At 40.4% G+C, this 144,179-nt stretch overlaps 3 protein-coding genes across 9 annotated transcripts in view; 2 read left to right on the forward strand and 1 right to left on the reverse strand.

Annotated features, from left to right (window-relative positions):
- Window positions 1–26,006: 26,006 nt before the first annotated feature.
- Window positions 26,007–84,000, forward strand: A4GALT (alpha 1,4-galactosyltransferase (P blood group)). 3 transcript variants are annotated; one of them, XM_042470780.1, is made up of 2 exons: window positions 26,007–26,449; window positions 80,004–84,000. In XM_042470780.1, exon 2 carries the CDS (start codon window positions 80,049–80,051, stop codon window positions 81,108–81,110), a length of 1,062 nt encoding a protein of 353 aa, XP_042326714.1. In that variant the 5' UTR covers window positions 26,007–26,449; window positions 80,004–80,048; the 3' UTR covers window positions 81,111–84,000. The 3 variants fall into 3 exon arrangements, with proteins under 3 accessions (XP_042326714.1, XP_042326712.1, XP_042326715.1); XM_042470778.1 differs by lacking the exon at window positions 26,007–26,449 and adding an exon at window positions 68,053–68,546; XM_042470781.1 differs by lacking the exon at window positions 26,007–26,449 and adding an exon at window positions 76,058–76,216.
- Window positions 84,001–92,814: 8,814 nt separating this feature from the next.
- Window positions 92,815–109,240, forward strand: LOC121931274 (poly(U)-specific endoribonuclease-A-like). 2 transcript variants are annotated; one of them, XM_042468829.1, is made up of 7 exons: window positions 92,815–93,039; window positions 99,365–99,464; window positions 101,677–101,788; window positions 103,249–103,370; window positions 103,829–103,941; window positions 106,751–106,904; window positions 108,580–109,240. In XM_042468829.1, exons 1-7 carry the CDS (start codon window positions 93,029–93,031, stop codon window positions 108,841–108,843), a joined length of 876 nt encoding a protein of 291 aa, XP_042324763.1. In that variant the 5' UTR covers window positions 92,815–93,028; the 3' UTR covers window positions 108,844–109,240. The 2 variants fall into 2 exon arrangements, with proteins under 2 accessions (XP_042324763.1, XP_042324762.1); XM_042468828.1 differs by lacking the exon at window positions 92,815–93,039 and adding an exon at window positions 95,530–95,602.
- Window positions 109,241–114,676: 5,436 nt separating this feature from the next.
- The window catches only part of PCLO (piccolo presynaptic cytomatrix protein), a 293,541-nt gene continuing 264,038 nt past the window's right edge, over window positions 114,677–144,179 (reverse strand). For all 4 annotated transcript variants that reach the window (XM_042469225.1, XM_042469224.1, XM_042469223.1 and 1 more), the window contains 3 exons: window positions 123,744–123,878; window positions 120,117–120,262; window positions 114,677–118,886 (listed from right to left, as the gene is read on the reverse strand). In XM_042469225.1, coding sequence (XP_042325159.1) covers window positions 118,746–118,886; window positions 120,117–120,262; window positions 123,744–123,878 — 422 coding nt within the window. In that variant the 3' untranslated portion in view covers window positions 114,677–118,745. The remainder of the gene's footprint in view (window positions 118,887–120,116; window positions 120,263–123,743; window positions 123,879–144,179) is intronic.

Genomic DNA, 144,179 nt, shown 5'->3' on the forward strand with positions numbered 1-144,179 from the left:
GTGGACTATCCAGATTAACTAGATTGATCTAATGTTTATTGACTTTATATCCCAGTGAAATCAGAGAGGCAAGTTAGTCATGACTTAACTTAAATCACTTTGATTTCAATGAGAAATGAGTGCAGCTAACTGAACACAGACCCAACATATTATTTTATAGACCATGGACAGAACTAATCTCTTTCTTCTTCCTTTATTCCAATACCTTCAGTAAAAAGTTTTGTACTGCACAAAACAAGACACAATTATCTGGAGCTCTTACATCTTCTAAAAAATTAATGAGGTCTAATGTAGTGTACAAAGGCTCCCCTCATCAAAGTGTATAAACATCTAATGGAAAAAAATGAGGTAAGACCTAAATTTTTCAAAGAGGAATGGAATGAATGACTCACTTACTGAACACTTTTTATATTCTCCAAAATCAGGAATCAGTCACTGTGCTTTTTCCTTTGTCCTAATACCTCTGGATGTAACCAGAAACTTGCATAACTGGGAAAACTTAATCCAACCAAGGGCCCTTCCAGATGTTGTTTTTTTAGTACCTCCATATTTTCCGAGTATTTTACTCAGACTCAAAGCGTGACCTATTTTTTAAAAAGAGAGAGACGTTTGATGGCTACTGGGTTTTGTCACTACAAGTTCCCCCTCCACCACATACCCGGGGACTGAAGAGAAGAGATGTGAGGAATGGATGCTGGTTGTCCCTGGTCCTCTTCTCCCAGGGTAGGAAGGAACTTTTTCCAGTCTGCCTCTTTCCCTCCCTTTCTGATCTTGCTCTCCATCTTCTTCTGATCTGCTTCCTTGCTTCCCCCTTTTGATCTTTCCATTGTTCCTTCAAACTTTTCGTCTCCAACTTTGACCTCCTCATCTCCAGTCTCTCGATCCTCCTCATTCCCAAGGCTGAAATCCCATACCACTGACCGCAAGACCAGTGGGGAATAAAAGGAGGCATATTGAGTGTTTGGCAAGCTGGAAGACCAGCTGAATAGAGAATCAACAAAATGTGGCAAGAGGAATCTGGATGCAACACAATTTGGTGCAAGACAGTTCAGGAAAAATAGCCAGTCTGGAGGAGTTAGTGCACATTTGATACCTCTTCCTAAATTTCACCTTAACAAAATCAGTGGAGATCCTATGGTCTAAACACCATGCCAAGCCAGCTCCCCAACCATCGCATAATATCCCCACTCATGAAGAGTTTTCAAGAACCAAAGCTTCTGCAATATTTTGAGACATATTGGTCTGCCGCCTCCATTAGCTGCAGTGGGAAGCCCCAGCGGCCAGACCGCGAGGCTTCCGGCCGCAGCGAAAAAGGAGTGCCGAAATGGCGCTCCTTTTTGGCCCCCGGAAGTGACGCCGCGAAGTGCAAGGCGCGCACTCACGGTGTCACTTCTGGTGCGCCACGTCTGGATGCTGTGCGTCCAAGATGTAAAAATGGCAGCGCCCATGTGGATGGGCGCTGCCATTTAGGACGCGCTCTACGCGTGTTGGGAATGGGGCCAGTTAGGAAGGGGCAACCCTTCCTAACCCTAGGACATCCCTTCCTAACCCTAGGACGTGCGGAGTGTGTCCTAAATGGCGGTCTGTAACCCGCCATTGCTTGATCTTCATAAGGGAATTGTCCCACTATAAGTTTTAGTTTTTTTTTCTTCTGCACCAACTTGTATAAAGCAAATATCTGTAGAATATAGATCCAATCCTCACTCTGATTTATGAATGTCAAGTGCAGTCTGAAAGATTTTGCATAACACTGTGCTAAGACCCCCTGATAATTGTGATTCAAACTATCCCCCAATCTGCTCTGCACCAGTCCAGACCTGACTTGACCTTAGTTGCTCAGTCTCAAGATCCAGACTGTGACAACAGGAAACCAAATTGCCATGCCTTTGACTTGATTCTATTGCAAAAATGAACAGCTTCCAAACTCTATTTCTGAGTGATTTTTTGGGGGGGGAGGAGGGGGCACCCTTGAACAAATGTGTTGTGGTTTTAATACATTTTACAACATTAAGCAGTGCTGTGTCTATGGCCTGTTACAGACTGCCAAAATAAAGCTGCTTCAGGTCTCTTTGGAGGTATGCTGTTTAAATGATGCATGCGTCCTAAGAATCCAGAAGCTGCACCAAAGCTGCACTCCAGTGCTTAGGAATGGAGTGTGGCTTTGGCACGACCTCCGGACTCTTAGGACCCATGCATCATTTAAATAGCATACCTCCAAAGAGACTCAAAGCAGCTTTATTTTGGCAGTCTGTAACAGGCCTATATCTTTCTTGAGGTCTGTGTTAGTCCAGATGAAGTGCCAAATTATTTAGTGATTAAATTTTTGAACTGACAAACAACATCTGAGTGAATCACTGTAAAGACTAGAAGGTTCTGGCTAATGTAATTAGAAGTGCACTAGTGGTAGCAAAGTTGAAAAACAGTTGTGTTTTATAAATGTATCTCAATACATGAATACATGTTCTTTCCTGCACTTCCTAAATGGCAGCCCTTCCCAGTCAAAAACAGATGTTTTCCCCCAACAGAATAGCTGAATATATTTAAACATATGAGGAATGAAAGGGATGGGCCCTCCTATCTTACATCCGCATACATATAGCACTCCAAAATATCAATTTAAGCCAAATAAAAAGGAGAGGGGACCCCCCCTTCTTATTGTAAGCACTCTTGAAAAAGCAGTCACGCAGGCCACTCCAGAATTAGTCAATGAATTTTTAAATCTATGAATGAAAGAAATGCCCTGCTTTTCTATTTTTCTAATCTGAAATAAACAAGTATGCACACATGCACAACTCTGAAGACTCTTTAATTGTCTATCCCCACAGTGGACCTTAAATAATGGGGGAAAGTGAGAATGAAGAGGGTATACTACTTCAGTGATACCACATACAAACCTTCCTTACAAGCAACATGACTGGAAGTTTCCAAAAATGCAAAGGAGACCTTCGCCACATACTGGAAACCAAAATGTCCACTCCATTTCCAATCTAGCCCTTCCTACACACAATAAGCACATCACTACGGTGTATCAACTAATCCTTTTTGGAATTTGAGCTTTGGCCAAACCCTAATTTTTGTACATCATGGCCAAGGTTTCTAAAATTTATTGGCTGGGCATCTTAGCATGTGTAAAGCATTAAGTGGAGATGAAGCCCTTATGAATCCAAAATTAATTCCCTATGTTACATAGAAGGGTCACGATCCTATATTAGAAGCCTGTGTAGTCTTGTCCAGCTACTAGATTCCTGGTGCACTCCCTCAGCCATTTTCTGCTGGGGGAAGATAAGAGTTCAGAAACCATCTAGATTTTCTACAGTCAAGAGCAAACACCAGCTTTCTTCCTTTTGGATTTCCAGTGAGTACTCTGGAAAACTGGGAGGGAGATGCTTTTTCCCCCCGGCTGCAGTCAAATAGCTTGCAGACATCTTGGACTATTCCAAGCCACTAAATGGCTACTGAATAGTTCTTTCCACAACTATCATGAAAGGACATAGATGTACATAAAGTGTGCATAGGTCACCAACAGGATTCCAACCATGGAATCACATGTCAAGATGGAACAAAGGCAATTAGTTATCCCTTTGTAAATTAGATGTAGCTTTTTACTACCCATAACAAGAAACAAATTAATATTAAACAAACATCTGGAAGCATAAAAAATGAAATCATTTATTGATGAATAAGTTAGACACTGTTTATGGGAAGACAAAACTAAAAAGGTAGAAGCATCTCTGTCAGAAAATTGGCAGAGACAGTAAGATACTGGACGTAAATCTTGGCTTTGTCAATGGAGTTGTCAGAAAGGTTTGGGCTCTTGTACCATCACTTACGCTGCCAAAAAGGAAGGATTCATGGAAGGAGATTGTGTGCACCTCAGGAAAAATATGTTTGCCAGGAGTCATTTGGAGTGGTGTCTTGGTTCTTAAGACTAACGAAAACATGTGTTTTCTGATGATCTTAGGCATTCCCTGTGAAAGGGTCATTTGACCCCCACAGGGATCACAACCCACAAGTTGCGAACCGCTGGTCTAGAGAGAGAGAGAGAGAGACAAAAGCTTGGAATGACATATTGAACCAAACAGCAGAAATACACTGGTGGGGTGAAAGCTGTGACTTGAATATAATAAGTGAAATGTACAGCTGGTTATGAAGGAAAGGTGTGTGTGAGAGAGACAAAATTCTAAAGAGTGTATACACCTGCACACAATCTCCAGAATCTGAGTAACAAAGCCCATTGAAAGTATATGGATGTGTAAAGAGGACAGAAGGAGATGAGGTCAGAAGAAGGAGGAACCAAAGTAAAACTGTTAGTGGCAGAACACTACAGACAGATATGATGCAACGTTTTAACAGAGACAAGCCTCTAAAAAGGGGTGGGCTAAGTGTGATTGATAGTGACCCCAAAGTGTAGTCCTTGACCCCCCCTCCCCAGTCCTCAGATTCCTCTGATTTTTTACAGGTGACATCCCCCCCCCAGAACACGCCAAATCCACCCTGGTTGTAAATGCAATAATTTACTCTTTCCACTCCCAGAGTCCCCCACTTCCCCCAAACCTCTGAAAAAAGCATAGAAGACTATAAATTGGCGAAAGTTGTGGCCAGAAGTGATGTAATATCACTTTTGACATGCTTAAACACAACACAGCAGCCCACTGTGGGGAGTTTAAGGGGAACTGCCCCTGCCCCATCCACAGTGACCAACTCCTTCTCTCTTCATATCTTCTAATCCTGACATTACTACCATGATGAAATTAGCATCCCTTCCAAAGTTACCTTAAGTAAAACAAAATAATGGTGGAAGGTCAGCCACAGATTTTCTAAGTGTGGTTTATGTTTTGGTCTTTGGAAACGAAAATAGTGTAGATCTATTTGGAGAGTCACCAGTTTCCCTGGGCAATATGTCCAATGAAGATACAAGCAATAGGCATTTGCTACTATCCTGATGTTTGCTGTTACAATAAGATGGCAAATTCACAACATTTTTGACAATTTAGGTCCAAAACACACTGCAGAAACAATCCAGTTTGAGACTGCTTTAACTGCCTGACTCAGTGCTAGGGAATTCTGAGGACTGTAGTTTTGTGAGACATTTAGCCTTCTCTTTCAGAATGCTCCGGTGCCACAATAAACTACAATTCCCAGGATTCCCTAGCACTCAGCCAGGGCAGTTAAAGCAGTCTCAAACTGGATTATTTCTTTTAAACTGAATTACTTATTTCTTTACTGCTTTTAAACATTTTTAGTTGTATATTTGGAACTGTTTTTAGTGTGCTAACTATTAACTCCATTTTAAAGTCAATCTTTTGTATGTTTTAACTATATTGCACAGTTTTAATTTAAGATTTGGGGGAAAGGCAGGGTATAAATAAAGTTAATAAACACTACTATTACTACTGGGAAGTAAAATTACCATCAGATAGACTGAACTGTATGCTTGATTTCGTATGCTCAACCCTTCCATTTAAACCATACACACATGTACATTTATGCAAGTGTACCAGTATGTGTGAACTTCTCCAACAGTATCAGGAGCAATAGCTCACTCCATCAGCTCTATGCAGATTTACTCAGATCACCTTTCTTGCAGTCTGGGGAAAAGATTAACATCTATAAAGACATTCACACAGACCTTTGTGTTACTGCTCTTGCTGTTGTGGTCAAAAAACAAGAGCACTAAGCTAAGGTAATCATATAATGAGTCTTAGGTTTTTTTGGTGATCTCTGGGCCAAAAAATAGCCACTAGTTTGCTGGTCCTTTTAGCGTGTGAGCGAACACAGCGTGTGTGTTTGCTGGTTGTGGGCATCTTGCTTTATCCCGATTTGTGTTCCTCTCAAGTGGACCCTTGTGCCTGTTGTGGTGGTGGAGGGGGTTATGATCCTATGTAGCAAATAGGCAGGGCAGCTGAACCAAATGAACTGCCAGGTACTGAATAGAATAAGGACTTACAGGAGAAACAGATGTTCTGTCTGTCCAGAATTAGTGGATCAGTCCAGTAAGATAGATTTTAGAGTACAGCACAAGTTAAAACATGCAGTGCTAGAAAATGATGGCTACGTATGAAAGAAAGAAAAAGGGAGCTGTCCCCAAGGCAGAACCACCCTGGTTCTGTGATGGCAAGGAATGGGAAAACTGGGCATAGTTGGATGTGTACCCTGGATTTTGGAAACATCATATTGCTCAGAGAAAAGTTGGCTAGGTTCCCAGGACTTGAAATTCTAAAGGAGAAAAGTGTTGAAGAAAGAAGGGAGATTATGAGAAGTTATGAACGTGAAAACTGCTGCCATAAGAAAGAAAACCAGTGGAGGCAGTTTTGTTACACTGGCTTCTCTCTAGTGAGAAGAGACTGAAAGATGAAATGTCTTGGAGATGGGTGATTTGAATAGAGCAGACTACACATGTCAGGAAGGCCAAAGCCCAGAGTGAAATGGGATTTGTCACACTTCCAAGGCCTGCTGCCACAGACAGAAATGGTTCCTTTGGATGTTTTCAGAGCAGGAAGAAGGCCAAGGAGAGTATAGAGAGAGCGAACAACTTGATCCTTGTTTTCCCTCAGTCTCTTGTCCTCCAAGGAAAATTTTGTTCAACCTGGGAAGGGTACAACAAATGAGGGAAGGGGCTTAGAAAGTGTATGCTTCATATTTTAATACCTGCAGCTTGGAAGAAGAAATAGGGAGAGGTATATAAGTTTCGATTTGCAAAAACACATAAACAAAAAAACACTACTTCTATACTAACCTATAAAGACAGGGATTAACAAGTGACTTCCAACTTGCCAGTGTGTTTTTGTTTGTTTGCAATGTTTGTAGTATTTGTAGTGTTATAACTCTCTATGTGTGTTTTATATTGACCAAAATGTGTGTTTTAATAACAATATTTTATTTTTTAATATCAGCTGACCACATCCACACTTCTTCAAGTAATATGCAAATCAGTCTTAAAATTATCCTCCAATTTTTGCATACTTTATGCATAATTTTTGCACTTTTCCAACATCTCAAAAAATAAAAAGCAATAAAAATGTGTACATTGGGGGGAAATTGCAAATGGAAACACATACCATATATACTCAATTATAAGTTGACCTCATGTATAAGTTGAGGGCAGGTTTTGCAGCTGAAATAATGGATTTTGATATGACCTTTGGATAAGTCAAAACTTGGGGACATATAGTAAAGGATCTAAAGGATGAAGAAAAAATAATAATAATAATTAAGAACGTACAAAATTCCAGCAGACATAACTCTGTGCTCACTTTTAACGCTGGATGTATGAAAGTAGAGGGGACCAGTGCTTCCAGGACATATTACAGTTGGCCCTTCTTATACACTGATTTTTTATACACGAATTCAACATTTTCATGGTTTGAAAATGTTCCAAAAAAGTATAAATTTCAAATATCAAACCTTGATTTTCCATTTTTTATAAGGGACACCATTTTGCTATGTCATTATATTGAATGGGACTTGAGCATTCACAGATTTTGTTATACACGGGGGTCTTGGAACCAAATCCCAGTGTATAACAAGGGTCCACTGTATACTCTTGCTTTTCAACAGGGGATAGTTCCTTCTTTTATTTAAGAGTTAAGAAACAGTACTTACAGTGTCTCATGGATAAGTTGACTCAGGTTTTTTTGGGTCCATTTTTTGACCTAAATTTTTAGACTTATACATGAGTATATACAGTACATTAGGAGAACTCTGAGCAATACTGCATACCGCAGGAGAAATGCAGATGGGATAAATACACACATGGATTTGATTTGTGTGTGCGCCTGTGTTCCAAGTCTTAATAAACAAATTTGCAAGCTGAAGCAGAAATGAGAATAACTGAGTTTGTGTTTGAAAAAGTTTGAAAGTTGGAGGAAATAGACTTGTCCATCCCTCAAAATTATATATAAGAGAGACTGGAACCCACATTATGTAAGGAGATGGTTAGAGAACACTAGTTAGTTTGAACATCCTACTCCACTTCCCTGCTTTCTCCTACTTCTTCCACTGCCATTTCATTCACTCTCCTTTTAGCTGCTCTCTGGGACTATCACATGAACTCTTTCCTGTGATCTTTGATAGTAATGCAGCCACTATGAATAAGGTGCCTTTTGCAGAATGAAATGAAACTGTGAAATGGTGTTTATGCATTTAACTCTGTCAGGTGAACACCTGTCTCTGCCAGAACTCTATTTGCTAGCTGCACTGCTTGATTAAAATCCACTTCGGACCTCTTTCCATCCTTGCCATTCACTTCTTATCTTCTCAGAAGCTGTTGAAACCAGAGCTAGAGAAAACTGCAGTAAAAGAGAACATAACAGCTGTCTTATCAGCTGCTGGAATTAAAAACCATTTAATGCCAAAAAATGAGGGAGAGGTGAGTTTTTAGAAACTTAAGCAGCAAGATAGTAAGTCATTTGGGCAGGGAAAGAATTTGAAGTCGGGGAACAGCAGGATGGTGAAGAAATGCCAAATATTCAATTGCCTTTGAACTAGTTCAGAAACATCAGATGATACAGCATGCCCAAATGTTTGTGGGAACAATGTGGTTGAACCCAGAGCTTGGAAAAGTTACCTGTTTGGATTAAAACCCACAGCATCCTTCCGATCCAGAACAGCCAGTCCAAAATCACAACTTTTAGAGCTCTGGTGGCATCATATGCTGTAGCCTTTCCGTACTTTCCACCACCAAGACACAATTCTATCTTGGTAAATACAGCAATTAAATGGGCAAATACATAAGAGAAGGCCTTTTCTGAAGGAGCTGGGACACTTCTGAAGATTCACCTGTTTCTGATTTTGTGTGTGTGTGTGTGTGTGTGTGTGTGTGTTTGGCCTTCCGTTGAGTATGTTTTGTGGTCTGTTCTTGGTTTTTAGTTGCATTTGTGTCTCTGATTTTAGTACTATCTGGCCCGGTACATATAGGAGGGAAGCGGCATGCTGGCACCGATTCTAGGGTTTGGGAGCACGCAGCAACCGCATGATTCCAAACCCTAGTCCATATGGACGCCTCCATCATGGTGGCCACCAGTCCATACAGGGGCTGGCATGATGGCACTGCGACTGTAAAGCGACCAGACATTGCTGGCAGGAGGTGGCATCATGGCAGCACCCCCTTTCTTTTTGTGGTGCTGCAAAAACAAAGCCTCTCTAGGCAGCTTCTTTTTGGTGGCGCATCAGTGCTGCAGCATGCGGTTGCTGCAGCACTGACTCAGGGCAAAGATTGGTGACATGGAGCTGCCCATCTGTTCAGCCCCTCTGTTTTTAATACTCTTATTTGTAGATATTTTTGTAGCTTATTTTTTGCTGTCTCCCACCTTCCATTCCCCCACCCCCCCACCCTCCACCCTGTCTTGGACATGTATTTGAGGTATTACAGGGGAAAGCAGCACGGTAGGGGAAGGTTGTAGCCAAGGTAGAAAGCGGTAGCTGGGGAAAAGGTTTAGCATTGCCCTCCAGCTACTCTGTCTCTACTGAAAGCCATACCTGCTTTGCCACTTTTCCAGCTGTTTGGCAGAAACTCAATTTAGACCTGAATTTCCCACAGAACATCCAGTTTAGACTTTCTGACTGGTGAGAAAAGATGCATTTATTTTAGAGTACACACTGTGTATATTCACTACAACATGTTCTCCCAGAGCAGATTACTTCCCTCTTATAAAGCATGGTAAAAGCAAGATGTACTGTACAGAAAAATAATAAAATACCCAGAGCAATGATCTATAGTTACTAGAATATGTTTCCCCAGAGCAGATTACCTCCCTCTTACGAAGCATTTCAAATGCCAAAAGCAATAAGAAGCTCCAGGGACTTCCTTTTATGGGATCAGTCCTGATTCCCTTGTGTGAAGAGTTATGAAGGGACTTTTAGGGTTTCACGATGTTCTTGGCAGAAACAATTTCTTTACAAATAAACAGAACTGTTCAAAACTTAAAGTGCGCTTAGATGCAGCCTAGGCTTGTTAGGTTTTCTTGGAGGAACCAGAAACCAGTTTAAAGTAACACCCATTTCCTCAGGCTTACGTGGAGAAAAATTCAAGACTATGCTAGCTGTAAATAAAATAAAATCTTTAGATGAATGAGTTACTATTGTCTGTTAGATCAGTGCTACTTAAAGTGATGGTCCATAAACTGGTACCATTGGCTGTTGGCACATGGAGAGTTTCCAGGAAAGAAAGAAGCTGTTGTAGACAATGAGAATAAATATGGTACTGGCCCCTGGCCCATTAAAAATGCAAATTTCTGGTTCCCTACATCTGATTGCCTAATAAACACTACACTAGGCCCTTTAAACTCCCCTTTCGTGCATGCATTATGCAAAGGGTGACCACATGATCACCACTGAAAAGCCGGAAATGCTTTTGAACATTTCTCTGGCAGGAAAGCAGCTTTGAAGGATTATAATAGAGGTGGGAACCTTTGGAGTGGCATGGGGGATTTGAGTAGTGAGGATGGTAATGGGTTTTGCTGCCACCAGTTCCACAGAAGTGGAAAGGGCTGAATAATAGGGTGTGAGTTTGTCAGCTTTCTGCAGACAATATGTTACCTACCCCAGCTTACAAGGCTCTGCAAAAGAAGTCAGATGTCTATAGTCATCTATCGGCATCCAGGGCAAGGCCAGCAGCAGCCCTGATACCACAGACCAGACTAGAAGTATGGGACCACTTCATGTCTTGACAATGTGTTAGCATGTAGTGTTAACTCTGATGCTACTTTATTGCTAGTCAGCTTCCAAAAGGTTGCCTCTTTTATCCATATTCACTGCATTATAGGCTAAAAAAAAATCTGCCTTCACAAACGGGATGGAAAGAATATTTTTTAAAAAATATACGGCATGACTTACATATGGTCTTTTGCAGCCCAGAGTTTTAAACAATTTAAAACAATTTATAACATTATGATAATGATATTTAATATTAAAATTTGTGCACCACATCATGATACATATTGGCACATGGTTGCATATGTATGTAATTTGGAAATTATGGTGTAATGGCAATCTTGACTGTTTTGATTTGAGCAAGTAACGTATATAAACTCTCTAGTAACAATGCTCTGAAAATCTTACTATTTGATAGGTGGGGTAAATAACAATGATGTTGAACTGATTGTTCATTTATAAATGGCTGAAAAAAGCTCTAGGGACATATTTCTGTTTAAAGATATCTTTATGAGTAGTTTTTTTGTCTTTTTAGAAAAATAGGCAACAACAATGAAACTGACCTATTTTACATACACATATCTATCACAGAGAAAAATCAGATTTTCAGATACAATTTGGTAAAGGAATTTATATTGTTTACAGCCTCAGAGCTTGATAAATATGGAGAAAATTTAAATCCTTATTCTTCATTTTACTGTAATCTGAGCTGCAAATTTTATTATGTGAACCCTGCCCTTCAGTAGGCTTTGAAAACTGTAAGAATTTAGGATACAAACTATGGTCCCTAGAACAGCAGAAAATTCCTCATTGAAATCAGAGGCAGACCATCATTTGGTCCCTCATTGAAAAGATCTAGTGGCTATCCCCATTGGAGAGGACAGAAAAGAGGAGGATAAAGATAATGTTGTTTGTGGACTGAGGAAAGCCCTTAATTCTAAGTCTTTGCAGCCCTTGTCTGTGGAGTTTATCAGACAGGGGAAAATAGGAGAAGAAAAAGGCATACTCCTGGCAAAGTTGTGCGACTGTGCTGAAGATTTGCACTTATCCGGGACTTAACCCATGAAGATCTATGAATGCTCCAGCAACAAACCATTCCTGGGACTTCCCCATGTTGCTGGAGCATTCCTGGATCTTCATGGGTTAAGACCTGGATAAGCACAATATGTCTGAAAATCTGCATGATCGTTCAATTTGTCTTTTACTCCTGACTTCGCCCCCCCCCATCTGATAATCTCCTATGATTGTTTTATAATATAAACATTTATAATACTTTGCATTATGTTTCTCCCTTGGGACCTCAGAGAGCTCTGATTTACTCCTACGATTGTCCTATAAGTCTTCAATCCTATGTACGCTTGCCACATGACAATAATGGAACTTTACTTCCAATGAATCATGCATAGGATTGACCTGCAATAGTTTCTAAATAAAAGTTTTCTCCTTTGCAATATAATAGAAGTTATGTAATGCATAAAGAGCCTAATCTATAATTTATCTGAAGCTTTAAAAACTGCAATATTGATAAAATGTGCTATTTTACAAAGATAAACCATTAATTACTCATAATAGAATAGCACGATTGTTTGTACAATACACACCAAAAAATACAGGCAGCACAGTTATTTCCAGGAACAGCTCTCCCATGGGGATTTTTGCCCTGTAAGAATTGTACTGTAAACATACTCAGAAATTTTCCTCTCCCATACTTCTACAAATTTTAAAAGGGATTTCAACCTTCAACAGACTAGCAAAATATCCTGGCATGAGGGCAGAATGGGGGCGTGGCAACTACCCACTGCTTGCCCCCATGCCAGCATCATGGTGGTGTAACGTCACCCGACCAACTGTATGGCTGATGGCGTCACACCACATCTTTGGTGCAACATGTAAAAATGCTGTGCCAAAGAGCCATGGGAAAGCCACGGTGGCATCGGAAAGGGCACCGTTTCTGCGGCACAAAAAACAGCTGCTTTTTGCGGCTTCTTTTTGCATCACAGACCTGCCGAGTTGGTGGCGTAGTGTGCGGTTGCCACATCTCCAACCCAGTGCTTCCAGGGGCAGCACAGAGCTGCTTGTTAGGGGCAGTCTGTCTAGCCCCTTCCTCTCAGAAGATATACAATGTGTATTAATTCCAATGCAATACTGTATATGACACCAAATGCCCTTGCACAGAGGTATTAAAAAGGTGGAATAAAAACTGTTTGTGATCTAAAGGGTGTATTTAGACCTTGTGTTTATCCAAAATCAATTAAGTCTTTGTATAAATGTTTTTATACAGGGTCAATTCAGGGAATGGGAATATACAAAGCTTATATGCAATGCTGGATATCTTCCAAAAAAAAAGAAAAAGAAAAAAGACTCAGTGCGGTACAGTTAAAAGGCATTCTTACAATTGTTTTCCCTAGTCTAGATATACCATTCAGCACTATCTCCTATAGCAAATGGAACTTTATACTTCTAGAGTATTCTTTATGTTAGTCATAGTCTCCTTAGCGAAACCATGCTATTTAGTAAGGACGACTGAAAATATTTTTGCTGTGTGAAGGAAAGGACACGATGACCTAGTATCAGAACAGCATCTGCCTTGTACGCCTGAGTAGAAAATGGTAAGGAGACAAGCTCACACACATACATCACATATACACACATGACTAGCAAGTCAAGGAATTAAGCATTTGTGAAATGGCTAGAGATATGTCTCAGTTTTTCAGAGATCCTTTGCTTGAGCTAGTGCTGTTACACATATTTCTATTTCTTGTTTTGTACCTGTCAAACACTATACTAGTCTAGATTTTGGCAGATAGGCATGATTTCATTATCCAGGGGGCTGCATTGGCCTAGGCAACCTTCTTCCTGAATTTCAGTTCCAGCCCTGAACAGACACATGAATCCAGTTGTTTTACCGAGTCATAGTTGATTTCATTGTCTTATTCTGGTTAGGACTAACACTTGGTTTTCCAGAGGTTGTTGACACAAGTCCATCCAAAACTTTTTTTTTCTTGCCAGAGATATTTAGCTGTTCTCACTTGTCACTAAACTAAGCATTTTTCTTGACTGCAACTTTCTTGTTTAAAACTGGCTTTCCTTTTGCTGTGTTCTAATGCAGATATTCCTCAGCTAATACTCTGACAAATATTTGTTTTACACCTGCCCAGCCTCCCTTTTTGTTCTCTGTGCAGCTGGAAGGTTTTTTGATTTTTGTTTAAAGCAGCATCAGTATTTTAAGGATGGTGAAGGAGGGGTGGAGAAACATAGACTAGAAAGCTGGGCCAGAGCTAACAGAATGAACTTCAACAGGGAGAAATGTAAGGTACTGCACTTAGGGTGAAAAAATTGCCCTCAATACTTCTCTAAGTTTACTGAAATCCGCTCTCCTAAAGTCTAGGATGCGTGTCTGACTATGCCTGGCTTCTCCTTTCCACTGTATTACAAACTCCAGGAGAACATGGTCACTTCCACCCAGGTATGGGCGCAGCTGGCGAATCAGCCGAAGCTGATAACAGGTGCTCTTGACCGTCGCATTCACCTGAGCAGTCAGGTGAAGCGATGAGTCAAGAAGCACCCCCAGACTTCAGCTCCAGGTCCTCCCCAATTTTATACATGGAATGGATGAGAAAATCGCAAGGCATGTACTTCCCTTGTGCCTGATACAGTTGCCTGGCTACTTAATGCCTAATCACACCACCAGCCTGCCTCATTTCCTAAATTCTAAGGGGCCTCAGATATGGTTACCCTGTACTTATAGGCTCCTCTCTCCTCTCCATTGCCTCCTCTGTCTTTTTTTCTTAGTCTTTCATATAGAAATAGACAAAATAGCTGCACAATCCTTTCTAATCCCTAGTGTGAGAAGCTCTCTTTCTTGAAAGACTTCCAGAAAGGAATAGGATTATATACTATTGGACTTTTTGATTAGTAAGACAATGCAGCCCGTCCTCCTGTTATGGACACCACCACCCCGCATATGGGGAAAAGAGCATGTGTTCAAGCCCCATAGAGAATAATGGGGTGTGTGCTCATGGTGGAGCATGGCGCACGTGGCGCAAGTATACATTCCATTACTTCAGCTGGGGCTTGCCTTCCACGTAAGCTCAAAGCTGCGGAAGGCAAGCCCGCCTATGAGGAGGGCTGAGTGTATGCTTCTGGATGAGAGACAGCATGGTGTAATGGTTTGAGTGTTGGACTAGGGCCTAAGGCAGGGGTAGGCAACCTGCGGCCCACGTGCCGGATGCGGCCCGGCAAGGCCTTGGGACCGGCCCCAGCCTGGTCCTGCCGCCGATTGCCGCTGGAGCCTTTGGCCTATCAGGAGGAGGCGGGCAAGAGGGGCAAACGGCGGGCAAGGGGGGCAATTGTCTATAGAAGCCTCTGAAACATGCATTTATATTAACATTTTTTTAAAATCAGCATTTTTTAAAAAAAAGTGCCCTCCATTTGAAAATGTTGTCCTACATTTGTCCCGGTTTATTTATTTATTTAAAAATAATTATTTATTTTTTGGCTTCGGCCCTCCAGTTGTCTGAGGGACAGCAACCCGGCCCCTGGCACAAAAAGGTTGCCTACCCCTGGCTTAAGGAGACCAGGGTTCAGATCCCTGCTTGACCACGGAAACCCACTGAGTGACCTTGGGCAAATCATGCTCTTTCAGTAGAACTTGCCATTGCCTAGAGAAAGGCAATGGCAAGCCCTTCTGTGAACAAACCTTACCAGGAAACCCTAATTATAAGGCTACCATAAGTGAGAAATGACTTGAAGGCAGAGAACAGCAATAGTGCTTATGGACTGGGCAGGCCTAGTCTGAGTACATGAAGCTTGGATTCCTGGCCTTCCCTTAAGATAAAACAGACCCTTCTTGTCAGAAATCCCCTTCATTCATTTGGGGTTCTGTCATGAGGGGTTGTAAGGTTAGGGGTTGTTTAAAGAAATTAGGTTAAGTTATTTAAGTAGTAATTTGTTCCGTGCACATTAATTATATGCACTATTGATTATATTATGTTATTATGTTAGTAGGTGCATTATACTTTAATATGTTGTCATGATGTGTTGGAGGGCTGAGACATAAGTTGGGTTGTAGGACGATGGGGTTTATAGTCCTGTCTGAATATTACTTAGTCTAGTTATAAATTGAGATTAATGTTTCCCATATATATATATATATATATATATATATATATATATATATATATATATATATATTCTTAGTTTATGTTAGCAATATATGTATCTATAGGGTGAAGGTATGTCTCCTTATCACCCTAATGGAAAGGCATTATGGGAGATGCCCCTTTGCTGCCATGATTTGAAAGTGGAGAGATGTTTTAGGGACTGCATTCCAGTGGTGGGTTGGGCCAAGAGCAAAAGGGTGGGAGCAAAAACACCAACACATTTTAGCTTAAAGCTCTTCTTGTCATAACTAAGGCCTTGTGTGCACTGTCCAGGACACTTTGGAGCTGAATCAACTGCCTCCTCCCATTTTCCTGGTCATCTGTTTCTTTGCTGGGGTGGCTGTCTGCACAGGCATCCTGCTGAGCTGCCCAATGGATCCACTACTTCTATGGGTTGCCCACTTTTGAGGTCTGAATGAGGTGCCCGGTGATGATCACATGGCTGGATTCTTCGCTCTGACCTCAAAGCCAGTGACTGTCAACAGTGGCAGACACACTAAGTGAGTCAGTCGGTTGCCCGTGCAGACAGCCACCCCAGCGTGAAACCAGAGGGCTTCCTCCTGGAAGATCTAGAGCAGGGGTAGGCAACCTTTTTGAGCCGGGGGCCGGGTTGCTGTCCCTCAGACAACTGGGGGGCCGAAGCCAATAAATAAATAATTAAATATTTTTTAAAAAATTAAATATATAAATAAACTAGGACAAATGTAGGACAAAATTTTCAAATGGAAGACACTTTTTTAAAAAAAATGGAGGACACGCAAAAAAATTTGCTGGTTTTTAAAAAAATGTTAATATAAATGCATGTTTCTGAGGCTTCTATAGACAATTGCCCCCCAAAGGCCCCAGTGGCAATCGGCGGCAGGACCAGGCTGGGGCCGGTCCCAAGGCCTTGCCGGGCCACATCCGGCCCACGGGCCGCAGGTTGCCTACCCCTGATCTAGAGTAAGAGTAAGCTTATTTTAATTCATTTTGAGGTTGTTATACCCTAGGTCTGTAGCAGGATGTCATCCAGACTGCTTGCACCAGAACTGACAATTGGTCCATGAATCATCCAAACATGACACTAGAACAGGGGTAAGGCAGGCCTTTTGCGCCATATACACAAGGTCCAAGCCTTAGGAGAGCCATTTCAACCTTTTAGAAGGGGGAGGGGAGTCTCTACAAAGGTTGGGAAGCCACCAAACAAAATGGTTTAATGTAGAATGGCTCATGACCATCTGAGCAATGGTGGCTTCCACATCAGTGGCACAGTGAAACAGCTCCAAGCTTTTGTCTGACTAGCAAAGGAGGAATTCAAGGTAGTGAACCTATCTGAGGAACATAGTTCACCATCTTGAATAGCTCCTTTAAAGTTCAGTGATTTTCAACCCCGGTGGCATGAAAGCCATCACTGCACCTGATTTAGAGGATCCCATCCAGCACTGGATGTGGCTTGAAGGTGTGAGATTCCCTTCCTGTGGTGTACTTCTTGATTGTAGGAATTCAAGACCAGAAAATACATATTCCTGCTCCAGTCTGCTTGCCTACTCCACATCCTAGTTCTTACAGTAGATTTTTGTTGTTGAGTGCCTCCATGTCATTTGTGACTTATGGCAACCCTAAGGTGAAGCTTTCATAGGGTTTTCCTGGTAAGTATTTTCAGAGCAGGTTTGCCATTGCCATCCTCTGAGGCTGAGAGAGTGGTGTTTTTTTTTGCCCAAGGTCACCCAGTGGTTTTTTATGCTTGAGTGGAGATTTGGACTCTGGTCTCCAGAGTTTTAGTCCAATCCTCAAACCATTGAACCACATTGACCCTCTGACAGTAAAGTTAGTAGCAGATAATCTACCGATGCAAAGCCCCAGTGAGAGTCCTGCACCAGTCATTGCCTACGGTCCACAGAGTCCTTTGCAAGGTAATTTCTAATGCAGCCAGAAGTTTCTTCACAGGCCACAAATGCTTGTGTCCCTAAGTTATCCTCATTCTTTTTTAAACATTTATTTAAACATATTACCAATGGGAACACTTTTGATTTTATAATCTTAGAGGATTAATGCAACACAAATTTATCTTCCCCCATCCCAAAGTGTCTGGCGCCATGTAAACACTTTCAGATCTTAGTTCATGAATAGATGCCAACAAAGCCATTATGTGGTTTTTTACAGAGGTCAGGCAAACACATTTTTTTCGGGAAATTTTTATTTGAATTAAACTTTGGGAAAGTAGGAAAGAAAGTATCAACAGCACATTTTAATCCCTGTTTTAAAAAGAAATTGGTCTTATTTCTTCAATCCTGCATATTATTTGAATTTATGAAGTAATGGATGGAGTCCTGTATCAGTTACTCGGTTAAGTATACTTAACTAAGTACCCTGTCCTGGCCAACTCTCCAAACCTGATGGAAACATCATTCACTCATGCTCCAATAAATCTAGGCAACTGTTTCATATTTATGTTTGCTACTTAGTCATGGTTTGGCACTGTTGTCATGATTGTAACTCTTGCCCAAACGTATGTCACCAGGCATCAGCTGCATGTGGTGAAGGAGATCCATTCTGCCTATGACTGATATGTGGGGGATTGACATTTCCATCAGGTTTTGGGGACGGGATCAGATCAGGAGAGATAACTTAGGGATGAACCAGACCGCCCCGAAAGGCCAGCTCTGTGCTGCCCCTTTGAGCACCAGATTGAGGCTGTGGCAACTGCACACTACGGCCTCAACCTGGCATTTTTCCATCTCAAAAAGGAGCAGTAAAATGCTGCTCCTTTTTGGGGTGGAAAAAAGACACCTTTTCCACCACAGTGGCAGCTTTTCCACATTTCTGCGGTGCAGTTCATGTAAATGCCATGCCACAGAAACACCGTGATGCCACCCAGTGGAGTGGAGTGAGGCCAGCTTGGGGGTGGCATTAGGGCATGCACTGTGTGTATGCCACGTCCCTACACCATCCCAAAAATGGCGTTTCTTGCGGGTCTGTTTTTCCCCTTTGTTAAGTATACTTAGCACTTTCACACTTAACAACACTTTCACATTTTTCTTGCCCAGTTTTTTGATCCTGTCTGTCTGATTGAATTCCCATCTTTTCTCTTCTATAAAATGGGTTATAACATAGATTAAAGTAGAACAGAAAATAAATCATAATATTATATTTAAACATGTTGTTACTAAAAGTACTTTGTCTTACTGAATAACTCTGTGTACTTTTGAGTTAAGTATACTTAGTAGCTGATACAGGATTCCAGCCATTGAAAGTAAAATATTGGATTTTTGTTGGAACCTTGTCAAATGGGACTTACCCATTTTTTGCAGTCTGACAGGTGACAGATGATAAACAATGCTTAGTAAAACCATAAAGCATGGCCAACCTTTTGGTTTTGCTCCTGCTCAAAGCTCCAAACCTAGAAACCTATCAGTTCTCCTGCAAGTTCCATAAATCGTGACAGCTTAATCCAAAGAATTTGGAGGTGAAATTAAGAGGTTTTTTTCCCAAGTGGCACCTGCTTTATTTTCCAGGAAAGCGAAAAGAACGTTGTGAAGTGTCATGAGAATTTTCAAGGGAGCTTTCTAAATACATCTCTTAGTAAATTTTTGTAATCTCAGGTATAATGTTAAAAACATAAGGGTAAATCCAGGTGGATTTTACCATAATATTCCCCTTTCTTACAGTGGCCAGATATGCTTCCAGGATGCCCTCAAGCAAGACATGAAGGTAATAGCAAAGCACCACTGTGCTTTCCAGGAACTACTGTTCAGTGGGAAGCCTTTACTGAAACAGAGCATGGAAATTTTACTTTTTGGAAAATTCCTTCCCAGAATCCTCCAGGCATCATGGCCACTACGGAAAGTAACCATTCCAATGTGTGTTTTGAACATGGGTGTGCCTCTCTTAGCTATTAAGGCTAATAATAGCCCGGATTGGTTTGCCAGAGGGTGGTATACAAATTATTATTATTATTATTATTATTATTATTATTATTATTATTATTATTATTATTATATTATGCAGAACTCTTCTCCATGCACATATCAAATCCCATTTTGAAGCCATCTAAGACTATGATATTCTGCGTATCTTGTGACTGTAGTGTTTTACTGCTAGAAAATACATTTCTCTCTTGATACTGTACTCAGTTTGACTATTTTGTTTCTTTCCTTCACTGTGGTTCAGTAGTGACTGGTGGAACCACTGCTGCAAAGCCAAATCCATTCTGGATTTGCTGCTGTTCCTCCCACAGCTGTGCTGAGCCGAACCTGAGCTTTTTTGGTTCTGGATCCTAGAGGTCAGCCTGGATCAAGTGAGAAGAATTATGGTAAAACTGACAGTGGATTTGCCCCCTTTGCATCCATGCCACTTTTGGATAAACATTTTATTCAGCTCATTTTCCTTCTTATATCCCCCCCTCTCGCCAAAGTTTCCATGTTCAATTTAGATCTCCTTTATTTGTATCTCATAGTGTTTTGTTCATTTGTTTAGGCTGTAAGCCAGTGGGGCAGGAACATGCTGTTGTTGTTAAGTGTGTATTATAGTATTCTGTGAATAATACAGTGAAAATGGGTTACTGACTTTTTTTTCAGGCATGGATTCTCTGTCTTGATAGTGTACTTAGAAAGGTTGTATTTAAGACTTCATTTCAAATCAAGGGGAGCTTTACATGACTAAGTGGCGTAAACCCTAATTTTGTTTCAGACAGGGTCAGTACGATGAATAATAGCTTTATGAAAATCTTGTTCTTGTTCATTATACACAGGAATGCAGTGTTCTGAGTCCTTTGCATCCATGGGCTTCATTTGCTCTGTGATGATGCTGCAATTTAAGAAAAATGATTTGAAACATTATCATGGTGCATTGCAATTAGCAGTCTAAATATGGACAGCCATGAAGAAGATTTGTGGAAGCGGAGCCATTTTTCACTGGGGGAGTGCAGACAAACATGAAGGAGGCAGGATGGTTCAGGGGCAGATCACCATAATGGATTTTTTTTTGGGGGGGGAGACATATGACATCAACAGTCAGTTTGTATATTTTAATTTGAAAATTAATGAAACTAACAAGGAGGTTTTATACATGTGAAGCTCTGGTGTTCTTTTTGACAAAGGCTCCAGAGCCGCTTACAAAACGTTCAATATATTTACAGTTACTTATACTTAAAGTTACTCAATCACTCAAGTGGGAAAATGTGCCACTGTTCTTGCAGAAGCAACTATGGGCTACAGAGAGTAGCAGAGTTAGAAATGGACAGTTAGGGGCTTCTCTTGTATCTTCTGCTTTGTAGCTTCATTGACAACAGATTGGTATTCTGTCTGCATGTCGGATTGATTGATTGATTTTCCACCTTTTCACCAGTATAAATTGGATTATAACATAGTGTAAAGCAAAACAGGGCTAAAATAAATCATAATGTTAAAACATGAGCTATATCTAAAAATACTGTTGCTAAAAGTACTAGGTGTTACTGCATAACCTTATGTGCTTTAGGGATGAGAACGCTAGACGTCTGTTGGGTCCTGTCTATAAATGACAGACTGAAAAGTGGAATGGGTTCCTGGACCTTTAATGATTATGTAGTAAAGGGAATTTCAGCAGAGTCTGCTTGTCATGCATCTAAGTACAAGCAACAGCTGCCTTCTCCTGTTTTCACCCTCTAACCCACCCTAAGTGGCAGTGTCCCATATTCTCAGTTCTGTTTCTCATTGTTTTTGCCATTTCTGCGGTCTTTTCCCAATGTGAATCCATGATCATTAGCACTCTTTTCTGATGCTGCTATTTTTAATTCCCAAAACTAGCTGGTTGCATATGCAGGAGTCCATGGCTGTATATCTTGCTTAGCAACCTAGGTTTAACTAGTGAAACCTGAACAATCTCTCTTTCTCTCTGCAATCTCATCTTGAATGTTTAGTTTTCAAAAGTCTATGTGACTTCTTGGGGATGCAACATTCTTCACACTTTTTTCTTGCCAATTTTTTGCTGATTTTTTTACATGGACATTGCTGTCCATTGTATCAGTGCATTGCTTCTTTTCCTGTTGCATAAAGGAAGAGAGCTACCTTTTCTGCATCCTCCATTTACAGTATGTCTCCCCATCTATGTCAGATAAAGGGCTATGCCTTGTTTAAAGTCTGTCCAGCTTTGTGCACCATTACAGGAAATTACCAACTCAGCTGGGAGTCTTAAATGCCTCTTTCTTCTTTTGAAAGTAAGGTCAAGTTCTTGTGTAACCACCCACCCACTCATAGTACCACGTTCTGTTTGACAGAGATTTCTGATAAAATATCTGATTAATTTGTAGTTAATTAAAGTTAATTTTTAACAAGGTTAAAGTACCAGAATATATTTTCCAAGACATAACAAATCCTTAAAGTGGTATTATTATAGAAACAGTTGTGTACTCTAAATAATAGTGACTAATCACAATAAAATATATGTTGCGCTAGTCGTCCTACCAGAAGCATTAATGGAGTGCTATTTGCCGTGATTTCACAGCAAACTTGTAGTGCAGCTGTAGACTTGAATTTCCTTCAGAAATGTTACTTTCAAAAGCCAGGATTTCCAGGTTGATTTTCAATGATAAACACTGGACACCTGTATGTATATGTCTCAAAAATGAGAAAGGGCTTTCACACAGAGCTGTTGATGGATCACACACCCAGCTACCTGTTGATGGATCACACACCCAGCTACATGTAGAAAGATTTCACAAGGTGTAATTAATGAGCCGTGTGCATTTTAGCTGGGTTCTCATCTATTAAGTCCTAATTGCCTTAAAAATATAGGTTGTCCTGGGACTGCTGTTTATCACAACTGAAAAAAAATGGCCTGGTGCTATGCTATGCCATGGAAGGAAAGCACTTTATAAGTCTCATATTAAAGGAGCAGCTATAAACATCATTTGGTACAGTGTGGTTGTACATCTCTCAGAACTATACACCCTGGAATTAATGGTACAAGCACATGCTCTGCTGTACAGAAGTAGCCTGGGCCCCTGGTGACTGCTAAGCTTCAGCCATCAGGATGACTGGTAGGAGAACCATTAAGACAATGATAGTGATAATTGTCACAGTGGGATGGAAATAAAAAATGCCTTCAAATCCATTTGCTGGTCCTAACTAGATTACAGCCATTACATCAACCACTGAATGTTAATCTGGCACTTAAATAAATCCCATTGATACAAATACAGTCATACAGTTGGCCCTCCATATGCAAGGATGCTTTATTCTCAGATCCAATCATCCACAGCTTGATTGCAGTGCACCTGTGTCATACGTGAGCGCTGGAAGCCACGCCAGAAGGAGCAGCACCATGCGCTAGAAAAGGCAATGGCATGTGCACCGCCACAGACACAAGCCCCATTCACTTGAATGGGGCTTGAGCATCTCTTTTTTTCCCTTTACGTGGGTGTGTGTGTGTCCAGAACGGATCCCCTGCATAAGGGAAGGGATGACTGTATTTATGGATTTTATTAATATATTCTCCCTAGGAATATCTATGTCCTCCAGTGCAACTCTATGATCAACTTTAACCAAAAGTTGCACTGAAGGACCTAGAGATTCCTAAACCAACCATATCCAGAGAATACTCGCCAATGGCTACTCTTCAACCTGGAGAGAAACAACTAGTAGGCCGTCTCAGGTGTTGTTTGAAATCTTTATGAATGAAATATAGTCAAATAGAAGGCATGCTTATCAAATTTGCAGATGACTCTAAAGTAGGAGTGGTAGCTAATACCAAAGAGGACAGGATCAGAATTCAATATTGGTGGTTGTAGATGCAGGGCTTGCATTGGTGCAGCTGGTTTTGAGAGGGACGAGGTGTAGAGCTGGCAGAGATGAGCCTCAAAGCCAGTGGAATGGGAAACAAATGTGAGTCTGTTTGGGAGAGTGGGGACAGAGCTCTGGGAGTGAAATGCCAGGAAGGGGAGGAGGGACTGGGCTAACCTGCATTGATATTATTAACATTGGTTTTTTTCCTTCAGTTTAAGTAATGATCATCTGTGCATATCTGCTTCAATAAATCCTTTCTGGTTGAACCACGAAGTCTGAGTATTGAGTTGATAGTGACAGGACTTTACAAAATGTATGGTGCTACATCTGGGCAGGAAAACAGTAATGAACAAATATAAGATGGGTGACATTAGGGCTTCCCTTTTCATTGAAGAGGGAAACCTGTCAATGAGCTGTCACTAATGCAAGTGCCCAGGTGTGAAATGTCACTGCTGGGGCAGTCATGTTATTGTCAGTCACTTGGTGTCAGTGTCCCCTTCTCTCTCCTTGCCCGCTCCGTCTCACTATTCCCAAGGAGCCTGATTACCTCCTCCTCATTTCTTTTCTTTTTAAAAAACTTTTTTTACTGAGCGTTGTAGCAGAGTTCCAGAATTGTATGAGTGAAATGACATACATGCATACATTGTGTGTGTGTGTGTGTGTGTGTATCAATACTGAAAAAAGACATGAGGCAGGGAGGTAGGGTTAAATGGGACTCATGAAGAGAGTGCAATGGCAGCAGTAGCCCACATTGCTTGATTCCAAAGACATGCAGTATTAGAGTTCTGAACATGGTATGTTTCCAATTTTTTGCCTGACACAATTGCTGCAAGAAGTCATGTGGTAAAGTCCTGAAAATCTGGCACTGAAATGAGAGAAGATACAAACAGAGTAGCAATGGCTGAAGTCAGGGAGCACCTCAGAAGGGGAAAAAGAAATCTGCATTCTCCTACAATCCAGCCTTGGATTACAGTTCCGATCTATTAATTCCAATAAACTCAGTGCCAACCTCTTGCACACACTGCAGTACAATCTGATGAAAGGGAGAACCTCCTGTACAGAACATGTCATGAGAAGGCAGGAGGTGAGCCTCAGTTTCACAGTCTGTCTTTAAGCATTATTTGACGTTTTTAATTTGTTGCCTGCTTTACTTTATTGTACCCTTTCCTGTATTGTTATGTATTATTTATATGTATTATGCTATTATTTCTTAGATTGTACACCATGGGCAGGCTTACTTTATCTATCTTATTGTTTGTATGTACAGCGCTGTGTAAATCTACAGCGCTATATAAATAAAGCCTAATAATAATAATGATAATAAGCCTCTCATATTATTACTGTAAGGGCTATCCTAACATGTTTCAAGCTAGGAAAACTCTTTCTAGTTATACAGAACTTGGAAAAGTTAGTTTTTGGACTATATCTCCCAGAACCTCCCAGCCATAATACCCAGTAACCATAAAAGCAATTTTTAAAAACGCTATAATAACCCCAAGATGCATACTCTTGGTGTCTCCTTAATATTCATATCAAGTTTCATCTGTCTAGAATTCACATTTTTAGAGGTATTGTGGAGACACCTGTCCAGCCAGAGACAGAAGACATGCATGACATCCACACATACGCATAAAAGAATTGTTGTAGGATAGTGGGCAAAGTTGTGATCTGGTTCAAATTTCATGTCAGTCATTAACTCATTAAGTCTTACCTTCTGCACTAACTTGTGATATGGTGATAACACTGGTCTGCCTTATAGGGATATTGCAAAGATTACTAAGCCAATTTATGTGAAAAGTGTTGAAATGTGCTACATGATGCAAAAGCATATTATTAAAATTCTTTTCTTGAGAGGGACAGGAATACACAATTATTACTGAGCAGAAAATTATCTCCCCCCTGTCTCTGACTTCAAGTCACCTGTCCACTTAAGGTGACCCCATTAATTTTATAGGACTTTCTGATCTGTGTGAGATGCTTCCAAATTCTAGGACAGAAAAGATCCATAAAGAAAGTGTTCATCTCTGTAAAGAGCTACAATCAACCTGTTTACTTGGCACATGGATTCCCAGGAGCATGCCTTTTCATGGCAACATTAATTCTATTGTTAGTATATTGCCATTGGTAAAGATGTCTCTGATTGGAACTGATGTTTTGTTTCTGGAAAGACACGTACTACAGTGCCCACTTGCTGCTGATGCCTGGCGCTGCTCCTCATCTGTACTGAACTGCTCAGAGGAAGGAAAGCGTGGCGATTTTGTTTGGATTGCTGACAGTTCAGTATCATATTACATTTTCCTAGTAAATGTAATATGCAGTATGCTTTGTAGGGATGGAAACAGGGGTGGTGAGGGGAGGCCTTAAAACATTTAGTTGTGGGGACATGCTCTTGACAAAACACATTCATTAGAATTGAACAGTGAATTTATTACCAGGAATAGGAGAGCTTATGCCATCATCAGTTTGTTTGCAGGAGTCTTTAAGGTGTCTGGAGGCACCTTGTTTTCGTTGCAACAGACTCGCCAGCTACTCACTCTGGGACTTGTTGCTTTTGCAGGCAAAAGAGGTGCTGGAGGAAAGATTTCACTACAGGGTTAAAATTAAAACAAAACGGAGTGATTAGCTGCCAGCTTGTATTAGTTATTCTTTCTGGCAAGCTGGGTTTGAGGTGGAAAGGGAAGCGAGAGAGAGAGAGGTGGAGCTAACAGCACATCAGGGTTTGGAGATGATGCCATCACTACTAACTGAAAGTGGACCTTTTCATCTGTCTGGAGAAATGATTAGAATGACCTGAATGCCCCAGAGCTTCTGAAGACAAGCTGCATCTGTCTGTTCCCAAAGCAAGCTGGCACGAGTTAGAAGTGCCATTCCTGAAAACACGCTTCTCTTTGGAAGGTAAGCATTTCTTTTCTGTCTAGAAGGAACTTGGCACATGGATTGCTCTGGTGAGGATATGCTCAGGGGGGCTGATGATACTCAGATAAAGTGAGAAGGGGAGCAAAGAAGTGACAAGGGTTATTTTAGTTTTCAGGCAGCATCCCTGTGAACTGCGTGTGTGTGAGAGAGAGGGGGAGAGAAAAAAAATGGCTTTTAGTGATTTGTGTTGTCACTTGCACTGTGACACGGACACATATATTTGGGAGAGATCTTTGGAAGGGTCAAAACTTGCAAGAGGCATGCGTGAACCAACAGCAAAACTGCTTTTCTTTCCATATTCAGATGGGGAACAAGCACAAGGAGTATGGCTTTAAGTGTGTAACTAATACAACTCATGAGTGCCTTGCTTAGATGGCAACATCTAAGGGAATAGCTACACTGAATCCCCCCATGCAGAGGCAATGAACCAGGGAGTGCCAGGTGGCAAACAAGGAAAAGTCCTGACTTCAAGCTATGCTTTTGGAGTGACTAGAGGTGTTTTGTTGTACACTATTTAACAACAAAAAAGCCAAACTTGGTAGAGCAGACTGTCTCTTTTCATAGGAGTGGGCACTGTGCAGTCCTCCCAATATTATGAGACTACAAACCCCATCATCCCCAGGCAAAATTCCCAATTGTGAGGAATGCTGGAAATTGTAGTCCAATAACCTCTAGAAGGCCACTCTGTGACCAAACTTTTCAGGAATTTTGAACAGGGATTTGTTACACCCCATGCATCTGATGATGTGGGCTGATGTCCATGAATGCTTATACCAAATAAAATATGCCTCTGTTAAGGTTTCACAGGACTCTTCGTTGGTTAGAAATTTGTTGTCCATAATAGCTTCAGAGAGAGGATTTACTGCTATGCCTCCATTTCCATAGTAAGGTCTGACTTTGAGTTTTTCATGTACTCTAATGTTCTACTTGAGTCTCTGGTTACATGTCAAGCCTGCACTGTTTCTCCATTAATCATCAACGCTAGTAAAATGTTTTTGGCTGATTTTGATGGAAACGTATAGAATAAACATAGCAGATAAAGGCACAGCTGGTGATTTCAAAGAGCAAGATAAAAACCACAGATTAAAAACCACATTAGTGAAGCTTGAATGTATGGGGCAGGATAAGACTGTGAATACATTATTTCTACCTTTGTATTCTGCAACAAAAGAACCAGATTAGTGCTTAAAAGAAAAAAAAGAAAAAGCCATCTGTCAACCCGAAAGGTGTTTTTCCTTGAGGTGTACAGGCGTTTCCATTTTGTTTTCTTATTACAGGCTAATATGGTTAGTTGTAGCTTGAAAGTCTCTTTCTGAAAGTGAGCTTATACTAACTGCACTTAAAAAAAATTAGGAGCATGTAAGGTAGAAAGGTGGACAATTCTGAAACTTGGGACATTACTAGCTGTATGTGAGTGGAAAGAGAGGAAGGCTGCATGCTAGATGGACGAACTCCATAAAGAAGGTCACAGGTATGAATTTACAGGACCTAAGCAGAGCAGTGGAGGGCAGGGAGTCTTGGAGATGTCTCATCCATAGCGTCACCATGAGTCTGGATCAACTCAAAGGTGGTTAACAACAACAAATGGGAGTGAGAAAATGGTCTTCCTAACAGCAAAAAGACACACCGAGTGCCTTTAATCCCAGTTAATATCTGGGACCAAAGGGCAGTAGTGCTTGAATCCTTCAGTGTCCGGGAAAGCAGCCAAAGGGCTGATAAGACAGCTAGTTTTCAAACAAACAACCCCCTCCCAGCACAGCAAAGTCAGTGTAAGCTACACAGTCCTGGAGAGTTACAGTAGCTTTACCAAAAGGGTTTACCAGAAGAATTGTCAGACGGTCCGAGGTTCAGGGTAACAGATAGGCAGGTAGATAAAGCAGTCCAAGGTCAAGTTTCCGGGTAGTCAAGACAAGAAGCCAAGGAGCCAGAGACAGAGTCTTTCCTCTAAAAGAGTCAGATATCCACTGGCAAAGAACCACACATGCTCCAGGTGCTTAAGAAGGCAAGGAGCTGGCCTTCAGCTGTGCATGATTACGAAGACGCTTCTGATACAGCCTCCGAGATCTTCGAAGGCCCTCTCTTTCTACTCGACGCTCATTGAAGGTAGGCACGCTGCCCAGATCCTCCTCCATGTCCACAGCCTTGGCACCAGGCAAACTTGACTGCTGAACCTCTGGAGGGGCCATAGACTCTGCTCCAGCAGAACTAGGGCCAGCCTCTGGCTCCTCCATTACAGGTTCAAGCCCCTGGGGCTCTGGCTCCTCCGTTATAGGTTCAGATCCCAGAGGCTCTAGCTCATCCTCTGAGTCCTCCAAGCCATCTTCCAGGCTGGGCATGACATTCAGAGAAGTGGAAGTAGGAGTCATTAATGGAAGCATCATCTTATGCTTCATCAAATGGCATGATGGGAAAACCCTTACAATCCTATTCCTTTTATATGCCACAGATTTAGTTCTATACACACAGATCCTTGTTGTTGTTAATTCCTCTCGAGTTAACTTTGACTCATGACAACCTTGTGGATGAGCCATCTCCAAGACACCCTGCTCTCAACCTCTCTGCTCAGGTCTTGCAGGCTCAGGCCTGTGTCCTTTCTGAGTCTAACCATCTGGCATGTGATCTTCCTCTCTTTATACTGCCTACCACTTTTCCTAGAACCATTGTCTTTTCTAATGATTCATTTTTCCTTATGATGTGGCCAAAGTATGACAGCCTCAATTTAGTTATCTTGGGCCCCATACAGACTGCCAAAATAAAGCTTCTTCGGGTCACTTTGGAGGTATGCTGTTTAAATGTTGCATGCATCCTAAGAGTCCAGAAGCCACGCCAAAGCCATGCTCTAGTCCTAAGCACAGCTTTGGCACAGCTTCCAGACTCTTAGGGCGCATGCATCATTTAAATAGCATACCTCCAAAGTGATCCAAAGCAGCTTTATTTTAGCAGTCTGTATGGGGCCTTGGCTTCCAGAGAGAGTTCAGGCTCGATCTGTTCAAGCACCCATTTGTTTGTTATCTTGGTCTTCCATGATATCCTCAGCACTCTTCTTCCCAATCCTAGTCTTCTGGTTTCTTGACTGCAGTCTTCTTTCTGATCAATATTTGAACCAAAGTATCGGAAATCTTTGACTATTTCAATTTTCTCATTGTCTAAGATGGATTTATGCAGATCGCCCATGGTTGTTGTTGTTGTTGTTGTTGTTGTTGTTAATGTTCAGTATTGCTCCAACCTTGGAACTTTCACTCAGATAGTTACAATGTGTAAATGAAGCCATTCACTCCTCTTGTTCATACAGAAATGCAAGCAGTGTAATGATAACCAGGGGTGTAGTTACCTTGATTGGGAGGAGAAATGGGGGCATTGTTCCCACATAACAATTCTATCTCCCTGGTTAAATTTTCCTTCAGTATCAAAGTTTCATATTCCAGAGTGAGCCACACCTATAGCTCTTAATTTTGCTGTGTTTGCAAATTGGTCACTTTGTTTGCCTCTTTTACTTGGATTTGTTGTTAGCTGCTCTTGAGTTGGTTCCAACTCATGGCGACCCTGTGGATGAGACATCTCCAAGAATTCCTATCTTCCACTGCCTTGCCCAGATCCTGCAAGCCCTTGCCCATACCCATTGATTGAGTCTATCCATCTGGTTTGTGATCTTCCTCTCTTTCTTCTACTTTTCCTAGCGTTATTGTTTTTTCTAGTGATCCACGCCTTCACATTATGTGGCCAAAGTACGATAGTCTCAACTTAATCATCTTAACTTCCAAGGAGAACTCTGGTCTGATCTGTTCAAGAACCCATTTGTTTGTTTTCTTGGCTCTTCATGGTATCCTAAGTACTCTTCTCCAACACCACATTTCAAATGAGTTGATTTTCTTTCTGTCTGCTTCCTTCACTGTCCAGCTCTCACATGGTAATTGGGAACACAATGGTCTCGAGGATTCTGCCTCTAGTGCTCAGTTGAATGTCTTTGCTCTTCAGTATCTTTTCCAGTTCTTTTATAGCTACCCTTCCCATTCCCAGTCTTCTTCTTATTTCTTGACTGCTGTCTCCATTCTGGTCAATGTTTGATCCTAGATATGGGAATTCTTTAACTATTTCAATTTCCTCATTGTCTAGATTGAATTTGTGTATTTCTTCTGTGGTCAATATTTTTATTTTCTTTATGTTCAGCATTAGACCTGCATTTGCACATTTATCTTTGACCTTCCTTATTAACTGTTTCAATTCCTGAATGTCTTTGGCTAATAATATGGTGTCATTCGCATATCTTAGGTTATTAATGCTGCTTCCTCCTATCTTCATTCCTCATTTTTCTGATTCTGATTCTACTTTTCTAATGATGTTTTCAGCATATAAGGCCTGGGACAGACTGCCTGAAAAGGGAAGCCTGCCGGCAGCCTACTTTCCTCTGGAAGGAAGCCGCAGCCGCCAAACCGCACAGCTTCCCTCCAGAGGAAAAAGAATCTGGGAAAAGTGGGTTCTTTTCCAATCACATGGTGGACGTAACAAGTGCACCAATGGTTCATTTGTTACATAAGCGACGCGTGGCGACATGCTGATGCCACATGTAGCTTACATAACAATGGCAGCACCTGTATACACAGGGTGCCGCCATTGTTACGCCGTCCATACGTTCTAGGATCAAGTCATCCCCAAAGATGTTCAATATGTATTGTGAGGTATTGCTAGGTATTGTGGGAAGATAAGAGAAGTTTAATGGAGTCACAGTGACCTTTTGACTGAGCAACACCACGGACGAATCACCTTCCTTTCCCCCCTTTTCTTCTTCCTTCTTTTCCAACTTGGCTCCCTGGAAAGGAAATATCAATGGATTTTTAAGCTAATAATAATAATAATAATAATAATAATAATAATAATAATATGATTTATTTATATGCCGCCCAATCACTAGGAATCCAGGCGGCTTACAACAGAGGAATAATACAAAATAAGCAATAACAATAAACATGAAATAAAAGAGATATAACATAGCAGCATATTAAGATCACAATCAACAATAGCAGTAGATTACAAAAATAAAATATAGCAAATCAGTAGCAGCATATTAAATAACAAAATACATAGCAGTTAATAAAGCAAAACAAGTAAAAGGAAAAAACAGCAATAAACATTCCTTGCAATAAGTTTAAAGCACCTAGTTTCCAAGGCAATGTCTTTGCGCCATACATCCCAACTGTCCTGGTTTGACACAGGCAACCCTGATCAATCATCTTTCATCCCATTTTTTCTGATGCTTTTAAAATGTCCCAGTTTCTCTCTCCTCCTCTAATTTCCCTCTTTGTCCTTAGTTTAGCTTCAGTTGCTGCAAACTGAATTTCCACTCAGTTAACTCAGCAGTGGGCAGGGAGGAGAGTGCAGAATTTTCCTGTAGACTCAGGCAAAAGCAAACTGCTACAGCCTTTCTTAGCTTGGGTGTCTTCCTCATTAATAACTTTTTGACATTGTTGCCACTCCCTGATGTTGCTTGACAACGCCTGTCCTGGTTTTCATCCATGAAATAGCAAGATCATATAGAATCTTGGGATTTGCAGTTCGTTCTTTTGTGCCTTCAAGCCATTTCTGACTTATGACAACACTAGGTGAACCTATCATGGGGTTTTCAGTGGCTGAGAATATGTGTCTGAAACCTTCTGCCCAAGGTCACCTAGTGGGGATTCAGACCCTGGTCTCCACAGTCCACTATGCTCAAACCACTATACCACACTGGCTCTTTGCAGTTTTGGAAGGGGCATTTAGAGCTCGCAGCCAGAAAGCTGATGACAGTCATTCCCACGTGGGGTATAACTTGCTTTCCTATCTGGTTCTGCCCCGCTTTGTGAAGTGATTCCAAAAGATCCCTCATTCTCACTATGAACAGAGACTTTTGTGAAATCACTTTTTGTTTTTGTTTTCCACACATGTTGGAGCCAGGGAAGGCAGAGCAGCCCTTCATCTGGTCACCCCCACCCCCCGGAACACCTTCAGAAGGCTTCAGCCCTAACTGGCCCCCCCCCCCCCTTCCTTCCTTCCTTCCTTCCTAAACTGGCAAAGTGTCTTCTTCAGGGGAGAGTTTATCTTCTCCCCCATCCCTCTCCTGCCCTCTGCTCCACCTCTGCTGGCCCTGGACTCAGGGGTCAACCTGGGTGAGAAGGTGCAGCGGGGCTGCCAAGGTGAGCAGCTTCTCTGCCCGGGGCTTGGAAAATGGGGGGGGCACTTGCAGGTGACCAGTGAGACTCTGGGTGCCCTCATGGAAGACACAGACATGACCCCACCGGTTGTTTGTTGGGCAGCAAGGAGGAAAAGTGCTCTTCCAAATCCACGTGTGCCATCCCAAGCTTCTCAGAGGAAAAAAGTGGGATGAGGGTAAAATGAGGCTAAGCGGGTGAGGAAAGCGCAGCTACCCCCAGAGTCTGGGGGAGGAGGAGGACAGAGGCTAGGTTGGAGGACCTAATTGTAAAATCAACAGGTTGGTAAAGCATTGTGGGTGTCTCTGGGGAGGGATCGTAAACAACCATCTGCCATTCGTCCCTCCCTCAGAAAAAAATCGATTCTGATTTGGCATTCCCACTTACTGGGCATGCTTCAGAATCGATTATTTGGGGGGAAAAACCCGACTTTCAAACTAGTGTCAGGGTAACCTGGGTTGTTTGCATTTGCCCCGCTTTTTTCCACTTGGAATTGCTCAAATGAGGATCAGGAGTGGTTTCAAATGGGGATGAGGGTCATATACCTCAAATCACACTTTGGAGCAAGTTGCAGTGGGAATGAGCCCAAGGGATTTATATACCAGTCTGAACAGTATAAATAATATAAACAGATTTTATGGAAAATACTTCCTCACTAACAATAGATAATTCCTATAAAAACTCTACTCCTCTCACCCATACACTTTATTCTTGATTGAAATTCTTTGTTGAAGTCCCCCCCCCCCCGAAGAATTGGTTGAGGTCTACTGGCCTTGGCTAAAGTCCCCCCTTCAAGTCCTCATTAGAGTAGAGTAAGTGACTTATTTAGCATCTATAGCCTCAAGGTATCTGATGGTCTTAAAGTGGAATTTCTGGAAGAATCAGCTTCTCATTGCCACTCTCAGGATGCGTTCACCTGGCAAATGAGAAAGAGATCAATCTCTACCAAGAAATAGCTGAGCTACCAGAGTATAATCTGTGTGGCTAGGAGATTGTGTGACTGGTAGTCCAAGAAGTGTCTTCCCACAATTCTGGTGGAAATCACCAGTTTAAACCTCTGCTTCCCACAAATTCCTTTCACAGTGTTCAATTATTCAGTGTCTCTGTGCACAGGAATGGCACAGCTGGGAGGAGAGAGGCCAGGAGAGCTGCACCTTTAAAATGCAGGCTCCACGCCCAACCCCACTGGCACAGCTAGAGGAGAGAGGCCAGGAGAGCTGCATCTTTAAAATACAGGCTCCACCCACAGTATCATCACTCCGCTGGCAGAGAAACACCTGAGCCCACCTGGCTCAACCAGCCCAGATCACGTCATCAGCCATAGTGGATATTAGGCTGCATGGTTTTTTTTAAAACTGATTAATAGTGTATTAACTATGGAGAGAGATGGCAACAGGTTGAGGGAGATAACTGTTATTGTATCTATTTTAAGCATATAATCTGTACTTGTTTGTTATTTTGTTGTCAGGAGAGAGTTGGGGATTGTTATATTGCCTATTATGTTAAGTTATGTTTGATTATTATGTCATGAGATGTTGTTTTAACATATTTAATTTGATAGTGATAGTTATTCTGCTGCCACGGAAGTGCTGGGGATTGCCATTTAAATCATTATGCTATGTTATGCCTCCATTATTATGCTATGTATTGTGCTATGTATTTTGGATCTTGTACTCTGTATTCTTTTTTATTTTTTGTATAATTACTTTATTGTTGTAATATTGCTGTGATGTTTTTGATGGTTGGTGTATTTTGTATTTTTGATGCCTTTGTTTTGTAATCTGCCTTGATTCCGCAAGGAAAAGGCGGAATATAAATAAATCTATTATTATTATTATTATTATTATTATTATTATTATTATTATTATTATTATTATTATTATTATGTGTGACAAAGAGAACAGGATGTGTGTCTCTCTGTGTGAAAGAGATTGAGAGAAAGGAGAGAAGTACCCGCACCAGTTCTGCCCATCGCTTGTATTGGCTTGCATCCCCCCAAAGGTTCCTGCTCAAATAATGGAGTCCTTAGATGAAAAAGGTTGTGTCATCATCCCTGTTTTCACCCTGAGACAAAGTGAGATTGGTGGGGAGACAAACTGAGGTTGGTGGGGTAGCAATGCAAAATGTTGAGGTATGGGGGAATGTTTGGTCTGAATCCTCTTTGTTAGATCCTTTGACTGGACTGCTGATGCAGCTGTTGATGGATTTTTGGGTCGGCTCATAGGCAAATCCCTTTGATTCAGTGGGTCTACTGTAGTTGGGAGTAGCAGTTTGATTCTGTGATAGATTCTTAAGGAACCAGTAAATGTGTCTGACACTGCTTTAACTGCCATGGCTCAGCGCTATGGAATCTTGGTATCTGGAGTTTCTTGTGGCACTAGAGCTCTCTGCAAGAGAAGACTAAATATCTCACAAACCTACAAATCTGAAAATGCCATGGCCATTAAAGCAGTGCCAGACTGCATTATTTCTCCAGTGCAGCGACAGCCAGGATTTTCTTTGTAAGACCGCATCAGTGGAACTCACTCTCAGTTGCATTCTTACTGAGAGTGGCTGATACTGCATCATTATGACAGACGGCCTTTGCTTTTTTAAAAAGTTCTTTTAAAACAATGCCTTTTATCTGTTTTATTGTGCATCACTCTGGGAGCAGAAACACATTTAACAAATCTTTTCATAAATAAAATAATAGTGTTTAAATGCTCCATGATTTGACAATAACAACTACACTGTTCCAAGAAACTCTAGCTCAGCTGTCTCTTTTATAACATCATACAGTACATTTGTGCACACACATGCACATGCACACACTCTCTCTCTTTCTCTCTCTCTCTCTCTCTCTCTCTCACACACATACACACAGGTGCTTGAACAATGTGTCTGTGAACTTGGGAGTTATCACTGTTAGATATATAACTTTATTAAGAAGCAAAATTTCTTGTGAGAAAAGCCCATATACGCACCAAAATACATTTCTAGCTCCCACACCACTGAAGACAGTAGGTGGCCCACTTTAGAATATACTGACAGTTATTTTCTCCTGATATGGTTAGGTACAATCTGAGGTGCATATTTACTTACCTAAAATACTAATATGCAACTATTTTGTCTGATATCACACTTCAGTTAACAATAACCACAGTTTAAAATATGGAATAAATATAATAAAAGAAAGGTATTGTTACCAGTGTGAGGAATACATAACACACAGAAGAATAACACTGCAGATAACTGCTAGGCAGCATACAGTAAAAACAAATTATTCCAATTTGAAAGCTTTTCCCAAAGAAAAGATTTTTGCTTGCCTTTGGAAGGAATAGAGAGTATAGAGCTTCTTCAGGAAGTAAAAGCAAATATGCAGTAATGTAAAAGAAAAAAGCTCTGTTCATTAATAATCACACATCTCATTTCAGAAGTATGAGGAACCTGGATCAGAACCTCCCCTTCTACTCTACTGGTAAATAGATTGGAAGATTCCCAAGATAAATCATACTGTCCAGCATTTCACAGATGAAAACTGGGACAAGTGTGGCAAAGAAACAGTAGAATGTGATCAAGATGGCAGAAGTCATTAATGAGGCAGAACAGCCAAGCTAGGAGAGACTGCAACAGTTTGCTTTTGCCTCTGTCTGTGGGGAAGGGTAAGATCCTGCCCCCTCTCCAACAAAATTGTTTTTTCTTACTTATAACATTTCACAGATGAAAATTGAGACATGTCTAATGAAGCAACATCAGAGAGCGATCAAGATGGCAGAAGGTATTAGTGAGGAAGAGCACACAACTGGCAGAGGCTGCAGCAGTTTGCTTTTGCCAGGGCCTGTTGGGAAGGGGGAGATTCCACTCCCTCCTCTTCTTCCCCCACTTCTACTCCCTCCTGAGCTAAAAGAGTGCAGACTGTTTTGCACTTTGAAGTAACCTGAGGACAAAGAGGGAGGAAAGTGGCAGGAGGAAAGAGAAACTGATATATTTTTAAAGCTGCTGAAAAAATGGGAAAATTGGGACAAATATATAATTATAATTTTAGAAAGCAGCATTTTAAAACTGATAAACTGGGCCTCATTTTTGCAGTGCTATCTTATCTAAAGCATTAAACCTGTGGTCAGACTGTCGGGCTAGGACCAGAGAGGAGTTTTTGTGTGTCTTCAAATCATTTACAGCCTGTGATAATCCTAAAGCAAACCTATTGCAGATTTTATTGGCAAGATTTATTGAGAGAAAGTTTGCCGTTGCTATTCCTCTAAGGCTGAAAAAGCATTACTTGGCCAAGGTCACCCAGTGGCTTTTGCATGGGCAAGAAAGGATTTGAACCCAGGTCTCCCAGAATCAAACCACTACACCACACTGGCTCTCAAGACCAGCATCAAATCCCCACTCATCTGTGGACATTATCAGACAAGGGAAATTAGAAGTATAATCCAATGGCAATCTGAACGCAATGATGGGGTTTAACATTATTGCGTGATAGACTACCACATGCAAATTCGGGCAATGGGAAGTCAGTCTGAGCACAATCATGGCATTTCATGTTATTGCGTGAGAGGTGATCACACGCAAATTCGGGCAATGTCATGCTATTTTTGGGCAATGGGAAGCCAGTTTGAACGCAGTTCTCATTCACGTAAGTTCACTGAACTAGCAAATTCATGTAAATGCATTCTGGCCCCACTTTCTTTTCATTCGAAATCAAGAAAAATTCCTCACGTTTGATAAAGTCCTGTGAGTTACCATGCACCAGTCACTGGTTCCAGCTGTTGTCACAATAGTATAGCAGTGAGGGGAAATGAACTGGTAACATTGCCATACTGAACTTTGAGAAAGGATGATGTATAAATGGAACAAACAAATTGGACTAGTAGATGTGGTAAGAGATAAAATATTTCAACCTAAATCCAATAGCTGATCCCAGCTAGAATACCAGTGAATCAATGACAGCTTGGTAAGCCAACAACTGTGTAAGTGTCATTGATTCAGTGACACTTTTCCAGTTGGGCCCAACTGGAAAATAGGTGTTAGAGTGGCACAGAATGGGAAGAGATTTTAAAATGTATGGCCTTTGATATGTCACTTTTCTCTAATATGTGTGCAGAAAAATACTGAAGTGGTGTAGAGTTTTAGTAGAATTTTGAAAAGCACAAAGCAAGAAAAGTCCATCAGCTAGATTTCTTATGTCCTTATTACTCCTGAAGACAAGCAGAAGTTCCTACATATAATTCCGTCCCTGCCATATCAACGATTTCCTGTATAGGTGTATGAACATTTAGTGTCTCAGCCTGAAGGCTACACTAGAAGCATAAAGACATTTTTCCTGACAACTCGTTTTCTGTACACAAAGACAACACGGTTTGGCAGGAAGCAATGGGAACGTCCAGTCCTCACTTTTATTCTGTAGCTCTGAAATCTTGAGATGACTGCCTCATGTACTTTTAAAGATCTTTTTAATAGATCTTAGTATACTTATGTGTCAATGTTTACTCTAAATTAGAGTGGGAATTGTGTGGTTTTCCAGATGTTTTTGAAGTACAGTTCCCAACAATTTTAGCCAGCATGGCCAATGGTAAAGGATGCTGGGAGCTGCAGTCCAACACTAGGAAAGCCACATATTTCCTATCCAAGCTCTAAATCTCTTGCAATAGTTTTGTTGTTGTTGTTGTTGTTGCCATGCAACTCTGTGTGCCAGAGTATGATGGGTGTGAATCTCTGGATGCATCTACACTGTAGAAATAAGGCAGTTTGGCACCACTTAAATTACCATGGCTGCATCCTACAGAATCCTGGGATTTGTAGGTTTCTGATGTATTAGCACTCTTTGGCAGAAAAGCATAAAGACATTGTAAAACTATAAAGCCCAGTACTCCATAGGATGGCGCTACACTACTTAAAGTTGTGTCAAACTGCATTATTTCTACAGTGTAGATGCACCCTATGAGTCTTGAACCAAGTGAAGCTAACCTGTAATAAGCTACGACTATGGAGTATGACCTTTGTATATTTGTTTCCACATTTATTCTTTGCATATATGTCCTTTGCATATTTGTTCATTGCTATTTGTTTTCATTGCACCAAGACATGAAAATGTGGATTTTAAATGGTAATGAAAAATAGAATAAAATGTAGACGTCAAATTACTTGCATCCAAGAAAGATAAGAGTGTTGATCTGTTTGAAACATCCATTGTGGGTGAGTAAGGCAATACTTTTGTTGGAATCACAAAGCCATGTGTAAACTTTTGAGTTTACTAGAACTCTTCTTCAGCCTTTTTAAACAAGCTCAGGGTGTGGGAGGGATAATAATGTATTTATATTACGCCTTTTCCCAAAGGAATCAAGGTGGATTACAAAAAGAGGGATAACAATAAAATATAAGTGCAAAAATTGACCATTATAAACCAACCCATACCCCAACCCTCCCCCTTAACATAAAAACATTAAGAGAAAACACTAAAATAGAATTAAACAATGAAGTTAAAAATTTCAAAATATGGATGTGCTAAAATTTCAGGTGGATATGAGGCGAGACAAGTATCTTCTTCTAGGGGAGACAAGCATCTTCTTCTAGAGGAGAGAGAAATATATTGGTGGACATGATGGAAATCTTCCTTTGGAGTCTGGAATGGAATGAAGGGGATGTTTTGCAGATTTAATTTAATTAGACAGTGTCTGGTGTAAAAAAGATCTCAGGATGTAGTAAGGCTGGCACAATGAATCAATTATCACTCTCCCTTTAAAAACCATAAAAGCCAGAGGTTATTTTAATCTGTCTGACAGTAATTGAAACTCAGATATTCACTGTAAGATAAAGAAGAGAAAAGCATGGATTCCTGATATTATCAAAGTTAATGGGGCTGAATGGGTAGGCTCATCTAGTGGTTGGATGGTATTTCTTTTCCACTTCCCCATTTTACACAACAGCTGTTATATGTGGTAGAAGGATATGGTAGATTCTGTCTGTTATCTTACCATTTATAACAGTGGTTCTCAACCTTTCTAATGCCGTGGTCCTTTAATACTGTTCCTCATGTTGTGGTGACCCCCAACCTTAAAATTGTGGTCTCTCAGTTCCTGAGACCATTGGAAATATGCATTTTCCGATGGTCTTAGGCGATCTCTGTGAAAGGATCATTCGATCTTCAAAGGTGTTGTGACCCCCAGATTGGGAACCACTGATTTATAATATTGACTGTATTTAAAGGTTACATGTGGGTTTTAATGCTGCCCCTCTTCCCCTTCAATAGTTAATATTGGCATACATTTGGTAAATATCAGCCAAGCTTGGTTTATTAAGTAAATATTTCTCCCCTAGGAAGAATTCTACTATTAATAGCTCTCCTAAGAATGCAACAATGTCATATTTTCCATATGCTTTACTTAGAAGCCCAGCAGCACTTTCCCAGTACAAGGAAACTTTTCAGTTTTGTCCCAACAAAAGCAAACATTCTACTCTTTGTACTTAGTAAGAAAGAAAGTGGTGGTGCTGATCATCTGATGTGCCTTCTGTTGTTATGACCAAACTACTGAACTAAAATCTGTAGATTTGACTCTGCATAGATTAACAATATAAATACTTGAAAAGTTGGCCCAGATGCACAGTTGGCACAGTCTGAGTACATAGGAGCTATGTGCTGTCAAAGGAAGCGCAAGTTGTAGCTCAAGTTATAGGAGATTCCCAATGGGAGTCTCCTTGGACTATCCATTTGTCAGTGTGCCAGTTTCAAAGGCAAGCAGAATTCTTAATTGCATTTGGCATATTGACACCTAACCCATAATAAAACTGCTGCTTTTGTACTTTTTGCATGACCTTACCTGCGTATTTTCTTGCTCATTCACTCCCCTTTGCCACAGCAACACTCCACCACTTTCACCTTAAAGGAAGTCTTAAAAACAGATTAATATTAGTTTGCAAACACATTACGGATGAATGCTACAGATAAAGTGCATATAAACCAGGATGCAGACATTAATGGGAGCATAAGAGCCTCATTTGAAATCATATTAGAGAATTAGTAACCATTGCTTCTGTTGGGCCTTCTTGAGGAAGCCAAAGAAACAGCGTCAGAACCATTGTTCTGAAACAATGGAAAAATAGTGAATTCCCCTTCCCCCTGATCTTATTTTTTGCTCACTTTATGTAGCTAAGTAAACTTGTCTTGAAAAGAAGAGCTATTGGAGGCTTGGATCCATTCATACTCCTGTCTTTCATGACTAAGAGCCAGTAGGAGAAACAGGAAAGCATTCAAAGTGGCATGTACATTTTGATGAAAAGTTAAATAGATGAAATTAAATAAAATTAGATGGTTTTCTAGTTTTGATAAAATATATATTATATGTCTCTGAAGGTAACCAGAACAAGCTTTTCTCTGCAGTTACTATTGTTTGTCCTTACTTTGCTCTTCATCTTGCCTTGTGAATCAGATGCCAGTCACTCTCAGAGGCCAAGGTTTTATTTGAATGGATCTGAAACTTTTCCCTGCTGGTGAAAAAATGATGAAAAAATAGAGAAGAAAATGAAAATATCACTGAAAGTATCTGTGCGTGACGAAATGTGACTATTGGTGTTGTTCTGTTATTTGGATTGTACTAGGAATGTACATTGTTTGTAATTCTATATTGTTCTGAGATGATTTTAATCTTTTTAAAATTTAATCTGTTTATAAAATTTTATTGCAGTGTTTTAAAAAATGTTTTTATCTTTGAGCTGCCTTGGGTTCCTTCTGGGAGCAAGGTGGCATACAAATGAAACAAACAAACAAATTACATGATTCGCCTCTCCCTTTTAATTCCCACAGCAAACTTTTAATGCAGATTGGTTGAGAGGTAGTGGTGGCCCTTAGTCAAATAGAGGCACCTACATGTCAATGTGTTATGCAAAGTGGTGTGGATTTTTGCACTTTCAAATCAATGTTCAATACATTCAAACAGCTTATGTCTGGATCTCATTCTACTTGCATTTACCAGGATAATTTTCTGGCCCATAGTTAATTCTATGACCGAACAGAGGTTTGAACTTGGGTCAGCCTGTTCCAAGCTGAACATTTTAACCCTTACTCTAGACTGATCCTCTCAGATCTGATTGTAGCTGTAAAAGGCCTGTTACAAACTGCCAAAATAAAGCTGCTTCGGGTCTCTGGAGGTATGCTGTTTAAATGATGCATGCATCTTTAGAATCCGGAAGCTGCACCAAAGCTGCCCTCCAGTGCTTAGGAATGGAGTGTGGCTTTGGCGCGATCTCTGGACTCTTAGGACCCATGCATCATTTAAATAGCACACCTCCAAAGAGACCCGAAGCAGCTTTATGTTGGCAGTTTGTAACAGGACAATGTCATCAAGTTTGGAACATAGGGCTCAACCAGACTGACTCAAAGTAACACGAGTTTCCAGTTCTTTTTGGTTTGATTGCACCTTTAGCAACATTCATAGTGCTTTAGCAACATTCATAGGCTTGCATCCAGCCTTTTCTTTTAAATTTAGCAGGTTTCCCTCCTTCCCTTGTGTCTTTCCCCTTTCATCTCCCACTGATCATGTTGCATCCAGTCTCATGCAGGATTTCCTATAAACCTTCCTCTGGGAAGAACCTATTGCAGCCAAAGAAAACAAGATTGGTGGTGCCTTCCCAAAGGACCTTTTCAACTAACGCTTCAAAGATTTGGAATGACCTGCCAGAGGAGATCTGTCACATCACATCTCTTGATGCCTTCAAAAAGGTGATAAAAACAGATCTCTTCCAGCGGGCCTTTCTAGACTGACCTACTAATAGAACAGAACTAACCAGCTGTCAAAATTATCCCCCTCCCTAAACTACTACTCCAGCTCAATTGTTTTTATAAATTGTTAATGTGGATTTAGTGTAATTTGCATAATTAAAATCATTTGCATACTATGCAGGAGGCGAGTTTCCACAAGAGTGCTTAAGGATGTTTACTATAGGTGTTATAGAGACTTCAGAAAGCTGTTTTCATCTTCTCCTCATTTCCCAGTTCCCTTTCCTGCCACTTCAACATTCTGGAAGACCACAGATCTTAATCATGTTTGTTCACTTTTATTTTTCAAGAAACATATCAGTTTAAGACTTTACATACTGCTGCATATGTAGGGTAGTCTCCCAAATATACAGAAATTACTGTATATACTCGACTATAAGTTGACCTCATGCATAGGTCAAGCATAGATTTTGGGGCCAAAATCATGGCTTTTGATATGACTTGTGGATAAGTCGAGGGTAAAACTTAGGGACATGTAACAAAGTATCTAAAAAAATGAAGCAAATGATGCCAAACAACTTACCAAATTCATCACTGTTTGTGCTCACACTAAAGACTGGATGGATGAGAAAATAATAGAGCGGAATCAGTGTGTCCAGGACAGATTATGCTTTTGTCTTCCATCAGAGGCTGGTTCCTTTTTTTTTCTGGTAAGAGTTAGAGTATGGCACTTACATTGACCTGTGGATACATCAACGCAGATTTTTAGGGTCAATTTTTGACTAAAATTTATAGACTTATACATAAGGATATACAGTACTCCCTTTTTTTGGAGGAGTTTGGTCCTGTTTCTAAACCGATAGGCACCAACTGCCTAAGTTCACTATAAGAGGGCATGGGACAAGAAAAACATTTAGCCCATAAGGTTATAACAATACAAAAAATTGTTGGGTTGCAACCCTTGGTACACCTATCTGAGAATTAATCTAATTGAATCAATAGATTGTAGATCTATTTCTTAGATTTAATTTTATAATTTCTTAGATTGTAAGCCTGAGGGCAGGGAACCGTCTAACTAAAAGATTGTATGTACAGCGCTGTGTAAATTTACAGTGCTTTATAAATAAAGGTTAATAATAATAATAATAATAATAATAATAATAGGTAAACCTGGAAATATTTACTCTAGTATCCTTGGTATGTACTTCTATCCTTTAATTCAGCAATCATTTTAGCTTTGTATGGTTTAACTTTTTCCCATTTGCAGCAGAGATACAGAAAACATGTGTCATGACAATTCTGTTCCCAAAATATGTATTGGAATGATTGGGACTCTTTTTTGGGTGAACCATCAAGTAGTTACTTTGTGCTGGGCTGTGTTTTGTGTGCGGAGGCTATTTTTCCATTTTGAAGGGAATGGACGAAGAACAGTGGAAATACTGAGCTGAGTCCAGGTTATTTTTCTAAATATGGAGTGGGGATCGGAAAATCAACATTTTTGGCATGGGTTGCTTACCAAGGCTTGCCCAGATGAGCTATTGCTGAAGATCAGGATTTTATATTTACATGGGCCAGAAGCCAAAGAACAGCACAACTAATTCCTCACTCTTATGATCTTGAGCATTGTTCCCACCATGCAAAATAGAAAGCTGCTTCTGAATCTCAGAGAGTACCGGTTCATGATTAAGCATTGATGTGTGTACATTTCTGCTGTTCATAGAGAATAAGTTGAGGCAGGTTGAAACTCTTTGGTATGTCTAAAGCAGTGGTTCCCAACCTGTGGGTCGGGACCCCTTTGAGGGTCGAATGACCCTTTCATGGGGGTCGCCTAAGGCCATTGGAAAACACCTATTTAATTACAGGTATGAAGTAGCAATGAAAATAATTTCATGGGTTTGGGTAACCACAACATGAGGAACTGTATTAAAGGGTCGTGGCATTAGAAAGGTTGGGAACCACTGGTCTAAAGCTAACAAAGGAAAGCTAACAAAGGAAAGTTCTTATTGATGGCAATGACTACTTGGATTACATAGAACAGATGGCTTAAAATGAAGAAAATAACATAAAGAAAAAACATCATGAGCAGGTTGGTACAGGTCTATGGAAAACACATTGCAAAAAGGGCTGCCACCCACCCTCCTATTGGGCCCAAACAGAAAGGTCAACATAAAGCTGCTTCGAGTCACTTTGGAGGTATGCTGTTTAAATGACACATGCACCTTAAGAGGCCAGAAGCTGGAATATGGCTTTGGCGTGGCTTCCGGCCTCTTAGGACGCATGCATCATTTAAATAGCATACCTCCAAAGTGACCCCAAAGCAGCTTTATTTTGGCCTGTCTGTTTGGGCCCATTGTTAAAGTTAGCTTATATTCACTCATTGCTAGCTAGCATGTTACTTTTTATATGTTTGGACATTGCATATATTTATGGTAACATCCTGTTTGCTGGGTCTTTACACATTCTCGTACTTTAGCCTGTAGTCATTTTCTTCAACTTCTCTCTCCACTAGATCACATATTCAATTATAGAGAAGTTCTTTTAAGGAAAGCTACTTGTATGTGTTTTTCAAAGAATATTAAATTTACTTGTATCCTTGCTAGTGTGTATGTGTCTGTATCTGTGTGTAGCTGGGAAAACTGATGGTTGTTCAGCTTCTTTCCTGCCAATTGATTAGTCTGCTTGAGACATCGAGTACTATCTTTCACATTTCCCAACACCTTTGGCACCTATGCCAAGAAGTATGGCACCTACATTTCAACAAACGTATGGTTTTTTTGCTTTCAGTGACTGAACCATATAAATACATCTGCACCATTCCCTAGCTTTTACAGCTGCACCATAGGTGGGTATCAGAATTATCACGGCAATAATCAAACCATTGTCATGTCTATAGCACAAGGTAATTTTTTATCAGTTTCATTATTTGCTTTGTTTGAAACCAGAGAATACACAGAAAGATGCAGCATATGGGTTGCGTCCAGTGAAGCCAGGGTTCAGCTGAGGGGACTTTGACATCCTTGTACTCACTTGGGCTGGATGTCAGGTACCAAGTACATAAGCTCATATATCAGTAATACATACCGGATTTTTTCTGTATATTCCTCTGGCTGTCTTGGCTGCTTTTTTCTTCTAGTTGTAGAACTACTGCGAGATGATGTGTGGAATAACTCATTAAGCACCTTATAGAATGCATTTTTGGGGGTTTTACAGTAAACAGGAGCTCTACTGACCGCCCCTTTCCTGGCTGGATCAGGGCCATGGCAACCTAATGCTGTGGCCCCAATGTGGTCTTTGGAGGTCACAAAAAGGAACTGCAAAAAGTCACGGCAGTGCAGCTGTATAGTGCACCTTCATCGCTGCGTCATCTGGATGCAGTGCCAGAGGTGCACCATGATGCTGTACACCATCTGGAGCGGCACGCGGCATCATGGCGCCTTGAGGGCACAGTCACGCCATGCATCATCAGGACGCTGTGCCCCAACTCTGTCCGCAGGCCGGTCTTTTGGGCTCGTCTGTATAGGGCCCCAATTATGTTACTTGAGCTCATTTGTTTGTAAAACACTGAAATAATCAGTATCTGGTTTTGAAGAATATGAATGGCTCTTTGGTGAATCACCTAGAACATACTGGAATGTGAAAAGTAATGGTTCTTGTAAGAGATAGTATAAATTTCTGAGATATTTCAACATTTAAATATATAATGGACTTTAAAAAAAATCCTAATATTTAAACCTAAGGGAGCAGAGAACTTGGATAGCAGTTAGCCTTACTAAATGTGCCAGTGATTCACACAAAATGAGAGTGGTTGCCATTTTGTTTCATTAAAAAATGCCATGAATATTTTAGAGGAAAGAAGAGACACGAATAAAAGATACTCGATACTCAAAATTATAATTGCAGAGAAGAAATTAATTTTAGCTTCCATGTAAGGAACAAATGCAGATTGTCGTAACCTCTTTCATGAATTTTTTAAAAGATGTGATTACAAGGGTGAGACACTTTTGATATGAAATTCTTCACTCATATTTGGAAGACCTGGGAATGAGAGACATTACAAGACTATACTCCACTGAAAAACCATTCACCTTCCAGTCTCCAACAAAAAAAAGAGGTTTGCTTCACACTGGACTAGTTTCACATCACAGGTGTATTTCTCCTCAAGTTATTTTTCTTCATTCATGTGCTCAGTCCATAAAGTGTGAAACTGGAGCTTTGAGAAAAAGAGGAAAACAAAATAGTGTCAAACACTACATCATCACAATTCATGACCATAATAATTTACTCCACTCCTGAAACTTCTGAAAAAACAACAGTATCGCCACTCCCTTCACTAACATTTAACAAAATAAACACAAGGTAGTAAAAAGTATGATAGAACTGGCTAAAATGACAACTTAATATCTGTCGTCTTATTTTAATAGCTGTAGCAAGAAACTTGGTGACATTTTTGGTAAACACCTAGTTGTGTCTGTGTGTATGTGCCTTCAAGTCAACTGTCAATTTATGGTGACACACTGAATTTCACAGAGTTTTATTAGGCAAGGCATTCTTAGAGGTGGATTGCCATTGCCTTCTTCTGAAATATAGTCTACAGAACCTGGTATTCCTTGGTGAACCCTCATCCAAATACTAACCAGAGCCAACGATACTTAATTTCCAAGCTCACATGGGGCTTGTTGCCTCCAGGGTAATTGGGCCTCACAGTCATTTGGTTAGTATCTATTATTAATGCTTCAGCTCTAGTATTGGGATAATGTCCTCCACTGTAATGAGGGCATCAGGCTGGTTTAGAGGGTACAGGACAGCCTGTGTGCCAAACCCAGCTATGCCCTCAGTGGCTGGTAGACTGATGTTGCTGCCCTCTCCTCATAAGCCGCTACTTGACACTTCTGACTTATTCTGCCTAAATGTAGAGTTGGTCTGAATGAATGTTTGGAAGGACAAGACTTTTCTCTTTACCCATTAAAGATGGTTATTAAAACACACTGTGAAAGGAACAAGTAAAACATCTCAATATTGAACTAAGGCATGCATTTCCATTAACACATTCATTATCGAGTAAACTCTATTGAATTCAACATTACTTACTTCTGAACAGACATGTTTAAGACTATTGTGTTAAGAGAGGTGTTTGGTGCAGGTACAGTAGCATAAATCATATGTAGGTAACAGTTAATGTTTCTGAATTAACACACAGTTTACCAGTATGTGAAAGAACAGCAATTCCACTTCTAGTACAGAAATGGAACAACAAACTGAATGATGTGATGTTGAAGGCTTTCATGGCCAGCATCCATAGTTTTTTGTGGGTTTTTTCGGCTATGTAGCCATGTTCTTCTAGAACACTGATGGCAAACGTTTTAAAGACCGAGTGCCCAAACTGCAACTCAAAACCCACTTATTTATCACAAAGTGCCATATCCCTCTGGCTTTCTAGTAATAAACTTTGGTGAATGCTGTGCTGGGGCGACGGCGTGTGTGCCCACAGAAAGGGCTCTGAGTGCCACCTCTGGCACTCGTACCATAGGTTCGCCACCACTGTAGAACATGGCCACATAGCCTGAAAAACCCACAAAAAACTGAATGATATTTTTTCCTCCCAACAATGGAGTCGTCACTGGCAAATTATTAAATTTTCTACCCTTGAAAATTGAACCCAAGACTGATTAAATGGGAAGTTATTTCTAAACAAGTTTGAGTTTCTGTGGAATGTTTTATCAGGACTGGCGTGCTTCTCATTCTTGTTTAAGGTGTGAGAGCTTCTAGTTTAAGGTGTGGAAGTTCCTCTGAAAGGAGGAGGATAATTCTGCAGTTCTTTTAAAGCATTATTATCAGGATATATATAAAGAAGGGTCAAGAGGCATGGATCATAAGAGCAGCAGAGCCTGCAAATATATCATGTCATTTGGTTAGTAGCTATTGTTAATGCAACTCATGCGAACTTTCTGCCATTTTAAAAGTATTAGTTTAATAATTTTATAGTGACATTTGTATTTTCTTTGATTTATGAATCATTTTACTGACTTATGCTTAGTTTGTCTATACAGTATTCTATATTTTTGTAGTTGTTATTTTATGTTCTATTGTGGTTTTATATCTTGTTATGTGGTGCTGACACACAATTATAAACAACGAGAACAAACTGATAGGATATTAGTTTTTTGTAGGTTTTCCAAGCTATGTGGCCGTGTTCTAGAAGAGTTTATTCCTGATGTTTCGCCGGCATTTGTGGCATCAGAGATTGCTGGCATGGAATGCAGAGAATATATTTGATCCATTTAATTTGCTGCCTTTTTTGAGGTATCAGAGATTTCAAGGTCTTTTTTACAGGAGAAGATGCAGCAATTAGTCAGGCAATAATTTAAAATAATCTCCCTCCAAAAAAGTATGGATGGCAAATATCAGCCAGAATCCCAGCTGAACTAATTATTGAATGGGGCATCAACTTGTAGATAAATCTAATTTATTCAGTGGGCCTACTCTAGTTGAGTCTACCAATAGGGTTTGGGGTCTAAATCATTTTAAAGTCTAGCCCATCATTTCACAATCGAATCCAATAAATATTTACTCAGAGGTAAGCTCTGTTGTTTTCAGGGATGCTCAAGTACGCGTGCATATGGCTGCAGCCTTGGAAGAGGTACTTCTTTTGTACAGAAGAGGAAATGCCTCTTGTAACACAGATGATTTGTCAAAATGGAGAGGGAATTGAGAACAGTCCTGTGCTTCATAGTTTCACAGGACCCATTTCATTCATTTGCAGCAAAACAAATTGTGAGCCAAATGCTCAAAGAAAAGGAAGTTTACAAGTAACTATACAAAGAGCAGATACTATCAAAATGCCTATTACTAGTCACTAGCTTATCTGGTTTTACAGTGCCATTATCACACCAGGGATAATTCAATTAACACACATTGATGGTCATATAATATATTTTAGTCAATTTATCAGCTTCTTTGTGCCAACAGCTACTTTCTGTTACTTCCACTATTACAGATGTTCTTGCTTGGTGTCTGTAGTGTGTGAAGATCCAAGGGAACTCTGTTAACTCTTGTGACCATTCAGAAACACACTGGAGTTTTGTGGAAATGAGAGTAGAAGAACAAATTTATCATGATGCAACCTGGGGTGATATGTTGCAGTGACTCCAGGTCAGGAGCTCAGGACTTTACTGTACAGGAAAAGAAAAGTGAAGTGGATCAGGAGAATAGTGGCTTTCTCTATGCAGCTCTGCATGCTATCATAGTACTTCTGTTCTCTTCTTGAAGGGAGATGGTTATGAAAGCGTGCCTTTGGCTGAATGTATTTTTCCAGTGTGACAAAAGCCATGTTTTGACAATAGTCTCTCCTTGGAAAGAGACTGGAAGTGCTATAACATCATGCAGAGTGGTATGAAGAAAGCAACTAATCTCCCAATCCATTTCACCATTCTTTTCTTGCATGGTAAAGTCCTCAGAGGTTTTGCTGCTTGAAACAAATCACAAGTTGGTTTCTCCTAACTTTCCAGATAATCTAGACTGAGAGTTGACATTTGCTTCAGCTCTGGTAATGGCATAATGTCCTCCACTGTAATGAGGGCATCAGGCTGGTTTGGAGGGTACAGGACAGCCTGTGTGCCAAACCCAGCTATGCCCTCAGTGGCTGGTAGACTGATGTTGCTGCCCTCTCCTCAGAAGCCGCTACTTGACACTTTCTGTAGAATCTATGCCTGTTACAGACTGCCAAAATAAAGCTGCTTGGGGTCTCTTTGGAGGTATGCTATTTAAATGATGCATGGGTCCTAAGAGTCCGGAGGTCGCGCCAAAGCCACACTCCATTCCTAAGCACTGGAGTGCAGCTTTGGTGCAGCTTCCGGATTCTTAGGGTGCATGCATCATTTAAACAGCATGCCTCCAAAGAGACCCGAAGCAGCTTTATTTTGGCAGTCTGTAACAGGCCAGAGTCTTTTTAAAAAATCTCCATCACTGAATGTGAGGATAAATTGAAGAACTCTGAAGAACTTAATCCAGATTGGGACTACAGGTAATTTACAGAAGGCCACTTTTGTAAAACAAGGGGAGTTGAAAGCAGTTGGTGCATAAGAACTGTTCAGAGCTTTGTATTAAACACTTCTTAAAAATAAAAAAGTACTTGCATCAGGGCAACAAAAGACCTTACAGGATCTACTTCAAAAGCTGGAGGAAGGAAAGAGATAATGATAATTCATCCTAATAAAGTAGTTTATTATATTACTGGGAGAGGAAAGATGTGTTGTGTTATAATTACAAAGTACAATTTACAATGCTATAAATATTAAATCTATGTAAGGAGGAAGCTAAAGGATTGCAAATTATATTTGCCTGCTTGTAATATGGTAAGCATATGGAGAAATGTAATATTCCTCCCACCCCAGTTCTGTGAGAGGTTCATAATCTAATAAACTGAGGTTGTGAAAGTCAAAGGAAGTTTAACATTTCTCGTTGAAGAAATGTAATGCAAGTATATCTTCAAAGGCTACAAAGAGGCTGCAGAAGCGTAACATAAATAATTATATTTTTACAATGTAGAGATTGATTTTGGAATGTGAAGAAGAAAAAGAGGTTTTGGAAAGCTGAAGAGGAAAGAAGATAGCCCTGTAATGTAATTTTTTTCTCTGAGGTTAAAGTAGATCTGTAATAAAAATGAGGTAGCTGTAATCTTCTAAATGTTTGAATGTAGCTCCCACTACCCTTCACTACTGGTTATGTTGCCTCGGGCTGATGGGAGTTGTAGACCAACAAGTAGCTTGAAAGCCATAATTCCCTACTTATTTTAATAGGCAGGAAGTTTATTAAAATTTCTAATAATATGAACTCCAGATGATGGCGAAACAGAGAACATATGGAAATGAATCATAATAATTATCTCTCATAAATAAAAGAAGCATTTTCAGAATAATATAAACGTCTATATTTAGAATAGCACAAATATAAAAAGGTACGGTGGAGGCAGCATGGCATAGTGACTTGAGCATAGTCTTGAGCAGAGACTATGCTCACAGTCTTGAGCATAGACTTGAGCAGAGTCTGGAGTCCAGTGTTCGAATCCCTGCTTGGTCCTGAAAAAAACACTTCAGCAAGTCATGCTCTCATTATAGCTTTGCCTAAGGGTCAACATACATCAGAAATGACTTGAAGACACACAGCAACAACATGGAAATGGAATTTGGAAAGCGTGGGAGAGAGGTAAGAAAACATTTAAAATGTTTAAAAAGAAATGTAAATGCTCAAAAGAGAAAACTGAAGACTTTTATGTTGTTCAAGAAGAACTGGGCTAAATTTGTTGACAGGGAGCATTCCAAGATCTACTCAAAAAGCTGGAGGGAGGAAAGAGAACTGGAGAAAATGGCTTTCCTCTGCATTCTGCTACTAAAAGTCTCTGCTGGATCAATGAACTTTTTTGCTAGTGAAGGAGTATTGATATAGCCTAAAAAGACTTTGTAAGGGAATATGACAATTTTGATGACAAAAGGAGAAAGTTTAAAATAAAAATCAGAGGACTGAGGTTGGAGACATGGAGAGTGATAATTTTGTGTGGTCTAATTAGCTCAGCATAAACTGATAAACTGTATGAACTACAGAGTTAGGACATTTTACAGTGAGAGACCCATGTTAGTTTGTTTCAGCATAAAGTGACAAGTCACAAGTCATCATCATTTTTTAAATAAACTAGAATCTAATTTCTCAATTTAGAGTTGCATTTTATGCATTTAGCCAAAAGCTCATTTTTTAAAAGTTCAATTTCTTCAACCGCAGTATTGTACATAGTTCAACTTGTGGTTCAAAAATTCATCTTCAGATGTGATGTTACTTTTGTAGGGGGTGCAAACATTAATCAAATATTTCCTAGGAGTGTGGGGTATAGAAAAGGTTTAGAACCACTGGCTTAAGATGAAGTAGATTGTCTAGTCTTAAAGGTGCCGCAAGATTCCCTTTTTAGTTTAGAGCTGTTAGAACTTATTAAAAGAGGAATTTGGTGATATCAAAAAATATATTATCAAGATTACAAATGGATTATATTGATACTGTGCCCTAACTCAGATGATTCAGAGACTGAAATCTTGCCTCATCTATCTCCAGTTACATCACAGAAAAGAATGTAAGAAGTTGTTACATCACTTCTGCCCATTTCTAATTTCATTGACATTGTGTTTTAGAGTTAATTGTCTACCATTAAAACACACACCTTGCTTTTCTTTTATCACTGTCTAACTGAAATGGAAGCACAGATGTCTGCTTCAAAAACTCAAAGAACATGGGGGTTGAAGATACACTTAAATGGATAAGAAATCAATGTTATGCTTTAAAACTCAATTACTAGTGGACTTAAAAAATTAACTCTACTGGGAAAGTCAGTAAAAGGAGATTATGGGGAATTAGTTTGGCAGAAAACTCTCATCAGTCTTTCTGCCTATCACAATAAAAATAAAGCAGGGAGAAGATACTTTGGCTAGAAGAAATCATATTGAAATAATAACTTGTTATATCAGTGTCCAATTATAGCCCAGTAGTTTTTGAGATAGCGTATGTTAGTCTGTTCCAGCATAAAAAAGAAAGAGAGGGGGAAGAAGGAATCTAGTAGTACCTTTGAGATGAAACTGAATTATATAAGCAAGAGCTTGTTGTCAAACCACTTTGTATCCACTGATAGATTGTTAAGATATAGGGAGATATTATATGGATGAAGGAGAAAAGCTATAGACATTACTAATACACACACACACACACGGCAAAATTCTCCCCAAAAATTCTCCCTTGAGAGATAGCCATCAGCAGGATTAAGAAGGCCTATAACTTGCATAGTGTAATGAGATGCTGGATTTTATAAAGATATGTATATATCAAACAAAGCAGATAAAGTAAGATAATATTAGTAGTAGATTGTTTTTAAAGGACCCAGTGTGGTACAATGGTCTGAGTGTTGGACTAGGACTCTGGAGTTAAGGGTTCAAATCCCTACCCACTCTACTGGGAAACCTTGGGCAAGTCACACTCTTTCCGCCTAAGAGGAAGGGAAGGGTAAACTCACTCTATATATTGCTTTCTATTTATATTCTGTTTATTTATGATTTTATGTACCCCTTCATGGCCACACACAATGACCACAGTTGTTTTACAAAAGATACACCGCAGGCTGCTGCTGAAGTTTGCAAAGAGATTAGCAAAAACACGTCCATTTTGGAATTAGAAAGAAACTTCATGTTGTGTGTGAAGGAGGTCCCTGGTCAGTCACTCCTCCTTCATTTCTCTCCCCATCCAGTAGTACATAACTTTAATAATTTTAGAAGGCACAGTTGTTCCTAAATTTACCACTGCCTTTTCTCTTTTGTTTCTGCATTTCCTCACGTGTCTTCTTCCTCTCTCCTTCTTTTGTTTTCTTCATGTCCATTTTGGATAACACAGTGCAAGTACCATGTATCGCAGTGCTTTTAGTTATGGACCCCATCTTCTGGGGTGCGGTGGTAAGTTCTCACAGTGAAGAAAGTCATTTTTAAAGATTATAACTGAGCTGTCCAGTTGTTGAAGGGAAGAACCAATGAGGACAGAGGGAAAGAAAACAGGATCAGGCATCATGAGTGAGGCTGGAAACGTGGCGGTGATACCCATCAGATCTTTATTGCTGATTTACAAGCAGAATCATGCTTGGGAGGGATTGAGAGCCACCAATGGCCTGCAGGTTTTTCATTGGGAATATTGTGCTACAGCACTGTGCAACAAAGGTGAAATTAAATCCAATGTTGTGCTGCCGATTGTGCAAAGTCTCATGCAAGTCCTTACTCAGGTAGAGCTGTATGAAAGGCTATAGAGCCTACCTCTAGTAGCTAATACCCAAGAAGACAGGATCAATATTCAAAATGACCGTAAAACAGAAAGCTGGGCCAAGCCTAACAACATGAAGTTCAACAGGGAGAAATGTAAGGTACCACACATAGGGCAAAAATAAATAAATGCACAAATATAGGTTGGGGGGCACCTGGCTTGACAACAATACTTGTGAAAGGGATCTAGGAGTCCTAATACACCACAAGTTGAACATGAGTCAACTCAACTCATGAGTGTGATACGGCAGGTAAAATAGCCAATGCAATTCCAGGCTGCATTATATAGTATCTAGATCAAAGGAAGTAATAGTGCCACTCTATTCTGCTTTGGTCAGACCTCACCTGGAATACTGGAATCCAGTTTTGGGCACCACAGTTCAAAAAGGATATTGACAAGCTGGTGCATGTCCAGAGGAGGGCAACTAAAATGGTGAAAAGTCTGGAAACCATGCGCTATGAGAAGAGACTTAGGGAGCTGGGTATGTTTAGCCTGGAGAAAAGAAGGTTAAGAGATGACACGATAGTCATGTTTAAATATTTGAAGGGATGTCATGTTCAGGATGGAGCAAGCTTGTTTTCTGTTGCTACAGAGAACAGGACACAGAGCAATGGAGGCAAACTACAGGAAATGAGATTCCACCAAAGCATTAAGAAGAACTTCCTAAGAGTAAGAGCTCTTTGACAGTGGAGCATGCTCCCTTGGAGTGTGGTGGAATGTTTGGAGGTTCTTAAACAGAGGCTGGATGGCCATCTGTTGGGGGTACTTTGCTTATGTGTTCCTGCATGGCAGGGGATTGGACTGGATGGCTCTTGATGTCTCTCCCAACTTTGGATTCTGTACTACTGAAAGAACTTTTATACTAGCTCTAGTGCAGATGTGTGGGAAATAGGACTACCGCTACTCTCCTTCTGTTCATAATTTTATGTTTTTTGACTACAACTCCCAGAATCCCCTAGTCAGCATGGTCAGTGGCTATGTTGGCTAGAGGATTCGGGGAGTTGTAGTCCCAAAAAGTAATATTTCCATACTCCAGATCCTACCCGTGATCAAGCCTGCAATTCCTTGAATCAAACTAATTTATACCTTGCAAAATATATTGTAAAATTTATAAATGAATCTTGAAAAAGCTATTAGTCTCTCCAACTGAGCATCTTGGATCTGTAATCTTAGTTTTTAAATGAATTTAATGTCTCGCATTTTTCTGACTCATCTTCTTGGTTATAAAATTATATGAATCCATTAGAAATTTCTCCCAGGCTGATGGCATAAATGTCATTTCTTCTGAAATGAGGCAGTCTTTCTGGTATTTTTGCTTTTCTTCTCTTGCAACAGGGCTATCATTTCACCACTTAACCTTCTCTTCTCCAGGCTAAACATACCCAGCTCCCTAAGTCACTCCTCATAGGGCATGGTTTCCAGACCATTCACCTTTTTATTCACCCTCCTTTAGACACTCTCCAGCTTGTCAACAACTTTCTTGAATTGTGGTGCCCAGAACTGGATACAGTATTCTGAGCGAGGCCTGACCAAAGCAGAATAGAGCAGCATTATTACTTCCCTTGGTCTCTAGATGCTATACTTCTATTGATGCAGCCTAGAATTGCCTTTTTAGCTGCCACATCACACTGTTGACTCATGTTCGACTTGTGGTCCACTAGGACCTCCATGATAGGTTCACCTTAGGGTTGTGATAAGTCAAAAATGACTTAGAGGCACACTACAGCAACAAAACATGGCCTATCTTTTTCTACTGCCTTTCACTTTACTGAGCATTATCATCTTTTATAATGAGTTATATTATCTTCTGACAGGAATTCAAGTGTAACCCTGTTTTCACATATTATTCCTTAACTTTCATCAATGGTTATTCCAAGTCTTTGCTATTTTCTGCCAATAGTGTGGTGTAATCTGCATGTCTGTTCCTGTTCCTTCCCCAAAGTTTCGTACCTCCTTTCCCTGAAAATAATCTCGCTTTATATGCTACATGTTCTGCATACAAATTAAATAGAGATATGATAAAATGCAGCTGTGTCTGACCCACACTTTAGAAATTGGAATCCATTCTCTTGTTCTCCAAAATAAATACTTTAAAGTGAACCTTATAAGTAAACTGGAATTTGAACCCAAGTATGATTGGTTTAAGTTGAATCCTGCCCACTATTGCTGACCACACTGATTCTCTAACACAAAGATTTAGTATTTTCCAGTCAGGCAGCTGTATAAATTTACAAGCAAAGGGACAAAACAAAACAAGAGCATGAAAAGAATCATGTTACATTAAAAGTACACAGGAAATGAAAATAACCAGGCATATCTCTATAAATATAAGAAACCAGATGGATTGCAGTGGAGAACACAAAGTACATTGGGGATTTCTATAACATAGTGCCACCCATAAAATTAACAGGCGTGTTTCTAATTTCCTCAGCAGTTTCAGCAAATAAAGGTATCTTGCAGGTGAATTTTGTCTGCATCACATAGCAAACACCAGACTTTCTGAACATCTTTGACTTTGAGGCGTGTCTGTCCAGCAAACAATCCGGAAATAAAATCTTTTGTAGGGTTCTCATATCATGACCTGTAGAGAACAAAGTGGGTGATGCAGTTAGGCGGAAAAACTGTACACATTTATCTCATGTGTGCCCAACTGAGAACAGTGCACATAAATATTATTTGGTTTGGATTCCAGAAATATCTGCCTGCAAATAGCTGCTGGTGGAAATGTACCCTTGTTAAGGATTTTTCAGTAAAGGAAGTACAGATATAACTCCATTGGTGTGATTATATTATGAAAAATGGCACATATTTTTTTCTGGTAGTGATTCTTCCTGGATTGTTGGAAACTTGGGAGTATTTGAAAAATAAATTCTTTGTCCCAGCCACTTTTTACAGAACTCTTTTAATGAGGAGAAGCCAACATCAGTGCTTTAACAATTCCTCTTCTTCATTATTATTTTTATTAAAATAATTTCTGCTCCTCAGCCAAAAAAGCTGTTGCTGTTGTTTTAAAAAAATACAATCCCTATCTGCAGGATTGCCATTTGGAAAAAACCACCACCACAACATAAAGGGGGAAAAGGGCCAGGAATGGTGCGTTTCCATCTCATTTTCTTTTGTTCCAGTCTCTGTTCAAGCCAATGTTGCCTGGCATGGCTACAGGTAAAGCCCTTCATTTTTATTACCAGAGTAATAAAGGAGAAGGTGGGAGGTGAAAGGGAACATACAAAACAGTAGACAGAGGTTGGCAGGCATTTCTCGCTTACAGTATTATGCAATGAATCCAGGTATCATCCAAACCACTTGCCAGTCAGTGAGTCAAAGCCTGGGAGAAAGGCCGGCTATAAGTGTTATTAAGGGATGGATGGATGGATGGATGGATGAACCTTTGACCCTGTGCTGCCTTATGGGGGACCCGCAATGGCTGTAAATGGGATCTATATGGGTTCCAGCCATGTTGTGTTTTGCTTTGCACAGCAGGGACAAGGGCATGCCTGTGTATCTCTTTGCATTCAAGATCCCTTAGGGTGATTGCCAAAGCAAAGTAGAAAGGTACACATACTCCATTCCTCCACCCAGTGGACCCAGCCCAGTGCCAAAACTATAAAAGATGGGCAGGATTTCAGCTCTTCTCCCACCAGTGGTCTTGCAGCTGTAACCAAGATCACAATGCCTATTGAATCCCATATGTCCTACCCTAGCCTGAAAAGTGAACCTCATTGAGGATCAGTAGAATTTTAGCATCACGTGAGGCACAAAGCCAACCCATTGACTGACCTTTTTGCAAAATGAAGTGCACCCCAGCTTGTCTGCTGGGAAAATCAAGAGGATAACTGAGATAATGTGTAACACAGAAATTGAACAAACAAATGTGTTGGACGTTTCTAGGATCCTTTCATTCTGCACAGTGGAATTATAGCACTATGCTTTTGCTTTAAACGCCATAATAGTATCTCATGGAATCCTGGGATGCGTAGTTATAGTGAGGCACTAGAACTCCTTCACTGAGAATTATAAATGTCCCTCCCTAAGCTGCAAATCCCTAGATTCCATAGATACAGCCACGGCAGTTAAAGTGGAATCATATCTTTACAACTACAGAGTATTCCAGGACTGCTAGTGGTTATAATGTTCTGTCATCAACCCAACAGATCCTATTCAGACTTAACATTATGCTGTGATCAGAGGTTTTAATTTGCATCATTTTGGTTAGTCTCAGCTAGAGCAGATTCATTCAATCAGTTATTGAATGGTGATTCAACAGAGAGATAAAAACCACTACTTGTTTATCATGCTGGAGACAATAATCAGATAAACCCCACAAAAACCTTGCTGTCCAGCTATCTGCATATACCTAGCAGATAAAACTCTGCACAAAATAATTCTATTCTGCTCTTGGTTTTTGAACCAAAATTGGGTTGTGGGCTAACCCAGGGGCATAACCACTGTCTCCTTTTTCATTTTACTGGGCATCAATCAAATGGTGAAAACATCATACACACAGATTGAGTGAGAGAATGTTAAGCAGGGGGGTGGAAGCAAGAAAATAAAGAAAACAAGCTAGTTCCTTGTGATAGATGGGAGTCTGGTATTAGTCTGTCAGTATCTTAAGGGGCTTGACAGATCGCCCCGAAAGGGCGGGCTGGAGGCACCCATTCTTGCATTCTTGCACACAGCAGATGCCATGAGTGCACCATTGGCGCACTATCACATGTTGATGATGTAAGCGCAGCACCATGATGTGCAGATACTGTGCCATGCTTGTGTCATGATGATTGCCACGATGGCGTGTCGTTACGTACTAGGATTCGGGAGTGTGCGGTCATTCCACTCTCCCAAACCATAGTTTTGGCCCCAGGGTGCCACAAAGCAACCATCTGTACTGGGCCTTAGTCTTCAAGATGGGTTCAGATTAAGCCTAGTGAGTAGGCACCACTCCACTGATATGGTGGTCATCAGCTGCCACAGGCAGTGAATCAGCCCAGTCATTGAATATACCTAATAGAAACTGGTGAGTCAACATGATGTAATTATGTGAGGTTTGGACTACAAGTCCAGGGTTTGAAACCTCAGTCAGCCATGGAAAACCACTGGATGGCAAATCACACTCTCACAGCCTTAGAGGACAGCAAAGGCAAAATCCCTTCTGAACAAATCTTGCTCAAAAGACCCCACCCCATGATAGGTTTACCTTAGAGTTGTGAGAAGTTGGAAATGATTTGAAGGCACACGACAGCAGCAGTAACAACAACAGAAACTGACTGTCTTAGTACACAGATTAGCCACATTTTTGGAAACTTTGGCAACTATTTTCACATATATGCACCATTACTGTGATATAAGTAACTGGTCCATATATATGTGTAAGTAAATCAGCTAAAATTGGAGTCTATTACTACAGACTTAAAGTATTCTAGGGAAGAGTTTAGGAGGATATCTTCACCACAGGTCTTCAGAGGAAACAGATGGCCCATTAACTTGAAGATATTTTTTTTTGAAGTTGTAGGAAGTCATGCTGCCAAATTATTCAATGGAAAATGGTTTCTGAACATAATGTTCAAGCCTGTGCAATATTAAAAGTATAACTAGAAAATTATTCTGTATGGGAAGTTTTAATATGAGCTTCAGTGGGGCATTTCTATCTCATACATGCCATGCAAAACCACCCTACCAAATTTCTCTTCATTTCTCAAAATTAATGACAAGCCAGACTATTTCAAATTGCACTTTCTTGCTTTATGTCATTACTTATATTCCTTCTTTCTCCTCATACTGGGATGCTGGCAGCACACAACATAATTAAAAAGAAGAGTATACAATTAAGCATACTTTATTATATAATACTGAAAGATGATTAAATATATTATCATGGTGAAACAAGAGATGCATTAAAGACAGTTTAAAAGCACAACAACAGCTTGTGATGTCTTCCCATGCGATTATATGACACCTGCATCTCAGAACAACATGATTGGACTCAATGTTGCTCTTCCTTGCCACAAAGATACACACAGATCATGTTTGCATGGGTAGGACCTGCACCATGAACTCTATCTCTAGGATTAGAGGTGGGAATCATGCAGACTTCTAGACTATTTACTCTAAGCATTCCTCATCACTGGATCTCCTGGGAAAGGCTGTTGGGAACTGCAGTCTATACTTGAATGGCTGCTTTAGGATATAGAGCTTCTCATGAAAAAAAAAGCTGTGGGGGATTCAGCCATCATCGTAGGTTTGTATAAAGTGGAATGACTGACAGCTGCATTAGAAAAGTCTCATTGACTCCAGCTTGAAGAAATAAAGAATAGTGCTATGTCGTGGCATTTGCCTTTATTGTTCATAGGTTTTTTTTCCAGTGCGTGACAAATATTTATAAATATTGAATGCATGTACATTTGCCAGCCTCCAAGGGATAGCTCATTGTGTCATTGTTAATAATGACATACATAATTAGATACTGAATCATTTATCATGCTGTCTTCAATACTAATTAACAGTTCAGCCATCCATGTTGGCTGGCGCAAGCTTTCTTGTACTAATTTTGAATGTGGATAGAGGAGAGAATATCACCAGATGTACTGGTCATTTTAATTTTGATAGGACTATGCATTTTGCCAGGCTAAAAAACCCTGAAGATTCTCCAAACAGGTAATCATAGTTTTGTGAGGCTAAAGAGGCAAATATGCAACCTGATATAAATTAGGCTGTTATAATAGTTTAGCTCCTGTGGATTGCTTTTCTCCTTCTGCTAGCTGGGTGAGAGCAAAGAACTACAGAGGGGATTGGAATCGAATGGAAGTCTTAATTTAGCGTGTCGGTTTTCACCATGAATTGCTTACTGAGCTATATGAAGGGACCACAGCTTAGTGAAAGAACGCATGCTAAATGGATGAATGGTCTATTGCATTGTAAGGCAATTTCATATGTTCACAATCTTTCAGAATACTGATGTAGTCTCATGGGCTAAATACAGTACATTAAAAAACAAATAAATAAACAAATAAATAAACAAATAAGAAAGATGAGATATTTGGTATGCAGAATTCAGCGCAGCCCTTGTCTTCCTACAACAGGATATATCACTATACAAATTGGTAATTCCAGGAACAACTTTGGATATTAGAGCAGGCTGATACCTCAATCATGCCCTGCAGCATGAGAACCAGTAGCCAAGAAACTGTCATGATGAACCCGGAAATTTCTAGCTCAAATCTTCAAGTGTAGTTCAAGTCATGGACTCCCTGAACCCTCTGGGGTTTGTTGAACAAACTGAAAGGAATAATGAGTCAACTTTGCCTGAGCCACTGAGCTGTAAATGTAGAAAATGCAAATGTTGATCTCTCTTTTTTTGGACTACAGGTTATGTTTTCTGGAGGATTTTGGGAACTGTAGGGCAAACCAAGGATGATATCACACGACTGAAATTGGAAGTATAATCCAGTGTCATCCTGATTGGAATCATGCATATTAACATTATTGTGCGAAAGGTTACCACACACCTTTCAGTCTGAATGCACTCTGAGTGCAACCACGCATCAATCCACACTTAAGTAAATGTGGTGAACTAGTCAAGTCATAAACCCTGTTCCTAGGCAACCTCGCAGTTAGTGCGCTGTTGTTCAGTGTGATGTACATGTCTCCTTTGGTCCTGGTTCCTCCAACCCATCTGGAAGGGGGTTTTTCCAATGAAGCCACACTGCAATTCTGCTTCAATTTTGCTTTTGCTTGTCCTTCAGCATTGCTGAGGGGGGGCTGGTGCCTGCTAATTAAGAGGCATGGACCAGGAGCTATTGCATAACCATTATATTCATGTTTTATCATGACAAGAGTGAATATATGTTCATTTTAACATGAATAGAGCATGTTCTTTCAACCATTCTTCCCACCCACCCCCCAACCTCTTTTGTAAATTGTGGGGTTCCTTGGTTCCTCTCTCTTACTCGCCTAAATATGCTATTTTCCAGTCATCTGGAGTCTCACTGAGCATGTGCAAGGGTGCCAATTCGCAATTAAGAACCCACCGATGTGATGGCTTACTTTGCACAGAATCTGGGTCACATTTGGGGAGGCCATTACAGTGAATTTAAGGTGTGATAAATAATCACGTAATTGCGTGAATTTTCGAATTGACCTCACTATCTTCCCTTTCGAAATGGAGAGTCTCCCATCCCATCTGATAAACTCCCAAGTTTCCATATTGTAGGTAAAGGAACTACTTAAGGCATAAGGAACTACTTAAAGGGGTTGTTGCAAACATTGCTTAAATGACTGATGTAATCTAGGAATGTTTCTGCATGGAGGAAGATATCAACTGTGTTGGATGTCAGGAAATAGCTCTTTGGAGTAAATACAGGGAGCTATGGCAATTGTGCTATTGAACAGTGATAGCACACAGTGAAGGCACATTTTAACAGCCATTTTTGAATTCTGTTCTCTGGCTCCTGTGGGAACACTTATAATCTCTGGCACCTTGAACCTTTTATTTAAAGACAGAACGGCTGTCCACAGACAAAGAGGATCATTTTCAGATAAAGTTTCTAGTGAGATCATGTGAAAATCAGCAAGTTCGTAGTTTAATCTAAACTGTAAACATACTATGAAATAAACATCCTATGAATACTTGGGATCTGTGCTAAAGAAATAGTGTACATTCTTGAACTGTTTTGTTGTTTATTAAGTTAATGAATTATAGCATTTGGGCTGATTAGCTATATCCTGTCCATCTTCATGCTGGTGTAAATACCCATTTTACCTAAAGTTCTCTATTAAATAATAATAATAATAATAATTTATATCCCACCTCTCCCTTCTGGGATCTAGGCGGGTAACAACAGTCCAATAAAACAGATATACAGACAATAATAAAATTTCCCCAGTTCCCTTAACCCTTTCACCTTCTGCTAAAATTACACATAAACATCAAGACACAATATAATATCCCCAGTACAGTGTATATAGGCCTGGTACAGAGTGCCCCAAAAGGGCAGTCTGCCGGCACTCTGGTTTGCTTCATGAGGAAGCTGCAGCGGAGAAACTGCGCGGCTCCCTCGCGGAGCAAAAAGAACCTGTGAAAAGTGGGTTCTTTTTACGGTGCCATAATGATGCTGCAGTGTGCCAATGGTGCACTCGCAACGTCATTATGGCACTGCGACAAGTGGACGCTTGGTGTCCATTGCATCAAAATGGTGGTGCCCATCTGTACAGGGCACCGCCTTTTTAATGCCCTCATCACCTGCTAGGGTAGAGGCATGTGTGGGTGCAGCGCCCTCGGCCAACCCCTAGCACGTGATGAGGGTGCCTTATAGTCTCGTCTGGACCAGGCCTTAGTTATAAATTTTGTAACTAAGGATCGACACAGGTTGAATTATTTCAAGAGACCATCAGGATAGATGGTAAAAGACTGAATGGATCAGTTTGGTTAATTTAGCCGGAGGTTAGTCTGGAAAGGCCCTCCAGAAGAGATCTGTCTTTATTGCCTTTTTAAACGCCTCCAAAGATGTAATATGGCGGATTTCTTCCAGCAGGTCATTCCATATTTTAGGAGAGGCACCTGAAAATATCCTCTGGGAAGTCACCATCAGCCTGGTTTTCTTTGGCTGGAGTAGGTTCCTCCCAGAGGACCTGAGTGCGTGGGAAGGATTTTATGGGAGGAGGCATTCCCTCAAGTATGCTGTAATACCAGGTGGTGACTTGCACCTATAAATGATCTGTCAGTGGCTGAAAATTAAAAACCAGAAACTATCATTCATGGTCACTCACATCATCATCATCATCGTCGTCGTCGTCGTCATCATTATTTTTACTCTTGTTCACTGAAAACTGTTCAGATGTTATGTGCAAGCAGAACATATTAATGTGGGTAAAAAATACGGGGCAGCATATGCTGGCTCCAATCCCAACACCTTCATCTGTACTTTTTTAGTGCCCAGCCTCTCTGTGCTAACCAGAAATGTCTGGAGCAGGCTTCTAATCCTATTTGCTCACTTTATTAATCCTTCTGATCACAGGAATGCCAGAGATTGAAGGGGAGGGGGGACAATCGAAGATGTTCAGCCCTATGGCCTATTTGAGTGTTACAGCTAAACAGGGTTTGTCCATTACAGAGTGTCAAGTAATAAAGCAATGAGAAATTAACCACTGCAGATGCTGAGGTGAACTAGTCCCACAAAATGCTTTATTTCTAGATCATATTCCTCTAAAGTACATAGATATGAAGAGGAAAAGCAAAATGGAGTCTCTCTGCCACAAGAAGTGTGGTAAAAGGGAGTTTCAATTTTAGGATAAAATTCAATCTTACTTTTTTGGGGGAAGGTGGAGTATAGGAGTATAAATAAAGTGATAAATTGTTAAAGTTTGTAGTAATGCATGTTGGATCCTTCACAGTGATGGCTAGTGTCAGAAAACCTAGAGTGGATTCATCTCCTTACAGGCAGTGTTAGAAAATATATTACAATACAGGGCATTTTAGAACAGGAGTTCACTGCTTTGCTTGGCTTTTTGGTTAGGTGATGATCATTTATCAGGAAATGATTCATTCTAGACTTTTTTCCATTATGGCAGGCTCTGGTATTTAATTACAGCAGATTTTGAAAAGTTACTTTTTTGGACAATGGGTAGTTTACGTCATGAATGGGTAGTTTATGTCATACATTTTGAACTCAGTGAGATTTAAAGACTTTGTCTGTTTTCAGTGAACTCTTTAAACTTAGAAGGCAAAATTATTTAATTTTACCCTGTAAACTCAAAGCTTACTCATGAATGTAAAAATTTTCAACACAGTCACTTTGCACATTCTCTAGAAATCAATCAGATGATGAGCAATCCAATGATGGCCCATTCATCCTCTTGGATGGAATTATTAAGAGTCACTTTCTGGAAGCAAAGGAGGAGGTCTTCTCTTCCAGTGGGGAAAACCAAAGTGATGCTAAAAAAATAAAAACCAGGGAGCAGCCTGAGTGCAAATCTCTTTCTAGGGAATCAGGGATATTGCAGGGATGAGGGGAAATGCTGATTTCCAGATGTCATTCTAGCACCAAAATCTTCATGGGTCAGAACTGTTGCAAATTGCACTTCCAAGTTCCATTGGAAGGCCACATGTTCCCCATTTCTGATTTACAGGAATAAATCCCATGTGGGAAACTTATTGCACCCCCCTCCCAATTATAGGCATGGGAAGGGGCTGCTTGGGGCTGCGTGAGTCTGAGAAAAATGCATTTTACCGCTCCTCAAAGTGTCCTCAAAAATGGCCCCATTCCGTCACCTGGTGCTATGCCGTTCCCATTCAGGACTTTGCTTCGGTCAGAATGGGAATGGCTTGGTGCCGGGTGACGGAATGGGACCATTTTGGGGACACTTTGAGGTATGGTAAAATGCATTTTTTCTCAGACTTGTGTGGCCCCAAGCAGTCCCTTCCTGTGCCTATAACCAGGGGGGGTGTGGATGGGTGCAATAAGGTCCTGTGAATCATGAATGGGCTCATGGGCTCACAGCTAGGCCATTGTGCAATCTGCTTCTGACCTTTTTGCTTCCCTTAGCACCTGGAAGCACAACCCACAATCCCTGGGACATTGTGGGGGACTCCATGGTGGGTTTTCACGCCAGGTAAGGGTGGGACCTGATCAGGATGTAATCACTGCACAGCCTTCCTTGTTTTGGGAACAGCCATTAGGTTCCCTGGCAGAAAGACTGGCTCCCTGTATCATGCCTGTTTCTTTGGGCCTTTGTGTGACAGTTAAGATGGAGGAAATGAAAGAGCAGAACAAGTTAAACACCTCAACTCACACTACCATATCTCAAGTCAAAACTGGGTGCATTATCCTCCCATGTCTGCTTTCATACTATGACTACTTGACTACTGGGGCAAACACAGATCTATTTTAGATAATAGTTTCAGTCAACGTTCTTCTCCCATTTAAATTTCAAGGCATTCAAAAAGTTCTCAGTTTGATTGGCAATACAGCTTTTATTCCAGTTCTGCACACACGACACGAGGTGCACATTCTTGTGGGAATCCAAAACGGTTCTCAGCACCTTATTTTGTACAGTTTCCATATCTTGAAGAAATACCGCATCATGAGACTAGGACAACCTTGTTGGATTTGTAGGATGATTTTTCTTATTAAGGATTTTAAGGGGGAAAATGTATTTGTTTTTTGCCTTTGCACCTTCAATGCTCATTCACACTTTCAGTCAACTGTTCAGCTTTCAGTTTGTTAGACTGGGTCTGACTGTTTAAGCTGCCATGTGCTAAAAATAAGACCTTCAAAAAACAAAGGGATTGCATCTGTTCTATTTTAAAATTGCAAATTAACCAAACAGAAGTGTTAGATTTCCTGTAGAAGCCGCAAATTTTCATAGTGATTCACTGTTTTCAGAAGTTTCTCACACCTGCTAACAAAATGCCACCAAGCTTTATTTGCATAGGGTTGACAAGAATCATATCTTCACATAGAGGAGTAACAGTTACAGTTTGGTGATTAAGGTAGGTTTCTTAAAAAATGCTTTCAGCACTATAGTGATATGGTTTAAACTTTGTGTCCATGTAGGAATGAATGAAATGTTAGAACCAATTTTGAACCAATTTTGCCATCTTTTTTAAAAAGTTGATTTTAATACAAAAATATGTCTGTAAATTCAACATAGTACAGGGACAATCAAGAGTCTTGTGGAACATTCAGGAAAAACTTGTTTGTGAAGATGAAGGTTTTCATGGCCGGCATCCATAGTTTTTTGTGGGTTTTTCGGGCTATGTGGCCATGCTCTAGGAGAGTTTATTCCTGACGTTTTGCAAGCATTCTCTGAAGATGCCAGCCACAGATGCTGGCAAAATGTCAGGAATAAACTCTTCTAGAACATGGCCACATAGACCCAAAAACCCACAAAAACATGTTTATTTCAGATGAGTGTGTGTGTGACTGTGACAACAGCTCATTCCTTCAGAGATGTGAATTACATCCTCAGCAGATAGACCTTTATACAAATCTATGCAAGCAGATAAGGTACGAATGTACTAGATACTCAGAACTATGACAAATGCAGTCTTAATAGTGGTTGTAAAACCAAAATCAAGATGACAAAGGAGTAATTTTTCCATGCAAGCATAGATGAACAGGTTGAGACATATATAGAAGAGAAAGGTTTTGGGTAATAGGTGCAGAAGTATAAAAAATAGTGCAAACATATTTATAAAACTTGAAGGATATTTATATGCACACAGTTTTAATGAAAATCAATGTATGAGTATGTATCAAGTGCTAAGAAGCCATTGTCTCTGCTGACAGATTGGAATTTGTAAAGGTAACCTAGTTAAGCTATTTCGCATCCCAATCTTCTCTTGAAATTCTTCAACAGCCACCTATATAAGTTCAGTGACAGAGTGTCCTGGTTGGTATAAGGTGGAAATGACTCGAAGACACAAAATATCATTGTTGTAATACCTGTAATTGGTGTTCAGAGTATTATATTTAATACTTGTCTGCCATGTATATATTAACTTTGAACATATTTCAACTAAACTCATCTCTTATTTTACCTGGAAAAAAAAGAGGGTGTGTGTGTCAGGTTTAGGGTCTTTGGGTGTTTAGAGTGACGGGGGTGTTTTCATGCAGCATGTGGGCTATTCTTTCCCTACCAATGATACAGAGGACATTCAGCTAATAATAAGCCAAGTCATAATTAGATTAGTCACATACAGCACCTTTTCATGCTGAAATCTGCTAAAATAGCAGCTCTTAGCCCCATAGTCTACACAAAACTTGCAAACTGGTATTCAGAACAAATTGCAACCAAAGAAATGCAGAACCAAAACTAAGCTGTACTACGTTGCTTTCTTGTTTTGGAGTACGTCTTCTACAGAGAAGAATGGAGAAAGTGCTACTGTGCTCACTCAGGACGAAGAGCAACTTCTAGCAAGCTGTACCATTTTGTAAAAAATGTACTGTCAAGTGGGGTTTGACTTATGGCAAATCTATACATGGGAGAGTTTCAAGAGACCCAGTCATTAGAAACCTTGTCCAGGTCTTGCAAACTATGTTTTGCGCAGACACTTCCTTTATTGAATCAATCCCTCTGTAAAGAAGTCTTTATCTTTACAGTCTGTTCCACTAGCAACTTCTACATTATGTGGTTTTCCTGGAAACAGCCCCACTTTCTCAACTAATAGCTCCACCAGTCAAAGAGACACACGTTTTGCAAGAACAGTAGAATACGCTCTTCTTAGCAAATAAATTCTTAGCCATGTAACCTGGCTTGAAACAGGCAGTTGAAAGACCACCTATGCCAAACAGAAGGTTCCAGCGTCCAAGTTAAATTTTCGGCACACAGGATTAGAAACTTTGGGTTTTATTTCTGGCTCAAAGACAGAGAGGTAAGTGATATCAGCATTTAATGTCAGTTATGGCTGAATGAATTTTTTCTTGCTGTTGTGTGCCTTCACTATCTATCAACTTGTTCTTGACTGATAGTGACCTGGCGTCATGGTGTTTTCTTGGCAAGTTTCTTCGGAGGGGGTTTGCCATTGCCATTCTCTGAGGCTGAGAGAGTGTGACTTGCCCAAGGTCACCCAGTGAGTTTACATGGCCAAACTGGATTCAAACCCTGCTCTCCAGAGTCATAGTCCAACGTTCAAACCTCTACACCATGCTGGCTCTTTGGACAAATTTTCTTTCCCATTATCTGTAGCTTTCAGTGTTTTCAGTGTTTCACTGATTAGAGAACTGCATTACAAAATTTGGGGAAATGGAAAGCCTTAATTGCTCTAATTTGCCTACTAGTTTAGGGTGGTTTGTTTTAAAAATGTGAATCCAAAAATGTTTCTCTCTCATCCTTAATACCAGATAGAATATGGCAAAAGAATGTTATACTAGATTTATACTAGTATTCCAATGAGTGCAGCTGTCAAGGAAGTTGGGTAATTTGTCTGTGCAAGAGGGGTAAACAATGCTGCGCCCTACAGCTACAGATGTTTGAACTATAACTTCCATAATCCCTGGCCACTGGCAAAACTGTCTGGAATTTATGGGGGTTAGGACTACAAGACAACATGTCGTCTGAATCTGCTGAGTTCTTGGATTGATTGCTAAGTGAAAGTTTGTGCTTCACCAAACCTGCTACCAATGGGGAAAAGTAGCAGCATCTCCTAGAGAGTAAAACAAAAATCACTGTTTGAATATTGGAACTGGTGACAGACAGCTCTTTGTCCTTGATAGACCCACAAGTACTTGGGCATGAAACACAAAGTCTCTGATGGTTTGCTGAGACCTCAGCAATAACATCACCTCTAGTTGACAATATTCATACCCCTCAGCTGTCTGTTTATTTCTACCTGCCCTAGTCAATTCACTGTCACAATGAAATATTTTTCATGAAAATCATGCTTTGTTACCATGAACTCATGGGTTAGTCATTTTCCGGTTAGATTAGTTCTTGAATTAGGTGTGTGTCTCTCTGATGTACCTGAGTACTCAGGTACATTAAGGCCAAACAGCATATATCCTAGGGAGTTTAATTGTGAAATATTGGCCCCATACAGACAGGCCAAAATAAAGCTGCTTCGGGTCACTTTGGAGTTATGCTGTTTAAATGATGCATGTGCCCTAAGAGTCTGGAAGCTGCACCAAAGCTGCGCTACAATCTTTAGGGCTGGATCGTGGCTTTGGTGCAGCTTCTAGACTCTTAGTATGCATGCACCATTTAAACAGCATACCTCCAAAGTGACTTGAAGCAGCTTTATTTTGGCCTGTCTGTATGGGGCCATTGATAGCTTGTGGTAAGGCAATTATTAGCTTTGTGCAACAGCTGAAAGATTTATTTTGGATGCCAGTGTGGTACTTTGTAAACTGGCCTGCTTTGGTTCAGAACAACTTGGAGTCAGTCTGTTTTGACTTGGGTCCTGAATTTGAATTGGCATTCAGAATCAAAACGTTCTTGTGTCTCATGGACTATCATGAGTAATCTAGAAATAATCTTTCCCTCCTCTTTACTTTAGTTGAATGTCATTTTAAAATAATTTTTATTAAATATTACATATAAAAGACAACACAATATGCCAATATACATCAAAAATCCAGCAGTCAAACAAGACAGACAAACAGAGAACAAATAAACAAAAAGCATAAATAGTTTTTTTGTAGGTTTTTGTTCTAGAAGAGTTTACATGGCTACATAACCCGAAAAACCCACAAAAAACTATGAAGGCCATGAAAGCCTTCGACTTCACATTAAAAAACATAAAGCTAACTCAAGCTTAATTATCTCTTTCTTCTTACCATACTTCCTGGTTATCTACATTTGCACTTTACTCTCACGCTATTCTGCCCCTTTACAAAATTATTTTGTTTCCACATTGGTTCTGATTCGAACTAATAGAAAATCATTCTAGTATTCTGCTTCCTTATATTTATCTCAATTTGATTATTGACTATAAAAATGAAAGAAAAAAATAGAAGGTGTGTAGCAGAGAAGGATATAGACGTAGATATAAATTTTATCTAACCTTAATCTAAAAGATTATTAATGATTAGTAATATTTCTAAATCTTATAACATAAGGTTGCTTATATATTAGGCATCCATTTTGAGAGATTGTGAGTCAATAGCCGTCCGATAAAGAGTATGTATTAGTTTTATCATTTTATACACTGTCGACTTTCTTTGTATTCTATTATATGCTTGTCAGCATAAAGGTGAAAAGGATTTCAGGGACTTGAAAGTATTATTTATTTATTTATTTAAAAATTAAATAGCTTAAAAAATCTTTACAAAAGTTACAATTTCAGAAAAAGATTGGCATAGTATGTGATTATCACCTTGCTGGGGGATTTGGAACTACTGGAACATACACCCATAAGAGGTTAGACTGCCCTACTATAAACTCATTCTGGCTTAATATTTTAAAGCAAGTTAAACAAGTTTGTAGAAGAGTGGAATCCATGTTGGAAGTACATACAAGAAACAGAAGGATTGGCAACAGTTGTGGATTTTGAATAATAAGTAATTTTTACCTATTTAGATGTAGAACTATATTGATTGTTTTAATTCCAAATGTAAATTAAGAAAAAAGAGGGAAATGAAACTGAAAGACAGAAAGTGGGAAGTCACTTTTAAATGTCACAAGGGTGATTATATCGAGGTGGGGATGGAATGTAAATTGTAGTGGGAAGGGGGAGTATGTTTTATGTGTAAATGTAACTGTGTGCTATGTTGTCTAAAATTGTGTGATTTTAATTATTTTAATAAATTTATTAAAAATGTTTCAAAACAAGTTCCAATAATTGCTAAAACAAGATATTAAATTTTGTCCTGGAGTGTTATTGTTACCCATTTATTCTGAAGAAAATAGACAGGTGAAACATAAAAATGTGATTGTTTTCCACAATGCTGCTTGAATTGAAATCACTAGTTGTTGGAAAACTGGAAATGCTTCCTTGGATGTCTGGTGGAAGAGATCTATGGCTTTTAGAGAAATTGTGAGATAGTATGAAAGGAAATAAGGGACTAATAAGCCATGGCATTTTTTGTGGTAGCATAGTTTCCATTTATTGAATTTGTGAATACATTGCAAATTGTGAGACCGCTTCAGTCCCATCTTAGAGTCTGGAAGGAAAAAGAATTTAAAAATCTTCAATGAACTGGGAGAATGTTGCAAGCAAAGTTGTCACTTCTGAGTGATTCAAGCCTCCCAGGTTTCAGATGAGTCGGTGAAGGGATTTTTTTTTTGTACGAGAGAAGCCTTTTAATTTAGGGATCATCCATAAAGGAACTTACTTACCTCCTTATGATCCTTGTTCTCCAGGTTCCGAAAATGCTAGGTATGTGTGTGTGTGTGTGTGTGTGCACATCTTCAATTCACATATTGACTTACACCAACTCTATGAATTTCATAGGGTTTTCTTAGGCAAGGAATACGCAGAGGCAGTTTTGCCAGTTCCTTCTTCTGAAATATAGCTTACAGCACCTGGTGTTCATTGTCAGTCTCTCATCCAAGTACTTAACCAGGTCTGACTGCTTAGCTTCCAAGATCAGATGTGATTTGATGCATTTAAAACAAACAAACAAACAAACAAACAAACAAAAAACTAGGGAGCATCCAATGAAATACATATGATTTTTTAAAAAAGTGTATTTATACTTTTGCTGTTTCATGTAATTCATTTACATTTCGTTTCTTATCCTCACCTTTTCTTCTACTTTATATGAGATATAGTGGGACCTCAGTATCCATGGGGGATCTGTTCTGGACCGTCCCGAACAGATATCCAAATCCACAAATGCTCAAGCCCATGTTGTCCCCAATAGCGGCACATGCACATGGCTGCACCACCATTAGGGACAATGGGACTTCAGGTAAGCCTCCGTTGTCCCTAACGGTGGCGTGGCTGTGTGCACACTCCACTACTGGGGACATTGGGGGCTGTCCCTAACGGCAGCACAGCCATGTGCACACACCATCATTGGGGAATATGTAGGCTTACCATCTGTGGATGTGTGAATCTGCGGATGGCAAGTCTGCAGATACCGAGGTCCCACTGTACTCAGATCCAGTAAACTGGTTTCTCCTTCCTTTTGATGCTAATCTGTCTTTTTCTCTTTGGTCCCTCTTTCCTTTTTAATTCTTTCTCCTCTCCAATCCTTATGGTCTTGTGCTCAGTTGGTTGCCACCTTCACTACCAGAAGTTTCAACTTTCCTGATCTTTATAGGATTTCTCAAATACTTTCTTAAATTTCTGTAGAAATTCACTTGCTTCATACACACACTTAATTTTATATCTTTCTTCTTTACGTCAAAAGTTGACTCCTCCAATTTATCCCAACTGAAGGATATTCCCCGCTTTTCAGCATCACTACCAAAAAAAGAGTAATCTCTTCTCTTTCTCAATAGTCTTAGAGGAATTCCCTTCAGTATAATTGCCTACTTTTCATCAACCATTATTTCTTTATGGTGGTGGACAGCCAAAATAAAGTCCCTCATACTTTTCTTGATACATTGCATAATTATGTCTTGTGGGAGATTTTTCTTCTTGATGGTTATTGAACCTATCACAGTCTGTTTCCTCCTCCATATCTTCTTCTTTCCATTGAAAACTTTTTGTCAATTGTTATCATTATTGTTATCATATTTTTACAGTTGGCCCTCCATATCCATGGATTCTTTCTCTATGGAGTCAAGCATCCACAGCCTGAAAATATTAACTATATATATATAAATTATGAAAAGCAAATGCTGATTTTTCCATTTTCTATAAAGGACTCCATTTTATTATGTAGTTCCGTTCCTACCTCTCGGGTAGATTCCAGATGGTGCAGCTGGGGGATGTGTGCTCCGATAAGAGGTGCTTACATCTGGTGTCCCTCAAGGAGCCATTCTGTCCCCCATGCTTTTCAACATTTACATGAAACCACTGGGAGAGATCATCCAGAGACACGGGGCGCGGTGTTATCAGTACGGTGATTACACCCAGATCTGCTTCTCTGTGTCTCCGACTGATGCAGAGACTAGGGATGGCATCTCTCCTCTGGATGCCTGCTTGGAGTCGGTAATGGGCTGGATGAGGGAAAACAAATTCAGTCTGAATCCAGAGAAAACGGAAGTACTGGTGATAGGTTCCCCGGGTCCGGGTAGTGAGATTTGCCACCCTGTCCTGAATGGGGTCACGCTCCCCTTGAAGGACTCAGTTCTCAGTTTGGGTGTGCTCCTGGACTCATCGCTCCACCTGTCATCTCAGGTGGATGCGACGGTCAAGAGCGCCTGTTATCAGCTTCGGCTGATACGCCAACTGCACCCCTATCTGGACCGGAGGGACCTTGAAACTGTAGTACATGCTCTGGTAACCTCTCGATTGGACTTCTGCAATGCGCTCTACATGGGGCAACTCTTGTACCAAACCCGGAAGCTTCAATTAGTGTGTCCGGGAAAGCAGCCAAAGGGCTGATAAAGCAGCTAGTTATCAAACAAACAACCCCCTCCCAGCACAGCAAAGTCAATGTAAGCTACACAGTCCTGGAGAGTTGCAGTAGCTTTGCAAAAAGGCTTTACCAGAAGAATTGTCAGACGGTCCGAGGTTCAGGGTAACAGATAGGCAGGTAGATAAAGCAGTCCAAGGTCAAGTTTCCGGGTAGTCAAGACAAGAAGCCAAGGAGCCAGAGACAGAGTCTTTCCTCTAAAAGAGTCAGATATCCACTGGCAAAGAACCACACATGCTCCAGGTGCTTAAGAAGGCAAGGAGCTGGCCTTCAGCTGTGCCTGATTACGAAGACGCTTCTGATAAAGTCTCAGAGATCTTCAAAGGCCCTCTCTTTCTGCTCGACGCTCATTGAAGGTAGGCACGCTGCCCAGATCCTCCTCCATGTCCACAGCCTCGGCACCAGGCAAACTTGACTGCTGAACCTCTGGAGGGGCCATAGACTCTGCTCCAGCAGAACTAGGGCCAGCCTCTGGCTCCTCCATTACAGGTTCAAGCCCCTGGGGCTCTGGCTCCTCCATTATAGGTTCAGATCCCAGAGGCTCTAGCTCATCCTCTGAGTCCTCCAAGCCATCTTCCAGGCTGGGCATGACATAGTGCTAAATATGGCAGCAAGATTGGTCGCTGGAGGTTCCAGGTCAGACCATATAACATCTATCTTGAAAGATCTTTATTGGCTGCCTGTTTGCTTCCGGGCTCAATACAAGGTGTTGGTTATTACCTATAAAGCCCTAGATTATTTCTGCAGTGAGGATGCAGCCAAAGAATTGCAGAGAAAAAGTTTAAGAGTACTCAAGGTAAATTACCAAAAATGAGTTTTGATTTAATGAAAAAATTAGAATTAGTGGATGCTTAGAGATATAAAAAATGGAGACATGGATCTTTTTCAAGAATTGATATGCTATGGGTTTTGAAATCTTTAGTTATTAATACTAGAAAGGTAGAAACGGTGCCTTAGATATTATCAGATCATAATCTAGGTGCTGGATTAAAAGAACAAAGCATGGGTTTATATGGAGATTAAACGGATTGCAAAGTGAAAAGTTTATGGGGAAATGTAAGAAAAAGATTATATATATATATATATATATATATATATATATATATATGAGAATTTAGATAAATGACATTAGAGTGGTGTGGGATGCAAGTAAAACATTTATGAGAGGATATTTTAGCCACTATAATAATGAACTAAAGAGACAAGAGAAGATGTAATTGATTTTGGATGAGTTGGAAAAAAAGGAGGATGAATTAAAGTAGTCCCCAAGACTGCAATTAATCAACAGATTAAAGATTTAGAGAGGCAATTATTGAAATGTAAATGTAGTAAAAGATGAATGTAAATGTAAGAAAACTTACCATCAATGTTCTCAGTATACGGTGTTTATGTCTACTTAGCTCTAATGTGAGTAGAGCTCTTCTAAGTAGGCCTGAACCATGTTTGCTACGTTGACCATGTTTGCTACTTTGAAAACATGCTTAGCCTTGATGATATTAATTATCTGTTATGTTGATTGTATCAGATTCTGAAAAACCTATTGACCTTGATCTTCTTGATCTGCTATTTATTACTTAGGTGAGGGGTGGTCAAAGTCTGTCCTGTCTGAATCAAAGTGGGTAGATAAGAAATAATAATGAGGGTGTTGGATGGTGTTGGGCTAGAAAACCTAGAAGTCCCAAGTGTCATTGCTAATAGAGAAGCATGCTTGGTGTTGCAATCTAACAATATCAGCAGGGCTGCAGAGGGAGGAAGCTGAAAATGAATTAGGTTTGACATAATTTGAAAGAGGAAATTAGGAAAGCAGAAATTATGAAAGAGTGGCATCTCCCTACCTCCTTCCTTCACCAGGATCAATAGAGAAGACATACTGAATTGGAGAAATGAAAGAGGATTTAAGGACTATGAACTGCTCTTGAAACAAAACTGGAAATTCCTTGCCTGCTCCTCCAAAAGAAAGGCAGGGAATCTCTGGATCTCTGGTTATTGCTGGTATTGTTGGATTCCAGTTTCCATCATCCCTGGTTATCCCAATGGAGAGGGATGATGGCAGTAAGAACTCATCAATATATGAGAGGTAAGGCCTATCAGAAGGTTCCCAGGCTACTCTAGAGTCTGGAGAAGACCAGAAACAGGAAATAATGGTAAGATGAAGTTGTTCTTAGATCAGTTCCTCTGACAATTTTCTGTGGAATAGTCATGCTTTGGTCATTCACTTTTTAGGGGAATCTGACATTTCTGATCTTGAGCTCAAACTAATTTAACAACAGCTATCAAGGGGACTCTTTCACACTATACCATTGTTGTGCTTTGATAATACTTTAACTGTCATGAATCCATCCTAATTGTCATGGATCTGCCAGGGTAGCCCTGGTGGCTCAGTGGTTAAATGCCAGTACTGCAGCCATTCACAGCCACAAGGTTGTGAGTTCGATCCCAGGCAGGGCTCCAGGGTCCACTCAGCCTTGCATTCTTCCACAGCTTGCTAAAATGAGTACCCAGTTTGTTGGGGGCAATTAACTTACACATTGTAAACTGCTTAGGGAGTGCTTAAGTGCACTGGCAGGCAGTATAGAAATGTTATTGCTATTTTGGAATTTGTAGTTTAATGATGGGGGTACCTAGAATTCTCAGACAAACTGCTCTAGTGCTTCACCAAACTAGAAACTCCAGGATTTCATAGGATGCCCTAAACTGCAGCATTGTTTCTGTGTGGAAGGTCTCAGTCACAATCAGAATTACAGAAAAGGGGAAAGAGTGTTTAATTCTTCTACCTGTTGCACAGTCCCAACAGAATTTCACTCCTCTCCTTGCTAACATTCTGGTCTGGAGGAAGGCCTGCTTGCCTATAAGATGTTTGATTTCCACAAATTTAGCAGAACAGTCCCTGTACTGGGAGGAATGTGGAATATGAAATAATAATAATAATAATAATAATAATAATAACAACAACAATGATGATGATGACTAACAACTTATCGATAGAGGTAAATCTGAGCAAGAAAAAAGTTACTGTTCTGACTACAATTCCTAGCATCCCCTAGTCAGCATAGCCAATGGGTGATTTGGGGTGTTTGGGCCCAATTGTGTTTCTAAGCTCTGTTAAATCAGTGGAAGTATCTCTTCTTTCCAGTTCCTTATTGTAGGCAGTACTGCAGGAGATGCCTAAATAAAATTCACATACATCTGCACTCCCAGGTTAGCTCTGGCTGTTGCCGAAATGTGAAATTATAGATTTCTGAGACTGGGAGCCTGTCCTTTCAGAGATGTTGCAGCAGTGACTCAAACTGAAAGCACTGATTTTGCTTACCATGATGCCTGCCCCAGCAATTCTTTGGGAACAGGAGTTGGTGATCTTGTACTCCAAAAATATGCTTTGAGCCAACACATGCACCCCATTAGAGGGGGAGTCTGTCCTATATGAAACACCCTAGAAGCAGCATGGCCAGGTCAAGATTTCATTTTTGTGAAAGATATTCCCAAGCATGATGCCACTCAAAGCAGCCACTGCCAATATATCTATCACTGAATAAGAAGCAGGCGAGTTTGCTCTAAACAGACAGTGGACCATCCTTGATAATACATCATTGCTGTCAGTATGCTTTCCACCAGCCCTTGAACATGGAAATAGGAATTAAGAGATTTATACTCCTAGGCAGGCTTAGAACAGTCAACTATATATTGTACAACTGGAAAACTATTGCTGTGAGGCGCTTTGGCATTGAATCTACCTCATTCTGCTGTTGATCTAAAAGATGCACTTAAGCATTATGACTCTGTATGCCAGTCGTTGCCCATATACCTGTAAATGAGGAACATGGGGATTGGCAACCCTAAGAAAGCTTTGGCTGCTTCAGTGTATGCACAACTGACACCTAGATTCTTTCCCTTGTAAGATAACCTGGCATTTTATCTTTTTGTGCATGGCATGACACCTTCCAGGATAATTATTTTGTTTCCTTTTCAATTAGTGTACTGGAATGGAAACATTGGTACATAAGAAGGATGTATGCAGGGAGGTAGGGAATGCATGAAATGGTTATTGAGAAAACATAATAGGATTTTCCTGCTCTGTAAGGGAAACTGGAAACTATTTTTATTGATGGTAATAACATTGCCAGACCTCACAGTTCTGCTCTTATCCTCTTGCCAATTTCCATTAGCAAGTCTGTTTGCTTGGTACTGTTAGCTGCCTCTGTCAATTGTTTTGTGTCTGAATAAGATTCCCACCTCCATCCTCACCCCCAAAACACTTTCAACATATTTAATTTCCTTATTTTAAAGGTGTGCCCTCCTTGTAGTGGGTAGTGTTTGATCATGTTGCTCTCATACCTCCAAGTGAACAACTTGACTGTTTCCTGTTGAGAGGCAAATGAACATTACACAATCACTAGGAATTCTCACTATTCCCAGGCCACCTCACCTCTGAATTTGTGTGGACCTGGGGCCAAAGCAACAAGAAAGGAAACTTAAAGTGCCCTGAATCAAAATCACTCAGGTTTGTCAAAATGTGTTTTGGTTGGGGGCTCTTTGGAGGCTTTCGGTAAACAAACTATTATAGAATCATAGAATCACAGAGATGGAAGAGGCCACAAGGGCTATCCAGTCCAACCCCCTGCCATGCAGGAACTCTCAGTCAAAGCAACCCTGACAGATGGCCATCCAGCCTCTGTTTAAAGACCTCCAGGGAAGGAGACTCCACCACACTCTGAGGAAGTGTGTTTCACTGTTGAACAGCCTTTACTGTCAGGAGTTTCCTCCTAATGTTGAGGTGGAATCTCTTTTCCTGCAGTTTGCATCCATTGTCCCTGGTCCTGTTCTCTGGAGCAGCAGAAAACAAATTTGTTCCCTCCTCAATATGACATGCCTTCAAGTTATTAAACAGGGATCATATCACCTCTTAACCTTCTCTTCTCCAGGCTAAACACCCCTAGCTCCCTAAGGCGTTCCTCATAGGGCATGGTTTCCAGACCCTTCACCATTTTGGTCACCCTGCTTTGTACATGCTCCAGTTTCTTAATGTCCTTTTATTCTTCTGTACTGCCTCAGACTAACTTGTGGTGCTAATGAAAAATGCTTAATTTGTATGTTGTGGGTGGACAAATTAACAATATAACTTCCAGGATCTTTTTTGTGGTCTCCAGTCCCCAAGGGGTCAATTTTTTTTTTTGCCTTCAACCCCTCTTCACCAAAACTAGCCATAATGTCTCTATTCCACATTTGAGAACAGAAACCATGATGTGTGTGTGTGTATGTACATTGGGCAGGGGTTGTGTGGCTCTATCAAGTCTCCAGGGGGCCAGGCCTCTCGACCCCTAAAAGCCTCGGGTGCATGCAAATCATTTTTATTGTAAACAGCAGCCAGAGGGCTGGACTGTCAAAGTTAAGAATACTTTTAATTTCGCCAGAAAAGGAGCAAAGTTATGCCTGGTAAAGTTACAATTGCAATGCAGTTTAGCCATGCTTTAATTATTACAGAATAATGTAAATGCAAGCAGCTAGTTATTTGTGACTAGTTATGTGCTAGATGTGGTAGAAACAGGATTCTGGAGGATAAGGACCTTTAAATCAGCAGGGCTCTTCCTACATTCTTTCATACTGTATATGGTAAAGGGGGTTATGTCAGTGCAAATTAACCTCACCTCAATAATTATTCTAGATCAGCGCACCAGTGTTATTAAACCACCTTGAGTCCTGTGCTGAGAGAAAGGCAGGATACAAACCAAGTGAATAGCAGGCAGACAGATAATTTGGGCAAAATTAATCTTAGTTCTGATCATGATAATTTTCTGCTGCTCCATTCTAATGCATCCTTATTTATTAACAAATTTATTAATGCTTTTCTTTTCCTTTCTTTTTTGTAGTTCATTCTGGTTTCCCTCGGAGTTTTAAACTCTTGTGAGTAGACAATGTGGAAGGTGCCTGTCTGTATGCTGAAATTAATCCAGATGGCTTCAAACCACAAACTCTGGGCTCTATTTATCATCGCCTTTAAGTTCATGTCCTTCATTTCCATCATGTTTTACTGGAGAATTAGCCAGTATGCTGAAGACAAGAGACAGCACTACAGCCTGCCTACATCTGTTAAGTGTCCACATCTTCCTACTTCTATACCTAGCTGGCCTCCTCATTCAGCGAAGGACATATACTTTGTGGAAACATCAGGAAGAACTAACCCCTCTTTCCTCTTTATGTGTTCTGTTGAATCAGCAGCCAGAATTCACCCAGAATTAAGGATTGTTGTCCTTATGAAGGGCTTGGTAAACTATAACAATACTTTGCCAAAACATTTAGGCATTTCCTTGTTTAGTTGCTTCTCTAACATTGAAATGAAACCACTGGATTTGAATGACCTTTTTTCTAATACCCCCCTGGCTAGCTGGTATTCACTGGCCCAGCAGAGATGGGAACCTTATTTCTTACCCATTCTTTCTGATGCTTGCCGAATCTGCATCATGTGGAAATATGGTGGCATCTACTTAGACACAGACTTCATAGTACTTAAGAACTTAAATAACCTCACCAATGTACTTGGTATACAGTCTAAATATGTACTGAATGGGGCCTTTCTCTCATTTGAACCAAAACACAAGTTTATACAGCTTTGCATGGAAGATTTTGTGGCTAATTACAACTCCTGGATCTGGGGACACCAGGGCCCCCAGCTCTTCACCCGCATGTTTAAAAAGTGGTGCTCTATCCGTAGCCTACAGAGTAGCACAGGTTGCAAAGGGGTCACTACTCTTCCACGAGAAGCCTTCTATCCTATCCGCTGGCAGGACTGGAAGAAGTATTATGAAGCAGTGAGTTCCTCGGAGCTTTCTAAGCTGTTTAAAAACACCTATGCAGTGCATGTGTGGAATAAGAAAAGTGAAGGGAAGCAACTTGAGATCACCTCTCAAGCATTACTAGGTCAATTGCATTCCAAATACTGCCCTTCTACATATAACTTAATGAAGACCTATCTGTAATGCGGTAGTACTTAGCTGTGAGCTGTTCATGGGCTCAGGAGCCCAAAGTCAACCCAACTGTTCAGCCATTGGCAGTTGAATGACCCATTCCTCATCTCCCCTAGAAACAGCACCTGCCATGAAGCAGTCGGGTGGCCAGCTCAAGGGTTTCAAAGAGTGGTTGAATGGCTGCCAGTTCCATGTGGATATTCTGAAATGAAGGATAGTTTTGTGAAATCCAACCAAGATTTACATTGTGTTGTGCAAACACAAAGGAATCTGTTTGTCTGGATATAAAATGAACAAACTGAAAACCTTCTGAAAGAAGAAGGGCTACTTTGAAGGCATAGTGTTTAAACCGCACCTGTAGAATTTTTCTTTCATGCCTTGAAGAATAATGGACTATGTGCTTTACAAACTTGTTAACTTATCACTTAAGACTCTAATGCTTCTATTAATGTGCCTTACAACTAGTGATATCAGTAATGTTTGTGTTTACTTGGCTTGAACACGTTCACAATGCTGTTCTGCTATATTTTTTAATGAATTTAATGAAAATTTCCTCAAAAGTTCTGGTCAGAACATAAATTACCCCCCCTCCTTTCCTCCCTCCATCCTTGGTGCCTTATGTGCTCTTTATTATGAGAAAACTTAGTAGCACCCAGGATACTGTAACCTGGAAAATTCAGTTTCCAGGCTGTCTGATGTCCATACTAAAAACTTCCCCTAAGAACTACATTGCTCAGGATCCCTGGGACTGAGATGTTGATATTGCAGTGTTCAGGATGCCAATGATAGGGGGAATAGTAGTATCTCAGACTCTCCTAATGTGAAGATTCTTCATCTCCACTGACGGTAAGTAAAAAGGAACAGAGACCATGAAGCAAAGGAGCGGGAAATGGAAAAAAATAGGTTCATTAGCACGAACAAGTCTTTTCTCACTCTTGTCAGTCTCACTAGAGATGGAAGAGGGGCCTGGAAAGGGGAAATCCAAAGGAAATTCACAATACGTGAAACTGATAAGATTATCTTTCAAGCTTTCCTGTTTCATTGGAAAACAGGGAGAAAAGACAGGGAATGGTTGAGGAACTGGATCTCAAGCCATCTAATGCCCTAGGGCCCTGGGAAGAAATGGCAGAGACAGTCATGCTTCTAAATAATGATTGGAGACAGTTGACTCCATGAATTTGGTTAAATTATGAAAAAGTCATCCAAAATGTATATAAAATATGGGCAAAGACATGTATTTCATATAGGAGATGGCTGGAGAACTTTCTGACCTCCAGATGTTGGTGAACTATTACATCCATCATTCCACACCACTGTCCAGGGGCCTATGGAAACAAGAGCCCCTATAAAGCCATAGGTTCCACAGCACTGAGACAGAAAAAGGCTATTCTCAGGTGCAACAAAAAGAGGAAGGCTGGGAAACAAAGTGGTAAAGGCATTTCCCTGTATGGCTACCAAAAAACAACAACAATAAAAAAAACCTTCTAGTCTGACTTCGTTTTAAAATCTGCATGTCTTTATTTCTCTCATGTGTGCCGATAATGGCAGATGAAGCTTGTTTATTCCACAGTGGCGTTTTGAAAATGATGAAGTCCCCTGGAAACTCTCCTGGGGATATAGTATTGTAACTGACTGTTCTCAGTAGCTTAGTCAGAAAAGCAGAAGGTTGAATGGGGAAATGGTAGCTCCTCTGTGGGTGGGTTTCACTTTCTGGTTAGACAGCACTAAAGATCTTCAAAGATTTCTGTCATGGAGTTTAGAGAAGTTTCTTTACATCTGCCAGAAACCCTCAGCTAACATGACCACTGGCTGGCTGAGGATTATGAAATCTATTCAAGGAAATAATGTGATGCCCAGCAGAAGGAAAATATAATAAGCTTTGAAACTTTCAGTTGGCTTGTTTACCATACTGGCTAAATAGGACAGGTACCTCCCAATGCCCCCTATTGACAGTTGGTTATGCTGCATTAGGACAAATATCACAACAATGGTAAGGATTAAATTACTCCCACTGCTTTGGGTAAATCATCTGTACATAGCTGCTGCGGTTTCAAGTTCAAATACGGACTAGGAGCCAGATTCAAGGTTTCCCTCCCACCCCCACCTCATCCCATGCAGCTAGCTCAGTACTTGAGATTTCTTGGCAAACATCTAGATGTATCTAGTTTTCTCAGAATTTTGTCCTGGTTTCTAATATGAGGGTGTGCATGCTAATGGTGCCATGCAGATGTGTTCATTTATCACATTGCTGCCTGGAGCTTGAAAGGTGCCTTTTGGGGACTAGAACTCCCCATCTCCTTTGCCAGTACTAAGCATTCTTGTTGGCTTCTGGGCAGTGCAATCCAAGATAGATTTCCAAACTCTGCTCTGAAACTGTAGGTTCATTTCGTCATGACAAAGAACTGACCCAAACAAGGATGATGCTCACTAAAAAAAGTGAATTTGGTTGGTCCAGTAACACAGCTTACCATGACCAATTGGAATTGCTTTTATCAAGAGCAGTGGCTTAACATTTAAGAATTACTGTGTATGCCTTTGCAAAACAGTTTTATAGTTCACATGGTTTCAAAGCAATCAACAATTTGGTTGAGAATAGGGACTTCTGGAGGGCAATGGCATTAATGAAAGCCAGCATGGAGTAGTGGTTTTTATGTTGGATTAGGACTCTCTGGTAAGGTGATCAGATACCCTAACCACAAAGGGGGACAAGGCACTGTAAAATATAGGACAGCCAAGAAAAATGTAGGGCATTAAACATAAAAGCTACAAACACATATAAATATAAATTTAAACTTCTTAGTCATGCTCAAAATAGAGGACATTTTGAAATTTCTCCTGGATAGAAGGTTGAAACGTAGGATGTGTCCTGCAACAGGAGGATGCCTGGTCACTCTGCTGTCTGGGAAACCAGGGTTTGAATCTTCCACTCAGTCATGGAAACCACTAGAGCAAGTCACTTTCTTAGTCTCAGAGGAAGTTAAGGGCAAGCCTCCTCTGAATAAATTTTGCCAAGAAGACTGATGTTAGGGTCACCATAGGTTGGGAGTTGACATGAAGGCACCATTAATAGTGGTGTTCATGTGTGCAAAAAAAAAATCCTTAAATTGTAGCAGTGCTTACAGCTGACTACTTTTATTAAACAATTAATTTGAATCATTCATTGAATTTTACATAGGGCACAGACCAGAAGTGTATCCACAGTATATAATTGAGCACTTTGATACTTTTATTCTGTGGATCCCAGGATTTGTAGTTTTGGGGAGGAGTTAGATGTTTCTGTTAGATATTTCTAGTGCTATAGTTCAGCAGAGGGAGTTAGAGAATTCCAAGTACCTCCTCAAATAAGTCCCAGGTTTCCATAGTACTGAGTCAAGGCAGTTAAATCTTATCGGACTACTGTAAATCTAAGGACTAATTCTCACTGAGTTCAGTGGGGCTTACTCAAAAGTCATCATGAATAGCATTGCAACTTGAGTTATCAAATGCCTTAGAAATATTTAACATTAAAACTCCTTACATATTAAAGGATGTTGTTGTGAAACTAGCCGTTTCACAGCCTCACTTATCTGAAAGGCCTAATGACAGAAAGCAAATATATTTATTTATTTAGTATTATGGTTGTTGTTGTTATTCCTCCTCTCATCTTTATTTCCCCCCAAACTGGCATTTAAGGTGGCTTGAAGGCTGGCTGAAACATATGCCCTTATTCATTGATTTTAAGATCAAGTTATGACAGATAAATAAGTGTGCTTTTCGTGAATATTTTCAGCAGTGCCACAGACTCCACCACTCTTTGGCAGTTGTTCTGTCATTTGAAAAAGATTCACTAAGAATGAGAGAACATAAGAAGAAGAATGGCTATGGGATGGATCTAATCCAGTGAAGGCAAAACTTTAAGGGACCAAGGCCCTATACAGACTGGCACTTTGTGCTGGCCTGTGGGTGGAGTTAGGGCACAATGTCTGTTCACTGGACCCTCTAACTCCACCCCCAGGGTTCCATTTTGGCACATGCCAGTCCACACGGCACATGCCATCTTGACACCTCTTCGGTGCTCCATCCACATGATGCAGCATCAAAGGGGCATCATAAAGCTGTGCCGCCGTGGCTATGGCATCCCTTGGAGATGCTCTGCAGAGGCCAGATTGGGGCCATGGCATGGCCAGTAAAGGGGCAGTCTGCATAGCCCTTGAGTGCCCAAACTCAAAGGTGTTCCAGCATCCGTTGTTATCCTGTGCCAGGGGCAGAACATCTGGGGTGTGTGTGCGTGAGTTCCAGGGAAGGGACTTCCACCCTCTGGGGCTGGGACTTCTGCCTTCCAGGGATGGGGTGGCACTTCTTCTGGGGTGGGACTTCCCCAGAGACAGCTGAAGGCCTGGGAAGGTGGTAGTGGGGAAAGTGCCTATTCCTCCTCTTCCCTCACCCTCTTCTCTATCCACATGCCCTCCAAAAATGGCTTTGTGTGCTAGAGGGGGCATGTATGCCATAGGTTCACCAACATGGATCTAATCCAACCAACTGTTCCCAAAGTATTCTTTGATGCTCAACAAAGGCCTAGAAGGGTGACAAAGGTGCAATGCACAGTCTTGCTTGTGTTTCCCAGCACTTGGTGCTCAGAATTCTGCTTTCTGCATTCAGCATTCAGAATCGAGTGGTGACAATAGAGGGTGCAGGGGGTCAGGGGACATCCCAGAAGAGGGGTGACACATGCTCGGGCCCTCCTCCCATTGTGTCCCTCTTGGGTCCATTGCGCCAGCGGGCCAAGCACATTCTTTTTGGCCACCACTGCCCCCCCCCATCCCACCGGGTGGCAGAATCCTGTTCAGTAGTTGAGCCATTATGATTTGAAATTGGCTATGTGACAAAACAAGGAAGAAAAGAATACATTTGAGGCTTATGTGGGGAGACTGTACTGAAATAGCAGGAGCAGAAACGGGAACAGAGAGCCCTTGCACACTACATAGTTATACTACTTTGATTCCACTTTAACTGTTGTCCTTTCCATCCTATGGAATTTTGGGATATGGAGTTTAGGGACAGTATTTAGAATTCTAGTACCTCAGAAAACTATACATCACAAGATTCCACAGGATGCAGCCATAGGAGCAAGAAGATTAAAAAACAAGAACAGGAATGCAAGATTAAAGAAATTTAGGGAAATATTTCAGCCCCTAAAATTAAGGTTTTGTGCCGAATGTTTAAAAAGAAAGAGAAATTGATTAACTTTTATGTGCTAAATCCTTGTGACTCCAAACATTTTTTCCCCATATGTTTTTGAGAACAACAGTCTGGTTGCTTGCATGTTCCTTCAGAAAAGATCACTAGGTTTGCATTTATCCGCATTTCTATTTATTCTTTATATTCCATAAACACAGCAAAGCCACCCATAAATTGTTTTTTTCAGGCAGGCCCCTCCAAGTTAAAAAGGTGGTTTGTTGCTTTTTTGTTTCGTTTTGTGATCACAATCCAGCCAATGCCAATGAATACTTGTTTAAGATCAAAAAGGCCTGGGTCTTTCTTGTCTTTTCTAAATTTTGTCCCATCTCACAGAGTTCCATCCTTCATACATGAAATAGGATTGGTGGAGGGAAGAGTTAATCTCACAAAGATATGTTTACATGCAAAACAAGACAATGTTTTTATTAAAATAAATTGTATTATTTTTTGTAAAAAAGTAATATGTTCATTCAATTTCTGGATTAACACCAATTATTGTCTTGTCCACATTAAATCTGTTTGATAAATAAGAGCTTGGACCAATGAACTCTGCATATATCAAATTTTCAAATGTTTATGAGCAGGAAAATAAATATTGTTTGTACTTTTCTGATTGCATTAAAACGTATGTTTTCTGCCTGATGTCAAGATGAAAAGTGGAAGCAACAGATGCAGGTCTACACAATGCGAGGCCGATCCCTCTCTTCACACCCACCCCAGTAAAAAGCAGCCATGGTTGGTGGCCCACCAAAGATCAAGAAACCTGTTTTTCATCCTCACAAGATTTTGTAGATAAAAAAAATGAAGCACATGTGGCCAAACAACATCAGAAAGTGATCAAGAAGGCAAAAGTTATTAGCGAGGAAGAACTACTTTTGAATGTAGAGCTCAATGTGCAACATTTGTAGTAAGCAAGGACAAAGGGGCAAAATGGAAGGAGGAGATAGATACTGGGTCATTGGAAATGCAACTGAAGAGTGGGAAGACAGAGGATTAATCAGGACAGTCCCTGCTAAACTGAGAGAGTTGGAGGGTATGGTTTTTGCTCCTAGCAAGTCACAAAATGCAGCTCATGGGATGTGTTTGGCTTGGCCATTCACATGTTCAGCAAGCCTTTGCTCATGGCTAGCATCACAAGATGACAGATAAAAGCAAAACTTTACTTTAACTCAGCCTCCAAAACCCTACCACTAAACCTGGAAGTCACAACTGAAAGTGACTTTTGGATACAATTTTAGGCCAGTTCTGTAGCCAGTGTGCAGGATGGCCTGCCTTGTTAGGGGGTGAGGAGGGAAGAATAGGCCCATACAGTTGCCCACCCTTGACCTATACATTTTATTACAAACATGTGAGGGTTCTTATCAAGGTGAATGGTTGGTAAGTGCAAGTCCCATGGGAAAGAGGAGATGACAATCCACGTGGTATGATGGTTTTGAGTATTGACCCAAGACTCTGGGATACCAGGATCCAAATCCCTGATTTGCTATGGAAACTCCCCAAGTGACCTAGGGCAAGTCACATTTTCTCAGCCTCAGAGGAAAACAGTGGGAAAGCCACTTTGAACAAATCTTGCAAAGAAACCCCCATGATAGGTTCATCTTAGATCATACAAGTTGAAGGCACACAATAAGAAGTTACTGTTTATGTTTTATCTACCATGTTACTGAAGGTCACATTACTGGGAGCAATTGAGTCTAGATGTTTACTTATTTCTGGAACAAACTGCTAAAGGTGTTCTTTCTCACAACACTATTATAGCACTATCATCTACTTTAACTACAGTAACAAGATCCTATGGAGCTCTGGCATTTGCAGTTTAAAATTATCAGCCAGTGAGCTCTACTGCTTCATCAAACATAAACCCTAGAATTCTAGGGGATGCTGCCAGGCAGTTAAAATGGATTCATATTGGAATCAATGGTAATGGGAAAGGACCTAAGGACTTTGTCTTAAGGAGGAGTATAAGAATAAATTAAATCTAAAAGGTTGGCGAGACAGTTGCTTATATTATATTGATTTTTACTCACTCTTCTATAACTCTGTTTGGGCACTCTGATCTCCTTATGTTTACAACCCCATGAGGACAGGAGGGATGAAAACACTTTCTGCCTTCTTTCTGGTCCCACTGATAAGTCTGGAATAGAGAGCTTGCCGTACTTAGGCTCTCTGCATTATTTGGAACCCTAATTTTCTTTCTTTCTTTCTTTCTTTCTTTCTTTCTTTCTTTCTTTCTTTGTGAGCTAATGGAGTAGACCAGGCTTCTTACTCCAGACATACTCTCCAGTTCATGAACAGTGATAATGATGCTGAAAGGGCGCATGGCACTAGCATGCTCTTCTCCAATGGCAGTTGATGGAAAGTAAAGAATTCTCCTAGGGCAGCGGTTCTCAACCTGTGGGTCACGACCTCTTTGGGGGGTTGAATGGACCTTTCACAAGGGTCGCCTAAGACCATCAGAAAACACATATTTCAGATGGTCTTAGGAACCGAGACATTGCTATTTTATGGTTGGGGGGTCACCACAACATAAGGAACTGTATTAAAGGGTCACAGCATTACGAAGGTTGAGAACCACTGCCCTAGGGTTTTACTCTGAATTTTAACAGAGTGATTCAAGACGTTACATTGGTGTGTGTGTGTGTGTGTGTGTGTGTGTGTGTGTGTGTGTATTTAGATTTCAGCACCTTGGATAGGGTTTTTTTTTTACTAGATCTATTATTTCAGGGCATGCTGTACAAGTTTCATAGGCAGAACTCCTCAACTCCCTGACTCACCATTTAGCAACTACAGCCTCCTCCATGGCCAGTCTATGGCTGGTAGAGAGTTGTTTGGAAGGATTAGAAAAAAATCTGGCTATGTCTGTGTAGTGAGACACAGACTGGTGATGTTATTTGCTGACATCCACTAGAGATCTTAGCAGATGATGTAATTTTTCTGTATGTGGCTATGGGCACAATCCCTTTTGCTCTTCCCCAGTCACTTGGAGGGAGATATCACAGGCAGACTACTTATATGAAGGATCAGAGTGCTACTGTTAGCAGGAGTTGATAAAACTGAGATAGATGACCCATAGGTCTGCCTTAGCATATGGCAGGTTCATGTCCTCTAACATTTCACAGATGAAAACTGGGACACATTTGGCCAAATAATATCAGAGTGTGGCCAAGATGGCAAAAGTTATTAGTGGAGAGAGCACATAAACTAGGAGGGGTTGCTGCAGTTTGCTTTTTCCTGAGCCTACTGGGAATGACTTGATTCCACCCCTTGCAGAGCTCCCCTTTGCTGTGTTAATTGAATGGAAACTACTTTTGCACTTTGAACTCAGTTTGTAGCAACTGTAGTAAGCTGAGGATGAAGTGGGAAGAGGGCGGAGGAGAGAGAAACTGGGACATTTTTTTAAAGCAGCTGAGAAAGTGGGATGACAGAGGATTAACTGGATCTGCCTTGCCAAACGGGGACAGTTAGAAAGTGTACAGCTTCTTATATTCCTAAGGTAAAGTGACTGTCTCAGGCCTTGTCTGTACTGCAGAAGTAATGCAGTTTTATACCACTTTTACTGTCACTGTGCTATGCTATGGAATTCTGGGATTTGTAGTTTGGTGAGACATTTAGCCTTCTCTGTCAGGGGGCTCTGGTGCCAGAACAAACAAGAACTCCCAGGGTTCCATAGGATCAAGCCATGGCAGTTAAACTAGTGTCAAACTGCATTAATTATGCCATGTGGCAGCAACCTCAGTTAGCAGGTACTGTACAAGGGAGCATCTCTGATTTCCATCAACACTTTCTAGAGCATTCCCTTGTCTTCTTCCTCATGAATGAAGTAAGTAGTGCTAACACAGAGACTGAGAGAGATTCTAGGCAGAAGGCTCCTTATGCTAGCAATTGTGCAGGTTTCTGTCTGTCATTCTCTCCTTAACAGTTTTTCCATAATAAAGAAAAAAAAAAGGTGAAAAAAGTAGCAGCAACCCAGAGAGGGTTTCAAACGGAGGACAGTGTTATCTGAAACCTCCATAAATTGCAGTGAAGGAGGCAGGATATCCATGACATGTTTAAAAAGCTTCATTTGAGATCATTCAGAGTCCTATGTTACATTTGTATGCTAGCACAGACATCAAATCTTGCAGAGAATGGTAGACTGATGCCCTCAGGTGGCGTTTATGTGAATCAAAGAAGAGAGACGGCCCTGTTTCTGTGAATTCACAAGTCAGAAACCCAGTTGTGATGTTTTGGATTTTTTTTGGTTTTGTCTTTTACCTGACAATTCTGAGATGTGTCATTTTAGCTTATTAGTTAGCTTATTGTTATGTATTGTTAGTAATGATTAGCTTATTATTATTAACCATAAGAAGATTAACAAAGGGGAGAGCAGCTTTGAAAGCACAGAAAAGCTTCTAAAATGCAAAGATATACAACTGAACATAAAAGTCAGAATCATACAAGCCATTGTTTTCCTTATTACCATGTATGGATGTGAAAGCTGGACAGTTAAGAAAGAAGACAGGAGGAAAATAAATTTGAGATGTGTGTGGGTGTGGTGATGGAGAAAGGAATCCTGCGTACAGCCAAAAAGACAAACAAATGGGCCCTAGATCAGGTCAAGCTGGAAATCTCCCTGGAAGCCAAGATGACAAACTGAGGCTGTCATACTACAGACAATATGAGAAGGCCTGATCATTGGAAAAAACCAATTATGCTAGGAAAGGTGGAGGGAAGCAGAAAGAGAGGAAGGTCACATGCTGATGGATGGATGGAGCCAAGCCCTCCCTCCAGTCCATCTACTTGGTCCAGGCCTGGAGGTGGAGAGGAAACTGCTGGATCTCTTACCCTTTCCCTCCACCACTCCCTTCTCCTTCTGTGTCATGTCTTTTTAGTTGTAAGCCCGCGGGCAGGGAATCGTCTAACTAAAAAGATTGTATGTACAGCGCTGTGTAAATTTACAGTGCTTCATAATAAAGGTTAATAATAATAATAATAATAATATAATAAGGGAGTTGTGGGTATGAATTTGCAGTAATAAGCAGAGCAGTGAGGACAGGGCCTTGGAGATGTCTTATCACAGGGGTTCAAGAGCGACCCGAGGGTAGTTAACAGCAACAACATAAATTGTTTAAATGTGTCTTTTTCTTCCTCAAGAAATCATTGAAACAGTTGGGTTTCAGGTTGGGACATTTGGATGATGCATGTGGATGCTCTTTTCCTGCCACTGTGGGGAGTGGTATATCCTTCCTTTCTGCACTGCACTGAAGGTCCGCTTCCTGACTTATTCTGAAGCCCCAAAGATTCCTCATATTGGGATTCTATGCTTCAAGGTGAACAGGCAGTATTAGAGAAACTTCTTCTCCCTGAGCCAGATGCACAATGTTTAAACAAGCACAGAGACAGCTGGAAGATCACCCCCTCCATCTCACCACTGACTTAATCATTTGATGTCCAGCTAGGGGGTAGCTAGACCTTTTCCAGTCCTGCCTGCTCACCTTGAAAAGTGGAAGGCCATGTGAGGTGGGTAGTAGTATATGGCCCAGCATAGTGTAGGTCCACAGCATAGTTCAGGGTTTCTAAGGGGATGTTTAGTTGGGGCCTATGTTTGTTTTCTAATTTTATTCCATTTGATTAGTGTGATTCCTTTTTTTTTTTGCTACTTTTCTTTAACATTGGCCAGAATCCCACTGTATAGTTACAAATACACTGGGCCCTCGGTTTCCGTGGGGGATCTATTCCAGATCTCCCCATAAATACCAAAATCTGTGGATGGTCTAGACTCATTTTTCCTAATGGTGGTGCAGCCATGTGGCCACATTGTCATTAGGGGTAATGGGACCAAATTGACCTTCCTTCCTTCCCTCCTTCCCTCCTTTCCTCCCCTCCTTTCCCCCTTCTTCCCTCCTTCCTCTCTCCCCCTCCCTCTTTCTCCATCCCCTTCCTTCCTTCCTTCCTTCCTTCCTTCCTTCCTTCCTTCCCTCCCTCTCCTCCACCACCAAGACTTCTGCCCCAGCTTGGCTCTGGGGTCAGAGCCTGAGGCTCCCATCAGCTGGAGGGAGCTGGAGCTGGGGCTTGAGTCTCAGAGCCCCCTGCCCCCAGGCCCAGCACCTGGGACAGAGCCTCAAGGCTGCATGTCCCAAGTGCTGGGCCTGTCTCTGGCTTCCTCTCTGGCTGATGAGGCTCCATTCCCAAAGCCAAGCTGGTGCCCCATCGGTTGATTGGAGGGAGCCAGTGCACATTGCTTGAATTCAGCTCTCAGTGAAAGAAGTTGTGCTTTGGGTATGAAAACTTAATGTTTTCAGTCCCTCTGAAAAAGTTACAATCTAAAAAGGTTACAATTGCCCTTTCCCCATTTTTTAAAAGAAACACTTTGAATGTGACAACATTCCCCCCTCCCCTCCCCTCCCCAGCTGTGGGTGTTTGTTGATCTGTTTCTGTTTCAATTCATTGGGTACATGTGATAAGCACATATTTTAGATTAAGACACAGTGGTGGTACTGTCTGCTCCGCTCTTCTCGTGCCATCTGTCTCTACTCTGCTTTTTCTTTGTTTCCTTCCCCTTCTGCTTTGCTTGTCCTATTGAAACACAGCTCTTTGAGACCTGGTTGTAGGTGTGGCAAAGGCACAACTTTGCTAAAGAAGAGTTTCAAAAGTTTAGCTGGACTTTCTGTTTGCTGGTAGTTAGTTTGCTGGAGGTGAGGGTGACAGAGAAGAAACCACACCATTTGGTCAACATGGCTCAAAGGTAACAGTAAATTGCATATTTTGGCTTTATTGATGTCAGACAAGTTAAACTTGAGAGAAATGAAGTTTAATCCCAGGAGAACACTCTGTGAAGTGCAGTTTTATTCCATGGTATTTGCTTCCTTGTTCCAGCAACTCAAATGAGGCTGTAAAAATGAGAAACTACCACTGTTTCAGAGATAGCTCTGCCTGTAATAAGTGGCAGTAAATTGTCTTAGATTTAGCAGATACAAAAGGACAAAGATGAAACAGTAGCCAGCAGAAGCATTCTCCGCCTTTGCCTTGTATGGACTAAATGGAAGGTTTATTTAATTGCTACATATTGAATTAAACTGAAATATGGATTCTCTGGTCCACAGGCAAGTGCAGTTCTATCTGCACACTGATACTGTCTATTGTGGCAGTTACTAAGGAAGTCAACGGAACTGGCCTGAGAGATTAAAACTGTTATTTACTTTAAACATTGAATCCACTTATCATTAAGGTAGTTATCTAGGAAAATATTTATGTGTTAGGAGTATTTAGGATTTGTATGCATGTCTGCAGTGCTGTAGCCAGAGGGATGTATCTGAAGCTAGAAAAGGTTGTATGTCAGTAAGAGTGGAATTGGCATGTTACAGCCAGGAGTCATTAATCTATCATCACCCCACCTGAAAGAACTACAGTGGGGATTTGCAATACAAATTTTGTGGCTGGCAAAACTCAGCTCTTATGCTGAAGTCAGTCTCACCAGCCAGCTTCTAGTGTTCCTAGTCTACCAGGAAGTTTCCCCAAGAGAAACTGTCCCTATAAATTTGCAAGAAGGGGGAAAAAAGTTTTTTCCTGAACTTGCACAACCAAGCAATACTGAAGCTTTAGAGTGTGGTTTCGATTTATGAATGTGCCTGCTCGGCTGTGCAAATATTACAACACACAATGAATTTAGTAAAATAACTAAGAGAGTGCCATTATGCAGAGAGCAGTAGAACTCCCCCCCCCCCAAGTAACTAGCTGCATGATTTGTAGGAATCAGACCTTCCTGTTCCAGTAACCCTCAGGGAAAATTCCATTTCCCATTGCATGCAAATATTCGGCCTATTCCATCATTCAGAAAATGCTTTGCCATCTGGGGCTTCAAGAACCTGCTATTCTAGATATTTAATTAGAAAATTTAGGAGTAGTTTAAAGCGTTGGGCCAGAATTCAACACATGATGAACTCTTGAGGTCTCAGAACTGGGAAGTAACATATAACAAGTTACTTTGGATCAAGGAAGAGTCAATGTATTGACCAGGACATTGGACTCAATGGCCCATGTGGCCCCTTCCAACTCTTACCATTCTCTGATTTTATGTAATGAGTGCTAATGGTGTTATGTGTTCTTGTGTTACACATTATTTGAAGATCACTTGAGGGGAAGTGAGGGCTGTTGTTTATATTTGTCAGTGATTAAAAAATAATGTATTGGTTACATGCTATGAATGAATAATGATTTTTAATCAAAGAATGAAGCTATCCTGTTAGTTTTACAATAATGGCTCCAAGCTCTCTGTTTTTTTTGAAATACTGTACAGTTTAAAGTTGAAACTGAGAAAAAGTCACTCATATGGAAAAACTGGAAGTAAAGTGCCCCATTATATTTTTCCCTGTATGAACTGATTGTTTTTTGATGCTGCAACTAGGGGCTTTCAGCACTGGATTGGGGCCACGACAACTGCACACCATGCCCTGATCCAATACTTTTCTGGCTCTAAAAACAACAGCAAAATGACACTACTTTTAGAGGCAGCAAAAAGCCACCCTTGCTGCAGCAACGGCTGCTTTTTAGTGTTTCTTTGGTGCATTGTGTATAAATACTGCACCAAAGGAGCACCATGACACCCCTCTCCATGCACTTGGTTGCACGGCATGACGCCAGCATCGGGGCATTTCTAGCCAGTCTGTTTTGCCCATATATTACCCTGTTGGATTGATCTGTTCACTGTATCATTGGCGAAGTGTCCTATCATGATGACAGAACTGAACCTGCTAGTTTCAAAGGATTGTCAAGCTTGTGGAGAATCAATCAATAGATCGAATAGGTCAGTTAACGGACATTCACCCAGGATAATCTGGTGTCCATAGGCACTCTGTCTCTGATCAATAAATGTTAAGAAGTAAAATATGGGGCCAGCAACCAGATCCTAAGCATCTTGATTATGAGTGAACTGATGACTCAAGTTTTCAAGTTTAAGAGAATTAATAAGGTGTATAAGGGCAGGGAAAGGGAGGAGGAATGCAGCTTCAGGTTCAATTTATCTTGGATTGTTACTAGAGCCCATAATAGCACAGTTCTCTGCAGAGTGCTGGAAGTATATTGGTCTCAGTACCAAATGTTTGGCAAAGGGGGATGTAAGGGAGGCGGGAGGAAGTGGCTCACAGACTGTCTCTGTAATCATTTGCAAGCAAAATGATTTCAATGGACAGAAATATCATTTATTGTTGTCTTGCTTTGTTTATGTATGTAGATGAGATTGAAACCAATGGATACTTTAGACTGGCATCCTGTTAGTGAATAATGATTCTATACAGCCAACTTACACCATGGTAATTGACTTTTTGAAGTTATTGTGGATGTCAGAATTTTGTTCCAACTGCTCAGAAAACCCAAATCCCCCCCGAAAACCCACCTTTTTGGTAGAGAGCAGGAGTAGTAGCATCTGGCTATTTTTCTTCAGCTGGACACATAGCATTAACCTCATCCTTAAGGACCTCCTAGTGGCCCCTGAGAGGTCCTTGAAGATGCCTGTCACAGTACATTCATCTAAAAGAAATTAGCTGGAAACTCTGTTGCTTCCCTTGCTTCTGCCAACATGGTGGAAATATTCATGGGTGGTAGTGGTGGCTGCCACACTTAAAAGGTGTGTTTGGAGGACCTTGAACTGCCAACCTGCTGATTTTGCAACCTCTGAGACACCATGTCCCAGTTCACAACCACATAGGTACAACACTGAAAAGGTGGGTTTGGGAGACACACAGCAGGAGATCTGTTGTAACTATCTCCACCACATAACTACAACATATCTCCTGCTGTGTGTCTCCCAAACCCACCTTTTCAGTGTTGTACCTATGTGGTGGTGAACTGGGACATGGTGTCTCAGAGGTTGCAAAATCAGCAGGTTGGCAGTTCGAGGCCCAGGCGCTGTATGATGGAGTGAAATCTCATCACTAGTCCCAGCTTCTGCCAACCTAGCAGTTCAAAAGCATGTAAAAATGCAAGTAGATAAATAGGCATCACTTTGGTGGGAAGGTAACAGCATTCCATTCAGTCATGCTGGCAACATGACCACAGAGTCATCTCTGACAATGCTGGCTCCCTTGGCTTAGTAACGGAGATGAGCCCCACCCACTACAGCTGGATAAGACTAGACAATCTTGTCAAGGGAAAACCTTTACCTTGATAGAGATACATGTTTTGATGTTAGCTCTTGGCCTTGATATCTTTTTATGATATTTAGCTGGGACCCTTGGCAAAGTGGTATGGTGTAATTGAAGCCACTAGGTCCCTGAAACCTGACACGTCATGTTTTAGGAAACATATTTATGAAAAAAAATGATAAAACAGATTGGTAATCATGGCCATATATCTCTATTTGACTTTGCTACTGACCCAGTATTGATCAGACTATAATATTATTTGCTCCAGGAAAAGAGTGGGCCAAGTGGGCCCCCTGGACCTCCCTGCACCCCAAGGCTGTCTTGTCTTTGTGGCCTTCAATCCCTCCAGATTCCTGTGACCAGCCTTTTCTGATTCAAAAAAAGAGGGTGAATTGCATGTCCTGAAACCCTCCAGAAGTGGGAGCTCATCTTTTTAATGGTTAACAAGCCCTTTTTGCAATGTTTAATATAATATCCTTTCCCCAAAAAACCTGTGCTTTTGGCCATTTTTTTAAAAAAAATTAGCATTTGGAGTAATTTTTTGTGGAGGATACCAAGCCTTGGATGTTTAGCAGTTGCCCATCTTTGCTCTGTGAGAATAGTGGAATTCCCCCTTCTCTAACTGTTTGAAATGAAGAAATGAAAATAAGCTAAGCACACAAATGCAGTCACTGATTTGTGCCATTCTAGGAAGTTCCAAGCTTTAGCTGACAAGTAATGATCTCACCCATAAAGACAGAAGATAATTCTGAGTTGCTGATCATCTGTTTTTTTGTGTGGGCTTGATATAGAAGTTTGCATCATCATGCTTAGAGTAGGCCTGCTGAAATCAGTGTGGCAAACTAATTTTGGAAACTCAAGGTCCATTGATTTCAATGAGTCTCAACTAAATTCAGACTGTTATGTAGAGCTGGTATTCTGGAGCAGAAGTATTCACTTAAAACATGTTACCATCATGAATAAAGCCTCAGAGTTACAGTACAAATGTTCTCAGCACATTTTTTACAAGCTCACCATATTATGATTAAAAGAGTCTTTCTTGAGCATGTCTTAGAGGTTTTGAGAATTTTCACAGGAGACATTTAAAAATGAATTTGAGCATCTCATGCAAGATTGGTGCCATGTGTGATTATTGTTAAGACATCGTTCTTTTCCTGGAGCAAGCTCATCTCACCCCTTCGTCAGTTTGTATCCTCAAGCTTTCTAACATGCTTGCAAAAACAATAGATAATTCTGTGTTTCTGTCATTGCGAATTTACAAGAGGCCTCATTATTTCTGTGTGGGAATTCACTATACAGCATATTGTTCTTGCTTCTTTATTGTGGGACTGCACATCTCAGCAGTCCCATTCAGTGTAGTTATTGGAAAGGAATGCTAGGAGTAGCAATTCAGCAAGGTATGGAGAGTCTCATGGTTCCCAGCCTTGCATTAGAAAAAGATGGGTGTCCAGTGCTGCAAATGTATGAAAATGACGGCCAGGCTCATTATTGTACTTTTGGATTATCCTGACCATGTGAATGTTGTTAACTAAGAAAATGACAATAAACCACATAAGTGATCATTACTAATACTTTGTGCTGGGATAAAAAAAAAAGATTTTCTAGGTCAAAAACGTTTTTTCCTGTCTATAAATGCTATTTTCTGCACAAAAATGTGAAATTTTATACACAGTAAGTGCTCACCTACAACATTTTCTGCATGGAAAATGGCATTATTGATACAGAAATTTATTTATTGATTCAAATTATGTTCTGCCTTTCTCCCAGGTTGAGATCCAAGGTGGTCCTGTCCTGGAGACCATGCTGCCAACTATGCTGTGTTTGCACAGAAAATTCTATTTCTTACAAAGACACACACACCTTTTATCCAGAGTCTGTGAATAGTGTTCCAAAACTGCTCAGTTTTCAAAGACTTTTTCACAGAAGGAAAAACATTTCTAAAATTACCCAAAGTTACCTTCAGGAACAAAATTTGTGAACAATTATATCCCTATACTACTTTCAATACTGAGCTAGATGGACCAATAGTCTGACTTGGGATATCAGTTTTCTTTATTCCTAACAAGACACCTAAATTGACAAACTAACCAGCAGTGTTGGATGTTTGGCCATAAGGACAGGTTTAATAAAATAAATATGTTTACATGATGTGATATCCTTTTCAGATGGAAAAACTGAGGCTTGCTTTATGACCGTTGAAGAAGGAAGTGCCAGCAACAGTTTATCACACAGGAAATATAAGCAGCTGTGGTCTCTCTAGAAATGTTCCATTAACACTGTCCAATTACATTGGCATTTGCCATTTAAAAAAGAAAAATCAAGGAGCGAGATTTTGTAATCTTTAAAAAATATCTTGAACAGGGCTTCAGATCTTTCAAATGTTGTTAGACTGCAACTCCCAGCATTCTTCATCATTTTCTAGACTAAGACTGGTGAGCACTGCAGTCTGATGATATCTGAAAGACCACACTGTCAACCTCTGGCAATGAAGATGTCTAATATTCCATAATCCAAGTGTCACCACTGCTGAGTACAGGAAGAGGGGAACAGGCTGAGAGAACTGTACTCCTCACTTGTTTACTCCATCTGTGGAGTATGATTGCTTTCACAGTATAGAGCACAAACCAAGATCCATTGCCTTCTTGCAGCCACGAACTGCCTTAAATATAAGCCCTATTAAGTAATGACAATAATTGTAGGGGAAGGGCAGATGTATTCCCTACCATTCAGCTTCTCTGTGTTTACAAGGATGGTAGAAAGTGGAAAGTTAGCTCAGGTTAACTTAGTTATGAAGCTACATGCATATTAAGAATCCTAATAAGGCTCGCACATTTCCATTTTTTAAATGGAATAAGTCTATATCTGATATGTGTTTGAGAGTTTAGATTATTGTGCCCCCCCCCCCTGACATCTCCTTGTGTTTATTTCTAGGGATCCTTTAAATCATGAACTTTCCAAGTTGTTCAATGCTCTTTGGGATGCAGATGTTAACCGCTTCGTGCCTGGAAAAGACTACACAGTTTCCTTACAGGTATCAATTGTATTGTTTAATGGTGAGATGGAACTACAAGTCATTATGAAAATCCATTCTAATATAGATTTTTTTAAAAAGTGGTATCCTTTAAAGCAGCCTATTCCAAATAAATGTCTTCCAGGTGTTTAAACTTTAATATAAATAATCTCTTTCTGTGGTTAATGATCAAGAGTGTTGGGAGTTAAAACCATCTGCAACACACCAGGCTGGAGAAAGTTGCTTTACAGGAAACTATATGTGAAAAAGGTACATTAGCAGTCAAACTGACCTTGTTATGCCCCAATTGGTAAGGACAACCTGTTTAACCTGAAAGCATGTAATGAAAGTTTCTCTTTCTGTGGATTGTATCAAAGCAGGGCTGTCACAGATGATTGAGACACCAAAATCGGTTTTAGCCACTATGCATGTAACATTTATTAAATCACAAAAACAGTGCAAACATTCAGTATCAAGATCTCTTTCATTCATTCACACATTCATTCAGTACTCACACACACTCTTTCCTTCTGCTGAACAGTGATCAGTTGTCCTCTGACAACTGATGACATTGGTGCCATGCGGTTGATGCCAACAAAATTAGGGTGAAAGCCAAGGGTCTTTATACTTTTCTTCTCTCTCTGACTTTTTGGTTGCTGGAGTTTTGTAATATTGCAGCCCATTACTCAACTTCTTCTTTCTGGAGAAAACATACTGTTTGAAGCGGTGCATGCTGTTCAAAGCAGTCCATTGTCCTGTCAGTTTGCAGCTCAGGAGTATTAATCCTCCCCCTGGCCCTCTTTTGTTGTTCGTCACACCTGAGCAGCATCTCGCTTCAGCTTCCAAATTCCTTGGCATTCTCCTCCTTGGCTGCCAAATCCCTCCTTCACATCAATGCTCTGCGTGGAACCATCTTGTTTGGTTCTTTAGCTTGTTTTAAGGCCCTATTCCTTAGTTCTTTGGTTCTTCAGCTCTGTGTTTAAGTCAGAACTCACGCATTCATCTCACAACCTGATAATCTGCCAGTCACTTTCCATGTCTGGTTGTTGTTGTTGTTGTGTGCTTTTAAGCTGTTTTCTATTTATGGTGACCCTAAAGGACCCTATCACAGGGTTTCATGGGTCTGGGAGGGTGTGACTCACCCAATGTCACTCAGTGGGTTTGCATGGCCAAATGAGGAATCAAACCCTGTTCTCCAAAGTCATAGTCCACTGCTGAGACCCCTACACCATGCTGGACAGCACACTAAACCACTGCTTAGCATGAAAAGAATGAGTTTGAAGACCATATATTTTTCCCCTTCCAGTAATTCAATGGCAAGGAGGAATTCAGAAACTTTTGCTTTCAGTTTAGATTAATGAGGTTTTCACATCAACTGAACCTGATAAATTTTGGTTGATTTTAACTGAAGAAAGAAAAGAATTGAAAATGCGGTGGATGACTCCAAAAATGAAATCACCACCTAGTATAGGGATTTGGCAGAAAGTGTGGCTCTCCATATCTTGTTGGCCTGCAGCTTCCATGAGTCCTAACCATCATAAAATGCTGTGTGCTGAAGTTTAACAAAGTAAAAAAAAAACCCTACTGTATCCCAGATGGAGGCACATATGATCCCCACCATGCTGTAGCAGAAGGTTTTGTTCACATTCTTCTGCTAGTCATGATTGGAAAGGTACCCATCCTTGCCCCAACTAAGACATCATTTATATTTCTGCATAGGACATTGCCAGGAATTTATTTAGAAATGTGGGGTGTTTAAAACGTATTCTGCAAGTCAACTCATTCTGGTGACTCACCGCATTACTTCCCATGGGCAACTGGAGCTGTCTGATGGTATAATGTAGCCTTTGGGCTGAAAAGCAGGGTATAAATATTCTAAATAACATAAAATGCTTAGAAAACAAGTTTAATGGATTTCCATGAATATAGTAAACAAAGCAAGGGGAAATAAGCTTGGGCCCTTCAAGTGTTTTAGATTACAATGTCCACAGTCTCTAATCAATGGTCATGCTGGCTAGAGCTTATTGGGGTAATCAACCAAAACCTCTGGAAGACACCAGCTTGCCTACCCTTGAATTAGACTAAATTAAACTAAAATACTAAATTATGTTCCAGCTACAAGCCCCTTCCCAGGTGTTTACTTTTTCAGATCTAACTTTCCTTTTCTCAGACTCCAATATGATGTTAATTCAGCCAGTTCTACATCTGTAATGGCTCTTTGGTTTTTTACTAGGGGAAAGCTGGCTTTGTTCAGCAGGGCAGTAATGTTGCCAGAGACAGTGCGTCTGAACCCCTGTTTCACAATGTAAATGAGCAACGTCTGAAGAACACAGAAACCTATTCAGGTATGGATGTCTTCTTGAGGTTAAATTGTATATCTTTCTTTGTCTAGGGGGGATATATTTATTGCTTTTTTGTATTAACAGAAATTCCAGACCTAAAGGAGAAAGGTGGGGGGAAATCTATTGTTTAAAAAACAAAATGGCTAAAAAATGTTTCTTGAGTGTTGGGAAATCCTGACAAGGAGATTCCTGGACTAAAAAGAATCTTCAGTTTGACACTAATTCTACAGAAAATTTGCAATCCCATTGACAAAGAAAATAGCATTCTCTACATAGGAAACAACATTTTCTGTGCATAACATCATAAAATCATTAGAAGTATAAATTTTTGTGCAGAATATGTTGTTTCCTGTACCAGACAATGGTGTTCCCATGCAAAAACAAAACAACAAACCCTCATGTGCAAATTTTGCACAGAATAAGAACTGTATAGCATTTTCTGTGCAAGAACAAAAAGTAACATGGAAATTTTGTGTAGAATAAGCCTTGGATTGCAAAATCTTCAGTTTTCAAAACCCTTTTTGTAGCAGGAAAAAAAAGATGCTACAATAACTGATTGCTTCCTTCAAGAATGAAATCAATGAAGAATTGCATCCTCGCTTAGCTCCATTTGTAAACTACAGTTAGTAGGATTCTTTGGGGAAAGCCATGGCAGATTTAAAGTGCCAGACATCCAAATTGAGGTTGTTATATAACTTTGCCTCAAGGGTGAAGAACGAGGTGAATTGTTGATGTATCAATGGTTAACAGGTATGCAAATGGATCTAGTAGCACCTTTGAGACTAACTGAAAGAAAGAAGCATGAGCTTTTGTAGAATTGAGCCTGCTTTCTCAGATGCATTGGTTGGAGTGGAAAGTCCAGAGACAGACTTATATGAGCCTGTTGCCTATGAGAATGTCAGCTGAAATAGCAGAATTGCAATGTATCCACAGATTCCAGTCCATCAACAGTGAGTTGAACAGAGATAATGGTTTTCTGGCACACTGCAAACATTTCAATAGTATCTTAGTCCCACCCTCATGAGGATGCCCTTCGCCATTTCACCACATCTGGTTCATATAGCCAATTCATATGATTATGTATTGTCTTTGGATTTAGGCAACATCATTCCTCCAGGAATATCCAGAGCAAAAGATGATTCTTAACAAATGTTATTAGGGTATTATACCTTGGGTTTGATGCCAAACTGGCTGTACATTGTCTGGACAGTTTGCATCAGAACCGGGGGTTGGGTCTACATCATCTGGACTGATCAGCATGAGATTGTGGAGAGGACATTTTATTTGGCCCATATTTGGAAAGGGTCTAAGAAGGTTTAGTCTTATTTGTGGAAATATATGAAGCTGTTTGAAGCTGTTTTGAAGCTGGGTTCAACACTGTATCCACATAGTAAGGATAGTAAATGAGATCTATCTTTCCTTCTATCTGCTGAGTACATTTGATGATTATCTTATTTTTATAGCCTTTATTTCACTGTTGGACAATTATGAGACATCAACTGGCATGGCTGAGATGGTGACTCCAGAGGAAAGAGCAGAAAATAACCGTTTTCTGGATGCAGTTTTAAAAACTGAAGTTATGAAAGTAAGATTGAAAAAAAAACCTATTTGAAAACATTTGGAAAATTGCAAAATATTCACGACCCCTCCCTCCCCCAAGTTTCACAAAAGGCAAGAAACCCTGATTGAGAGAATCCCAGATAAATGAGAATTTTCACAATTTGGGACTTATTTTATGTGAAAAATACATGTGTACAAGTTTCCTACATGGAAAAGCATTTACCATATGGAAAATAATATTTCTGCACAGACAATGTTGTTTTCTGGGCAGGAAAACCTGTTTTCTGTTCAGAAATGTTGATAAGTACTGATGATTTTCAAGCAGCAAGAAGACAAATGGTCAAATTCTTGGCTCTTGCCAACAAGAATTAAATTTATGAAGATTTATGAAGAGCAGTCTTTTTAGCTCCCTTTTTATATTTGTGACATATTTGATAGATTTTAAATTGTGAACTAAACTTATTTTTCTTTATGTTTTTCTAGATTGCTCATCGGTATTTAGTTGGAAAAAACTGGTCAAATCCAGATCTGAAGAATTTCAAGACTCAGCTCTATGATATTTGGTTTCACCTCTATAGCAGGGAAGGAAGAAAAGGGTACATTTTTTAAAAAAGAAATATATCCTATATGTTAGATTGTAATATGGAATGCATACATACTATTATTATCATTTATTTACTATATATACTCATGTATAAGTCTAGAAATTTTAGTCAAAAAATTGACCCCAAAAATCTGGAATAACTTATCCATGGGTCAATATAAGTACTGTTAGTACTGTACATTAACTGTTATCAAAAAAGGAACCACCCTCTTCTCTGAATAGAGTGGCAAAAGGGATACGCTTTCTATCCTTGAAAAAACTAAAAGAAGCACCATACTTCTCAATTTTTTCCACTGCGGTGCCACTTCTGGCCTTTTTGAATGTCTGGGTGGGAAAATAGGAGTGTGCTTTGGCATCATTTTCCTTACCTCCATACTTTGCATTCTTGGTTACATACCCCTACATTTTACCCTTGATTTATAGGTTATATAAAAATCCATCACTTTGCCCCCCAAACCTGCTCCTGACTTATATGTGAGATCGACTTATAGTCAAGTATATACAGTATATAGCACCATCAGTGTACGTGGCACATTAGCAATAAAAGACGGGGGGGGATCTATGTAGCCGGTACCTGCCAAAGGCATACAGTCTAAAATAGATTTGCACACACACATAAATAGGGGCCACCAAATTCCCAGATCAGGGCCATAGCATATGGTTCCTGCTGCAACGATCCAGCACTGAAAGGGGTGTTGGGATGCCACTCCTTTGAAGCTGTCTATATAGCCTTAGGTTACTGAGGCAGGATGTGAAATACATTTGATAATAACTAGGTTCATCCCTGTAGACACTACACATTTCTTAATGGGCCATAAAATAATACTGGGCACTGGGATTCCCTGCCTTACCCTGCTGTATGTTGTCTATAGAGTCTGTAGAAATTTATATTGGAGTTTATCCTGTTTTTATGAGATTGTGTAATGGTTTTTAATTAGTCTGTAACCCCGCTTCGATCCAATGGGAGAGGTGGGGAAACACAAAAATTTATTATTATTATTATTATTATTATTAGTAGTAGTAGTAGTAGTAGTACTGTAGTAGTAATATTGGTCTAATTTTCACTGCAGAAATTAATACTGCTTTTGCTGCCATGGCTCAAGGCTATGGAATTCTGGGAGTTGCAGTTTTGTGAGATATGACAAAACTGCAGCTCCTAGTGGTGCCACAATGAACTAGAGATCCTAGCATTCCATAGGATGGAGCCAGTTTAGACTATTAATTAAGGGGCTGGACAGATTGGCAGAAAGGGATGGTGAGACACCGCCCCTTTCTGCCCCAGAAGCAGGCTGCAGCAATCACACAAGCCTGTGCACAACTCAAAAAGAAGCCCCAAAAGACCCTCCCCATGCATGAGGGCATCTCTCTCCTTGGAGATCTTTAAACAGAGGTTGGATGGCCATCTGTCAGGGATGCTTTGACTGAGAGTTCCTGCATGGCAGAAGGGAGTTGGACTGAATGGCCCTTGTGGTCTCTTTCAACTCTATGATTCTATGGCAGGATACAAACCGCCGCTTTGCGGCGTTCCCCCGCCGGCGCCATTTGCTCCGCGAGGGAGCCGCAGCATCCAAACCGCGCGGCTCCTGCGCGGAGCAAAAAAGAAGCTCCATTTCGGAGCTTCTTTCTGCGGCGCACAGATGACGTAGCGAAGCGCCAAGGGCGCATTCGCTACGTCATTAGCGACGCGACACGTCTGGACGCTATGCATCCAGTACGTAAAGATGGCGCCGGCCATGTAGAAGGGCCGGCGCCATCTTGTACGTATTGTATACGTACTAGGGTTAGGGGGGTGCGGAAGCACCGCCCCTTCCTAACCCTAGTACGTATACAATACGTACTATATGGCGGTGTGTATCCCGCCTATGACTTGTTTTTGAGAAGCCCATGCTAACTTCTAATGATCACAGCATTGCTTTTGAAGTGCTTACAGACCATTGTTTTATGATCTGCTCTAGAATCTTTCCTGGTACTGATATCAGGAAGACTGGGCAGTAATTATTTGAGTCCAGGACCTCTCCTGTTGTCCAGGAATTCTCAAAGATTATTGACAGTGATTATGAAATTACCTCTGCCAGTACTTTTAATACCCTTGGATGTAATTCATCTGGCCCTGGAGACTTCAATTCATTCAGAGTAGCCAGGTATTCTTGTGCTACATCTTTACTTATTCTGTGCTGCATTTCTCCTACTGCATCTGCTCCATTTCCCCCCAGATTTTTCTTGTCATACACTCTAGCCTTGAAGAAAGGCAAAGGAAAATTTTCTGTGAACAAATCTTGCCAAGAAAACCCCATGACAGATTTGCCTTCGGGTTGCCATAAGTTGGAAATGACTTGAAGTCATACAACAACAACAATCTTGCTGTTGCAGAAAGGAAATTACTTGAAATCTTCTCTTACCTACCTTTTTTAACCTTCTCAAATGTTGCTTGGGGTTTTATCACTGGATGCATCTAGACTGACTGTAAAATCCACATTTTGTTTCTGTTGTTTCTGATTTTATATTAGGTTAAAATAAACTAACCTGGGGATATGGTATAAAAAAAATTCTGATTATACTGGGAGATGACAGAAAATATTCTGTGATAAGCAAAATATGTATGGATCTCCAAAATAAAATTAGAAAGAACAGGAATAAAATATAGGACTTTCTGATCTTTTTAATCAGCCTAGATGTGTCCATTTTGTCTTAATGTTGTACCATGAGGAATTGGCATGATCTTAACTAATTTATTAATATTTTTCTTTGATATTATTAGTGATTCCATAATATTATGTTTTCAAAAACTTTTCCCCCAATAGACCTGACTCCTGTGGCTTTGAGCATGTGTTCGTTGGAGAAACTAAACAAGGGCATGAGATCCTGGGGTTGCATAACTGGGTGCAGTTTTACCTCCAAGAAAAGCTTAACCACATTGACTACAAGGGCTATGTGGCCAGGAAAAAGAAAAGTCGGGTAAGAAAATAGCCAATACAAGTTTATATTGTAGAGTCCTTTCATTCATGCTTATGAACCTGATGGCCAGACCTGCCATTAGATAGAAGAAGGCAGCTGCTTCAGGTTGCAGACTCTGGGTGGCATGGAGAGTGCCAGTGAGGTGTAGGAGGGAAGGATAGGTGTGCACATACTGTCCGGTGCCCCCTTAGGTAGCCTGCTGTTCTCAGGTGTGACACAGGAGGATGTCTGGTCATCAGTGTTCAAGCCAGATGTACCTTCTAGCCTCACTGATATATGAGAATGGAGTGGAGATGATGTTCTCATGATGTCCTTCACCTAAGGCAGTGGAAACCCTTTTCCCAGTTCTGCTGGATCTCTGTTCATTAGGAAACAAACCACACTCAGGAGACTTGGGCCCTCTACAGACCGGCATAAAGCGCCAGCGTGGGGGCAGATGTGGTGACTACATGCTGGCCACCCCAACTCTGCCCCCACATTGCTAGGCACCCTTTCCATGGCACAAAAAGAAGCTGCTTTTTGCAGTCTATTTTTGTGTTGCGCAAAGGCCAGATTGGGGTAGTGTGTAGTTAGCATGGCCCTAATCTGGTGAGGAAAGAGGCGACTACAGGCTGCTCCAAAGGGGTAGTCAGTTGAGCCCCTTGTTGAATTATGATGGTGTGAGTCAGTTAGCCATTGCAATTCACTTCTTTTTGGTAATATTTGAGTTTGGACTTCTCTGATGACCACACAATGACTCCCCCCCCGTCCATTTTTGCTCAGCTGCAGCCCCAAAACCTTGGCATTTCTTGTTTGGTGGTGAGCAGGATGAAGGGAGCAGCAGCTATTTTCCCAGTATCTGCAGGCACATCTGGAGGACTCTCAGAGGTCCCTGCAGATGCCTGTTACAGTGTGTTTCACTATACAGTGGTACCCCGGGTTACGAATTTAATTCGTTCCGCGGCGCCGTTCGTAACCCGAAAGATTTCGCACCCCGAAAAAGCCATAGCCGCTAGCGCTGGAAAGCCACTTTTCGTGCGAAAAAGCGCCGAAAAGCACCAAAAATTTTTTCGTAAGCCGAAAAAAAAAACAACCGTAACCCGGAACAGTTTTTTCCTATCTAATTTTTTCGTATCCCGGAAATTTCGTAACGCAGTCATTTCGTATCCCGGGGTACCACTGTACAGACAAACAGCTGAACACACATCTGCAGCCCCTCACCCCCTAATTTCTACCAAGCAAGAATAGCAAGGTGCAGGGGGCTGAAGCTAAAATAAATGTGGATTGTGGGAGTTGGATGGGAGACTTCAGTTCAGGATTGTAGAATTGCTGTTCAAAAAGTACTCTCAACCCTCTGACTATTTGTGGTATTCACTTGGCTTACTCCCATTGTCTTCTGTCTCAAGTGAAATCAACTGATGGATGTTTGCAAACCCACACAATGAAGGAACAAACCAATTTCAGAAAGTTGAGGAGTGTCTTGTAATTCACACCAACTTTCCACTTCATGGGCAGCTCTCAGCCACTATTCTATCTCTTTTTCCATTTGAATACTCAGGCCAAAGTTTTTCCAAAGGTTTTGGAAAAGGTGCCTCTTCTGAGTACTTTCTTTGCCCTTCAAGGGCTTCTGGGTTTTATTCTGTTATTTCAAAAGCTCTCTTTCTCATTTTCTAATGCTTTGTGTATTTGTTTTCAGCCTGATGAAGACGATCAAGTTTTAAGCCTTCAGTTCAGCTGGAAGGGACTTGTAAAACCTATGGGGAGCACCTTTATTGGTGTTAGCCCTGAGTTTGAATTTGCACTTTACACAGTCATTTTTCTACAGTCAAATGAAAGAGTTACACGGCAGAGAGTGAGAATAGAGGAATATGAACTGGAGATAGTTGTCTACCGCCACGGACAGTACATAGGGACAGCTTATCCAGTTCTCCTCAGCAGCAATAACGAAGATTTGTATTAAAAACCTCAGATTTAAGTTCTGAAGAGAGAATTGCTTCAAAATTTCCATGTTACTCTTAACTTTTGCATGGTTTCACTGAATATTATTTAACATATCATGTGTCTTTCTATTGTTTGAAAACTTTTCTTGTGTGAGGATACTGTAGTGAAATAAAACAACCTATCTATAGTCAGTGATGTGGGCAACTAATGCATATGAATATATGCTTTTCTCCTACTTCTACCATTGTCTCTTTGGTTTTTCAGTAAAAAACTTGATAATCCACCAAGTCCTTAACTTTTGTGAAATCCACCAAGTCCTTAACTTTTGTGAAATTTCTCCAGCTTCCTTCTCTATATAGCCCCCTTATTTCCTTAACTGTTTCATAAAACACATTAAAAAAAGTTTATACTTTTAAAAAAACCCACCTTTTCAACTGCGTGTTATTGAATTACTTTATAAATTAATGTGACGGCTCATCTACACTGGCCAAAAGCCCTGGACTTCACCTTGTATCCATGCTGATCTGTTTATATATAATGCAAGGCTAGTTCCCTGGTGAATCTGGTTCTTTTGGCTGGTAAGTTCTCTGGAAAATGCAGTGTTTTGTTGGCTGTTGCTTTGTGTTGACAACTGGCTTGGGCCAGATTTGGGTGAGTGGCAAGTGTCACTATCCTCAAAAGGTCAGTGCTATCTGCCACCCACTCCCCAGCTGAACCCAGCCACTGGTGCAGAAGGGAAAAAGTCTTCATTTCCAGTGTTTTGGTTCCTCTACTGCTGCTGTCTTCCTGGGCAAGCAAACCCGCAGCAGAGCTCTGATGTTGACATGCCTGGCATCTCAATCAATGAGGAGTGGATCACTGGATGCCCTGTTCTGACCTCACTGGAAGTGACATTGCTAGCAAGTCTTCTTCCAGGGAGCTATTATGGCCAGTGAGGCAATGGCAGCAGGGCCAGTGGTGGCCCCAAGCAGATGAAGGCACAGGTGCTATGTGTGGTCAGCACAGCTGACCATCTGGACAGTAAGGCAGCTTCAGTCATCTTGCAGTCATACTGGTGTATGTGTCAAAATACCCTGGGCCTCAACTGAATTTTTTTCAGCCGGTGTATACGTGTCCCAAGACTCCACAGATTCACCCCACTACAGTACATTAAGGAAAGCAGCTTCTTCAAAAACAAATGCTGCAGGTTTCTTTCTTTCTTTCTTTCTTTCTTTCTTTCTTTCTTTCTTTATTTATTTATTTATTTATTTATTTATTTATTTATTTATTTTCTATTCTGCTTTCTCCCAAAAAAGAACCCAAGGTGGCTCACAGTATAAAACACATTAAAACTACATGTTTTAAAACCATTAAAATAAACTAATTAAAAACACTAGAAGGTTAAAATTTTAAACATACAAAAGTTAAAAACATAATTTAAACTACCCCCCCCCAAATAAAAAAATAAAACCAAGCTTGCATGATTTTAAAAAGCTTTCTTGAATAAAAATGTTTTTGCTTGCCGGTGAAAGGCCAGCAGGGAGGGGGCCAGCCTAACCTCCTGTAGAAGGGTGGGAGCAGCCTCCTAGAAGGCTCTCTTTCATATCCTCAGCAGGCAAGCCTGTGATGCTGCGGGGATCGAGAGAAAGCCTTCTCCTCAGGGAAGGAAACTATGCCATTCCAGAAGCTGGTGTAATTTATGCAACACTCCCACCTCATCCCCGTAAGAGGAAGGGGAAAGTAAATGAAGGGTGGCACTTAAAACAAATAAGAAATGGTGGCCCCTCTCATCCTAGCCATAATAATAAGGCACAACTTAAAACCAAGCAAAGGTGAAAATGCCCTTAGAAACATCAAAACATAGCTTTATTTTTTTATATTAAATTGTGATAGAAAACATGATCTAGGAAAGAGATTGTAGCTACTGTTACCTCATTTCCACAGAGATCAAGGGAGTTTTGTCTGTTGGGGAAAAAAACATGGATCAGACAAAGGAAGGACATTGCTGGACATAACTACAATAGTTGAAAAACCTGTTCAGAGTGTTGTTGCTAGATGTTGAAACAGAGCAAGTTAATGTGTTTTCTCTGCAGTGAGCAGGGGAGCTGATAATGACTCTGTTTTCATGCACAAATCATCCTTGAATCAGATTTATTTTGTCTGCAACCTCTATGGAGGAAGGTCAGTTTTAATGTCAATACCCAGAGACTTATGAGTCTGTCTAGCTTTCTTTTGTTTCTTAGGGGAATTTCTTTTGCAGAGACATTTGTCACTACTGAAATGATGCAATGTTTTTGGCTACAGAATGTTTGATCCCAAATGTCCCCAGCTTAATCCTGGTACCACATAGTCTCCTCAGAAGTCTGAGGAATGGAGGGCAATGAAACTCGATGCAAATGGCAGAGAACTGAGATGATCAAGCATTGTCTAGAGCCCATTTTAGAGCCTCCTCTGTGATGGTGATGGTGGTGAAGAAAGCTCATTTACCACCATCATTGTAAGGCAATGGATCTCTTCGGAGTGGTGAAACACCATCTTCATATAGATCCACTGGATGAACTTTTGGAAGTTCTGAAGACCGATTTTGAACCATTTTAGATGAAATAATTCAGCTGCCAATACAGCTGGTTACTGCATGAGGAAAGGAATGGATACCATCTTTTCTTTTACTGTAGAAACTAAAACACCATGATTTGTGCATGAAAACCTCATTGAATTTCTATTGAACTTAACAATGCTTCTTGGTCATTGTTGTTTCCACAATGTTTTGCCAAGAGCTGCAAGCGGCAACACTCCTGTGTAACGATCACAGTGCAATTCTATATTACAGTACACTTCTACATAGTGGATAATCTGTGCAAGGAACTGGATGGGGAGAGGGTATCCCGATTGGTTCTAGTGGATCGCTTAGTGGTTTTTCATACCAACAAGGTTTCCCTCAGCATTGCTTCTCCAGGATGAGATATAAAGCACTGTTTATAGTGGTTTCAGTCCTTTATTGGAGGAATGGTTTCAGAATATTGGAAGGGGGAAATTCTGTTAGACATTTTGGTCAATGACTTGTGAGGTCTCTGAAGGACCTCTCTTGCCTCAGGGCTATGAAGCATTTCAATGAAGCTGCTGTGAGAGGTTGTCTGGAGATTTGGGGTTTAGTGCCACCAACATGCCAACAATTTCTTGTTCTATTTCTTCTTTCTGTCTAAATCTGAAGACGGTATGCCTGGTGTCAGTAATGGACTGGTGTCAGTAAACGATTATGAATGAATTAAAGATTAATCCAAACAGGATGGCAGTGCTCCTGGTCATCCAAAAGGTGAATCAGAAAATTTGTGTTCAATCCTGAACCTAAATTCTCAGCTTCTTATAGTGGCAGAAAAGACATTTGTACACTTAGAACGACTGCACTAGTTGCAACTTTTCCTGCTGAGGTGACACATGCCTTGGCTACAATCTGTCTAGATTACCATAACATTCACATCTTAGGACAGCCTAACAACTATTATAATCAAGATATTTTAAATTTACGTTTAATTAAGGGAAACGCCGTAACCGGGCAGAAACTAGGGTTCAGGAGTGTGTAGCAACCACATGTTTCTGAACCCTAGTGGCGGTGGTGGCGTCCTCATGGCAGCCTATGGTCCATACGGCCCCCACCATGATGGCACAGTGTCTGCACGTCGCAGACAGGAAGTAGCGTCATGGCAGCACCCTTTCCTGTTTGTGGTGCTGCTGAAAAGAAGCTGCTCTAGGCAGCTTCTTTTTTAGCAGTGCGTCAGTACTGTAGCGTGCAGCTGCTGGAGCACCGACTCGGGGCAAAGATGGGCAGCATGGAGCTGCCCATCTGTCAAGCCCCTGAGTGTGGTTTAATATGTGCTTTAAACTGCAGCAATTTTTACTTTAAAATTATATTTTAAGCTCCCTTGAATTTCAGTTTTGGGAGAAAGGTGGGTTACAATTCAGCCAATCAATCAAATATAAATAAACCAGGGAACAAAACCTCTGTTTAAAATGCAGAGCAGGAGAGCATCCAAGGCTAAAAGACCAGCTTAAAAAACAGAGTGCTATAATGTGAGGATTTTCATTTTTAATGGTCCCCTTGTTTTCTGAGGATGGAAGTTTACAAAAACCAAAAGTGCTGCCAAGAATGAGCATGCAGAGCCTGATAGTGTCATGCTTACCCACTTCATTCAGACTTGTTATATCAAGCGCGGAAGCTTGAAAACAATGAAAGATAGACAACTTGAATCACATTGCTCAAATTGAAGAGTCAAGCTACAGCTTTATAGGACCAGCGCCCTTTCACACTATCCACTTATGGTATTACGATTCCACTTTATCTGCCATGAATGCATTCTGCAGCATCCCAGGGTCTGCAGTTTTGACAGGCACTAGATCCTAAATGCCCTCCTCTAAACTGCAAATCCCAGGATTCCACAAGATGGAACCATGGCAGCTAAAGTGGCATCACAGTGCTATAGCTGCATAGTGTAAAAGATCCCCAGACAGTGTTCATTCAACACTTTATTACAGCTGAGATACTAGCTGTAGCAATACTTCCTGGACACCTGCACTGTAATACAGCTGAAAGTAGTTCAGCAGTTCCTTCTTCAGGCAAGCAACCACAGTGCTGGAGAGAATGAGGTGTTTGATTTCTGAGACTCTCTGGTAACTGACACATCAATAGAATCAGGCATTGTATTGGGTGTGTACCAAAGTCCATGGGAGGCCAGTGCAATCTATTACTTTTGGAGAATCAAAACAGATTTTGCTTAGTTATCTATTAAATCCATTGTCACAATCCATCTACTTAGAGGTTGCTCTGTTCCATTCTATTCCTTTGCTCCGTTTTTGTTTTTCCCTTTCCAACAACCAGCCAGCATTTGATTGCCAATACACATAGTCAAACTTTTTTTTTTGTATTTCTGTAAATTTTGAGGGTTGTTTTTTAAAATGTTCCATAAAGCCAGTTTTACAAATGGAAATCTCAAGTATAAAACAGTTTGATACTCTACTTTGTAGACTTGTCTCGATTTATTTTTGTGGCCCAGCTATCTGAAGAAATTGCTTTATCTGGAGAAAGTGTTCAGTAATGGGAAAGTACCCAAAACTAGGTATTTTAAATATTTATTAGACTGGGTTTAACAGCCTTTATACAACACAATTTGCATAAATTCTCAAGATACATCCTGTATACAATCACAAAACCATGACATGGATTTTATACATACAGTGAAAATCAAGACTGATTTACAAGCATTTTTTCTTCTTTATACAATTTGTCATACTATTTTTCTTTTGTTTCATTTTGTACAACTTTTAGAACAAGTTTTGTAGTTTTATTCTTGGAGGAATAGAAGGCAAAATCAAAGAATAATTAATTTTTTCATTCAAATGTGGGGATAAAAAAAGAGAAAGGTTAACAAACCACCATTGATGCATGCAACATTCAGTGTGGAAATATTACATCTCTCCAAAGACTACTAATGGTGGTTGTTCCATTTTAAACTTTATTCCCAGGGTAGGTGTTCTTTTTCCACCTTCAGATCTCAGGAATGCTGCACATGTTGTCTGATAAGATGATGGCACACTTGCTAGTCAGTGACTGCTGAGCACCTGGGCACGCCACTTAACATCTATACAAGATACAGTCAACTTGTATTGACACTGACATGCTTAGAACTCCTGATGGGATTCAAATTCCAAACTCATCTTTGTTTCTCAATATAAAAATGCATATTTACAAGAAAGGAACAAATTAAGAAAACAATGTTCTTCAGATCACTTTCTCTGAGATATATATATATATATATATATATATATAGAGAGAGAGAGAGAGAGAGAGCATACGTGTGTGTGTGTGTGTGTGTATATATAAATCATATTTTATATCATATAATTTAAAACTCATTAGTGTGTTCTTTTGTCAAAACAATGAATCATAGCATATACAGAAACCATCAAAATGCAATTTATGGTTTAAAGAGAGAGTATCCAGATTTTATTTTAATCTAGTAACAACATCGGCAAACTGGCCGTGAATGCACGAACAGTCCCTGAATGTAATGGTAGTGGATTTGTACACTGAATTTCCTCTCAGGTTTTTAACCACTTGAAAAACAATGTGATTATTCAGATCATTTTATCCCCTCGCATATACATATACGTATGAACATATGCTGACAGTTTGTGAGCTGTGGAACATTAGATGCTGTACCGACGAAAATAAAGCACTTAATATAGCATCAGGTATGATTCAAATAAAAGATAAAAATATACTATTAACATCTGTATGAAATCTTCAGGAAACTAAATGCGAATTAAATAATTCTATATTGAGCATATAATATAAGAGATGTTTACATTTTACATCTTTATCCTATTAAAAAGAAGTAAGGTTAGCTGGTTACCAGCTACACTACTCACCCTCCCCACCCCTTTGCCCTAAACAATCAAATTGTTCCAACAAGCAGGCATCAAGAAAAGGAACTTGGCTGACAAGGAAAGGTCCTGATGTAAAGTGAACAGAAATGCCTCCCATGTGCTTGCAGTGAGGTACCTACTTCTTCTGAAAGGCATAAAGCAACAGTGACATAATGTCAGGGGTGGGAAGTGGGATATAATAAAGAATGTAAAGCATTTATATTGCTTCTGGATACTATCCCTTTAAAGGATTATGATAACAACAAAATAGTTCCACATTCATCACAGGAACTCATTCACCTTGTTTGGAAATAAAGTGAGAGCTGGCTGTTATTCAGCAGAACGGAGAAAGAGAAACAACCCCTTTAAAGAAATGACCAGTCATTTGTCAATACACATACATTCTGTGCTTTTGGCTCATATTTCAAGCTTTCCCCACTGTACAAGGCTTTTTGTACAATATAAGTTTTATCTTCAGCTCAGCAAACTTGCCATATATATATGTATATATATGTGTATATATTATATATATTCATTCATTCTAAATAAAGCGCATTGTGCCATCAACAATCCACAGTTTCAAAGAAATCCACAGCTGGGTAACTTTCATTCATCCCAAGTTAAGAGGTTCTTGCCATATGTAAGCACTTCTGTTTAACAGAAGAAACAAAAAAGTGTTTCAAGGAGGAACACAAAAAGGCAGAAATATCTATACATTTTCTTAAATACCCTAAGTCCCCATGTGATTTTTTTTCTTTAAAAAAATAATTGCCACAAGAAGGGTTTTGTTGCCTTCATTAATAAAAAGAAAACTGCATTTAAATGTGATTCATCATTGCATAGAATGATTCCAGTACAGCCCAGACATTTGGTCAAAGGAAACTTGGCACGCTTTGGAGGCATCTCTAGTCTTCGCACAGATGTAAACATGATTTAGCAGATGGACTAGACTTTCACCACTTTGTGATACATGATAAATATAAAAGGAATGGAGATTCTAATCCTCTTGGGGGGAACATGCCATGTCTCACAGAAGCTGCCTTTCTTAACAAGCTCACATTCCTACAATCAACATACATTCAACTTAGCATGTCCATTACAGTGATCTGATTCCAATGACTCTGAATGCTGTTGGCCAGCTTTGGAATCAATGCCTGGTGGCTGAAAGAGGTAATGAATGAGGGGAAGTTGAAACCACCATAGAAATAATAAGTTAAGGAAAATGCACAAAGCATTGCAGATTCTCATCTGCTGACAATGGGAAGCAGTCTTTTTTTTCCGTGAATGCCTTTCCCAATCCGCGCAACAGGACATTCCAACAGCAGCCTAACTTTATCATTTAAGAACAACCAGCTTGCTAGTAGTAAGTTTTCTACTTTGTGCTTGTTGCTGTTTGAAATTTCCATGGCAATCACTGTAAGAATTACAGCTTTCCTTATAATTCTTAGCTGAAATAAAATTGCCATCCGTTGCATGTCTCACCATTAAAAAAAATCACTTAACAATGGAACTTGAAACTGGATTTTTCAGAAAATACAGATTCAGACCTGGTGAAATATGTCTTTCCTTTCATTTGCCTCTGGGTATGGTGGATGTGATAGGTAGTAACAGACAATTTCCAAGTGACACAGCATTTTTAAGGGAGGGCAATGCAATTGCTTCCAAGAACTGGACTGAAATGGATACCTGTACTGGGAGACAAGTGGATGAAATCTGAGCAAGAATGCCAGTTAATCCTGTGCTCATATGTTTTGCCTCCCCATTACACATGTTATTACACATCTTACAGCTGGGGTAAAAAGAAATATATTCTGTATTAGAAAGTGAAATTGAATCAGTGAGCCCCTACCTTGGCTTTATCTTGCCTGGAAATGTGTTGCTTTGTGGAAACGTAAAGTTTTATTTAAACCATTTCTTTCAGGAACATATATTTTGGATTTGGGGCTTTCCCCTCTTTCCCCTGTTGACAAGGGGCTCACTGCTTAAAATAATTATAAGAGGTTGTTCAGGCTGGCTCCAGCTTCATGCATAGCTTTATTAGTTTATTTACTACATTTCAGAAGCTTCTTTAACTCACCTATGAAAAGAATTATGCAGGCCAACACTGCCTTAATTGAAACCAACCTTTAGGCTCTTCTTGCAGTTATCTACTATAGATACTTGCTAATAGTGGTTTTGCTTCATGGAATGGTTTGGCATACATTTTGCCCATTTTCCATTATAGAAATACAAAGCCAATTATCATAGCAAAGGGGAATTATGATGTATCCATTTTTGTCTTAGTCCACAAGGAAGCCATAAATTTAGCTTAATTTTTTAATGTCTCTAGCCCATGACAATAAATTATGCAGGGTCAGAAATCTTTTCCCTACATTTTATAAGCAACATTTTGCTTTACAGTTCAATGTTGCAGATGTTCGTCCTCCAATATTTTTCAATTTCCTTAGTGGAACACCACTTGTGAACATATATGCTACTTGATGCATATGAGACATCTGTAATACACAATCACACATACTGTGAGATACAGTGTGTCATTTCTTCAAGATGACAAAATGCTTTTATTGACCTAGAACCCCCACAGGAGCAGGGAGAGATTAGCACGGTGGATCTAACACATGGAGCACTTCATGCTAGACATTTTGAAACATCAACACCTCGAAGTTTATAAAGGCAAGACAGATAATGAGGCAACAATATCCATCTCAGTGCTTAAAAGCCCTTTGAATCAACTCCATTTTTTGTAAACGACTGACTCAAAAAGAGTAGGCTGAACTGCAATTTCATCCACACAATCCTTGCCATTCTTCTTTTCATGATATGCTGTCAAATACCTCCCCCCATGCTTTTACTCTTTCCAAAATGACCATTATTCTTGTGCTTTCTGCACGTCATGTCTCAACTAATGTGGAGAACCACAGAGATTTTCTGTCTGAACATATTCTCCAAAGCATATAATTATGGAAGAAAAAAATGAAATTGCCACCATTTAAAATAAAAAACAATTTATCCTGCCATTTGCCTGCTGGGGCACCCTCTCACAACAGCAAATAGTCAGAGATGCAGAACACACTTGAGTGAGAACTGGAAAGGCAGTCACCTTAGGTGCTTTTGCATAAAATGATCTCCTTTCTGATTGCACCAAGAATCAGATTACTCTCCCATAGACTCTGCCTCTAGCTGCAGCCCAATTGTCTCCATCAACGCCTGCCCTCAAGTGCATGGATGCTCTTCTTTTGCTTCATCACCCCAAGGATTCTAACATCACAGAGCCCTCAGGTCAGTTTTCATCTTCAGTAGACTCTGAGCCTAGAGTGGTTGTTGTTTTGTCTTTGCTGTGTTTTTTAAACACAGCAAAACATGTTGACTAGCCCTCATGAAAGTGTGCTAAGTAGCCCAGAACTTGTTTTCACCCTATACTTCGTATTCTGAAAGCCTAACTAAACACAACATCAAAGTAGAGTCTTGGAATCACGCAAGCAGACTCTTCAAATGCTCAGTGCCCAAAGATGACACCTTTGCTCAATGTGTTTGTGTTGAGCTGACCAAAAGTTTGTGCCAGTTTACTATTCTTTTCCTGAGGTCCACTTTGTCAAGCCAGATATATGCCTCACCAATCAAGGTCTTCTTCATAAACTTTCCCCCATTAGAAACGAGGAGAATCTGAAAAAGAAGAGATGTTGTGATAAATATTTGCTTTATGCTAGAAAGATCTGGATGAGTAGAGGGTAGACGGTAAGAATCATGGCATCTGAGGTGTTATTGTAGAGTGCAGGGCCTCCCCCTGATGTCCCTGTGCCAAAACATCCCAAGACCCATCAGAAATCCATCTGGATTCCAGTCCCCAATCCCTGCAGAGGCTCTGAGTCCTAGCAATTATAAACCAGGCCAAGAAGTGATTTGTCCATGACAACAGAACAATAGAAAGTTTCTCCTTTCCCAGATCACCACCTGTACAGAAATTTCTGTAGAGAAAACAATGCATAGAGTGTATCTAGCCACATGAGTGGGGCCTGATATCATTTAGGATACACCCATAGTTGTCCTGGCAGACATAAAATCCTGCGCTACTCTAAACAGGGTAGCCTCAGCATAGATGTTGACGTCCTCCAGCAGTATAAGCCACAGAGTCTCCAATTCTATGCTCAGCCACTCCAGTTAGCTCAGGAAAGGACACTGTTGAGCAGTGGGGCGGGTGGTACACCAGCAGAATCCCTATTCTGTCCCAGCTACCCACCTTCAAGTAAACACACTCAAACCCTGTAGTCTGGAGGATAGGCCATCTGGTCAAGGGGATATTATCCAGATAGACTACTGAACTCCCCCTCCTCACCCCCTAGGTCTTGCCTGCAGCTGTACAAAGAATCCTGGAAGGCAACGTTGAAGTAATCACCTCTCCACTGCCTCATCCAACCAGGTCTCTGTAATATATGTCAGGTCAGCACATTCAACTAGGATCTAATCCTGAATGTCAGCTGTTTTAGCATTCACTGACCCTTTGATGTCAGTTATGACTGATGATGCAGAGTCTCAGCCAATGCCTTCTATGAGATCTAATTTTGCCCTCAAAAGTTGGGAATGTAATCTTGATTCAAGGTGTGCTAGTTGGTGGGAGAGAAGATTAGGAGGTACAACTCTCAGCTGCCAACAAAAAACGTATTTTGCCAAATCCTAATCTCTTCCTACTACAATGAATCCATAATATCATCATAAAGTTAGGTCTTTGTAGATGTAGTCCTAAATTATTTCCAGCATTCCTAAAATAAGAGGGGTTAGGATTGAACACAGCTTCAGCTGGTCTAGTGTTGGCTCAGGTGGCTTGGCTATCTTGTTTGGTCTCAAGTAAAAGAAGTGAAAACATAATATTCAATTTGCTTTAAAATAACAGATTACCTGGAGAGAATGTCCTGTGGGGCTCAAACTGAATCTAAACGTTTCATTGAATGAAGGTTCTCGGTCATGCCTGCACACTCTTGTTTTCTTCTTGATCACTCTCTTTTGTGTTGCAAGATTGACAACATACAGCTTCACATACAGATCTATTGAAACAGAGAATTCAGCCTGTCATAAAGAATCCCATTAGGAGACTTTACTGCTAACTAATTTAGCATTAAATTGGTTTATGAATGCTTAAGAATCAAGGGGAATTCCCCTTTCTCCTGTTCTCTTTATGAGTCTGAGATCATTCCAGCAGAGTTAATGCAGTAGTTTGAATTTTTTACAACACCCATGAACATAAAATCTGCCCTGATTCCTACACAGAATTTATTGGGTGAAATTGTTTATAAATCTTATGGACTTGGCCTGGAGAACTTTAATGTTTGGGAGGTACTGTGACTTTACAATTTGAATTTTGAGATCAATGAATGCTGAGCCCTCCCCAGTGGTAGTGCCCCTGTAGTGTCTTATTTTTCAAGGAATAGGAGAAAGTAAACATGGTGTAATGGTTTCAGTGTTGTACTAGGACTCTAGGGGGTCATTCCTATTGCAGTTTGCTCTGAAGTGGGATTTGGGGCAAACGACCCTCGTTCCCATTTGAAACTGCTTCTGATCCTCATTGGCTCGATTCCAGGAGGAAAGAAGCGGGGCAAACACAAATAACCTGGGGTTTTGGACACTAGTTTGGAAGTGGGTTTTTTTTTTAGAGGCAGCAGCTCCCATTAAAGGGGAAAGCTGCCACTGTTTGCCCGGTTCTGGGGGGCGGTTTCCAGCTTTGCTGCTGTTTCCACCAGCACCGGGCAAATGGTAGCGGCACAGCAGCAGCACCAGAAGCACTGCCAGTGTTGGGCAAGTGGCAGCAGCGGGAAGGAAAGAAGGAAGGTAAGCAGGAAGGAAGGAAGGAAGGAAGAGAGGGTCCGATCGGGGCTGCAGCCTTCCAAAGTAGTTCCCAAAGTAGTGAGCCACATGCTGAAGGGCTGCCACCTTCCCTGGCTCCATCTAATGGGAATGACAAGCGTTCCCAGAAAAAAAAGCGATTCTACAAAACGTCCTTTTTCATAATGAGAATAAGGGACCTTTTGGGAATTGTTCAGAAAGTGGAGAGGAGCCAGATTGGAACACAGATTATACCCCAAGTGGGAATGATCCATTGGACCCCATTGTTCAAATCCCCACTCAGCTATGGATACCAGCTGAGTGGTCTTGGGCAAGTCATACTCTTTCAGCCTTGGAAGAGGATCATGACCAACAAATCTTGCCAAGAAAACCCTATGGTGTTAGATGTTGACATAAGCTGGAAATAAACTGAAGCTAAGACACAAACAAAACAAAACAAAAACCCAACCAGCTGGGTTATTATATAGGAACACTGCTTCCTATATATTCTATAGGTGAGTGGAGACCAGTGGCTCACAAATAAATGGGAGGTGAATCCACTCAGGTTTTAGTCTGTGCTGTAAAGGGTTTATTTCAGATGTGGAATTGATAAATCTCATTTAAAGTTTGGCGTACAATCTGGACTAGACTCACAGTATGCCAATAAAAAAAAAATCAGCCCAATAAGACTTACCTTAAAGGACTTTGCATTGTTTTTTGTTCTCAAAGCCACAGTGAGAGTACTTTGCAAAACTCCTTATCCCACAGCAAAGGATTTTAGGGTTTCTCTCAATTCTTGTGGAATGTTGATTTTGCAGGGAGCAGCATAAAATACTCGGCAGACTTTCTTCAAGCATGGCTAACTCCACTGTGATACTGCAAAAATTCCTGTGCACATAGAGAGCCTGCCATGCCAGAAGCTATAGACATACCCAGGCCTGTGGGATGATTTTGCCACAGTAGGTGCCCCTTCAATTGTGTCTGTCTAACAACATGAGGACATAAGAGCCATGCTGCATCAGACCAAAGCCTATCTAGTACAGAATTCTTTCCTCCAAGTGACCTGTCAAATGCCTATGGGAAGGTCACAACTGGTACATGAGCACAACAGCTCTCACCTCTTGCTTTTCTATAGTGATTAATATAAAGAGATGTGATGCCTCTGATAATGGAGCCAATATTTAGCACTGATAGCTTCTTCCTCAATGAATGTGTCTAATCCCAAGATAGCTTTATGTTATGTATTGCTTCAAGAAGAAACTCCTCTTAGTCTTCTGATGAATTTGTCTGGTATGTCTAAATATGTTTATGTCATAGTCACATCTTACATTTTTGGGTGTACCTAGGATTGCCAGGTATTCAAAGCATCAGTAAAGAACATTAAAAGTTCATGACATGCAGGGCTGACAATTAATTTTCTGTCTTTACCAAAATTCATATGTGGTTTCATTTTTGGCATAATCAACAGTCCTAATGCATTTTAATTATTTCATAATTATTTGTATTAATTGTGAGCTCCAGACATACTCACTTGCTTCTGCAACTTTGCCTCATCTTTTCTCAAAAGGCACATATCCCTAAATACTGGATTTTTGTCATCCCATTCAGTCTATATAAAAAGATATGTTTTGCAAGCCTGAAATGAGGACTATCATGTATAATAAAGGACCCCTACAAGCCCTATAAGTGTCAAGGACTGGAATCTGGCTGGGGCATTGTGTCTTCCTAAATGGACTTACATCTGTGGGAATTAGAATTGTGCAGTTGTGTAGCATCCACATCTGGTCCATTCATAGCAGAGTCAACAAAATGCATGATGTACAGTGGAACCAATGCACAACCGAACCAGTGTTTATCTGTTCTGACTCACATCACATTAGTCCTGATGTGCATTGCATTGTGCTCAGTGAGCATCAGGCACTCTTGCCAGTGTGCCATTATACATCTTACAATTCAGTAACCTGGTTTTTTAGCACTTTAGATAACTATATGCAAAGCTGTGTTAAATAAAGGGTCAGATAGGATTCTAGCAAAGATTTTGAGCCCTCAGATAAGGGACATCCCTTTAATAATGAACATCTGGCAACCCTAAGTGTACCCCTAAAAATAGCCAACAGCCCCTGGTCTGCTCCTGTGCTAGGCGGTTGCTTTTAGTGCTAGTCAGCTGTTTATTAGGGGTTACTGAATATATGTGGAGCAAAAGCATGCCAGACCCATGCCTTCACTGTTCTTCTGCACATGTGGACAGCAACCTCCTCAATGGAGAGCTTTCTTTACATGTGGAACCCCTGTATGCAACTGGAAAACCTGGAAAAGCAAGGTTCCTCATTATGTGGTGTTTCTGTATAGGCAGAGGAGACTCCTATTCACAAAGTTGTCCTCCATATATGCAGACTGATGGTGGACAGAAGCAGGATTAACATGACCCCACAATCTCATATCTATAGTTTAACCCCTAAGGAACACATAAACAGGGTTTCAGTTATGCATGAGCTCTCAAAATAGTTCACATTTAGTCCCCTCACATAAAGAACACTACTCTGGGGCCAAAGGAAACATTTTTCCTAATGTTGTTTTGCATTAGATATTCATTGATATTGTAGTTGGAGAGGGGAGTGTTTCCTCGTGACATAACAGTTAATCATATCATTAACATAACATGACCAAGCCAATTAAAAACCATTTAAAAGATGGTATGATTGATACCAGGTAAGTGATCTGGTGATTTAAATTTGTAGGTGATATTCCTGCATTGAAGGATCTCCACAATTAGCTGTTCTCCATCTGTCTTCATTTCCTTCTTTAAGGCAATCTTGATTTCTCCCATCACCTGGGTTTTACCTGTTAAAGAGGAAAGGGAGGAAAAACATTGAAATCAGCTACAGTGAGAGAGAAAAAAAACTGTACTATTTTGTATTATTGCATAATTGGAACATTAGGCAAACACGGTATTTTCATAGCATATTTAGTAGTTCCAATAAAAACAAACAAACTCAAATGTGCTATTAGCTACTCATCAGTGTCCACTTATATGCATTATATAGAACTCAGCACAGATGTGGCTCATAATAATATTAGGGCGAACTTTAGAGCACCATGTCCAACTGACTGAAAGGTAGTTTTCTTCACTGATAAAGGTCCCCCATCTGACCTAATGGTGAAGATTGGTGCTGCAAAGATGTGGGGATGAATAATACAGTTGCTTGAACCGTAGGACAGAATCCTTGGCTCTGTTGCATCCAGCTGGAATCCTCTCTCCTGGTGGAGAGCTGACTGCATTGGAAAACCACCACCATTGGCTTTTTGCACATCACTGTATTGTTCACTCCTCTGTGCATACATATAGCACTCATACAGAAATGACCCTCACACTGCTTGCTGTGGGTGGGAAATGTTAGGTGTGGAAAGGCAGAACTTCTGCTAATTGGAATGGCAACACATGGAAATGGCTGTCACCAATGATGGTGGGTGGTTCCCATGCCAGTGGGAGGGCAAACCTACTCTGGGTCTTAAACTTTAAAGAAATTATCAAAAGGGCTAACTCTTTGAACTCAGTTTGCAACAATGGAAGTAAATCTGGGACAAAGGGAAAGTGGGAGAAAGAGAGAGAAATTGGGATATTTTAAAAGCAGCTGAAAATGTGGGATGTCCGAGGATTAATCAGGACTGCCCTTGCCAAATCAGGATAGTTGAAAGATATGTATGTGTGTGTGTGCCTTAAAGTTGCCTATGAATTTATGATGACAACATGGATTTCATAGAATTCTCTCAGACAAGGAAGACTCAGAAATAGTTTTGCCAGTTCCTTTCTCTGAAATATAGCCCACAGCACTTGGAATTCATTGGCAGTCTCTCATCCAAGTAGTTACTAAGGTTGACCCTATTCAGTTTCCAAGATCAAACAGGATCTGATGCATTTAGGGTATTCAAGGTTACTGTCTTGGAAATTTCACCTTGAAGTAGTGTAAATCTTAAAGCAATCCTCTCTATGTCCACTTGAGGGAGCAAAGTAACATGACAATGCACACAGTATCATGATTCTTAATTGCAGCTATGGCAGCCCATCAAACTACAAAATATATCTTCAGTCTGCATCTTGGGTTCATTCCCTAGAAATACAAGCACCTGGTATTTGTTGGTAGAGCTTCCAAAATGAGACAGAATCTGGTGCTTTTGGGGTATTGAGGCCCTGAGGTATGCCATTTATATTTTTGAGATTTATCATGAACAGAAACAAATTATGTAATTAGTGGGCATACAAAATTAGAAATTTCACAGAAAATAAAAGACAAAGTGTATTTAGGGATGAAACAGACTGTCTGAAGGGGCGGCTTGAAGCCACCCTGACAAAGCCAGTTTGGGGCCGCAGCAACTGCATGACATGGACCCAAGCTGCCTTTTTGCCAGCAAAAAGCCACTCCTTTTTGCATCTGCAAAACCCTGGCTTTTCTGCCTCACCATGGCAGGAAGTGGGAGGCTTCTTGGTTGCTGTTTGACTGGCTGCTCAGTCACTGCTCCCTTTGTGTCCTATCATCCTGGGGGCAGCAACTGGGAAGCTGGCTGAGCAGCAACCAAGAAGCCTCTTGCCCATGCCAGACTTGCAGCAATGGCCAACGTGGACAAGAGGCCTTTTGGTTGCTGCTCAGGCAGCTGTTTGATTGCTGCTCACAGAATGAGCAGATGAAGTTAGAGGAAGGACTCTTCTAGAGAGGAGGGACTGTCAATGCTTCATCAGTCCACATGCTCTGGACTGGAGACTGGTGTGGACTGGGAAAGGGAGAGATTTTAACTACACCCTTCCAAGGCAAAGGCCTCTTTCCAAGAATCGAGCACAGATACTCCTTCCCCAGAGACATGTTTTCCACTTTCCCACACACACACAAAGGTTTCTTCTGCTACCTCTTCTCTCAGCCTGTCTGATGAAAGAAAGGAGCAGCAGCAATGCAACTCCAGCCAGCTAGCCAAGTCCTAGCAAAGCTCACAAAGCTTCAGCACTGTCCCAAATTTGAAAGGTCCTTTTTACTGCCACTTCTGTCCTGCTCTAACTTTTCCCTCCAGTCTGTCCCAAAATGATGCCACTCTGAGCCACAGAAGCAATGCCTGTGCCCAAGCTTCGCACAAGTTTCCCAATTACCGTTATTAGCAAAAGACACTGGTAAGGGAGTGAATTCACATGGGCAGGCAAAGAGCGGGAGACACCAGCACTCAGAATGATCAGCAAGGCTGTGTGGTGGTTTTCTGGGGACCCTGAAAAGAAGTTTAATGTAATCCCCATACCCATCATGGTCCTAAAGGCCGCTGGTTCCCCTTGTCTTTCCTGCACACCAATACATTGACTGAAGGGCCTCCTGTCACACTCCATTTCCCCTCACTGCCCCCCCTACTGCCCCCTTTCTACCTCATTGCCCCCCTGATATAGATGCACCCTACACACATATCAGCTAAATATTATGATCCCCACATGCCCCCTAGTTTACTGGGCAGAAGACCCTGGGATCAACTTGCTCAGGAAGGTACTGACTACTATTCCCATCCTCTCATACAAGTGATTTCTGGTGTGACAGGCATAAGCATAACCCTTGTTGCAATTCCCCATCATACCAGAGATGGCTTCCAGGAGGTTTTGGGGTGGGACTGTCAACCAGCTGCTTCTTGTCTGTGCACACACATTTGTAACTACAGTGCTTACACATTTTTATTTTATTTTATTTTATTTCAAGGATTTATATCCCGCCTTTCTCCCACAATGGGATTTGTAACTACCCTACAGCATTTTGTCCATTATTTATTATTTATTAGGAATGTATGTTGTCTTGTTTTGTAATGGGTCCAGATTAATTTTTCTTCTCTGGAAGGGAATCAAGAAGCATGAAACTACATTTGTGTGCTGGGGTCTGCATGTCTCCCCTTTCCTCTTATTGAAGAATGATGTTTTCATGTAGTCTTTTATTATTCTTCAAACTTTATTCTGTACTCTGGCTCCAATGTTGTACATCATTCCACAGAAAGGCAAGTTTTCAGATGGAATTTTGAAGGTAAATCATATAAATTATTTAAGTGATTTAAAAAAAAAACAACAAACAAATTGCTGTCTTGTAGCTCATCATTTTTTAGGCATTAGTTGGCAAATACAAAGAAAACATTTTCATAATTCCTTGAAAAAATTCTGGTGACATATGATTGCAATGTTTAAATAATATTTCAAGCAAATTGCATGCTCATACCAGCCAAAATCAATTGCTTCTATTACCTTCCTCAATGATGCCATAAAGCAAACTTGAGCAGAGTCATGCCTTTGAATTATGGTGATTTACTATACTAGACTCCAGGTCAATCTAGCAGCTTTTGTAAACAAAAGCAATACTGGGTATATGGTTTACTCCTTCTTTTTCTCTGGGTCACTTCAAGTTATTCTTTTCTTCAGTGTGGATTTTGAAACAGATCTGGGGGTTGAATTCTAAGTAGCTAGCTGTTGATAACTTGTTAATTTTCTTTTCTCTTTTTAGATGATTTAATTACTCTGTTGTTGTTGTTGTGTGCCATCAAGTCATTTCTGACTAATGGCGACCCTAAGGCAATCCAATTATTTTATTTAAAGGATTTGTATCCTACCTTTCTCTCACAATGGGACCTATTTCATGGGGTTTTCTTGGCAAGTCTCTTCAGAGGAGGGTTGCCATTGCCATCCTCTGAGGCTGGGAGAGTGTGACTTGCCTAAGGTCACCCAGAGGCTTACATGGCTGAGCCAGGATTCAAACCCAGGTCTCCAGAGTCGCAATCACCATTACCAGTTGAGGACAGATCTTGGAGCTTATTTATTTATTATTATTTATTTCTTTATTTTTATCCCACCTTTCTCCCAAGTTGGGACCCAAGGTGGCTCACTACACACACACACACACACACACACACACACACACACACAAAAAAATTTTTTTAAAATAATGAAATAAGCTTATTGTGAGAAAAACTCATGTAACTCAGTGACTGGTCTGGCATCATTACTCCCGTCTTGATTAAGCCTAGTGCTGGGAATTCCAACACTAAGAAGCTCTCACTTAGACAAAAAAACATTGCTTTCACTCTATCACTGTTTGTGGTCATGTCCCAGAACAGAGAAGTAGGCCTCATATTTTATATCAATCTTAAAGTAAAAGGGACACTGGGGTGAGTGAGCGAGTGGTGAGTGACTTGGAAAGGCGACCCCAAGGCAGAAACCCGGCCGTACCATATTTGGAAATCTGGTTGACTCTAACAAGAGAGGAAGCAAGGGCACCCATTATGATTAAATCACCCAAGGCATAACCATAATTCCTTTTGTTTATGGAGGGTGTTGATTGGATCATGGTCAAAGAAGGTGACTGTGCATACATAGACAAAGGACACTTCTTCAGCAGCAAGGGGTTTTCCTGTGTATGAGCTATTCATACCAATCACCTGATCGTTTACTACAGCTCCTGAACATTCCTATCCACATGGAAAACCAATGAGCAGGAATTTAATCCATTCAGTCCTTGATTTCTGACCTGGGGCATGATTTTGGGTACGTATGCCACTGCCTGCACACTAGCAATTTGGTCTAGTTGTAAACAGGTAGACACACTGTCAGTTTGACTTGGCACCTCAATAGCTAGCTACCCCACTTGCCTCGGCAGCTATTGAGTCCTCCCCATACTGGATTCCCTTAGATCTTAAAATCAGTACATGTCAAAATCGGTAATGTATCACCGTTAGCAAGGCACCCACTATTTGTCTTCTCCCATCTTTGCTTTGCTAGTGCTTGTGTGTGTGTGTGTGTATGTGTGCTTGTTTGTTGATTATTCTGTTAACAAAACAACAAAAACCTATTTGGAATTGCCTCTGGAGTTCTGTGTGATTTAGAACCAGTATAAATAGGGTTAAGATCCCAAGGTCGATTTTGCCTTGGCCAAAACATAATTTGAGCTATTAAAATTCCCCTAAAGCATATTAATCTGTGGGTGCCCTCCAGCATTTTGGGTAACAGAAGTATTGGAGTCAAATACAATAACCAACATCAAATGCAATAACCAACATTTTGCAAATAGAGATGCACATGAAATCAGAATTTTACCTGTTGGGCATATTTGATGAAAACTGGAAGAAATTAGCTAGTTGTTCCTAATTAGTTAATTTCATTTCTCTTTTCAAATGATAAATTCAGATTTCAGATTCTGTTTGGTAAAATCATATACTGTATGATTACAATAGTTAGAATTAGATATGTCAGTAAAGAGAAGGAGGGGAGTGTCTCAACTCAAGAAGAATGGCTAGTAGGCTTATATGATGCAATAGAAATGAATAAACCAACCAACTTAATCAAAGACATAACATTAGACAATTTCAGTAAAACATGTATGCTGAGAGGTCTGCTGGCTTTTCCCTGTATCTGGGCCCAATCACTTTTTTAATATATGCTCTTTTAATTGTGCAGTTTTTTTTTCCAAATGAATGCCTGGTTTTATGATCTTTAGCAACAGAAATACATTGCAAACCTTGAGAGTTTGTGAATTTCTGAAACAAGGTGCGCTCTGACCTTTTGCCTGTCTTAGGAGGTACAAATGAATAGTCCCTGAAGCAAAATGCAAACTCAGTATTTTTTTTTTTTGTATCTCTATGTGTAAGTGGCAACACAGGTGTACGCAACTGAAAAACTACTGTTGCATTTGCAAGGTTGTGTGTGTCTGTGTTTTCAAGCCACCTGTTGATGAATGATGACCCTATGCATTTCACAGGGTTTTTAAAGGCAAATAATAGTCAGAAGTGGCTTTGTCAGTACCTTCCTCTGAAATGTAGCCTACAGCACTTGGTATTTGTTGATGGCCACCCATTCAAGTACTAAATCAGGCTGACCCTGCTTAGCTTCCAATATCAGGCAGGATCTTGTGCCTTTAGGGTATTCAATGCTTCTGTCTCAGAAATTTCACCTAGAAGAATTGCAAAATGTAAATGCAATCTTCTCTTTGTCCACCTGGTGGAGCAAAGTAATATGGCAATACACATAGTTTCATGATTCTTAATTGCAGCTCAGACAAACCGTCATGCTACAAAAGATAGCTTCAGTGTGCATCTTGGATTAATCCACGGAATATATTTTTACTGTTCCACGACCAAGCCTTTTAAGTTTGCTAAGGTTCTATCAAAATTTTTAATTTTACTGATTTTTTTATAGCCTCAAAAAATTAATAGCAAAATTTTGCTTGTTTTTCGTGTATTTAAAGATCTGTACATTAAATGGAAACATTAACTAAACACTCCTGTTTTTCTTATTGGCTGCTTTTATTTATTTATTTATTGAAATTATACCCTGCTTTTCTGCTAGGATGGAATCCAAGGAACTAACAGAGATACACAAAGCTATCCAGGGTGATTCGTTAGATCAATGTTTACAGGTCAGTATACAGAGCTATATAGTATTCCACATTCTGTCGGTTGAAACCAACAAATCTAGACCATTGCTTTTATTCAGATTATCTGCTAGCAGTTGGGTAGAATTCCAGATTCTCCCTTTTGCACAGCTGTTCAATGAACAAGAGCTCTCCTATGCAACAAACTAGGCTTCATATATTCACATATAAATCTCCATATTCTATTTAGCCAGTTTTAAGACTATTAAAAAATAGCTGTTTTTGTTTGTTTGTTCAGCATATCCTTTTAAAACTTGGGTTTCTTTTAGAACTGTCATTTTATTTACATCCAGCAGACAATGGCACCACTACTTTTCATTTGTCCTGTGGGCTTGTTTCAAATAGGGTATGAAAAATATACCATATATACTCATCTCTAAGTCAAAAAATTTACGCCCAAAAATTGACCCAAAAATCCCAGGTCAACTTATTTAGGGGTCATTATGGAAACGTGATAACAGCTCTTTCAGATTTCCCCATGCAGTGCGGAGAGAAATTTAGCAAGAAACAGCCAAGCAGAAATAGTCCTGGGTGATTGATTGATATTGCTGTTTGTTTAAGAGTCCCTCTTCCATCCCATCTGGGTGAAACGAAAGCTGAAATGATGAAGAAAAGCCTTGATGTGAGTCTCTCTTGCCATACGCACCCATACATACACTGAAGGAACCTATCCACAGGTCATGGCAAAATCCATAATTTTGGCCCCAAAACCTGATCATGACTTTTACATGAGGTTGACTTATAGTTGACTACGGGCCCGAACAGGCCAAAATAAAGCTGGAGGTATGTTATTTTAAATGATGCATGCATCCTAAGAGGCCAGAAGCTGTGCCAAAGCTGTGGTCCAGTCCTTAGGACTGGAGCATGTATTTTGTGTGGCCTTCGGACTCTTAGGATGCATGCATCATTTAAACAGCATACCTCCAAAGTGTCCTGAAGTAACTTTATTATGGCCTGTCTGTATGGGCCCTTAATATGGTATTTCACTTGTTTGCAAAAGGGCATGATGGCTGTCTCGTTATTGTATTTTTGTAATTGAGGCAAACATCTAAAGAAAAACAACCAGAGGATTCTATATTCCTGAAAACCCCACAAGTGTAAATTTCATCCAAGTAGTGTAAACACACTGTGGCACGCACCTGTACATAGAGATTTTGCAAACAGTGTGTAATGATAGCTAACAATATTGTTGTACAGACCACCCCTTTAGGGCGGCCTGCACCCACCCCTTTCCCCGACGGATTGGGTCCTGAGCTGCCACAGCAGCAGCCCCGGAGGCCCAGATCCGCTGCTTTTCCTGGCCTTGGGGAAGTGGCAAAAGGCTGCTTCCCTGCGGCCTGAAAAGGGGTGTCCTTGGGGCTTCATGCTCCAAGGACACCCCAACAGCGGTGGGGACAGAGAGAAAGGGGCCACTTGGCCCCTTTCTATCTGTATCGCTGGAGTGGCCATTTAAAGGCCGCGCCAGCGATATGCACTGCAGAAGGAGCTCCAAAACAGAGCTCCTTCTAGCACTGCTGAAAGGGCGCCACAAGCACCCTTCAGTGCCACCAAGACATAATGGCCGCGCTGCGCCGTTTGGACATGATGCAGCTGTTACATCAAAATGGCGGCACCCATGTGAACAGGGTGCTGCCATTTTGTACGTACTCCGTACGTACTAGGGTTGCGGGTGTTTAAAAGAGACACCCCCAGGCAACCCTAGTACATATGGAGTACGTACAAAATGACCCATCTGGACAAAGCCAATGTTACTTTTAATATGTTAGTTGTGCTGGTCTGTGACTGTAATAAAGTTGATCTGAACTGAAATATGTTACTTAGGGATATGTGTGCAAGAATGTTATTTTTTTTTTTGCGAAGTATGGAAACGTGAGATGGCATGACTCATTAGAAAAGACAATAATGCTCGGCAGTAGGAAATGAGGAGGACACCATTACAGGTGTACAAATTCAGTCAAGGACGCTAGGGTCCTGAATTTGTAAGTGGGCAAGGCTGTTGATAATTTAGCTGCTCCTGTCAATGAGATGTGGTGTGAAAAGTAGCAGCAACAATCCTTGTTAGGTCTTGTTGTAACTGCTTATCATACTGCACCTTGTAATAGAATGGAGCTGGACATGTCATTGTTCAGTACTCCATTCTCCTGCACCTCATAACTCCTTTGGTTGGTGCAGCTACCTGTCTTCTAAGATTGATTTTGGCTGGCATTTGTGGTCAATTTCAGTATTTGTAATGCTGTACATCTGGCTTACAACATCTTAGATACTGAACAGAATGCCAGCCAATGTTCCATGCTGTTTGTGGGTTTTTGTGTCTATGCAGCTGAACCCCTGCTTAGTATGTGTGTTACTGCAGCTCAAAAATGAAAGGAATAATCTTGTTTATAATTTTAAAAATGTTTTCAGAATTAAAAGAAATAATTATGCACGGGGAGGGAGGGAACTAGATGAGAAAAATAATTGCTGTCTAGCAATTGTTCCAAAAGGATTTGATTTTCTGATTTAAAAAATACACACTGTGCTTGCCCAATAACAGACAGTTGATATTTCACTAGTATTGGTTCGTCTTCAAATTTTTTTCCTTTAAAACATATTGCAATTCTTTGCAAAGCTCAGCGCACTCCTAGCATTGAGAGCTTTTCTCCTCTGCACTGTTATCTATTATGAATCACATAAATCCCTTAAGGTTTTCCAGCTAGGGAGAGGTGGGAAAACAAGCAAATTTTTTGAAATATATAGGTGTTTTAGTCTATCCAAATGTATGCTCTCACACTTAATAGTCACAGCTGCCTGAGAGCTATATAGCAGTTCCAAATTTAGAGCATTCAGTTACACTGTGAGCCATATGTGAACTTGTTTTTAATATATTTATGCACACACAAAAAGAAGGAAAGAAAGAAAGAAAGAAGAGACAGGATTTTAAACAAAAATGTGCACCTATAGGGAAAATTTTATTTTAATGTTTCCTATGATATTCAGTTATTTTCTTTTAACAGCACTAATATATTAAAGATGTTAAGTCCAAGGGTTACTCTTGTATGTGGCTCATTTCACCCACCAAGGGAAGACATGTTGAATATATTCTTTTAGTGGCTAAACCTCATGATCTGTTCTTCCAGCTTGTTGGTGAGTACAGTACTGATCCTCTGTTACCTTCTTTCTAGTATCAGTGTATTTGATGTATTTAAATGAAGTGCATCAACCCATTCCTCTGAGTGGAAATAACTATCCTAAGACTTTGTGTGTGTGTTTTCTTAGCTAATGAAGGGCTGAAAGAGATGGACCTGAAGGGGTGGCTTGATGCAGCCCTTTTGAATGCTGGGTTGGGGCCGTGGCAACTGCATGCCATGCCCCAACCTAGGTTTTTTTGCCGGCACAAGAAGAAGCAGCAAAATGTAACGGCTGAAAATATTATGTCTATTCCAAAAAAGCAAACTTGGATTTTGTTATTTTATATAAAGGACACCATTTTACTACATCATTGTATTTAGTGGGACTTGAGCCTCCATGGATTTTGGGGGGACCTGGAACCAAGCACCAGTGGGTACCAAGGCTGTACTACATTCTGCTGTTGAAAGCAGCAGGAACAGAGTTCTGCTTCTGTTCTGTGCACCCTACACTTTGCACCTAGGAGGGTTATTTCCAGTCAGAAGAATGAGCTGATGAAGTTATTAAAATAATAATAATAATAATAATAATAATAATAATAATAATAATTTAAATAGATAAAATACACTACTTCTGGAGAAAAATTAACAGAGGATCAGTCTCCACGAGCAAGCTGGAAGAACAGACCATGAGCTCTAGCTACTAAAAGAATATATTCAATATGTCTTCCCTTTGTGTGTGAAGTAGGCCCATGCACAAGAGTATCTCTTGGACTTAACATCTTTAATTTATTAAAGCTGTTCAAATAAGCAGCTTGAATAATAGCAGCAGAAGAAGAATTGCACAGACAGCATGTTCTTTGGTGCTTTTTCTTTGCAAATTGTACATCATGCATTATGTGTTGTGGCTGGGGATTGTGCATTGCTGCTGTGCACCCTATACTTTGCATTGCGGCTATTCATCACTTATCGTGCATTACACAAGGGCACTTAGTCACTGATACATGAGGTGCAATGTTGCTATTTTGCATGACCATTGTGTACTATTTGTATAATGCATCTCTGTACACAGATATTTATGTTATATTGTGGGGATGTTGGATTGCAGCCATGAATGGATAGCACTGAAGATGGAATTTAATTGTGCTAGGTCCTTGGATATAAAGTAAAATAAAAAATAATAGAATACATCAGCTTGGTGATCAAGGAGGGTGGAGTTTCTGAAATATTCTCATCTCTGTTCTAGTGCTTTAGGCTTCTTGGATGTACATTTTTAGCTCCTATATGCTGGTGTACTCAGAAAAAGATTACAACTGTTTTGCAATCTCCCCCACTGTTTGGTGATGAAAAGAGTAGTAACAAAAAGCTCCTTTCAGAGACCATCTATTTTACTGTCAACAGGAAAGAAAGGCTGCTTCAGGGGGGAAAGCTTAAAATATAACAGTAGCAGTATCAACAACCTGTTTCATGAAAGCAAGATCTGGTGAATTAGGAGCAGGGGAAAGCAGAAAATCTTTCTCTTTGCAGAGACTGGTTGGTGATATTTTTTCCCCTTCACCTTTTAAGATTAGCTTTAGACTTGGCCTGAATTTCTAACACTGCTCATGTAGTGCTGGGAGAAGGACTGCTTTGGAAAGGAGTGTTGTTCTGTTAAATTTCTGTAAAAGGAGCAGACAGAAGAAAAAAGCAATTTTGCTGTTTTGGGTGCAGTCTTCATTTTGTCAGTTTGCTTAACAGTGGTTTAATGATCTGTCTCTCTTGGATTAAGGGCCACTTGACTTGTTTTTATGGGTTTGGAGGTGTCTGACACTGGTGTCTTTCAATATCATTTACTGGAACTGGGACAGACTATGGCACTCTGCTATGTGAGAATGCTCATGTTTAGAACTGGATCAGGTCAATCCATTAAATAATATTTTAGGCACAGTCTATAATTTACCCTTCACTTCAACAGGGGGAGAAAAGTGTGAGAAGAAGAAAGCCAGTAGTGAAGATGAAACTTAGGGTGGTGAGAGATTTCTGTCAAGGAAAGGGATTGGCCATTATGTCTGCACCATTAACACTGCAAACTATATAGAGGGGGGAAAGTACCTATGAGTTAAGTAAGGATTAATCCAGAGTTAGCACCCATAGAACTCCAACCTCAGTTATAATTTACCAGATACACATAACACAGCAAAGAATGAAAATGTCAGTCATCATCATCATCATCATCATCATCACCACCACCACCACCATCATCATAATCATCATCATGCCTCTGAAGTTTGAATCACTTCATTGTTTATTTTATTATCTTTTGTTGTTATGTGTTGCCAGGTTGGCTTTGAATTACAGTGACCCTATGAAAGCAAGGCCTCCAAGTGAACCAGTTATTAACAATCTTGCTTCAGTTTTGGACTGTGGCTTAATTGCCTGAGTCACTCGTACCTATAATTGGGTTTCCCTCTTTTCCTACTGCCTATGGCCTATATAGGTTATTAATGTGGATGAAAACCCAAGGCTGTGGCTTGCTTAAAGTTACTTTAAAATGTGTGGGAGCAGTGAGATTCAAAACAAGAACTTCTTGATTTGTAACTTTGGTCTTTTAGCCACTATCCTATATCAGCTCTCTTGTGTAGTGTGATACAAGGCCATAAAGCTACCAAGAACTGTCTACTTCCTTGTCTTTTGAGAAATGTTTATTTGAAGAACCAGACTACATTAAACACTGCACTATCTTCACACACATTTCTGCAACTAGCCATAAGTCATGGTAATGCCTGTGCTCCCGACCTAATGTTCAGGGCCAATGTAGATATGATAGAGGCTATCTTCAGTCTTTTTGCCTGGACATACAGTATAGCAAGTTATTTGTTTGTTGCGCTCACTTTGCACAGCAGAAGACTTTCTCCAGTCCATTTGGTTCTGCTTTTGCTCAAATAAACAAAATATAAATCAAACAATGGCGGTCTCTACTTAGTCTCTTCATGGACTAAGTAGCAATCTTGAATAGGAAACAGTTACCTAACCATAACTGTTTTGTATTCATTATCGCTTCTTAGTCACAATTGCCACAATCATAACTCTTCTCCCAACCTATTTTAGCAGGCATCAGCTGCTTGGGGAGAAGGAAGGCTATTCTGACAATGATCAGAACACAGCTGAATTATGTTTCTGTCAGGCTTTTTTAGGTGGGAGGGACGGTGGGCCAAGAGAAGTTACTTGGTAAAGCGCTTAGTTAAATATAAGCTGATGTAAGATTCTGGCCAAAATATATACTTTCTAAAATGGAAGTTTCAGATTTTATTACATATCACTTCACACCTTCACACTTTAATGAAGTGACTGTGTACATAGACAGAAGCCTTTCGATGGCCAGAGCGTTGGGTGGCATTCTCTGGATTCCATTGCAGGCCACATCCCTCCATGACTGCCAAAATTCAGCAGTGGGTGGCAATTGGAAGTAGCTGTGGCCAAAACAGCCAGACTGTAATGCTTAATCAAGATACATATGCCTTGTATACCCTTTTAAATCATTAAATGGATTTTTAAAGTTCTGCAACACATTTTTTGTGGTACATTGCCTGAATTGGCCCCAGTAGTAAGGACTTCAAGGTTTTAACATTGGCCAGGGCGCAGATTGTGCCAATGATCTGTATGTTGGCTACCCTTGTGATACTGGCTATTATGGCTAGAGTGTCCATTTGCTCTTTCTTAATATTCAAGTTAAGAGAGAACCTCTGCTTCTTCCCTCTAACTATCAAAATAATTTGCCCTTTCTGGCTAAAGAGAACAAGGAAAGCATTTCCTTACATCCATTCATCCATGTTCTCTGTGATGTTAGCTTTCCCCCCTCGCTGTTTTCTCTCTTAACTAAGCAGCCAGTAGCAGAGAGAACAAGGGAGGAAAATAGGCTAGTGACATCTTTCCCCATAGTCCATGGGGGAATAAAAACAAACAACCCCCACCCTTTTTCAGAGAGTGTAAGAAACATGTAGCATTATCCCTCCTTACAGGTAGCAGAAGACTTGAAAGAGGAGCTTTAATTCCTTGGGTCCACGAAGGCTGTGAGATTTTGTGACTAATGCAAGTGTTTTGGGTTTTCCTGATACATCCTGCACATGGTTAAAAAATGAACTTTTCAAAGAAATGTAACCAATCCATTCCATCCAACAGGTTAAGCTTGCTGAAATAAAATGATCTGAACATCAGCTACTATTTTCCAGTGACAAAGAAGAAAGATTGAAAACAACCTTGCTGGTGTTTGAGTATGTAGCTCTCCATTCATAGCATTGACTAGCAAATACTTGCTAAAGACCAGTAGGAATATATGGCTCTGTCTAGTTTGCATCCCATCTTTTCAAACAAACATTTTCTTTCTATACATTAAACAATTTGAATGGGTTTAGAGCACTGTGTAGAGAAGTACAGCAGCTATAAATGTCTTGGTGTTAATCGAATCACGAGACCTTAAACCACTGAAATACGCTGTGACTCAGCCCAGACTTTGGCTTCCTAAGTAAGTTAATCAAGGATTAGTACTTAAGCTCAGATCTAAATTTATAAGATTAAAGACACTGAAATTACATTTAAATTGCTGGGTTTGCATCAGGCACTAATGGCGAAGACAACACTATTACAAATGGCAAGTTCAAATAGTTAATGTAGTCCAGCACGTAATTCCTCTTGTAATGAAATGCTGAGAAAAACAAAAATAGATCTGAAATGAAGATAAGTGTGTAGTGTGAGAAAGCAAGGAAAATGAATTTAGCAGCATATAGTGTTGCTTAGAGAATACAAAATGAGGATCAGCATAGCAATCATTGTGTAATGTGAAAGCTTTTATTTATTCGTATAAACAGATGTCAGCAATGGCTGAAATGCTGGTTAAAACTATGTACCCTTGACAGTCCTCTGAGAAGGAGGTCACTAAAGGGCAAGGAGAACATTTTGCTACAAGAGGAAAATATGCACGTTACAAGCTATTCACAAGGTGTGTGTGTGTCCATGTGTATTTACTCCCTTGTTTTCTGACTGGAATGAGGTTTCATGACAGAATTTTAAAGGGCCAGTTTTCTCACCCAGTGGAGAATACTGGTGGCATATAAGAAACTTGTTGCATGTAACAAGGCAAGCTGAACATGAGGAAGCAGGCTGGTACCAAGGTTTTGACGTTTAGTCTTGAAATACTCCTGGTTCTAAAGAAACAACTGTGCACCTTTGTAATCTACCAATTCTGATTCTTCCTAGCCAGTTGGTACTTCTCAAGTTATAGGAACCAGGACAGACTTACATGAAACAAAACACAAAGCTGTGGTCATAGACATGCCATTTGCTTCTCCTCCATGTGTTCTGTGGGGCTGCTTAGAAGATGTGTATGCATAAACTGGCCTTAAGTGTTCTGTGTCGCCTGAAAGTTTACATGCTCCCTACTAGAAATCAGTTTGCCCTTACTGTAGCTTTGTTATGCCAGTGCTTTGCTAGCGATGGTAAAATGCTTCCAAATTGTGAATATTTTGCTAAATATGTACCATATTTAGCAAAATATTACCAAACATTCTGCTTCAGGAAGCTTGTGGAGACTGATTAGAGATGCATGAACTAGGGAAATAGTTATGCCAGTAGTGTATGTGTGTTTATATAGGGCGATTATTGTTATTCAGATGCCACTGTGATGGAGAATGACTATGTAGTTACTATTTAATACATAGACCAGGGGCAGAAAAAGATAGATAGATGTAGTGATAGATTTCTAGATGACTTGCAGCTGGTGTTCCTATATCATCCGGGTAGCTGGATTTTATCTGGATTCTAGGTATGCCGCCCACTACCATTTGGTCAGTCACTTGTCCTGGATCCCAAACTTTCATATACTGTATATATTTTAAAAAAGTAAGGGGCTATACAGACCACCTCTTTATTGGCTGGATTGGTGCACAAAAAGGAGAGCACAAAAAAGAGCACGTAGAGCACAAAAAGGAGCCGGAAAAACTGGCTCCTTTTGTGCCCTTGAAGTGGTGCCATAGCTGCCACATTGTGTGATGATGTCCCTTTGGTGCTGTGCCGTTTGGGCGCTGAGCCAGAGGTTCATCATTATGACGCACGCCGTGTAGATTGGTGACTGGCACAATGACGCCCTACTGGTGGTAAGGCTTGAAGCATGGAGACACTCAGTCCTTGCCCCACCCACAGGCCAGCACTTCTTGCTGGTCTGTACAGGGCCAAATAGCTTCTAGCCATTGTAAAATCTGAGATGTGGGATTCTATCAAGGAACAAGTCCACTTAGGGATTTCAGATACAAGGGAAATAATACTGAGTGGTAAAAGTGGTGGTGTACAAGAAGGCAGTAAGGTAGCCAGGCAGGGGTGCACTATGAGGTGAGGGTGGGAGTGGGAGACATCGGAGAACTAGCAATGCCAGTGGCTGGGTGCAAGAAGCAAGAGGAGGCATTATGAAGGTGCAAGGTGAGGTGGGAAATAGGAGAGCAAGCAGTGCTAGCAATGGACCAAAAGAAGAATGTGAGGGGTGCACTGTGAGGGCATGAGGCGAGGTGAAGGAGAGATGGCAGAGTGAGTGGTGTGAGTGGTGGAGTGTATGAAACATAAGAGAGGCACATTGTCAGAGTGCAAGATGAAAAGAGTGGGAGGGAGAAAAACAAGAGGGAAGAGAGGGTGAGAAGGGCAGTGGCAGGCTGCCAAGAGTAGGAGAGGTGGGCATGATGGGGACAAAGTGAAAGACAGGGAGATGTGGTGTTACATGGTGAAGGAAGGGGCTAGGAGATGCAGCAAACGGCAAATAACAAGAGAGGGGGGTATTGCAAAGGCATGAGGTTAGTCCATGGGGAAGGAAGAATGGAGTGGGTGTTTTAGGAACAGAGCAATGGAGGCAATAAAGCAGAGATCCCCCAGGAGGAAGGGAACAGTGCATTTCATTGCTCCAATTTTCTGTGCCCCGAGGTGGCCATCTTATGATGCTGCTCTGAAGAAAGAAGGTGGGAAAAGGCAAGAAGAAAGGGTCAACAGAAGCTTGTTAAGGCAGATGTCTGATGTGGGTCTTTAGATTTTGGGGAAACATTTATCATTACCTAAACCAAGGCGGCCCTATCATGAGGTTTCCTTGGCAAATTTCTTCAGAGAGAATTTGCCATTGCCATCCTCTGAGGCTGTGAGAGGGTGATCTGCCCAGGATCACCCAATGGGGTTCCATGGTGGATTGGGGATTTGAACCATGTTGTCCAGAGTCATAGGGGCTAAACAGACCACCCTTTTGCAATGGCTTGGGGGTGGCGTCAGAGATGCAGAAATGCTCTGATGCCGCCTACATGGCAGGCAACTTTATGGCATTCAGTGGCATGGCATTTATATGCTGCATACTGCAGGAGAGCTGCAAAGCTGCGGTGGTGGCAGAAACTGCATTTTGCTGCTTCTTTTTGTGCTGGCAAAAAGCTGGGTTGGGGTGTGGTGTGTGGTTGGCACAGTCCCAACCTGACACTCAAAGGGGTGTTGTTAAGCTGCCTCTTCAGAGCCATCTGTTTTGGCCCATAGTCCAATGCTCAAGCCACCATGCCACACTGGCTCCTACACAGAACACAAGCAAATATGATTTTGTGATCAGAAGTGGAAAAATATTCTCAAATATTCTCACTGCTATTGAAGCAGTGAGACAGAAGGGATGGGGAAAATATACTTGTGTTTATTTATGTTTAAAAAAATTCTATACAGAGCTTGAAGATTTTTTTTGGACCACAAGTTCCAAATCCCTGAGCCTACTTTTGTATACAGTTAAGGTTAAGGGAGAAAGTGCAAAAGCACTGAGATTAATAATAATAATAATAATAATAATAATAATAATAATAATAATCTTTTATTTATATCCCACTCTTCTGTAGCAAGACAATCAGAGCAGCCCACACTAAAACATCCACATACAATATAATACATAAAATTACAATACCCCCTTAAAAAGAATTAAATATATTACAATTTAAAGAGTTTTAAAACCAAATAATGACCACAGATTATTTACATAACTTTAAATGGGATAATAAAGACATTGAAATAGTTAAATAGTTTATGGGTACCATGAACTGTTACAAAACTGGTACTAGAGCAAGTCAGGTCTCAAGCAATTCTCATTAGAAGCAACCATGAATAAAGTGAGGTTGTGTTACTTTGGAGATATTAGATGATGGGACTCACTGGAAAAGATGATAATGCTCAGCAAATTTTGGAAGGTAGTAAGAAAAGAGGAGGACTGCATTATAAATAGATTGAATCATTCAAGAAAGTCCCAGTCCTGAGTTTGCACAACCTGAGCAGGGCAGTTGATGACTGCATCTCTTGGAGGCATGTCATTCATAGCATCACCATATGTGTAACCAGCAACAAATATCATTGAATTTATGCCCCAAATAAAGTATCGAAGTATAGTTATGTGAAAGGCCATATTTATGGGCAGTATGTCAAATATCTTTACATTTACCAACATGACAGCTGATCCTGATCTGATGATAACACAAACCCCGCAATGGCTATGCTCTAAGTCATGTACAGTCCTTAAAAAGATAGACCACCTTTAAGAATGGAAGGAGTAGATACTTATGCTCCATGTTGTATTACATGTCAAGTGCAGGAATAATAGTGTAAAGGATGGGTCCTTGCCTCTAATATAAGTTTACGTGGATATGCAGGTGTACTCTTTTGTATGCAGCCTAATGTTATCTGTGTTTACTCAGACACATCCACTCTGGACACTGTAGACTATATTAATTTACTTTTACTCAAGCCTTCTGAGGTTGAGACAATAGGCTATACAGTTGTCATCTCCTGCTGTTCCAAAGGACATGGTATATTGATTTATAAAGCATCTAAAGGACTTTCAAGGGGTTTTGCAATCTCCGGCTTTCTACACTTTTCGACATGACTTTGAAAACTAAAAATAGAAATTCAATCCCCATTGTAGTTTTGTAGTGCTGTTGCAAGACTTCAAGATGGCCAGTTTGCTCTGCTAAGTCTTGGATCAATATCCATTTCCCTCACATCAACACTCATGTGGTTAGTCACTCTAATGCGGTATTGATTAAAATGATACTTATAGAATACGCCATGATTTAAAAAGAAATTGGATCTTTTGTTATACATAAGATTAATTTTAGAGTCAGCGAATCATATAGATGACAATGTACCTTACCAACTAGCCATTTAATGTACTTTACCAGCTGGCCAGAGAGAAGAATCTGAAATGCTATGCAGGATTATTTTTTTATGTGACTTGGACCTAGGCTTGAAAATGCCCCTAATATAGAAAACAGAGAATCTGATTTTATAGTAGGTAATAGTATACAAAATCAGTGCTCATTATTTCTCCACATACAGTGGTAAGTATTTCTGCTTCTTCCTCATTGACCAAAGCAATTGTGTTATGAAGAATTTATTCTGCAGAATTAAAATAAATCAGGTACAGCTCCAGGAATAACCATTCAATAACTGGCACTGTTATGTACCATACATGTGCCAGTTCAGGATTATCCTAGGCCCTGACTGCTCTCCCTTTGGTGCAGGAGAGGCTTCTCCATCCACAGGCTTCCTCCCAGGAGAGAAAGCCTGGGAACAGAAGAACAGAGGGGCAAATATATACTCTTCGCATAATGGGTGACACCATAGTTAATGATGCCACTTCTCCCTGAGGTTTCTGGACCTAGAGATGACCTCTGGTGCTGTTGTTAAGTGTTATGTGCAGTATTAGTCACAGTGTTCACAGCTTGTAATTCACATGCACTCATGTGCACGCACATGCTCACACATATACACCGAATATATGAGCAGAGCAGAGGGTGAGCCCTGATACCACACTAACTGGGCGAGAAGAAAGTTAAGTTACTAAATATATAGACCCTTTGGAGAATTTTTGCAAACTGCAGGAATAAATCAATGAATTCCTACAAATTGTAGCACGTTCCGGCTGTACTAGCTGAGCTTAAGATTTGCACCCAGCCCTTTTCTCTTACCCAGAGCTGAGTGTATCAAAACTAGAGAATTTGGATTCTTGCCTCCTATTTGGAGGTGACCCACACAATTTGATTCTCAAGAAATGGCATGCCTATACCATCTACTTTTTGCCTTCATGCTTGCAGGTGAAATAATGAAATATTGCATATGTTTCAAATGGTTACCATTTCATAATTGTACTCCTTTGGGCTCCTATTTAAATGATTGAATAATGCTCCTACATGTACTAAAACATTAATAATAGTAACATTTCATAATTAGCATTATTATCACTACTTGGATTATATACAAATTACATGTCACTATTACACACTAGTATTGCATAATTAAGAAACATTATTGGAGAGGGGAAGGTTATGCAAATAGATTAGTGGGCCTGCTTCATACAAATAAGAGCTGGTGCAGTTTTCAATATTTCTGCAGGAACAAATGTATAGGCCCAATGGAGAAATGGCAAATATGTGAACATACAAACCTGAATTATACACTTGGCCTTAGGCTATCTATCTGAACTGGTAGTGGCTCCCCAAAATTACAGGCAAATATTTATTTCTAGCTTTGCCACTTGAGACCCTTTGTGCTGAACATGTTATGGAATGAAGCCATTGCATATAAATCGTGTG

This window comes from Sceloporus undulatus, chromosome 5 (genome assembly GCF_019175285.1).
Source record: "Sceloporus undulatus isolate JIND9_A2432 ecotype Alabama chromosome 5, SceUnd_v1.1, whole genome shotgun sequence".
NCBI classification, from domain to species: Eukaryota; Metazoa; Chordata; class Lepidosauria; order Squamata; family Phrynosomatidae; genus Sceloporus; species Sceloporus undulatus.

Bases quoted from the DNA above. Each gene is read 5' to 3' on its own strand.
- A4GALT (XM_042470780.1), top strand. From the start codon at position 80,049: ATGTGGAAGGTGCCTGTCTGTATGCTGAAATTAATCCAGATGGCTTCA.
- LOC121931274 (XM_042468828.1), top strand. From the start codon at position 95,574: ATGATTCTATACAGCCAACTTACACCATG. The intron at 99,465-101,676 runs GTATCAATTGTA...GTTTTTTACTAG, and splicing joins ACTACACAGTTTCCTTACAG to GGGAAAGCTGGCTTTGTTCA. The intron at 101,789-103,248 runs GTATGGATGTCT...TTATTTTTATAG, and splicing joins GAACACAGAAACCTATTCAG to CCTTTATTTCACTGTTGGAC.